At 42.6% G+C, this 144,179-nt stretch overlaps 4 protein-coding genes across 4 annotated transcripts; 2 read left to right on the top strand and 2 right to left on the bottom strand.

The window, feature by feature from the left end:
* Window positions 1-2,865: 2,865 nt before the first annotated feature.
* Window positions 2,866-18,093, top strand: LOC308303209 (growth/differentiation factor 10-like; the record flags this gene model as incomplete). Its single annotated transcript, XM_080747533.1, has 4 exons — window positions 2,866-3,172; window positions 11,452-11,867; window positions 12,634-13,281; window positions 17,902-18,093. 4 exons carry the CDS (start codon window positions 2,866-2,868, stop codon window positions 18,091-18,093), a joined length of 1,563 nt encoding a protein of 520 aa, XP_080603659.1.
* Window positions 18,094-34,785: 16,692 nt separating this feature from the next.
* gdf2 (growth differentiation factor 2) lies at window positions 34,786-38,198 on the top strand. Its single transcript, XM_080747856.1, has 2 exons — window positions 34,786-35,335; window positions 37,155-38,198. The coding sequence occupies exons 1-2, from the start codon at window positions 34,957-34,959 to the stop codon at window positions 38,102-38,104; spliced, it is 1,329 nt and encodes a 442-aa protein (XP_080603982.1). The 5' UTR covers window positions 34,786-34,956; the 3' UTR covers window positions 38,105-38,198.
* A 31,900-nt stretch (window positions 38,199-70,098) lies between these two features.
* On the bottom strand, window positions 70,099-109,057 carry arhgef39 (Rho guanine nucleotide exchange factor (GEF) 39; the record flags this gene model as incomplete). Its single annotated transcript, XM_080747532.1, has 12 exons — window positions 109,039-109,057; window positions 104,803-104,966; window positions 94,526-94,620; window positions 93,577-93,697; window positions 91,397-91,515; window positions 90,317-90,387; window positions 86,433-86,561; window positions 78,947-79,176; window positions 77,146-77,234; window positions 72,011-72,179; window positions 70,326-70,420; window positions 70,099-70,156 (listed from the first exon to the last, which is right to left on the bottom strand). Exons 2-12 carry the CDS (start codon window positions 104,962-104,964, stop codon window positions 70,099-70,101), a joined length of 1,338 nt encoding a protein of 445 aa, XP_080603658.1. The 5' UTR covers window positions 104,965-104,966; window positions 109,039-109,057.
* Window positions 109,058-129,506: 20,449 nt separating this feature from the next.
* LOC308303207 (leucine-rich repeat-containing protein 18-like) lies at window positions 129,507-133,261 on the bottom strand (the record flags this gene model as incomplete). The annotated part of the gene is made up of 3 exons (XM_080747531.1): window positions 129,507-129,809; window positions 130,249-130,461; window positions 132,995-133,261. 3 exons carry the CDS (start codon window positions 133,259-133,261, stop codon window positions 129,507-129,509), a joined length of 783 nt encoding a protein of 260 aa, XP_080603657.1.
* Window positions 133,262-144,179: the final 10,918 nt, after the last annotated feature.

The raw sequence follows: 144,179 nt of genomic DNA, 5'->3' as shown, positions 1-144,179 counted from the left end.
GAAAGGAATAGGTTTAGACTAGTCAGGCATAAGTTTTATTGAGCTTAGGTTTAGCAATAATGTTAGGTTCAGGCATATAGGGTTATGTTTCTATAAGCATGTTTTAGGATCGTTCTTGTATTTGTGTTTATGCTATAGGTTACAACTTGATGTTATCGATCGGATGTGAGTGATATTTGGTGTGTCCTGACTCCTGCTGTGACCGTGTATTTGTTCAGATTGTGGCGTCATGGGGTCAGATGAGGCTCAATTGGGACTAGCCTATAGGGTCCCTTCAGTTTTCTGGGTTTGATCCAGTCGGGAGCGTAAACCACTCTACGTCATGTTGTAGTCCTAGACGGACTACACTTTGGCCGCAACTATCAAACCGTAAACAGTTTTAACCCAAAATAATTCCCCTGCGCTCAAGGACATACTTTTAGGGCCTACCTAATAAACCCCTTGATGCGGCGTAGTTTTGCTTTTGGAAAATGTGTTTGGTATATGCATCTTTTAGTCCAACTCGTAGCGACTGGCAAGACTACACTAGGCTACTCGCGCATTTTAATAGAGATTGGACAAACGAACGGGGGGAACCAAAACAAAGCAACGCCGCTTCTTCTGAGTGGTTTCCGCCTAGACCGGATCAAACGGCCTGTTGTAAACGGTCACCAGGCTTTCCCCCGAGAAAGCCTGGTGACGCGAGGTTAAATTGGGACGGGTTTGGGGCAAATTGAGCCTACCGGTATATTAATACATGATTGTACAACATGGCTTGTAAACAAATGACTGCGCACAAAATACACAAAGGTACCGTATTTTATTACATATAGGCCTAGTTTATCAAGAGAGAAGATTGTAGGCCTATAGGTCTAGCTTAAAGCTTATTGAATAGTAACATGAGCTTTTTAAATTCATGGTCAATGTAGTTCACCAGGGGGCAAGTTGTGCCAAATACACTTCTTTTTTTCTCTGTGACCAATCAATCATTTGTGAACTAAGCAGGGACATGCTGGGCCCCTGATTCAGCCCGGGAAAAAGAGTTGGAGAGGCCCTCATTGCGCGCTATAGAGAGAGAGATCTCTCTATAGCGCTGCTGCTTCTCAAAGATTTGTCATTTCAGATCATGACAATAGATTGACAAGCCAGTGGGCCAATTACATGAGTTATATTTCGTTGTTGTCGGGTGGAAACCTTGTCGGGTCCAAAACCGTTTGTTTTGTATTTATCATTTTAAAAATGATTTAAACTAGTGAAAACAGCCGATCTACAAGCACACAACGCCTCGCACCGCGAGGCGTTGTGTGCTTGTAGATCTGCTGTTTTCACTACTTTTGTGTGACGGCCTTGTATGATGAAGCAGGGCTTTACTTTGCGAAAAGTCGAGATAAGAGGTTTCTGCCCGACAGTGACGTTTTATTTTAATTTTTTTCCTGATGGCCGGCCTGGACCGGACGGGAATGAACCGGCCGTTCGGGAGTTGTCCCGCTTTTCCCAATGGCCAGCAAGTCCCTGGAACTAAATATCTATTATATACTTATAACTTTTTAGTAAAAGTTTTTACATTTTAGTATCAGTGATAGGCTACTAGTCGGGATGAATGGAGAGTTTTAGGATCCCATTGTAGCCTAGCCCTAGCTAGGTAATATCTTGAATCTCGACTTAAACTGTTGACTGTAGGCTACGCCATCTCTAATGGCCTAATCTGCATAACAATTTAGCACTGTTAACAGTGGTGTAAAGTTACTAAGTACATTTACTTAAGTAATGTACTTAAGTCTTAAGTACAGTTTGAGGTATTTGTACTTGAGTATTTCCAATTTCCAATCATTTTACTTCTACTCCACTACATCCCATGCAGATCCAAATATTGTACTTTTATTCCATTACATTTATTTGAAGACTTTAGTTAGGCCTACTAGTTACTTTGCAGATATATACATTTTAATATTATAAAACATACATAAACCACTTAATAGCCCTATTTTATACCATATAGGCTATTTGAAAATAGCCGATCTACAAGCTCACGACATGTTGCGATGCGACGCATTGTGAGCTTGTAGATCTGCTATTTTCAAACATTGTGTACTTTTGGTACTTAGAGTACATTTTGATGCCCTATACTACTATGGCTCAATACTTGAGAAATACTTTCATACGTTTACTCAAGTACATTTTGAATTCTGGACTTTTACTTGTAACGGAGTACATACAGTGCAGTAGGCCTATTGATATTTTTATTTAAGTAAAATATGTGAACTGTTGACTGTAGGCTACGCCATCTCTAATGACCTTAATCTGCATAACGATTTAGCACTGTTAAGCAGCTAATTAAAAGAGAAAGTCCCCTTTAAAATCATTCCGTGGGGGCGTGGTGGTGGTTTGGGGGGTCGTCTTGACTTGCTATCAGCACTCAGCAGCTCCGTCAGATCAGACCCAGCAGGCTACGGTTGGAGAGAGAAGTGACCGCAGCAGCAGCGCTCTCTCGTTGGCTGAGCGCTCCGTAGCGTCACTATACAGTGAGCAGAGCGCCAGGCAGCAGGCAGCATCCCTCCCTGCTCCGCTCCGCTCCACTCCACTCCTCCCACACTGTAGAAACAACTGGAGTCGCTATAACCCGTGGTGGGCTGCGTTTGTCCGTCATACCATACGGATCACCTGGATAAGGAGCTTATGAGAGTGTGTGTGTGTGGGTGCGCGTCGCGTCGTTGATGTGCGTAAAAAGTGACCAAGCCACCGAGGAACCGAGGAGGATCTGTCTTGATTTCCCCAATAACCCCTAAAAAAAAAAACAGTTTTCCAACTCACTTTTTTTGATGGAATAGTTTCACCAGAGGACACGTTATTATTATGGCGATCAAACTTTTACATCTCTTGCGCGTAATGGTGATCCTGGAGTCGTGCCGTGGTAAGATGGTGAGATCGGAGGACGCGTCCAGTGGAGCGGCGGTGTCGCCTCCTCGTGCCCGGGCCAGCGGCGGCGACGTGCCGGTACCGCCGCCGGGGACCCCCGGAGGAGCCTCCTCTTCCTCGGAGGAGCGTCGGCCCGGCGCGGCGCGCCAGAGCGCACTGCACCGCCGGGACATGGTCTCCGTCAACATGTTTAAAGTCTACGAGAAGTACAGCAAAGAGCCGAGCAGCAGCAGCCACAAGGACGGGAACACAGTGAGGAGTTTCAAAGCTGCCCCTGGTGAGTGCAGTGGTCTCAAGCTTTTAAGTCCGTTATACCCCAGTGCATGGTTCTCAATAGTGGGCAGGGGCGTCACAAGGGGTAGGAAAGTGGGACTGAGTTACCAGGGCCCATTTGGAGGGGCCCTAGTAACTTTAGCTATTGAAAAATAGCAGATATACAAGCTCACAGCGCGGCACCGAGTGCCGCGCTGCGAGCTTGTAGATCTGCTATTTTTTTAAAGTCGTGAAAATGTGCGCAAATCTTTGAACATATGTCTTTAAGTGAACATTTGTAAATCAAATTTTGCTTCTGGGGGTCCCTGGAACTAAATATTTTGAGATGGGGGGGTCCTTCACATGAAAAAGTTTGAGCATCACTGACATGGAAACATAGGTTTCTTGGCACACATTTTCACGATTTTTCAAAAATAGCAGTGTGAGCTTGTATATCTGCTATTTTTCAATAGTTAACATTCATGGGGGGCCCGCAGTGAATCCTTGTACCCGGGGCCCAGAATTTGGTGTGACGCCCCTGATAGTAGGCCTACTATAGGCTAGCCTACTGCAGTGGTAAATACGGCAAAATAATCATATTTTAACTGGGGACCCCTCATCCCTCCCGCCCTGACGAGCACTAAGAGTTGAGGCATTACATTTTTGTATAACATGGTTGTATTCTGCCTCTAATATTTGACCATTTGGCCAATGTTTAATATGTCATTTTAGAGGTAGGCCTATTAAAAAGTCTTAAATTGTCACTTTAGAAATGTGCAGAGACCTTCTATAATTAAACATTATGTTGGTTTGTTTACTGTTGAGAGAGAAAACAATGTTGCACATCTAGTTAATCATCTGGGGACCCCCAAAGGGGACCCCCTGGGGGTCCCGATCCACAGGTTGAGAACCACTGTATAGGCTACTGCAATGCTTCTCAAACCTTTTTAAGGACCCCAAAAAATGACACTTATTCGCCCGCGGACCCCCATTTGAAAAGATATGTCAGGGACCCCCATAAGAGAAGATCTTTGAGGCTCTTGCAGTGGTTCCCAACCATTTTAATTTCAAGGACCCCCTATTTCTATCTCTGAGACCCCAAACTATTATTGTAAAATCAATGTTAATTTAACCAACTGGTCCATTTGGTTCCATTTGTGCACTCTGAGTTACAGACACATAAGGGTCCAATTGTTTCCTAACTATCATTTATCTGGGGACCCCCTGGAACTCCTTCAAGGATCCCTGGGGGTCCCCTGACCCCACTTTGAGAACCATTGGGCTACTGTATATATTTGTTATAATTTCAAGGATCTACAGTTTTTATTCCACAGACAGTGTAAATGGAACCAAATGGACCCTTCCATTTGGTTCCATTTGTACAGTCAGAGTTGCAGACCTCAAAGGGTCCATTTGGTTCTATCAACTATTGATTGGTTCTATCAAATGCCTGGAACCCCCTCAAGGACCCTTTGGGGTCCGAGGACCCCCTTACCTCAACGCAAAACATTAAAATGGATTTTCATTCAGTGATAGAGATATCCATCTATCTTAATTACTGCGCAGAAATGACACATTGTAGCCTACTGTGGACTAGGGATGGGACGATACGCGATATTATCGTTTATCATGATAATAAACACTCATGATAATCGTATCGTGGAGATTTAATTTATCGTGATATCGTCCTCCGTCATGCACTGGGATCAATTCACCTTTTATTTGCCAAGCTGTACCACTTAAACCCTCTAAAATAGTATACACAGTGGTGTGATATTGATTTTAGAAGTGTGGGTCCTCTAAATTCATGACGTCATGCGCGCACACTGTTTTTATTGTGTAATTAGTGTGCATATGAGGCGCGCGTGCGTGCAGAAAAATAAGTGTGGGCTCACCGAGCCCACGCGAGCCCATGCATGGCATCTCACCCCCTGGGTATACATACTTGGTCTTTTTTCACTCTATCAAAATTCTTTGCCAAAAATAGACGATCTACAAGCTCACAACGCGTCGCAACATTTTTTGGCAAATTTTTGCACCTCAGGATAATGGATTTTTAGAAACTTCTAATAAAGGTCTTCAATCAATCAAACACACACACAAAGGCAGGTGTTTAGTTCATCATGAAGCAGCCCTAGTGCTCTCTCTCTCTCTCTCTCTCTCTCTCTGTCTCTCTCTCTTCTCTCTCTCTCTCTCTCTCTCTCTCTCTGTCTCTCTCTCTCTCTGTCTCTCTGTCTCTCTCTCTCTCTCTCTCTCTCTCTCTCTCTCTCTCTCTCTCTCTCTCTCTCTCTCTGTCTCTCTCTCTCTCTGTCTCTCTGTCTGTCTCTCTCTCTCTCTCTGTCTCTCTCTCTCTCTCTCTCTTCTCTTCTGTCTCTCTCTCTCTCTCTCTCTCTCTCTCTGTCTCTCTCTCTCTCTCTCTCTCTCTCTGTCTCTCTGTCTCTCTCTCTCTCTCTGTCTCTCTCTCTCTCTCTCTCTCTCTCTCTCTCTCTCTCTGTCTCTCTCTCTCTCTCTCTCTCTCTCTCTCCTCTCTCTCTCTCTCTCTCTCTCTCTCTCTGTCTTTCTCTACACTACGGGTATATCGCCGTTGTCGGGTGGAAACCTGTATGTCCAAAACCGCTCGTTTTAATCATTCAAAAACATTTACATTTACTAAACTAGTGAAAACAGACGATCTACAAGCACACAACGCCTCGCACCGCGAGGCGTTGTGTGCTTGTAGATCTGCTGTTTTCACTACTTTTGTGCGACGGCCTTGTACGATGAAGCAGGGCTTTGCTTTGCGAAAAAACATACAAATCTGAAACTTGGGAGATACGAGGCTTTCTGCCCGACAACGACGATATGAGATAAAATATCTTCCCCTCCGCACCCCGTCAGGGCCGTGTGATTTAGTGGTACCCCGGAGTGGAGCAGTTCCGAGTAGCACTAATTCCCCAGTAGCAGCAGCAGTCTAGGTGTTAGACAAGAGGCCATTATCACGCCAGACACACGGGAACGCCTCGGAGGAACCCTCTCCTTTAAGCACTTCCATATGGCAGCAGCAGCCAGCAGACCCTTACAGTGCTAGTAGTGGACGCCGGCCTCGGCACTGTTTGTCTTTCAGACGTGCAGAGAGGCTGTGCGGTGCCGGCCTGGAAGTCTGCGAGACGAGAGGTTTGAACTCCCGAGAAGTGGTCTGGAAGTCAAGAGGATGGGGAGGGTGGAGGGTGGGGGGGCGGCAGTGGCGTCAGTTCAGAAAAAGCTAAGGTATGGCAACATGACTGGTGTCTTGCACGCGCGCCTTCGCACGCGTGCAAGACACCAGTCATGTTGCCATACCTTAGCAAACAAACATGATACATTTATTTTAAGAAGTACAATTTATTTTTTTCCCCTGTTTCTACGGTTTCTTGGGCTGGATATGGTAGCCTGGAATGGTTGTTCAAGTGCAGCTAAACTTGGCATGTTAGTAAACGTGCCACAATTAACAATAATGCATTGCACCTGTGCAGCTGACCTGCGGAACCTGGGAATATACCATTTTGTCAAGATGGGGAGAAGACAAGTGTGGAGAATATAATTATAATACCTTCTGTGTGGAGTTTGCAAGTTCTCCCCGTGTCTCCTAGGGTTGATACCCTCCAAACCAGGGAAATCCCCACTGTCAGGTGAAAAGAAGCAACTTGGACTCCTCATGCATAGAAGGAAGCATGAGGTCAGTCCTTTGTCTCCCCAGGCGTGGCAGAGGGAGAGCAGAGCCCAGGATTATATAGGCAATTGGCACTGGGTGAAAATGGGTTACAAAATCGTGGGATAAAAATTATAAAGAGATAATACCTTGTTAAAGTGACCATTTTGTTACATTTTGTATTTGTAGTTATTTTACTGTAATTTAACAACATAATAACCAGCACAGATAGACAAAGAAATATTCATGGATTTATATTTATTTATAACTTTTATTTCCCCCCCTGGACCCAGGGTATGGCAGCTGCATACCCCTGCCATACCCAATTGACACCCCTGTCCTGGAAGTCAAGAGGATGGGAGGGTGGAGGGTGGGGGTGGGGGGCTGTGCTGCTGCCGCTGAAAAGGTCTGTTTTTTTCGTGTCAGTCAAATGTGTTGGGGGAGCCGGAGGAAGAAATGGCTTTCAAAATAAATAGCTATGAAATGTGAGACTTTGAGTTTTGATTTGAAGGCGAGCGGACCAGTTGGCTCCCCTTTGTATTGTTTCCTTTAAGGAGACAGTTTGGAAAGCCGAGAAGGGGGAGACATCACAGTGGGAGGCGTAAGAAGTGAAGGTTCTAGTGGGAATCCGTCCTAGGTCAACATGAGGCTTCGCTGATTGGAGGGTAAACCACTTGGACCGATCTCTGGAGACTTTTAAGCCGGCGGTTCTCAAAGTGGGGTCCAGGGGCCCCCGTGGGGTCCTTGAGGGGGTCCCCAGTATAGCATGAAAATCAGTGTATGCACTTTTTAACACAACTTCATACTGTGACCATTTTCTTCAAAATATTTGAATGACTTTAAAAAACATTTTAACGACACAAACCTTCTCCTTATGGGGTCCCTTCCACAAAATACTTTTAAGACGCAGGTCTGTCCCTTGCACAAAATATGAGGAGTCTGCGGCCAAATAGATATGGATACATTTGGGGGTCCTTGACATGACAATGTTAGAGAACCACTGCCTAGGGATGGGACGATACGCGATATTATTGTTTATCCTGATAAAAGACACTCACGATAATCGCATCGTGGAGATTTAACTTAATCGTGATATCGTCCTTATGCACTGGGATCAATTCACCTTTTATTTGCCGAGCTGCATATCCGGTACCACTTAAACCCTCTATAATTGGTAAAATGTACTTATACGTACTTGATACATCCTTTTTTCACTCTCTATCAAATGTCTTTGCCAAAAAAAAATAGACAATCTACAAGCTCACAACTAGGGATGGACATCGGTATCGGCCAATATCAAAAATCAGCAGGTATCATATAAAACCGGCCGAATCGGTGACACTGACATAAATACCGGTTTTATGCCAATTGTGTCTATGGCACTGCACAGCATGATGCCCTGGTCCTGTGACTAAAGTAAACATTAGCAAGTAGCAGCCAGTCTACTTAGTGGCAGCCTACAGAATACAGATGGTGCTGGTTACCGTTGCAATGTAAGGATATATTCCATAATCCTGTGTCAATGTCGTCTCCAAAAAGGAGAAAAAAAGCATGTGTCACCTGCTTTCCTCCTGCCTAGTCCAGACGGTCATATTAGACTGGATATTGTCTGTGATTTTTCTAGTTCTTAGCTAAAGAAATTGGTATCGGAAAAATCGGTTTTGGCAGGTCAGACCTTCATAAAACCGGTGGATCGGTATCGGCCAAGAATTTTGCAATCGGTCCATCTCTACTCACAACGCGTCGCGGTGCGACGCGTTGTGAGCTTGTAGATCTGCTATTTTTTGGGCAAATGTTCCTCTCCAGGATAATGGATTTTGATCATCGCGATAATATCGTAAATCGCGATTTCTTTGGTCACAATAATCGTGATATGACATTTTCATATCGTCCCATCCCTATCACTGCCTTATAGAAGCTTATAAAGCTTATACAAATAGTCTTGTGTTAATGCAGATCACACTCACTGAATCCTAACATTGTGTGTTGAGTGTGTCTGTATCCAGGGGCGTCACAAGGGGTAGGAAAGTGGGACTGAGTTACCAGGGCCCAAGGTGGAGGGGCCCTAGTAACTTTAGCTATTGAAAAATAGCAGATCTACAAGCTCACAGCGCGGCACCGAGTGCCGCGCTGCGAGCTTGTAGATCTGCTATTTTTGAAAAGTCGTGAAAATGTGCGCAAATCTTTGAATATATGTATTTTTAAAATGAACATTTGTAACTCAAATTTTGCTTCTGGGGGGTCCCTGGAACTAGATATTTTGAGATGGGGGTTCCTTCACATAAAAAAGTTTGAGCATCACTGACATGGAAACATGGGTTTCTTGGCACACATTTTCACGATTTTTCAAAAATAGCAGATCTACAAGCTCGCAGCGCGGCACTCGGTGCCGTGCTGTGAGCTTGTATATCTGCTATTTTTCAATAGTTAACATTCATGGGGGGCCCGCAGTGAATCCTTGTACCCGGGGCCCAGAATTTGGTGTGACGCCCCTGTCTGTATCATTCACTGTGCTCCAACATCCCCAGGAACCCAGTGGTGTAAAGTAGCTAAGTACATTTACTTAAAGGGGAAGACCACCCATTTTCAATATTGAACTGTGTCATTCATATGCCTTAGAGGAGTTGTGTGGATATACATAAATAAAAAGTTCCCCCTCTTCTGTGTTGCCTAGAACTGGAGGATTGATTTTGGGGTTTGTATTGTAAAGTACAACTTGATGACATCACACATTGTACTTTACAATACAAACCCCAAAATCAATCCTCCAGTTCTAGGCAACACAAAAGGGGGGGAACTTTTTTTCTATTTCCACACAACTCCTCTAAGGTATATTAATGACATAGTTCAATGTTGAAAATGGGTGGTCTTCCCCTTTAAGTACTGTACTGAAGTACAATTTTGAGGTATTTGTACTTTACTTGAGTATTTCCAATGTCCAATACTTTTACTTCTACTCCACTACATCTCGGACCCAAATATTGTATTTTTACTCCACTACAATTATCATATTTAAAAACTTTAGTTACTAGTTACTTAGCAGATTGATTATTATTACATAATTACATTTGGGCCAATTGAAAATAGCAGATCTACAAGCTCACAATGAGTCGCGATGTGAGCTTGCAGATCTGCTATTTTCAAAAGATTTATATACATTTGAAAACCTGAAAAGGGACATTCTGCTTAATGAGCATAATGATACTATTTGGTACTTTAAGTACATGTTTATGCCAATACCATTGCACTTTCACTCAAGCGAATTTTGAATTCCGGGACTTTCCCTTGCAACAGAGCACTGCTATATCGTAGGGCATTACTGTAACGACTTGTAATTTTTGCAAGTCGACTCGACTCAGTAAAAAGTTGAGTTGAAGTCGACTTTATCGTTTGATGACGTCATCACATCACACACGACCCACCAAATATTTTGGGTTGATTAACTTAATGTGCAACATTGTTTTCTCACTCAACAAACCAACATAAAGTTTAAGTGTATAGAGGGTATCTGCACATTTCTAAAGTGCCAATTTAAGGACTTTTTAATACCTCTAAAATGACAAATTAAACATTGTCCAAATTGTCAAATAATAGAGGTAGAAATTGTGAAAATAGCCGATCTACATGCTCACAACGCCTCGCATCGCGAGGCGTTGTGAGCATGTAGATCTGCTATTTTCACAATAGAACCATGTTATACCAAATGTAATGTAGCACTGTAATATTGGATCATTCCGTCCTTGACAATAAGCAATCCTACTGTTTGAATGCTGTACAGACGCACACATTGAGCATTTCTTTTTCAATTTCGACTTGTGCAATGACGTCGACTCAGTCGACTCGTTGACTTTTTCGTTAATGCCCTGCTACATCACAGTATTGATACTTGATAGTATTAATAGTATTGATACTGTTGATACTACGAGTAAAACGTTGGGAGTACTTTTCCCACCACCGCAGGAAGCTCGGAGGACAGAGAGGGGTTCCGGTTCAAGTTGCAGTATTGAAAACATTGGTGTAGGGCTGTCACGATTATGACATTTTACATGACGATTAATTGTCACTCAAATAATTGCGATTAACAGTTTAATTGTGTATTTGTCGTTGACAATTACATTTCTGTTTGGCTTTTAGGCTTTGAAGTTGCACATGGCAATCAGGACACATAACCTAAATATACAGAGAAATTACATACATATTTGACAACTTAATACTTAAAAAAGAACATTGATAGTGGAAATAGCCGATCTACAAGCTCACAACACGTCGCATGGCGACGCGTTGTGAGCTTGTAGATCTGCTATTTCAACTACTTTTTGAAAGTGTTTGTAACTACAGGTATATTAACATTTCTCAACATGGAAACGATTATGACGATTACCTCAAATAATTGCGATTACTTCAAATAATTGCGATTAGACGATTATGTAATAATTGTGACAGCCCTACATTGGAGTAAAATACTTATGAAATACAGAAAGAAATTAGACAACTTACTACTTAAAAAATAACAATGATAGTGGAAATAGCCAATCTACAAGCTCACAACGCGTCGCGATGCGACGCGTCGTGAGCTTGTTGATCTGCTAAATGTATGAACATTTTTCAACATTCACCATTATGTAAAATAATTGCAGGAACCTCAGAGGGCAGAGAGTGGTTCCGGTTCAACCTGTCCTCCATCCAGGAGACGGAGCACATCCTGTCCGCCTCCTTTCACTTCCTGTACAAGAGAACCCGTCCCCACCAGCACCACCCGCGGCCGTGGCCCTGCCGGCGCGCTCACAGCCCGTCCTGCGGCCTCGACCACCCTCCCCCGGCCCTTCCCCCGCCCTCGCGGCAGCCGCAGCTGCTGCTGTTTTCCCGGGGAGGAGCGACGGCGGCGTCCCCGAGCGGCGCGTTGGGCGAGCAGCTGGGCAACGTGACGCTGCCGCCGCCGAAGAGAGGCTCGTGGCAGGCCGTCGACGTCACCGCCCTGGTGCGGCGGGCCAGGGCCGCGGAGGAGCCGCTGCTCGCCGCCGAGTTTGACTTTGGAGCGGCGGTGAGATCGCAGGTAGGCTCGTCACTGTTGTTATTGACCATACTGCAGGACAGTGGTTCTCAACCTGTGGGTTGGGAACCCCAGGGGGGTCCCCAAATTATTTTTGGGGGGTCCCCAGATGATTAACTTAATGTGCAACATTGTTTTCTCACTCGGCAGTAAACAAACCAACATAAAGTTTAAGTGTATAGAGGGTATCTGTATAGCGGGTATAGAGGGTATTTCTAAAGTGGCAATTTAAGGACAAACTAAACATGGCCAAATTGTCAAATGCTAGAGGCAGAAGTTGTGAAAATGGCCGTGTTGCGAGGCGTTGTGACATGTAGATCGGCTATTTTCACAATAGAACCGTGTTCAAAATGTAATGCCTCAACTCTTAGTGCTCGTCGGGATGGGGGGTCCCCAGTTAAAATATGATTACTTTGAGGGTCGTGGCCTGAAAAGGTTGAGAACCACTGCTGTAGGACAGACTCTGCAATGCCAAATCCCAAGGGGGGGGGGGGGGGGGGGGGGCATTACAAACTTGTAATGCATCAAAGTGTTGTAAAAATTGGCCTTTTGACCATAGCACATAGTACATTATTTATTTGATTATTGGAGGAAGCCATTGTCAGTCATTTCTTTAAATTGAAGATACATTTAGGCTATTTGTCATATCAGCCCTGTATACATTTTGAAAGTAAAACAAGAAATGTACATCTTTATACGTTACAAAGTTCATGACCAAAAACTAAATTCAAGCGTTAATCGCAATGTATGTGTACGACCCTCATGGCAGGCCCAGCAGAAGCAGGTGAAGGCCCACGCCGGCCCGGAGCGTCCGTCCTCGGCCAACCTGCCGTACATCCTGGTCTACGCCGACGACCGGGTCATCGACGAGCCCAACAGCGTGGCCATGTCGCTGCAGCGCTACGGGCCCTTCCCGGGCGGCGACGACGAGCGCATGCGCCTGGCGAACACGCCCGCCTCGGCCTCGGCCCCGGACCCGGACCCGGCCACGAGGACCCGGAGAGACCTCCTCCGCGGCCCTCTGTCCCCCGCGGACCAGATCCAGACCAACGACCTCCCGGAGGTGCACTTCAACAGCCTGAAGAACCACGAGCTGTGGCAGAGCACCTACTTCCCGCCCAAGGCCAAAGCGGCGGCCGCGGCCGCGGCCAAGCACGGCCGCAAGCCGGGCCAGGAGAGCGTGAACGGGGAGGCTCAGCACCCGGGGCTCACCCAGGCCGGCAAGCCCCGGGTGCTGAGCTTCGACGAGAGGACCATGAAGAAGGCCCGGAGGAGGCAGTGGAGCGAGCCCCGCGTGTGCGCCAGGCGCTACCTCAGGGTGGACTTCGCCGACATCGGCTGGAGCGAGTGGGTGTTGGCCCCCAAGGCCTTCGACGCCTACTACTGCGCCGGGACCTGTGGCTTCCCCATCCCCAAAGTGAGTAAACTAGCAGTATAGGGATGGGACGATAAGCGATGTTATCGTTTATCGTGATAAAAAAACACTCGCGATAATCGTATCGTGGGGATTTAATTTATCGTAATATCGTCCTCCGTCATGCACTGGGATCAATTCACCTTTTATTTGCCGAGCTGCATATCCGGTACCACTTAAACCCTCTATAATTGGTAAAAGTTACTTGTAATATACGTACTTGATACAGTCTTTTTTTCATTCTCTATCAAATGTCTTTGCCAAAAAATCTCACAACGTCGCAATGCGACACGTTGTGAGCTTGTAGATCTGCTCCACCCCAGGATAGTGGATTTTGATTATCGCGATAATATCGTAAATCGAGATTTCTTTTGTCACAAGTAATCGTACCTCGGTCGCCGCACTGTGAGTTTGTATATCTGTTATTTTTCAATAGCTAAAGCATTCAATAATTCTAGGCCTAAATGGCTTCAGCTCAGTGAAATCATCAGTTCCTTACACTCTCAGCCTTGACGCTGGGAAAACTCTACCACCGCGGCCGCTGCGTAGCGCCTCATTTATGATGCATCCTGGGAGCTCATTTGCTGCCCGCCGCACACACAGAGATCTGCTTGTGACATCATCACTGGATCACATGTGACCCTGTCGTAAACCTCTCTCTCTCTCTGCTTTCTTGTCTCTTTCCACTGAGGCGTCCAGACAGACTGAATGGCTTTACATTACTCTACTCATAAAACACACGTCTGTCGTAACGCTTTCATCCTGCGCTAGCCCCGGAGATTACACTGGTTCCCAACTCTTTTTTTCCTCCCCCTTGGAGCCCCAATAGGGATGGGACGATATGAAAATGTCATATCACGATTATTGTTACAATATTTACGATGTTATCGCGATAATCAAAATCCATTATATCCTTGGGCGGGAACAAAATAGCTGACAAGCTATGTGACGCGTTGTGAGCTTGTAGATCGGCTATTTTTTGGCAAAGACATTTGATAGAAAGTGAAAAAAAAAGACTGTATCAAGTACGTATATTAATTCTAGAGGGTTTAAGTGGTACCGGATATGCAGCTCAAGGTGAATTGAACCCAGTGCATGAAGGAGGACGATATCACGATACATTAAATCTCTATGATAAGATTATCGTGAGTGTTTTTTTTTTATCAAAATATACGATAATATCGCTTATTGTCCCATCCCTAAACCCCCATTTAGTCCGATAAAATTAAGGCAGAGGTTGGACAAAATTGTATTATTTAGTTTTTCAACTGATTCTGTTAGGAAATTAGGTCTACTAGCCAGGATAACAAAACAAATGCTTGCAATGGATTCAGCATCATGACAAACCCCTAGTTAGACCCCTCACATCCTACTTAAAGCTGATTTTTTTTCTGGGTATTTTCCTCCTGTATAGAAAGTCGATGGGAGCCCAACTTGATTTGGCCACTGTGGGTATTTGCAGTGAGCAGATCATGGTAGATTTTTTTTTCCTAACAGAATCAGTTGAAAAACGAAATAATACAATTTTGTCCAACCTGAGTGTATTTTTCCCCTAGATTTACTAGACTAATTCTTACATCTGACAGAAGCTGCATGCACGCAACACTTTGAATTTCCTTTCACAATGTTGGACTGTTTCTGACAATATGATGACAAAACAGGCATGCAGGGGTGAAAGAGGCTGAAAGCAAGTCATGATTTTGTGCAACATGTCTAAGACCTGACAACCGGCTCCAAACAGACATGGCCTCATGCGCTGAACTTTGGCGCCCCCAAGGGGAGGGCCCTGACCCCAGGATGGGAAACACTGCTGTAGTGTATAGAGCAGGGTTCCCCAATTAGTTTTCCCCAAGGGCCGAATTATGTCTAGGGTACCAAGCCGAGGGCCACAACATAGCAGGGGGCGACGGTGGCGTTCCCTCTACTCCAGCGACAGATATCGTCACTGTCGGGCAGAAACCTTGTATCTCCAAGTTTCAAATGTGTACGTTTTTTGGTAAAGCAAAGCCCTGCTTCATCATACAAGACCATTGCACAAAAGTGACAAAACTAGTGAAAACAGCAGATCTACAAACACACATCGTGAGGCGTTGTGTGCTTGTAGATCGGCTGTTTTCACTAAATTAGTAATTTTTTTAGACGATAGATACAAAACAAACGGTTTTAGACATACAAGGTTTCCACCCGACAACGACAATATACTAGTGTTGTTGTTGCTGTTATACCACCATTATTACTGTGGTTGGTGGGGGCCAGACAGTAGCCTCTCGCGGGCCGCAAATGGCCCGTGGGCCGCCTATTGGGGAACCCTGGTATAGAGCATCGCAGCGGAAGTGGTTTACTGGTGTCACTTAAAAATCGCCCATTCATTTTCCCCATAGACTTTTACAAAAAATATTTATAACAATAATGTTAAGCCTCGAACAAAGCCATCCAGGATGGCAGTGAATCATGACCATACAAACTTTGATCCTATGTGAAAACATATTTTAATATTACATTATTTGATATACTACATTTAATAAATACCCTTTGTTTAGCGATTTTCAAAACGTTCTTTTCATAGAAACAAAGGTCTCATGTTCATGATTCACGGCTTTGTTTGAGGTTTAACATAATTGTTATAAATATTTTTGTAAAAGTCTATGGGGAAAATGAATGGGCGATTTTTAAGTGACCCCAGTACCACTTCCTCTGCGATGCTCTATAGACTAGACTCTTCTAGAACTTAAGATGGCTCAGGGGCCACTCAGCAAAATACAAAAAGTCCAAGGGCCGCAAGCTAAAAATGACAATCCTATTTTGGACGTCAAGACAATGATTTTGTAACACATTACATGGGTAGTCTAAAAATTAAGGTAACACGCAGAAAACAGACACATTTCCGTCTATATGGCCAATCCTCATTGAGCAAAAAAAAAAAAATGTCATGGAATGATTAATGACAAAATAGCAAAAAACATCTTGTATAAAACAAGACAAAATAGTTTCCTGGAGATCTTTCAGAGAAACTGAAATATGACATCAGAAATATTGTATCCAGACTGAAAGTTGACAAAATATATTTGTATTGGTATGACCATGACAGGCCGCATAGACGTGCTGCAGGGTCGCAGGTTGAATACCGCTGCAATAGACCAGAGGTTCTCAACCTGTGGGTCGGGGACCGCCAGAGGGGTCCCCAAATTATTTTGGGGGGTCCCCAGGCCCAGATGATTATTAATGTGTAACCTTGCTTTCTCTCTCAACAGTTAACAAACCAATATAAAGTTTATAGTGTATAGATGGTATCAGCACATTTCTAAAGAGACAATTTAAGGACGTTTTAATACCTCTAAAATTACATGAGCATGTAGATCAGCTATTTTCACAATAGAACCGTGCTATACAAAATGTAATGCCTCAACTCTTAGTGCTCGTCAGGGTGGGGGGGTCCCCCCCAATAGTAGACCTACAGTACAAGTTGAGCTTGTAGATCAGCTATTTTGGCAATGATATTTGGTGTAGAGGGGAAAAAGGAGGAGGCTTACTGCATCACAATCATTTTAGCCACTTTATCCATATTTTATGTGGCTATAAAAGAAAATAGCAGATATACAAGCTCGCAGCATGTCACTTTGTGCCACGCTGTGTGTGGCACAAACTATGCTTTGAGCGTCCAGAAATGCCTTTTTTTCAGGTCCCCCTATCAAAGCGACGTCGCGGTAACAATTTTTCTTTTCCGTGTGAAAGAAAACATCCCGATCTGTATGGACACGATCGTGGCTTCCGTGGTTCTTCAAAATAAAGTGCAGTCAATAGCGGCACACGGTATCTAAATAATTCATTATAGTGTATATCTGAGACTAAAAGTGTTAACTGGACATTTTTTTTTAAACACAGTAGATTACTTCTCTTCTAGGGCAGGGGTTTTCAAAGTGGGTGGCGGGGCACACTGGGGTGCCGTGACGGCAGTCCAGGGGTGCCAGGAGATAATTTGATAATATTTGGAATTCATTTGGACACTTGAAAAAACATTTTAAACTTGAAATACAAAGCTATTTTCAGTCAGTTCTAACCAAAATGGCTATTATCTCAAAATTTTCCTCGCAACGTAATCACTAAAATATCGTCACTGTCGGGCAGAAACCTTGTATCTCCAAGTTTCAAATGTGTACGTATTATGGTAAAGCAAAGCCCTGCTTCATCATACAAGACAGTCACACAAAACTAGTGAAAACAGCCGATCTACAAGCACACAACGCCTCGCGATGCGAGGCGTTGTGTGCTTGTAGATCGGCTGTTTTCACTAGTTTAGTACATTTTATAGATGATACCGGTATATACAAAATGAACGGTTTTGGACATACAAGGTTTCCACCCAACAACGAAGATATTTATAAGGTGCTGGGAGTGAAAATTATAATGTAGGGGTGCCTCGGATTAAACAAATATTCATGGGGTGCCCTGAGACAAAAGTTTGGGAACCCCTCTTCTTGGGATCCAAGCTTACCCAGGCCGGCAAGCCCCCGGGGCCAAGCAAATATCAATGTGGGGGTCCTCGACATGCAAAAGATTTGAGAACCACTGATCTAAGGATCCTCCGTCTCTTGTCTCTTCTTCATCTTCTCCCTATAAAAAAAGGTGGTCCGGCCCTCCAACCACGCCACCATCCAGAGCATCGTCCGGGCGGTGGGCATCGTCCCGGGGGTCCCGGAGCCCTGCTGCGTCCCGGACAAGATGAGTCCCCTCAGCGTTCTGTTCCTGGACCCGGACCGGAACATGGTCCTCAAGGTCTACCCGGGCATGTCTGTGGACACCTGCGCCTGTCGGTAGGACCCCGAGGAGGAGGGGGGGGGGGTGGAGCCTCATCACACCGGACAGCACCGGACAGTGGCGTCAGTTCAGCAAAAGCTAAGGTATGGCAACATGACCGGTGTCTTGACACCGGTCATGTTGCCATACCTTAGCAACAGGCATGATGAATATTTCTTTTTCCCCCTGTAGCCAAGGTATGGCAGCTGCCATACCTTGCCATACCCAATTGACGCCTCTGGCACGGGAGGGGAGGAGTCAAAGCCATCATTACGGCAGTTCCGGGTTTGCTATTGTTTTGTTCTTTAAAAGAGCAACGTGGACAGTAAACCCTTTTCTTTTCCTTCACTGAAGTGTGTGTGTGTGTGTGTGTGTGTGTGTGTGTGTGTGTGTGTGCGTGCGTGCGTGCGTGCGTGCGTGCGTGCGTGTGTGTGTGTGAGGTGTTCTGGAAGTCCAAACCACATGAATCCCAGCATCCCCATTCTGTGAAAATAGCTGATCTTCAACATCTCATAGATCAGATGTTTTGGTCAAAGAGAGATTTGGTGTTGTGGGAGAGAAAGGAACGGACCTAGTACGGACCACTGGGGGACTCCGCCGGTCAACTAAGTATAATAGTAGGGTTTAAAGTGGATGAAATGGAAGGATGCCAAGGTGCTGTGAGATGATGACAATTGCAATGCTGGCCGGCTCTTTGAAGAGGCCAGTTGTAGGTCTGCGTTTCGAAGAACTCCGTTCTGGACTGCTACAAGCTTTGGTGGACTCTGAAGCCTTCAGCTCTCACAAGATCCTCTGCGTTTCGGTACCGCGTCTCGCGTCTCTTCAGGGGCGTCACAAGGTGGGGAGGGGGAATGGGACTGAGTTACTAGGGCCCAAGGTGGAGGGGCCTTAATTATTTTATACTTTAGCTATTGAAAAATAGCAGATCTACAAGCTCACAGTGAGCTTGTAGGTCTGCTATTTTTGAAAAGTCGTGAAAATATGTGCAAATCTGTATTTTTTGTGAACGTTTGTAACTCAAATTTTGCTTCTCTGGGGGTCCCTGGAACTAAATATTTTGAGATGGGGGTCCTTGGTCAAATACATATCCTTTTGAGGGTCCTTTACGTGAAAAAGGTTTGAGCACCACTGACATAGAAACATATATATATATATATATATATATATATATATATATATATATATATATATATATATATATATATATATATATATATATATTTTTTTTTTTTTTTTTTTTTTTTTTTTTCAAGGGATTTGAAATATTCAAAGACTTGCACACATTTTCACGATTTGTTTCAAAAATAGCAGATCTACAAGCTCACAGCGCGGCACTCGGTGCCGCGCTGTGAGCTTGTAGATCTGCTATTTTTCAATAGCTAAAGCACAAAATGTGAGTGAATCCTTGTACCCAGGGCCCAGAATTTGGTGTGACGCCCCTGCGTCTCTTCAACCAGAGTGAATACTGGATCTTTCACGCCACAAACTGCTCACAGAGACTCATGGACTCAAACAGTGACTCCACTTCAAAGGGTTGCCCTATACCAGGATATAATCTTGTAAATAGTATTTCTAACACTAACTAAATAATTATTTTAACTTAAATAACGTGGTCCCATGTCACCTCATGTGTACCGGTGTAGCTGAATGTCTCTATGTATGTCAAGGTGAAACTTTTATACATGCATGAGAGTTCATATAAAACTTAGCGATCCATTTTTACAAGTATTCACGCGTTTGTACATTGTATATACTATTGTGATAATGTATGATATCTACTGAGAGGTTAATGTCAAATGAACACACACACACACACGCCGTGTACGCCGTGCTTCCTGAACCAATGCTGCTCTCACAATATCAAAGTTTCAGTCACTTTTGAACTGTTAGTCCATGGGCCATACGAGATGTCGGTATCCGAAAGGTGGCAAAGGTTACCATGCATTTTTGAAAAGCTCTATATCTGTATATTTTGGTATGGTATGATAACCCTTTCTGAGACCCAGCTAAATTGGTGTTATCAGCTGCTAAAGTCGGTGTCCCATTAACTGTACTATGCAGGGGGAAAAAATGCAAAAAAAAATTATCTGCTTTAAGTAGTATCGTCACTGTCGGGCAGAAACCTCGTATCTCCAAGTATCAATTTTGTATGTTTTCCCGCTAAGTAAAGCCCTGCTTCATCAGACAAGGCCGTCACACAAACGTAGTGAAAACAGCAGATCTACAAGCACACAACGCCTCGCGGTGCGAGGCGTTGTGTGCTTGTAGATTGGCTGTTTTCACTAGTTTTGTTAATTTTTTAAATTATACAAAATGAACGCTTTTGGACATACAAGGTTTCCACTGGACAACGACGATATGAGGGGTCAAAATAGGGGGTTTTCATGCACTGAATCCATTGCAAGCATTTGTTTTGCACGAAAAACATTCCTTGGGCTAAAAACGCCCACAAAAGTATGAAATGTGATAAAAAAAAAGTGATGAAAAACCACAGTGCATGAAAAACCCTACTTTGACCCCTCATATGCTATTTAAAGCGGATTAGTTTTTTGCATTTTTTTCCCCATTAGTAAAGTTAATGGGACACCGACTTTAGCAGCTGATAACACCAATTTAGCTGGGTCTCAGAAAGGGTTATCATACCAAAATATAATCTACAGATATAGAGCTTCTCAAAAATGCATGGTAACCTTTGCCACCTTTCAGATACCGCCATCTCGTATGGCCCATGAACTATGTTGGAAATGTAAAGGATTGGTTACTGCATTGCTAAGTAGTTGGTTTGCGAGTTTTGTGTTATTTTACAATACATGAACTTTGTCTGTGTGATGAACATCGAAAGAAAGAAATAACCTGCAAGCCATTGCAAGGTGACACAAGGATAAATGCATCAAATTTGGCTTCTTTAGAAGTCTGGTTGCTACCCTAGAGAAATAAAACAGTGCATTGCTGCCCCCTGCTGTTCGGTTGACTCAGTACATTAGAAGCATAGGGACATTTACAGTATTTACCCTCTAGTACAATATAGACAGGATGTTTACAGTTTATTGAATGTACAGTAATTACATCAGATTTACAGTACACAAAAATTAAAGGGATTCCATTTTTGTTTGAATATGTATTTCTATAGTAGGCTATCATTTTTTTCATTTTTTTTCCCTATGACTAATGTGTTCTGAGCTGTAACATCATGTAGATTCTTCATCATTTTCATGCACATCGTTTGTGCTTTAACAAATCATAAATATATATTGTATGTGAGGTATGGTAATAAACTCAGTTGTTCACACATTACACCCACACATTTTTTTCTCAATTTTGCATTTAACACGAAGGCATCTTATATGTGTGGCATATGCTTCACTGTTAATGTATGAGTGGAATGTACTGTGAATGTCCATCTATCTATTTATTTATTCATCTACTGTGCGGTGGTGGAAGAAGTTTATTTCACTTAAAGTAACAATAACACATACAATTACTTGGTTTAAATCCTGTATTACAATTGTTAGCCAAGTAAAAGTAAAAAATATATATACTTATATACATACTTTCTGGTGCGGCTTTAGTTACCTTTTGTTCTGCTAGTGGGCAGTGGTGTAACTAAGTACATTTACTTAAGTACAATTTTAGTATTACTTGAGTATTTCAAATTTCCAATACTTTTACCTTCTACTCCACTACGTATCTCAGATCCAAATATTGTAATTTTACTAAATTATTTGAAAACCTTATTTACTAGTTACTTATGTTTTGATTATTATTACAAAATTAACCACTTCAACCCTGCATACATTTCCTCCATTTGAAAATAGGCGATCTACAAGCTCACAATGCATCTCACCGCGGCGCATTGTGAGCTTGTAGATCTACTATTTTCAAAAGATTTTTATACATTTGAAAACTTGAAAGACACTGCACAATCGGTACTTTTACTTTTGGTACTTTAAGTATATTTTGATGCCAAATACGTTTGTACTTTTACTCAAGAAGGCTACATTTTGGAATTCTGGATCAAGTTAAAGTAGGCTTATGTTTTGTATTCATCTAAATCTAAAAAGTAACTAGTAACTGAAGCTGCCAAATAATTGTAATGGAGTATAATGCACAATATTTGCCTGCAAACATCCATTAAATAGTGCATATATTCAAGTATACCGCAAAATTGTATACTTTGCATCACTGATCATATATAGGCTATACTGTAGCCTACACAAAACCATGTACAGCAGTGGTTCTCAACCTTTTCAGGCCACGCCCACGACCCCCAAAAAAAACATATTTAGTGGGGGACCCCCACACCCTACGAGCACTAAGAGTTGAGGCATTACATTTTGTATAACACGGTTCTATTGTGAAAATAGCAGATCTACATGCTCACAACGCCTCGCGTTGCATGGCATTGTGAGCATGTAGATCGCCTATTTTCACAATTTCAGCCTCTAATATTTGACATTTTGGCCAATGTTTAATTCATCATTTTAGATGTATTTAAAAAGCCCTTAAATTGTCACTTTAGAAATGTGCAGATACCCTCTATATACTTAAACTTTATGTTGGTTTGTTTACTGTTGAGTGAGAAAACAATGCTGCACATTAAGTTAATCATCTGGGGACCCCCCCCCCCCCCCCCCCCCCCCCCCCCCCGAAATAATTTGGGGACCCCGCCTGGGGGTCCCGACCCGCAGGTTGAGAACCAGTGATCTACAGTAGAGTCATTTATGTGAATGGAGAATGAATGGGTACAGTAGCGCTACACAGGAATCTTGGATAACACGACCGGACGCGAGGCGTTCAACAACATGACTTTCTCCGCAGTGCTGTGTTTGGTCCGCTGCCTGAACCCCCCGGCATGAAATCACATCTATGTTGCAGCCAAGGGCGTCGCTCCAAATTCTGGGCCCTGGGTGCAAGGATTCACTGCGTTGTTCTGTGCTTTAACTGTTGAAAAATAGCAGATCTACAAGCTCACAGCGCGGCACCGAGTGCCGCGCTGCGAGCTTGTAGATCTGCTATTTTTGAAAAATCGTGAAAATGTGTTCGTCTTTTTTGGAAAAACCTATCTTTCTAAGTCAGTGGTGCTCAAACGTTTTCATGTGAAGGACCCCCAACATGATATGTACAGTATTTGGCCACGGACCCCCCATCTCAAAATATGTTGTTCCTAGGGACCCCACCCCCGAGAAGCAAAATTTGATTTACAAATGTTCGCTTCAAAAATACATATATTCAAAGATTTGCACGCGTTTTCACGACTTTTCAAAAATAGCAGATCTACAAGCTTGCAGCGCGGCACTCGGTGCCGCGCTGCGAGCTTGTAGATCTGCCATTTTTCAATAGCTAAAGTATAACATAATTAGGGCCCCCTCCACCTTGGGCCCTGGTAACTCAGTCCCACTTTCCCCCACCCCCCTTGTGACGCCCCTGGTAGCAGCCGCTGCCAGCAGCACATATTGTTTCTGTCTCTCACCACCGAGAAACTTCCAGTGAGAAGAAGCTCTGGACGGCCTGGGAGAGCTCCTCAATAAAGACGTTGTTATGAAAGCCGGCGTGGGGGGACTGTGTGAAAGAGAGAGAGAGAGAAAGAGAGAGGGAAATCAAAGATCTTCTTGGTGTTCATTTAACCCATTTAGGCCCGGAATTATTTTATACATTAGCTATTGAAAAATAGCAGCTATAGATCTGCTGTTTTTTGAAAAGTCATGAAAATGTGTTTTTAAGCAAACATTTGTAATTCAAATCTTGCTTCTGGGTGATCCCTGGAAGGCTGGAACTAAATGTTTTGATATGGCTAAGTACATATCATTCTGGGGGTCCTTCACATGAAAACGTTTGAGAACCACTGACACAGAAACAGGTTTTTCAAAAAACCTTAAAAGGATTTAGAAGACACATAGAATCGGGTCAAAATATTCAAAGACTTACAAAAAATAGCAGATCTACAAGCTCGCAGTGTGGCACTCGGTGCCACGCTGTGAGCATTGTATATCTGCTATTTTTTTATTGCGACCGAAGGTCGCACCCTGAAAAACCTTGTCGCTTGAGTGTACGTACGTACGTATTCTGTACAGGAAGTGATGTCAGTGTGATGTCAGTGAGTCGTGACATCACTTCCTGTAAGGGGGGCTACACAAGACTAAGAAAGACAAAAAAAGAGAAGGATACACAAGACTAAGAAAGACAAAAAAAGAGAAGAATAAAAAAGAAAAAGTCGACGCACAGGATTCCAGAAGTGTAGTGCTTATTCGCTCTTGTATCAAACCGGTACTCGAAACGTTCTTAGAATTTAACATATTTTCTAACGTAAACATGGGGGCGGCTGTGTTAAGAACGTTTTGTTGTCAAGCTCAACGTTGGGCATTTGGACCTATACATGGAGAAATGGAGCAAACCTGTTTGGCCTAAACATGGAGATGTGGAGAACACTGTATATGGAGATAGTCCAGTCCATCATGTCATATGGGACTACCGTCATAGACAGTAGCCATTGTTAGGCCGGAGTCAATGGCTGTCTGTCTGTCTGTCTGACTGTCTGTGTCAGACAGACAGACATCTGTGATGTCACATGACATACTTTTTATGCCCATATATGAGTCATTCTGTACCACATCTCCATGTTTAGGCAAACTCCACACAGAAAGGCCCTATCGCCAACCCCACCTAGGGTGTGGGCGATAGGGCCTTTCTGTGTGGAGTTTGCATGTTCTCCCTGTGTCTCCTAGGTTTGATATCCTCACAAAAACATGAACAAACTCCCCCCAGAATGACAACAACTAGAATCATCAGAGAAACGCTGTGGTTGGCCAGATGGTCAAGAATTGGCGCGACCTCAGCGAGGTCGCATGTCACCCTGAGGTCGCATGTCACCCTCAGGTGTCTTACTAGTAGTTAAAGCATAAAATAATGCGTAATAATGCATTCCCAGTCTTGATGGGTAAAGCGTGAGGAGAGGCTATAGGCCTATCTCGCACGCCGCCCCTTATGCCTAAACTTTTAAGGCATTTTTTAATACCGTATTTTAAAATAAATAGCTCAAATAACACACTCTAGCTCACAACGTGTAGATGTAGACCGACTATTTGAACTATTCAAAAAAGATTTAGACGTAAGGGGTATAAGATAGGGCCCTAAGAGTCGCACCTTAGGGTCAAATTGTGACCCTCTCAGAGTTAAATCAGCCCCGATCCTCAGTGTGCTCTGAGCAGTGTTGATTTCGTCGACTAAAACTATGACGGAAAATGTTCGTCGACAATCTTTTTTCACTGACGAAAACTAAATAGAAACTAAATAAAATCTAAATAAAAACTAAGCTATGATGACTAAAACTAAGACTAAATATATTGACAATTTTGTCAACAAATAAAAGCTAGACTAACATTTCACAGGATGGACTAGTGGAGAAGAGAATGATCCAGTAGAACTAAAAGACACGTCATTTTATGTTTGGTTCTACTGGGATGTTGCACTCTGAAATTAGCAGATCTACAAGCTCACAACGCGTCGCGCCACAACACGGCGCGTTGTGAGCTTGTAGATCGGCTATTTTCAGAGTGCGACCAAGTGTGTGAAATCAGCCGTCAAGGCCCGCAAAAAATGTTTTGTCAACGAAATCAACTGTAGATTTAGTCGACTAAAATATTATGATATTTAGTCGACTAAAACTATACTAAAACTAAAACATTTCAGATGACTAAAATATGGCATCGCATTTTATTCAAAAGACTGCGACTAAAACTAGATCAAACATTTGCTGCCAAAATTAACACTGGCTCGGAGAGCGTACAAATGGAACCAAACGGACTCTTATACGAGTCTGTTTGGTACCATTTGTACACTCAGTTCAACACTGAGGCTTCCACTGTGCAGGCCAACGTCCCCAGGCTCGCTGACGTCTGGTTTGAGTTTGGTCTCCCACCGCGGCAGCGAAGGCTAATTTTACACTTTGTTGCTTGACCTTTTCACTCGTCACAAAATGACATATTTTCAGCTGGAAAAGAAGTGTGACTTCACTTGCGAAACATGTTGAAATGGTTTTGTTTTGTTTCTGTCGAACGGCTGACGCTTGTCCAACATGTTGTGTGTCAAATTATGAACAGAGATGTAATTTATTTGGTATGACAATTTAAGCCTAATGTGAGGCCCCAGTCCAAAACTATCCAACAACACAGCAACATACAGAGAAATTGATTGATTGATTTAATACAAGTTTGCATAGGAAAAGGTACAGGACAGTACAGTTCACTGATACAATGTCAACTAAAAGGATAAAAACCACAATAATGTGTTTAGGCTTGTTTCCATAAGGGTCCCTTCGAACTAAATTCATAAAACATTCAAAGACAGACAAATAAAACACAGTACTATAAAAAAAAATAGAGGATAAAAAAAAATGGTGTTTACAGTAAAAAGGTCAGGGGGAGGTAAAGACCACACATGATGTGGTGTAGAGTGGTGGGTCTCAACACGGGGTCCGGGGACGCCAGGGGTCCTTAAGGGGGTTCCAGGTGGACACCAGCTAAATGATTGATAGTTCATCTGCACCACACAACAACTATAGAATGTACAATAATGTTTTCATGTATTTATCGATCAAGAGTTTCACTGTTATCTCTATACCAGGAAAAGGCTACCAGACCAAATGACACACCTTATTGGAACAAATCATCAATTTGGGGCGTCAATTATGGCAGGGGTATGCAGCTGCCATACCCTGGGTCCAGGGGGGGAAATAAAAGTTACTTTTAAATATAAATCCATGAATGTCTCTTTGTCTATCTGTTCTGGTTATTATGTTGTTAAATTACAGTACACACTTGTATTCTCCCTATCTTGACAGAATGGTATATTCCCAAACTCCGCAGGTCAGCTGCACAGGTGCAATGCATTATTGTTAATTGTGGCACGTTTACAATACAGTGCCAGGCGACTTTTAGAGCAACTTTCTCACTATGGAGTTCCCTGCCAAGCGACTTTGGGCGACTTTTACTTTTTTTCTTTTTTTTTTGGACCCAATTAAATCTAGTAAACATGATTTCAATCGCGATTTTGCATGTTCCACCCCCCATACAACCCCATCTTTCAAACATGGCAGCCATTTTTGTTTACATCTGAAGAAAACATTATGGCTGATAAATCATGAATGCCTGAACGGATTTCCAATCTTTTTTTTTTGTTTGAAAGCTGTGAACAGCCTGCACAAACATGGTGCATGATCTGTGCATGGGCGTGCATGATCTGTGCACTATAAATTACATGGGAGTCTATGGAGGCTTCTGGCACTAGTGCCACTCGAGGGGCATTTTAAATTGGCAGTAAGTGAGCTAACATGCCAAGTTTAGCTGCATTTGAACAACTGTTCCAGGCTGCCATATCCAGCACAAGAAACCATAGAAACGGGGGAAAAATGTAATGTACTTCCTAAAATAAATGTATCATGCCTGTTGCTAAAGTATGGCAACATGAGCTTTCGCGCGCGTGCAATAACTGACGCCACAGTTGGGGTCCAGTAAATCTCTTTAGGCCACGGGGTCTGTGGCGTGGACTATAATGCACAGATTGGGTGGAATTAAAAAAGTTTAAGAATCACTAGTGTAGTTCAACCCATTTAGGTCTGAGCCCGATTTAAAAAATATATAGTTTTCTGAAAAACTTAAAATATTTATTCACAAATTACAAAAACATTATGTTGCTATATCGTCACTGTCAGGCAGACAGTGACAATATAGACAACTCACCAAGTTTCAAATTTGTATGTTTTTTTGTTTTTTGTTGGTAAAGTAAAGTCCTCCGTCCTACAAAAGTGTCGCACAAAAGTAGTGAAAATAGCCTATCTACAAGCCCAAGCTTGCAGATCGGCTATTTTCACTATTTTAAATCCGTTTTTAAAATAACAAAAAAGGGGAAGGTTTGGGACATACAAGGTTTCCACCCGACAGCGACAATATACTGTACATAGCAGCAAGAACGCCAAAAGGGGTTCCCGTCTTGCAGTGGTGTCAGTTCAGAAAAAGCTAAGGTATGGCAACATGACTGGTGTCTTGCACGCGCGCGAACCAATCATGTTGCCACACCTTAGCAACAGGCATGATACATTTATTTTAAGAAGTACATTTTATTTTTCTACAGTTTCTTGGGCTGGATATGGCAGCCTGGAACGGTTGTTCAAGTGCAGCTAAACTTGGCATGTCAGTAAACGTGCCACAATTAACAATAATGCATTGCACCTGTGTAGCTGACCTGCGGAAACTGGGAATATACCATTCTGTTAAGATGGGGAGAATACAAGTGTGGTTGTGCTGTCAAACAATGAATATATGGAATCTGGGAGTCCCTGTTTCATCTCTCTCTCAGCTAAGGGGTCCTTGGCCTGAAAACGTTGAAGACCCCTATTCTACAGCACTGTACAGTGGTTATATATCGCCCTCCATGCATTCATTCTACATTAGCACAATGGAAGTCTGTTTTCATGCATGGTGGTGTTTGTGGGCCAGTCAATATGAAGTTTCAGGGTTAGGTATTTCTCATGTAAACGTCAAATGTCATTTTAATGAATCTACATCTTGTTTACATCTTAAATACATCATTTACGCGGTGTTACCTCGCTATACTTCATTCACAGTAGAATCTCCAGCGTTAACTCAGAGCAGTGGCGTCAGTTCAGGAAAAGCTAAGGTATGGCAACAGGCATGATACATTTATTTTAAGAAGTACATTTTATTTTTCCCCCCGTTTCTACGGTTTCTTGCTGGATATGGCAGCCTGGAACGGTTGTTCAAGTGCAGCTATACATGGCATGTTTGTAAACGTGCCACAATTAACAATAATGCTGTGCAACCTGTGCAGCTGACCTGCGGAACCTGGGAATATATCATTTTATCAAGATGGGGAGAATACAAGTGTGGAGAATATAATTATAATACCTTTTTAAACTGACCATTTTGTTAAATTTTGCATTTGTAGTTATTTTACTTTAATTTAACAATATAATAACCAGCACAGATAGACAAAGAGACATTCATGGATTTATATTTAAAAGTAACTTTTCCCCCCAGGACCCAGGGTATGGCAGCTGCATACCCCTGCCATACCCAATTGACGCCCCTGACTCAGAGAGTTACACATGGATAGATTAATTGAGAATTTCACTGCATTGCTTCTTAAGCAGTGGGCCATGTTTTAGTATCTTGCAACAAAAAAACCCTAGAGTCTCTCCATCAACTAGTCAGCAGAACATTCCTTATACAATGTGACAGCTTGAAGAGAGCCAGATGTAAATCTTCCAAATCATTTCTTTTGAGGTTGGAGCTAAAGTGCAGCACTATAGTTCAGCAAGCACACAGCAAGACTTGACATGACGTCCAAACAATTGCCATGAGCTGTGACCTTTTAAAACACACACAAAACAGTTGCTGCTGAGACCAAGGCAGGCATACAGTAACTTAGATCAGGGGTTCCCAAACTTTTTTGTCTCAGGGCACCCCATAAATATTGTTTTAATCCGATGCATCCCTACATTATAATTTACACTCCCAGCACCTTATATTTATAGCATATCGTCCTTGTCGGGTGTAAACCTTGTATGTCCAAAACCGTTCATTTTGTATTCATCATCTATAAAATGTACTAAACTAGTGAAAACAGCAGATCAGCAGTGCTTGTAGATCGGCTGTTTTCACTAGTTGTGTGCGACAGCCTTGTATGATGAAGCAGGGCTTTACTTAACCAAAAGACATGCACATTTGAAACTTGGAGATACGAGGTTTCTGCCCGACAGTGACGATATTTTAGTGATTATGTTGCGAGGAAAACATTGAGATAATAGCCATTTTGGTTAGAACTGACTGAAAATAACTTAGTAGTTCAAGTTTAAAATGATACTAAATATTTTTTCAAGTGTCCAAATAAATTCCAAATATTATCAAATGATCTCGTGGCACCCCTGGACTGCTGTCGCGGCACCCCAGGGTGCCCCGTCACCCACTTTGAAAACGCCTGACTTAGATCACTGTTTCCCAAACAGTGGTGCGGGAGTCACAACCCATTTGTAGGTCCTGGATACATTTCCATGGGTCGTGAGTAAATGTCCCTTCATTTGTTGTTTCCTAAATTTTGGCATTCATTATTATTATTTTAAAAGATTTTCTAAAGATTTCCACAAAAAACTCATAACATTGATTGACAGATGTGACAGACAGACCCAACGTGAGAAACAACATGCATCATGGTCACAATGCTGAGTCTGATCGAGGCAGGATATACTGTAAGACAGGCACTTCCCAATCAACACACAAATAATTTAAACTGAGTTACTAGGGCCCATGTTGGAGGGGCCTTAATTATTTTATACTTTAGTTATTGAAAAATAGCAGATCTACAAGCTCACAGCGCAGCACAGAATTGCCGCGCTGTGAGCTTGTAGATCTGCTATTTTTGAAAAGTCGTGAAAATGCGTGCAAATCTTTCAATATATGTATTTTTTAAGCAGATATTTGTAACTCAAAATTTGCTTCTGGGGGGTCCCTGGAACAACATATTTTGAGATGGGGGTCCGTGGGCCAAATACTGTAATTGTCATTTTGGGGGTCCTTGAAAAAGTTTGAGCACCACTGACATAGAAACGTTCACGATTTTTCAAAAATAGCAGATCTACAAGCTCGCAGCGCAGCACTCTGTGCGGTGCTGTGAGCTTGTAGAAAGTAAAATTAAAAGAAAACTCTCTCAGTCTCACACTCTGCCAGTAATCACCCTCCCATGTTCGAAGAAATGTTGGCATCCACGTGCCTACGGTTGCCTACCCCTATACATCAAACTAGTTACACTGCATTCTTTTAAATGCTACCGTGCCCTTCATTATCTAATCACTCATAGTGTCGCTGTTCTGACTCTCAGGTTTTATTTCCCTTTGGTATTACAACTGATAAATGCATTTTTATAGTGTGTTTCTCTTTTAATCATTTGCATGATGATCAAGTTGATGATTTATATGTAAACAACTACATGTTAACTTAAACCTAACATGAAGTCCAAAATCCTTTCGTTAGTAGCAACTGAGTTAAGGTATTTACGATGTGGGGGTGTTTAGATAGATAGGTCTGACAGGACCTGTTATCTTGATGTGAATCTCTTTTGTCTTTGGTTTTCTCCCTTGGGGAGGGACTTGTATCCTACTGCTAAAACTGTGGCTGTGGTGGCCTCAGAACTTCTTTTGAATAAACGATGGAAGGAACACCTTTTTACCCTCCTGATATCTGGCCTGCCGTCTTTTCCTTTTTAAATAATGTTTGTAATTTAAAGGTTTAATTTTCATAGCTATCAACAACCCACCTGCTGTCAACACATGGAATCCCAGTAATGTTCCAAGACTTTCTCATCAACAGTAACACGTGTTAACCTTAAGTATATTTCACTTAAAAAAATGGGCACTTTATCGTCTAATCAGGCTTTATTTTGTGAACGCCCCAGACAGTTTTTAAGTTGCTCGATTCAGTATCAGACACGCCCCCTTCCTATACAAACCCATTGTAACTTCAAACTCTATTGTAACTATCGAAAACACCTGTCCTTAATTTGTTCTGGTGACTGATATTGTCCTTCTAAGGCAGTGTTTCTCAAACTTTCAAATTTCAAGGTCTCCCCATAACTCTGACAGTGTACAAATCGAACCCGTTGAACCAAATGAACCTGTTAGGTTTCATTTGGTTCCATTCGTACACTGTCAGAGTTACAGACATAAAGGAACCCAGAGAGTCCCTGAAATGCACTTTGAGAAACACTGTTCTAAGGCCTTCTAATTGTCTGTGTAAAAATAAATGAAAAAAATAACACACAAACACACACACGCACGCACGCACGCACGCACGCACGCACGCTCGCTCGCTCGCTCACTCACTCACTCACTCACTCACTCACTCACTCACTCACTCACTCACACACACACACACACACACACACACACACACACACACACACACACACACACCAAACAGGTGCATACTGTATCAGAGGAAATAATTGCGACCGGAGGTCGCAGTTTACTATGAGAAACGTCACAGCTTGTCTGTGTACACATTTTTACGGTCTATGGGTTTGGGGCTCTGACATCAATGTGATGTCAACTCTTGTTAACTCTTGTTTATTATTGTGATGTTTTTTATCTGCTTAGTGTAAATCGCTTTGGATTAAAAGCGTCTGCTAAATGCCTAAACTGTAAACTGTAACTCTAACAGAATGGGTTTGCCACTCTGACATCACACTCTGGCTTCACTGTGATGTCACACCAACAGAATCCCTTTTATGCCCATATATGGAGTTCCCTGATGTCATCAACATTAATGATGCCCTGTTGGAGAGATCCCTGTGATGCCAGGGGGCACGAATCCATTTTATGCCCATATATGGAGTTATGGAGATCCCTGTGTGCCAGGGGGACAAATCCCTTTTCTGCCCATATATGGATATCCCTGATGTCCACATCCCTGATGTCCACATCCCAGAGGTCGCTTGTCGCCCTGAGGCGTCTTACTAGTACCTGGGAAGAGAATACCATGAGATCTGCATGTGTTTTATTATTGTTTTGCAAGTGTGACTGACGTTCCACTTTCGTCTTCCTCAGAGTCATTAGGGTCCATTTTGTTACCATATCTCTCCATCAACCATTTAGCTGGGGAACACATGGAACCCCCTCAAGGAGTGGTTGAGAACCACTTCAGATCTTTAACTCTTGAGAGTGTAAAATGAAACCAAATGGTTCATTTGGTTTCATTTTACAAAAAATATTGCTAAACTGAATTATTGTTAAACACCTGAAAGTAGGGACTGAGTTACTAGGGCCCAAGGCAGAGGGGCTTTTAGCTATTGAAAAATAGCAGATATACAAGCTCACAGGGGACTAAATTTAACTGACTAAACTGCTATTTTTGAAAAGTCGTGAAAATGTGTGCAAATCTTTGAATATATGTACTTTTTAAGCAAACATTTCAAAATTTTGCTTCTGGGGGGTCCCTGGAATGAAATATTTTGAGATGGGGGTCTGTGGCCAAATACATATAATTTTGGTGGTCCTTCACATTAAAACGTTTGAGTTGCAACACTGACATAGAAACATAGGTTTTTAAAAAAAAACCTTAGAAGGGTTTGAAATATTCAGAAATTGTCACGATCTTTCAAAAATAGCAGATCTACAAGCTCGCAGCGCGGCACTCGGTGCCGCGCTGTGAGCTTGTATATCTGCTATTTTTCAACAGTTAAAGCACACAATAACGCGTAATAATGCGTTCCCAGTCTAAATGGGTTAAACCCCCTCCCCCTATGAAGAACATTCATGGGGGGCCCGCAGTGAATCCTTGTACCCAGGGCCCAGAATTTGGTGTGACGCCCCTGGCAGGTGCAGTAACATAAACAGCACTGCAACAGTACCAGCTATGGTTGAAGATTTTCTCCTCCAGGTGGACGGCTGCTCCATCTCTCCATCCACCGAGGTTCGCAACCTGGGTGTCATCCTGGACTCTACCCTCTCCTATCAATCCCACATCAAATCCGTTACCAGATCTGCCTTCTTCCACCTGAAAAACATTTCCAGACTCCGGCCATCACTCACAGACTCCGTTGCTGAAACACTCATTCACTCATTCATCTCCTCCCGTCTTGACTACTGCAACGGTGTCTTGTTCGGTCTCCCCAACTCAGTCTTGGACAGACTGCAGTATGTCCAGAACTCAGCTGCCAGAGTGCTCACTCGTACCAGACGCTGGCAGCACATCACCCCCACCCTCAAACACCTCCACTGGCTTCCGGTCAAGTTCCGCATCACTTACAAACTGCTCCTCCTCACCTATAAAGCCCTCCATGCCCTAGCCCCACAGTACCTGTCAGACCTCCTCAAGGACTACTCTCCTGAGCGGAACCTGAGATCTGCTGACCTGGGGCTCCTCACCGTCCCTCCAAGCAAAAAGCGGACCCTTGGGGATAGAGCCTTCAGTGTGGCGGCCCCAACCCTCTGGAACTCCCTCCCCATGGCGATTCGCCAGCTGCCAACATTGGACTCTTTCAAGTCCGCACTGAAGCGACACTTATTTATTTTGGCTTTTGGACAATAACATGATTGTTTATGTTTTGTTAAGCGCCTTGGGTTTTTTGAAAGGCGCTATATAAATCCAAGTTATTATTATTATTATTATTATGTGGTAAGGGGGACAGGTCTTCATGCGGTAATAACTTTAAACATATCATGTAGTAATCGTGATTGACGTCATCGCACCCTAAAGGCGCCAAAAAAACACATTTTGATATATCCCAACCCAGTATGACATGATGTATATTGACGTTGGGCGGGAGTCAGGAATATGGCTGACATGTATCACAGCTATGCCGTGATGCACGAGCCAAGGAATGCTGTGTGCATTTCTTGGAGCATCTGCCATTTCGGGGGGTTTGGCCGTCACCCTCCCAGCGAGCTGGGAAACGCAGCCGTAACAAAGTGTCTTGTTGTCAGTAACCTCACAGTTTCCGCCGTTTCCCCTCATTATCGCCGCCAAGTGTTTACAGTGTCTTCATTAGCAGCCAGCCTTCTAAAGATAACGCAACCCCAAAGAAGGCATCAATGGCAGAGATAAGCGCGAATGGGCTACTATTTTGGTCCACACCAGTCCCCTGTTTACTCTGGGATCATGGGAGAGGACCTCGGGACCGTGTCCCTTGCAGAGGGGATTCCAATTCCCAAACCTCGTCGTCCCCTCCCGAAGTCAGTCTTTTGAAGCCCCTGTGGAGCGATAGCTGATCGGGGAGGCAGAAGGTAAAAGAAATAAAATAAATAGAACGGTATCGTTCAGGACCGCGGACGCAGTCAACGTGGAACCGATCTGTCGGGGATCTAAACACAGGTTCAGGATGCAGTGTTCCCGGACGTTCCTCTTCCAGACGTGCCTGAGCCTGCTGGCGTCCATGGGCTCGTGCACCTGCAAGCCTCTGGACAACGAGGTCCTCCAGAGCGAGGGCTCCGACGAACGGCGGCTGTACGAATCCTCCCGGCTCCTCCTGGAGCAGGAGTTCCTGGAGGAGCAGGAGGAGGAGAACGCCGGCTCCCGGCTGGAGACGCTCCTGGGGAGCATGAAGGAGGGCTTCCTGAGGAAGCTCAACCTGTCCGACGTGCCGCAGGAGAGCACCAAGATCCAGCCTCCTCCCTTCATGATGGAGCTGTACAACAAGTATGCCTCCAACAGCACGGCCATCCCGCAGTCGGATGTCATACGGAGCTTCACTGTGCAAGGTACGTACTGATGTTCCGGAGCGGTGGTCCTCAGCCTGTTCAGGCCCGGACCCCCAACATAACTGGGACCCCCCCCCCCCCCCCACACACACACACACACACACACACACACACCCTGACGAGCACTAAGTAGTAGTAGTAGTAGTAGTAGTTTATTTTGGTCATTTAGAAATAGAATACATACATTTCATTTTCACATGAATTTCCCATTATTTAACCAAAAAGGTATAGGCTGAAGCCCTTGGCTTATTTTGCCTAACCTTATCACAATCACTCTAGTCTAAGATGACCGCAGAGGAAGTAAACTCTTAAAGAAAACAAAAGAAACAAGCAAAACTAAAATAAAAAATAAAGCTCTGAACATTTTTTTTTACTAAATAATAATAATGTATACTTATGTATATACATATATACACATACATTATATACAGCCACAAAAACATTATGATAATATATTATCATCCATTCTTTAGTTAATATATTTCTATAATAGAAAAGATAATCATGATAGCTCTCTGTACTTTATTATAGTCTTGTGTTTAAACATTATTTTTGAGGCATTACATTTTGCACGGTTCTATTGTGAAAATAGCTGATCTACATGCGAGGCGTTGTGAGCATGTAGATCTGCTATTTTCACAATGTCTGCCTCTAATTTTTGACATTTTGGCCAATGATTAATTTGTCATTTTAGATATATTAAAAGTCCTTAAAGTGTCACTTTTAAGGACTTTTGTCAAATGTGCATATACCCTCTGTACACTTAAACTTTATGTTTGTTTGTTTGTTTACTGTTGAGAAAACAATGTTGCACATTAAGTTAATCATTTGGGGAATCCCAAAATAATTTGGGGACCCCCCTGGGGGTCCAGACCCACAGGTTAAGAACCACTGTTTTAACAGCTTTGGGTGAAAAGAACCTATTTGATTATTTCTGCTGGTAGTGAATGTATTCCACTCCATTACAGGGGTCTACACATAACTGCTAGTTTGTGTAGCAGGTTGCTGGCTGTCCATCATGAGACAGCCAGCTGCACTTTGTGCGCCCTGGATCAGAGGCAGGAAGCATTACGTCTTTATAGGAGTAGTTCACCCCCAAAATGACTTTTTTTCTATTGATTACTCATGCCATGGAGACTTGAGTTCAATAATATCTTTTAGTATTTGTCACATTCTTAAGACAAAAATGTGATTATAATAAATTTAGACCCCTTGATTCCGGATGGCAAATGCATTCGGGTCCCCATCTGGAATCAGTGGGGATATTGTAATCAAATTATTGTCTTAGGAATGGGACAAAACACAAAAAATGTTATTGAACTCAAGTCTCCATGGCACGAGTAATCAATAGGAAAAAAGTCATTTGGGGGTGAACTACTCCTTTTACATGATCGCTCTGTTGAAATTGAGTACAGATCAATGCTCTACGTCCTTTGAATAGATAACCATTAAACTGCATGTGATTTGCCCCAGTAAACCCAAGAGTCTGAAATGCTAATTCAGTGAAATGCAATCTTCCCATGACGGAAATTTGGCAGGCATTTAAACAGGGATTACAATAACAACACATAAGATAAGATATGATATGATATGATGATATGTTATAAGGTGTCCCCAGCTAAATAAAATATTTCAAATTGAAGCACAATATATTGTGTTTTAGATCTTGGAGCTACAGTGTATTATTACAACACAAAGGAACGAGCTAGTGGTATCAATAAAGCAAAAGATAGGAGATAAAACAAACTAATAATGAATAAAAAATAAGAAATCTGAAAAGACGCAGCACACAAATTACATAATCTAACTCTCCCAACAGATATCAGCCGCTCGTGGAGGAATGGGACCAGATCCAGTCACAGGCTGCTGTTCAACGTCAGTCTGCCGGGACACGAGAAGGTGACGGCCGCTGAACTGCGGCTCTTCCTCGCGCACCGCCCCGGCTCCAAGGCCACCGTCAAGGTCTACGAGGTGGATTACGAGGGCGCCGAACGCGTCACGCACCTGCTGGAGGGGAAAGAGGTCGCCGCCGGCTTGCACGACGGCTCCTGGGAGATGTTCGACGTGACCAGAGCCGTTCTGCGCTGGGTGAAGTCGGGCCTGGCGGTGAACCAGTTCGAGGTGGTGGTGGACGGCAGCGGCTGCGGCTCCTCGGGAGGTTCGGCCTGCGTCGGCGTGAGCACGTCCGTCGGAGACAACAGCTCGGCCGCGCTGATCGTCTTCTCGGACGACCTGGGGAGCAGGAAGCGGGAGACGAAGAAGGAACTGAAGGAGATGATCCTCCACGAGGAGGCGGCCATCTTGTACTCGGGGGGCGACTGGCGAGGAGGAGGGGGAGGGGAGGAAGGAAGGGCAGAGGGGGGCTGGCTCCCCGGCGGCGCGCTCCCCCCGGAGGAGGCGGCCCCGCCGCCGCAGCCGAGGCGCCGGAGGAGGCGCCGGAAGGCGGAGCAGCGGGAGTACTGCCGGAGGACCTCGCTCAAGGTCAACTTCAAGGACATCGGCTGGGACAGCTGGATCGTGGCGCCCCCCGAGTACGACGCCTTCGAGTGCCGCGGCCTGTGCTACCACCCGCTGACGGACGAGTCCACGCCGTCCAAGCACGCCCTCATCCAGACTCTGGTGAACATCCTGAACCCCAGGAAGGCCAACATGGCGTGCTGCGTCCCCATCAAGCTGGACCCCATCACCGTCATGTACCAGGAGAACGGCCGCCTCACCATACGCTACCTGTACGAGGAGATGAAGGTGGCCGAGTGTGGCTGCAGGTAGTGAGCTAGGGCATTCACGAATAGTGATTTTTAGTATTCGAATTATTCGAATAGTGGAATATTCGACAGGACTGGCCAAACTGTCAAATATTAAGAAAGCAAGAGCCGAACATTGTGAAAATAGCAGATCTACATGCTCACAACGCCTTGCGTTGCGAGGCGTTGTGAGCATGTAGATCTGCTATTTTCACAATATTTATCTGCGGAACCGAGTCATATTAAATGTAATACCTACAATTCCAAGTGCTTGTCAGGGTGGGGGTCCCCAGTTCAAATATGTTTATTTTGGGGGTCACAGCCTAAAAAGGTTTGAGAACCCCTGGTATAGAGCATTAACAAATTCATCCACCAGGGGCATTGACAACTCTTTCTTATGACTTCCTATCTAGCCAAGCTTTATAAACTATATATTTTTTAAAAGAAAAAACAATAAAATAAAAAAAGAAAGCGAATATTCGACTTCGGTGAACAACGTCGAATAGTGACTTTGATATTCGAATATTCTAATATTTGGTGAATGCCCTAGTAGTGAGTGGGGGAGACGGGTGGCCCCGTGTGTGACCATGGCTGGGGGGTGCTGGGTGAATTTATTTCCTTCCGATGTATCTCGAATGTTCCTATAAGATGTCTGGAGTAAAAACAGGGTCGTATATGAACAGAGTTGTAAATCACTGCATGATTTAAAGGTTTTAAACAACAATGATTTAAACAACTGTTTAAATCGTGTTTCATTCATAGCCTGTGCAGAACTATTACTATTTCAAAAACACTGAAGCGCACTCCTCATTGCTACCTACACACGTCATGTTTCTGTGTGAAATTTGGTATAGGCTGTCAAAAACTAAAAAATAAGTAAAAAAAAAGAAAAAAAGAAAAAAAGAAATCAGATATCCATAGAAAAATGTCAATACTTTCAAATATGTCATAAGACGTAAGTAGGTAAAAAAAAAGAAAAGAAAGAAAAAAAAAAAAGAAAACTTGCACACCCAGTCTTGGCTGACAATGCTATGTGCAGTCCCAAACTACGGGGGAGTAATAGTGGCAAGGCAGTGTGTTAGCCTGCAATGACAATCATAAGTGAGGAACAGGTCTGAAACCTTACACCTTAAATCCCTCCTGAGTGTTCACTAACTCTTAGTGTGTACAAATATAACCAAATTGACCTATAAGGGCCATTTGGTTACATTTGTACACTCTCATGAAGGCATAGGGCATTACCTTTTCTCATGCTAATTCTTGATGTACATTTTAGTTGTAAGTAGCATTTTGTTTTGTGTATTAAAAAGTCAAGGCAAGTCAAACTTTTGTTCTATAGCTACAAATTTCACATGCAGGATACTGACAGGAAATACGTACAACACGTTAGAGCATTCATGAATAGCGATTTTTAGTATTCAAATTATTCGACCTCAAAGTAATCGAATAGTCGAATCTTCGACAGGGCTGGCCAAACTGTCAAATATTAAGAAAGCAAGAGGCAAACATTGTGAAAATAGCCGATCTACAAGGCGTTGTGAGCATGTAGATCTGCTATTTTCACAATATTCATCTGTGGAACCGAGTCACATTAAATGTATTACCTACAATTCCAAGTGCTTGTCAGGGTGGGGGTCCCCAGTTCAAATATGTTTATTTTGGGGGTCACAACCTAAAAAGGTTTGAGAACCCCATAGAGCATTAACAAATTCATCCACCAGGGGCATTGACAACTCATTCTTATGACTTCCTATCTAGCCAAGTTTTATAAACTATGTATTTTTTAAAGAGAAAACTATATTATATATATATAAAAAAAAAAAAAAAAAAAAAAAAAGCGAATATTCGACTTCGGTGAACAACGTCGAATAGTGACTTTGATATTCAAATATTTGAATATTCGAATATTTAGTGAATGCCCTACAACATGTGTGACATGACATGGATCATTATGCAATCCCACACCGTTCATACAAACACAGTTCATGTTGTTCTTCATATTGTACAGGTGGTATTTGGTATTTGTGAAATGTTTGATTTTTTTATAAGGTTGCCACAGCTGCTGCACTGCTGTTCCACCCTTGAGAGGAAATGTTTGGAAAACCACGTTATACTAAAGCAGGATATTTACTGTATAGGAGGTGTATGTATCTTAAATAACTAACTATGAAAACTATGAAAAAGTATGTACATATATGAAACTGTTTAATGTGTGTGTGTGTGTGTGTGTGTGTTTGTGTGTGTGTGTGTGTGTGTGTGTGTGTGTGTGTGTGTGTGTGTGTGTGTGTGTGTGTGTGTGTGTGTGTGTGTGTGTGTGTGTGTGTGTGTGTGCGGGTTGTGATCCCCTGGTTTATTTGTAAGAAGAAACCTTTTATTTGTTGGTCTAAAAATTATGCACACCGTTTGTGTATGTAACTTCTCTATGATTGTTATTTATCTTAATGTATGTTTTCTTTGAAGTACAGTAAAAAAAAGATTATGATTATGAATAGTGTCTACATGTATGTTATTCATTCATTCTTTTAGATTGTCTCTCAGCGTCTGGCTGATCCAGAAATACAAATCCCTTCAGGGCTCATAACTCTTATCAGCCTGAAGGGATTTTTATTTTTCGATACCGACCACTCAGCAAGTCGTTATCCCGCTTATTACACGGCTACTCAATAATTGCAACCGTCAAGTCGCAGTTACTATCAAAACCTCACGTCACACTTTTCCCCTAGCCTACTCATATCTCTGCCACCGGTGCCCCTAGCCATGCCAAACTTTGCACACACACTCCTTGGCTGCTAAACCACAACCCACCCCTCATTTCTCACATGGCCCGCTTCTAGCGCCACCATGAGGCCGATTCTTGCAAAACACATTTTTGGACACTGCTCCTACAGATTTTGCCCTGAAATCACGCAAAGCGGTACACAGTATCTCTAAAGTCATGTCATCAACATGGATCTGTCCCATATTCCCTCCTGATTGCCTACCATTGCCTTCTAAAGTTTGTGTATGCGACCTGACGGTCGCTTATCTCCCAATTATGGAGTCTTACTGGTAATTTGACTCAAAACTAAAAACAAAACAAAGTATTGCCTTGTTTACAGTACTGAAAGTATTGTAGTACTCACGTGTTGTGAGCTTGGAGGTGGGCTATTTTTGGTGCGTAATATCACACTGAACTAATAATCAAGTCAATACTGGAGACATGGATTTCTTCACAGAGAGGGAAATTCTTTCAACATAAGATGCTGCATTCAAGTTCAGGAGAGTTTGGACAAGACAAGTTCAGGTATGGCATGGAAAGAGGGCATTTGTGTTTCTTTCACCATAGTAAAAACTGCATTCATGGTCTGGAGAGGGCACTTTGTTTTACAGATGGATAAAAGAGCAGGGGCATTTCTGTATGTCGCCATGCCTGAAGAAGACCAACTGCGGGTCGAAACGTTGCCAATAAATGTGGGGGGGGGGGGGGGGCAGCATAGCTCAGAGTCCTTGGGCAAGACTCTGAACCCCACATTGCTCCCGGTGAGCAGGTTGGTGCATGCCTTGCATGGTTTCCTCCGCCACCGGTGTACAAATGTGTGCGTGAATGGGTGAATGTAATGCACAATCTATGTAAAGCGCTTTGGATAAAAGCGCTATATAGATGCAACATTTACCATTTAAGTGATGAGGGCTAAAGTGAATTTGTTGTTTGACAGGCAGTTAGTGGAGGTCATGGAGGACTGGTGTGATGTGGTGTCTTGACCGAGTGCTGGTGAGCAGGTGGGCGGCTGGGTTTTGTGGCTTATTGAGGGGTTTTGGAGGTGATGCCATGAAGTATGCTGTTGCAGTAATCCAAGCGGGATGAGATGAAGGCGTGGATAAGGGTTTCGGCAGAAAACTGATCTGGTTTCGGCAGCAGCTGTAGACAATCTAGACATGATCAGTTGTTGTTTAATATGCAGGTAGGAAACCAGTTTGACAACCTCTCTCATTGAGACGTGCAGTCGTGCACACACAGCTGTGCTCTCTCTCTCTCTCTCTCTCTCTCTCTCTCTCTCTCCCTCCCTCCCTCTCTCTCTCTCTCTCTCTCTCTCTGTCCAGCCCACAACTTATTCTAAACAGGGAAATTAAAGTACCGAGGCTAGACGCAGTGTGGCTGCAGTTCAACTACAAGACATTCAACAACTAAGCTTAATCTTAATTTACAGACAACAATCGTTGACAAGCAGAACTCATAGACAGGTAAGGACTGTACCAGAAAATTAAACACATGTTTCATGGTGTTATGCAATAGAACTGTATGTGGCTGTACATTATACTAGTGTATACGATGCTGCTGATGCTACTCTGGGATGGGAGCGGCAGTGTACTATTGAACAATATAGAGCAGGGGTTCCCAAACTTTTTTGTCTCAGGGCACCCCATAAATATATTTTTAATCCAAGGCACCCCTACATTATAATTTTCACTCCCAGCACCTTATTTATAGCATATCGTCGTTGTCGGGTGGAAACCTTGTGTGTCCAAAACTGTTCGTTTTGTATTTATCATTTACAAAATGTACTAAACTAGTGAAAACAGCAGATCTATAAGCACACAACGCCTCGCATCGTGAGGCGTTGTGTGCTTGTAGATCGGCCTTTTTCACTCGTTTTGTGCAACAGAGGTTTCTGCCTGACAGTAATGATATTTTAGTGATCATGTTGCGAGGAAAACGTTGAGATAATAGCCATTTTGGTTAGAACTGACTGAAAATAACTGTGTACTTCAGGTTTAAAATTATACTAAATATATAAGTGTCCAAATAAATTCCAAATATTATCAAATTATCTCGCAGCACCCCTGGACTGCCGTCGCGGCACCCCAGGGTGCCCCGTCACCCACTTTGAAAACCCTGATATAGAGCACCGAAGTCTGATTTACAAATTTCACCTGGGTCGTGGACTTTTTTTATACCGTGTCAAATAAGTACTGTGTTCCAAGAATAAACAGATGATCCTGGCGCTTTGACCCATTTTGATATGAATAATCTGTGAAAAATGTTACTGCCACCTAATTATAGTTCAATGATGAGTGACTGACTATCATAACAGAGTCACCTCCCTGACAATATCGGCCAGACAGTTTGTTAAGTTTTGGACCACAATGCGAGACTCCTGTGACACGGGGGATGATTGAGTGACGTCAGGACTAGACTGGGATCAGTTTGCTTTGCTGATCCGCTCTGGGTCTGTGGACAGAGGTGTCAATTGGCTACAGGGAAAAAAAAAGTACTTCTTTAATAAATTCATCATGCCTGTTGCTAAGGTATGGCAACATGACTGGTTTCTTGCACTTGTGCCTTCGTGCTCTTGCAAGACACCAGTCATGTTGCCATATCATAGCTTTTGCTGAACTGACGCCACTGTCTGTAGAACGGGTACGGAAACAGTGTGGCATGTATGTGTGTGTGTGCAAATGACAAGATATAGAAGGCAGGCTTTAGACCGGATCAGAGCACTGAACACTAAATAGAAAGTAGAACAACAAGGCAGACATCGAGGCCTTGAGACCTGTGAGGCACAGCAGAGCGAGCTGCCGTCTGAGCTGCATACTGATGGGGTGGCGGCATTACTTATAATATAACTTTTAAACTGGATCATACTGTAGTACAGGGGTCTTCAAGTTTTCAGGCCAAGAACCCCTTAGTTGAGAGAGAGATGAAGCAGGGTCCCCCACAATCTGTTTATAGATTCCATATATAGTGTCATAATTGTTTGACAGCACAATCGTCAGTGTATTTTGAATTCATGTCAATTTGTGTTTAACCACTTGAACCGTCAATACTTAATAAACTTGACCTTTCACTCTGTACTTAGTCTGCTCTTTTCCCCTCTACACCAAACATCTTTGCCAAAAATAGCCGATCTACAAGCTCACAATGCCTCGCAGCGCGAGGCGTTGTGAGCTTGTAGATCTGCTATTTTTGGCTAAAGTTCTCAGAATGGACACTAGGGTTCAAGTGGTTAAATAAAAAAAAGGAGAAAAAAAAACTTTCTATCACTCAAAGATTTGGAGGACTCCCTGTAGTAACTCTGAGGACCCCCTAGGGGTCCCGGACCTCCTGTTGAAGACCCCTGCTGTAGTACTTGAATATTGATCAAAATCATCAACATGATTCAATGGGAGCCAATGGGAATGCACATCACTGTGTGAGAGGCGATGGCTCACATTTTTTCACACCTGGTGGTAGTAGATCAGATGTGTGACAACAGGTTTCAGTGTGATCTAGTGATTAGGCCTACATTCCATCTGGTTTGTATGTGGAGTAAATGACAGACAGTGAAGAATGTGCACTGACTATGACTGTTACAGTTTTGCTATTAGCAGGGGAGAAAGTGGCTCCCAGAAATGAAAATCAGCGACACTTCCAAAAAAAGGGACAAACTCCCCAAACCCCCCGAAATGCAGAGAAAACTGCATTTTGGCACAGTTATAGCTATAACACAATACAAACACAACACCTGCACAGACGGAGACGGTAATGGCATTTGTCCATAACAGCAGATTATTGTGACCTAAGCTATGTTCAGACTAAAGCAAGCTATAAAAATAAGCAAGCTAAAAAAACATGCAGCTTGGTAAAAAACACTGTCACCCAACTCTATGCCGGTCAGCCTGCTTTCGACGAGACAAAACACACGTGTTTCGAATGAAACACCTGTTTATTAAGTTCTGGAAGGAAGTACTCCATCCTGTGGGTGGCGCTACCGCGTCACACAAGATCACAGAAACGTCTCACGTTAGCTCCCGCAGGACGATATCATTGGCCGAAGGGCTTGTCACTCAAGTTGGGGCGTCTCCCCCTTAAAGCCGGTGACGCGCGTCCGCTCCTCCTCTGTAGTAGCTCTGCTTGCCACGAACAGAGGGCCGAGAGTCAGATGGAGTACTTCCTTCCAGAACTTAATAAACAGGTGTTTCGTTCGAAACACTTGTGTTTATCTTCGTTCTGTCAGTTCAGTATTCCATCCTATGGGTACCATACACTCCCGTAAAGCGACGATGGCCAACGTCCCAAAACCCCAAACGTCACGCACAGTGACACAACCATTCTTAAGACAGATCACGAGTCCTCTGGACCCGGAGTCAGGGGTCAAAGAAGTATAAAGGCCCTGCCAGGCTAGGCCCACCTAGACCCGCCTCAATCCTTGCCTGCCCTATGAAGAAACTGATCCTCAAAGGGAGAAGGGCCCCCTCCACTAAGACCGCTACCATCTGGTCAGGGAGGAGAAGTGAAAATAATGTTCTCTTACACAAACATTTCACCCAAAGTATGACACCTCACCAAGAAGAAGCAGCCACTTGTAGAACCGAATGTGCCAAAGACTTAGGCGCAACGTCCAAGTGATAGTAAGCTGCAAAGGTGGACGGTGACTTCCAGTTAGCCGCCACACCAATCTCTCGGATAGAGGTCCCTTGAGCGAGACCCCACGAGGTGGAAATAGTGGAATGGGCCTTGAGACCTGGTACTCTGGCTACATCCGCACTATCATAAGCTAAGTTAATAGCTTCCACAATCCACCCTGAAAGCGTTGACACTGCAACCGCTGCCTTCTTAGTGGACTTACCATGCGGGACAAAGAGACAGCTTGACTGCCTACACTCTCTTGTCCTGTCACAGTAGATCTTCAAAGCCCTGACAGGGCACAGAAGATGCAAACGCCTATCCTCCTCCGAAGCGAAGGGAGGAGGATGGAAGGCCAACAGTTCCACAGGAACATCCTGGACCACCCCATTCTTAGTTAAGAACTGCAGATGGGGCTTCAACTGGACGCTGCGGAAACCGCTAGCAAACCTCATGCAATCCTCTGACACTGAGAGAGCATGAAGATCACTCACCCTCTTGGCTGTAGATAGAGCCAGGAGGAGAAACGTCTTGAGGGAGAGCATTTTCAAGGAAACGCTCTCTAGTGGCTCAAAGGGAGACTGACTCATACCCCTTAACACCACCTCCAAGTCCCAAGACGGAAAGAGGGGTCTGGAGGAGACATTGTCCCTCATGACCGCCGCCATAAACTGGACCACCCAAGGATGCTGCGAGGGATTGGTCCCATCAAACGACTGATGACAGGCGTCAAAGGCAGCCAGGTACCCTCTAAACGTAGAGGGTTTCCTGCCCTTTGCCAGGGGATCTTGAAGAAACTCAAGAAGGTCAACAGGCGGATGCCTAGTCTGACACCATTCCTCAAAGGCTTCCCATTTCCCAACATACACTGCTGTCGTAGAGCTAGCTCTAGACTTCTGCATGGTGTTGATGACCGCTGTAGAGAGGCCAGCTGCACTCAGCTTCTCCCTCTCACGGGCCAGACCCAAAGGTCTAGATGTTGTGGGTCTGGATGGAGGATCTCCCGACCCGCTTGGCTCACTAAGTCTCGCCTGAGAGGAAGAGGCCAAGGTTCTCTGTACAGGAGTGGGGCAATCGCTGACCTCCAAACTCCTGACTTCGGTGCTACCAGAAGCACCTTCAGACCGTACCTCCGCACTCTTTCTAGAGTCGGGAGGATGAGGTCCAACGGGGGGAGGCACAAAGGAGTCCCACCGACCACTCGTGGGCAAACGCGTCCAGCCCTAGAGGAGGGGACCCCCTCAGGGCAAAGAAACGTGAGCACTTTGCGTTCTCTCTCGACGTGAATAAGTCTGCCACCGGACCGCCAAACTTGGCCCAAATCCAATGGGCCAGTGTCGGATGAAGAGACCAGTCTTCGTACCGAACCGTCCCTCTGGACAGCAGATCCGCTCCGCTGTTCAGTAGGCCTGGAACATGGGAGGCCCCCCCTGATCGACAGGAGGTTGGTTAGCGACACCCCCCCCCCCCCCCCCCCAGCACGCTGCTTTTGAAGTTTATGCTGAAACCCAAGGACTTGAGGTGCGCTATCACCATCTTGGTGTGGCGCAGCACCTCCTTTCTGGAACTTGCTTAAGAGCCAGTTGTCCAGAAAGTCTGGGGGGGGGGGGGGCCCTTTGGCTCTGGTGAAAACCACTTTGGAAGACCGTGGGGGCTTTCTGTCGAATTGTATTCTGTAGCCCTTTGTTACTGTACGATAAATCCAACGGTTGGGATTGCATCTCTTCCATTGTGTCGCACACTGTGCGAGTGGAGCATAGAGAGGGTAAAATATTTGCACCGCCCGCTCGGGGAGCGAAGGGGTGCTTGACAAGCAACCCCCGGTGACTGCACTTCCGACACCACGAGCTGCGTGGTGACGTCAGGAGTGCATGCGAGCCGCATGCACGTGGGTGCGTGGAGCCGAGGGGGCACAGGCAGGGGAAAGGCTGGAAGTGGTAACCCCGCCCGGCGGGGACCTGACACGGTCCGAACCGAGCACTTCCGGCGCGCACGCGCCGATGTGCTCAGACGTAATTGCAGTGTGTTGTCATGGTGAATACCCCGCTGCAAGATGGCGTCCCTGGTGACGGACGCTGCCGCTAGATGGGACTGTAAGGAGGCGTCGGGCCGGTCACGTGATCTGCTAACCTCTTCCGCACACTGTGGTAAGATGGCGGAGGCGGCGACGTGAGTGGGACAAAATGGAGCTGGGGTCACGTGACACGCTGGAGACCGCGCTGCATCGTCGGCCCAGTTTACCTTTCTTAACTTTGCCCGACTCGGGCCTAAAGAAAGCAACCCCGAACCCACCGGGGAAGCACGTTTAAACACTAGAAAATATTGTTCCTTCGAAACAATTGTGGGCTCGCTTCAAGCCAGAAAACAATGGCTATAAAAGTACAAAATGTCAAGATCGCGGGCAGTGCTCTCTTTGACGTTACTGACGCAATCGGGCGCTGCATGCATGATTTGAGGCATTTTGTTCCAAAAATGTGTTATGCAAAAGTTGACCCGCTGGTGGCGCTATAACAGGCCAATGTGAGAAGGGTGGCATCTGTTCCTTGACCTAGTGGGAATGTGCTTGCAAGATTTCACGCACATCGCAGGCTGTGTTCATGATTTGAGGTGTTTTGGCCACTTTATCGCTGCTTGCAGATATATTTATTATTATTATTATTTTATTATTTTTTTTGTGCACTTCATAGGCATGTTAGATAAAGGGCCTTAGATTGTGTGTAGAATGTTTCATGCAAATTGCTAAAAAAAAGTCCTAGAATAAAAACGGGTTTAAGCGTTTCACAAACTGCTCAAAATTATATAGCGCCCCCCCTTTGGCCAATTGGGGTAAGATTGGTTTTAGTGATATTTGGACTAACACTCTACATCTTTGCCAAATACCATGAATATGTTACTTTGCATGTATGATTTAGAGGCAGAAGAATAATTTGCATAAAACTGCAATATTCATTGAATTATTAAAAAAAGCATGTGTCAATTTAAAAAGAAATCCGATCTGACAGATCTTTAGATATTGGTCCAAAGTTCATGTAAAAAAGGTTTTGTGCATGTGATGCGAAAATTCCAGAATAAATTAGAGTTTAAGCGTTTTACAAACTGCTCAAAATGGCGGAAAATCTAAGGGCGGAGCTTACTTAACAAAGATACAGATGTCAAAGCACGCGTGTAAGCAAGTTGCATGTCTTCAAACGAAACGAGTCATGACTTATGCCCGTTTGAAGTTTGAATTTTCAAACGCTTCGTATAGCGCCCCCCTTTGGACAATTGGAATAAGATTGGTTTCAGTGATATTTTGACTAACCCTCTACATCTTTGCCAAATGCCATGAACGTGTAACTTTGCATTTCATTTTCTGTCTAAGTATGTAGGAGTAGAAAGTAACCGAAGTTTTGAGGAGAACTTGATATAGTATAGTATGATTGCCTGATAGATAAATAATGACAATATCTAAAGTGTGCTCGCCTTACAGGCGAGCCCACAATTAGCTGAGCTGACAAAGTCCCGACCGGGCTCATAGGTTTTATCCTTAGCTGAGGACAAGCAACCATTGGAAAAGAGCGGTCTGCTAGCCCTGGAATACACTGATGATACAGAGAATGATCTGGGCTGCCCTCTCGTGAGGGATGTGTGAACTGTGTGTGAGAGCTTTTAGCAGAGTGTGCGGTAACACTAAAGCAGATGGCATCTTTAAATCTTTCTTTGCAAGCACGGTGGCAATAGAAAGAAACACACAAATATCTTCCAAAACACACAATTTTACTGGCTAATTTGTACAGAGAATGATCTGGGCTGCCCTCTCGTAGAGGGAAGTGTGAACTGTGTGTATGCGTTTAGCAGAGTGTGCGATAACACTAAGGCAGATTGCATCTTTAAATCTTTCTTTGCAATGCACGGTGGCAATAGAAAGAAACACACCATTGTTTTCCAAAACACACAATTTTACTGGCTAATTTGTGGCGGGTACACATTAGCAACAGTATGGCAGGCAGGGGGGACAAATAAACATTTAGTAATGTCCCTGGGTGGGGCAAGTCATATACGCTGCCTGGGAGCACGGTCCCTCCCAGAGCGGAACTGAGGCCGAGCCGCTGGTGCTTCTCTGGGCCTCCACTAGCTCCTTGGTCTCTTTCTGCAGGTCAGTGCTGTTTGAAGAGATCAATCCCTCCTGCCAAGAGCTCCGCTGGGGAGCTGGGGAGCTTCTGCAGGGCCTGTCTCTCCGTAGACTTCTTGTCCAGTTGGAACTGAGGCTACTAGGAGACCCGCCGCGTTGATGTCCCTGACGACGTGATTAGCGGCTCTGTAACATTCCCTGCTCCCTAGCCATAAGCCGTTGGAAGCTGTTCTCGAACTGGGGACGTAGCCCTGGGGTGAGGACAAAGGGAAGCTTGTCTCCTTTCTTCCTCTCGTGGCCGTGTTCTCTCTCGAACTTCAGCTGGAGGGTGGAGGCGAGGAGCATGGCTGAGGGGGGGGGGGGGGGGGGGGGGGGCATACGGTGACACCCATCTCCCGTCCTCCGACGAGCTCTGTCTGGGGTTGGGGAGGCAGCGTCGCCCGATGCTGCCGAGACTGAGCTTGGGCGGCGTACATCGGTGGCGTCCTGCGTGGCAGCCTGGGAGAAAGCAGTTGCTTCCTGCGAATCCAGGGTGCGAATGAGAACTATCAACAGCCCCAACTTTCAGCAGCTGTAACAGCTAGATTCTCCTAGGGAAACTGAATTTCAGTCTTTGTGAGATGTGTTCCTAGATGGATGTTTATTTCATGGTTTGATGCTTTGCTACAGTGGAGCTGGATTATTCTATACACACTGATTTTAGTAAAAAAAAAAAAGAAAAAAAGAAGAAACAAGAGTCAAGACGGATAGACACAGGACTTGACTTTGCTCCAGGGAGCAATGTCTGTCTCACTAGGTAGTCTCGACGGCACGCTTCAGCCACACCGCTGTCCTCGTGTGGGGGGTGGGGGTGTCCCACAATGTGCATTGAATTTTAAACAGATTAGATTAGTCCTCTCTCTGTGCTCACTCAGTGACAATTACAAACTTCGGGAGTTGGATCGCAGATCACACTCCTCATATAAAGGTTAATTTATTCATGTGTTGCCTACCTACAGATTGTAAAACAGACGCCCGCATGTAAGCACACACGCACGCATACACACACGTTTTATTTGTTGTGCTTCCACGTTTAGCGGTCGGTCACATACGCTGCTGAGGGGTGGATGCAGGGGCTCTCATGGGAGGACACCGAGGGTTTTCACGACTTGTTGGTTATACCACTATATCATTTTATTTCAGTCCATATATATGCCAAATCATCATTCATATTACATATATAGCAGTTATTTAAAACATTAAAATATATGTTACAATTTCTTCCTCTCCGTGTCTTTGGTCAGACGAGTTGACTTGTGGGGCTGAATCCCCGCCTACTCAGATCATGCTGTGCTCTGATTGGCTAGCCAAAAAAAGCAAGCTCCTTCCAGTCTGAACGATAAACAAAGCTGCTTCAAAATTGAGGACTAGCAAAAAAAGCATGCTTTTTATATTATTATTTTTTTCAAGCATGGGAATTTTAAAAGCTGGTTTGCATAGAGATTACATTGAATTACCAAGCCAACCATTAGCTTGGCTTTTTATAGTGTGCATGAGACATTATTGTATGTTACTGTTTTACAGTTCAAACAACAGCTGTAGACAGGATGGCCAGTATGTCTACTTCCATCAGAGGTGAGTTCTATTAAAACACATGAAACCAGCAAACTGACACTGGATTAGGCATATCTGTTATTTTATATAATATAATATTTATTTGTCCAACCAGGGAAGACCACTGACCCGTCAGAACTGAGAATTGTTCTGATCGGGGGAAGACTTAGAGGTATACCCAGTGGAAAGAGTTCAGTAGGAAACATCATCTTGGGCAGAGATGTTTTTGAAACAAATAGAAGAACAGTCAAGAGTGTCATGAGACAAGAGCAAGTGTCTGGTAGACAGATCACTGTGGTTGACACTCCAGGATGGGTGTCTTCGTTGCCTCTAGATCTGACCCCAAAACTGACTCAGTTAGAAATCCAAAAGAGTGTGAATCTGTGTCCTCCAGGACCCCATGCCTTTGTCCTAGTGATGCCATTGGGCGACACATATGTAGGAACAGGGATGTCAGCAGAGGAGCATTTGAGTCTTCTCCTCAGTGACCAAGTGTGGAGACACACTATTGTGGTGTTCACTGTAGCTGATAAAAACAAAATGAGACCTGATCTCATTAGATCTGACCCTGACTTAAGATATCTTACTAAGAAATGTGAGGGCCGCATCCATGTTCTTAACATTAGTGACAAAGGAGATGGAAGTCAGGTCAAAGAGCTGATGGAGAAGATAGATCAGATGGTGACTCGTAGTGGTTGTCACTATGAGACAGAAAAACAAGTCTCAGAGGAACTGAAAGAGATGGAGAGAACTATCAGCACAAGAGCAAAACAAAGGAGAGCAGACACTCAGAAACAAACAACTGGACTTCCAGAAGATACTGGTAAGATAAGTTGTGTTTTACTTAAAATAATATTTCATACATTTCCAACAGGAGTTTCATTAATTCCTGTCTGTCTGTCTGTCTGTCTGTCTGTCTGTCTGTCTGTCTGTCTGTCTGTCTGTCTGTCTGTCTGTCTGTCTGTCTGTCTGTCTGTCTGTCTGTCTGTCTATCTGTCTGTCTGTCTGTCTCTCTGTCTCTGTCAGAGAAATGTGAATGACAAAATCAAACCATTTAAGCCCCTTTTCCACAGGGCCAACACCACACCACACCACACCACTCCACACCACACCGCCCACTTGTGCCAGGTTTTCCACTACAAGGACAAGGGGAGAGTGGTGTGAAAGTGGTACTAAACGTGGTATTAAATCCAATCTAGAGTAGGTCTGAGCTAGGCCAAACAGGGCCAAACACTTCATAATGACTGATCACTCACTGACTTTTCATTTAGACCACCAGGATATAGTTGTAATACATGATAATAGATTATATTGTGTTATAACCACTATTATAATCTATTATAGTGTATTATAATTATCATAGTAATACTTTATAGTGTATTATAATCACAGTTATAATCCATTATAGTGTATTATAATTTAGGATAGTTACAATACAAATTTATATTGTATTATAATCACAGTTAAAAGAGTCAATTTGTTTCTTACCGATAGGGGTACTTTTGTGTAATGGAAAATGTAGATATTTTTATGTGGTGCGGTGTGGTGTGGTGTGGTATGGTGTGGTGCTAAAGCTGCAGTCGAAAAGGGGCTTTAGTGTTCTTTCCTACTCCTAGGCTTAATAAAGAAAAAAAACTTTGTAACACTAAGTTTTGCACAATAACCAAAATATCAAATCAAAGCTCACAACACATTGCAGCACGTCGTGATGAAAGTGGTTAAGTATGTGATGAGCACAGACTTAACCACTTTCATCACCGACAGACTGACAGACTGTCGGTCTGTCCTACAGTATAAATAATAAAGTGAAAAAGCTTTAAATAATGACTAGTAAGACGCCTCAGGGCCAATTCTTGGCCATCTGGCCAGTGATGTATATCGGATCAGTTACCCATATATGGCCATAGGCCTATATGGAGATCCATGTACTGTGTCTGTATATGGAGATATGTTGTGATGTGAAATTATTCGTTATGTGAAAGTCCTATGACATCTGACATCATATCCTTTTATGCCCATACATGGAGATCCCTGTCTGTAGAACCAGCCACACAGATATAGGCTGTCTTGGCCATATATGGATTTTGTTAGCGTGGGATGTGGCTGATGTGGCCTCCATATATGGGCATGAAGTCCTGTTAGATATGGGCTTAATATTGATGACATCAGGGAACTCCATACATGGGCATAAAAGGGATTCTGTTAGTGTGACATCACAGTGAAGTCAGAGCGTGATGTCAGAGCGGCAAAGCCATTCTGTTCAGAGTGATAACCATGACATCACAGTGACATCAGAGCATGATGTCAGAGCGACAAACCCATAGAACCGAACCAAAGTGTCAGGCGTGACAGACAGACAGAGATACAAACATACGGACAAGCTGTGACCGTTCAAATACTAATCTGCGACCTACGGTCGCAATTACATTATAATATACATTGGAACACAGGCCATTTTTTCTTTTTCATGACAAGCAGTGTTAATTTGTCGACTAATTTGCCGCCCCCTCTGTCTTACTATTGGCTGGGCTTTAAACATCCATAACTCCAGTCTGCATCATGGTACAGTCTCGAAACTTGGTGTGTGTACTTAGACGGCCAATATGAATAATCTGTAATTGCATAGCCCGCCCCCTCTGCCTTCCTATTGACTGGGCTTTAAACAGCCATAACTCCAGTTTGCAGCATGGTACCATCTCAAAACTCGGTGTGTAAGCCCCGCCCCCTCTCAAGCACCGCCCCTATATCCCTGTTGGCTGAGTTTAAACAGCTATAACTCCAGTTTGCAGCATGGTACCGTCTTGAAACTTGGTGTGTGTACTTAGACGGCCAAGGAATGATCTGTAATTGCATAAGCCCACCCCACTCTGTCTTCCTATTGGCTGGGCTTTAAACATCCATAACTCTAGTTTGCAGCATGGTACCATCTCAAAACTTGGTGTGTGTACTTAGCGGGCCAATAGGAATGATTTGTAATTGCATAAGCCCACCCCACTCTGTCTTCCTATTAGACGTTTTCACAGTGAAAGTAAACAATGTTTTCTCTGACAGGACTGACTGACCTCAGGATTGTGTTGTTGGGAAGGCGTTCATCCGGGAAGAGCTCAGCAGGAAACACCATTCTGGGAAGAAGAGTTTTTAAAGTTCGTAAGTCAGGTCGGTTGGCAGCGCAGAGGTCAGTGCAGTGTGAGGTGAGACAAGGTGAAGTAGCAGGGAGACAGGTGACAGTGGTGGACTCACCAGGCTGGCTCTACAACAGTCCACTACAGAAGACCTCAGAGATGGACAAACTGGAGATCCAGAACAGTGTGTCTCTCTGCCTTCCTGGACCACATGCTGTTCTTCTGATGGTTCCTCTTGATAGAGCATTCACCAAAGCACAGAGAGTAGCATTAGAGGAACACATGTCACTTCTGCCACAGAGCGTGTGGAGTCATGCTATGGTACTGTTCACCCATGGAGATTGTCTGGGAGACACAAGCATTGAGCTGCACATTGAGGCGGAAGGGGAAGACCTCCACTGGCTTGTTGACAAATGTGGGAACCGGTACCTTGTCTTCAACAATCAGAAGACAGATGGCCCTCAGGTCACAGAGCTTCTGCAGAAGATAGAAGAGATGGTGACAGGAAACAGAGGTGGACACTATGAAGATGATGGAGATGTTTCAGAGAAGTTGTCAGAGAGGAAGAAGATCATAGAGGAACATGTCCACACATTCATGAACAAGACATACAGACAAAGAACTGCTCTGAAAGCTCTGTTTGAAGGTGATGTTTAATGTTCAAATGTGTGTGTGTGTGTGTGTGTGTGTGTGTGTGTGTGTGTGTGTGTGTGTGTGTGTGTCTGTGTGTGTGTGGGTGGGTGCGTGCGTGTGTGCACATGTGTGTGCGTGCCTGTGTGTCAGTCTGTTTCTCTGTCCTTGACAATTTTTATATTGTTTAATAATATTCTCAATAAAAACGTAATGTTATAACTGATACAGAGGTCAAAAGTAACCAAGTACATTTACTCAAGTACAGTATGCAAATTGGGATAAATAATGTGAATAGGCAATGAATAAATTAGGGTGCGTTTAATGATGAGGTGCAGAAGTATTAAAGTATAACCTCACGTCACCAGGCTTCCTGGGGGAAAGCCTGGTCTTTGTTTACAGGTCGTTTGATCCGGTCTAGACCGGATGATATCCTACTTTTCCTCCATTGAATTGATCTAATGACCAACAGATTGACTCATTGGTGATTTATTAATTAATAATTAATGTGTGTGTGTGTGTGTGTGTGTGTGTGTGTGTGTGTGTGTGTGTGTGTGTGTGTGTGTGTGTGTGGGCGTGCATTCGCGCATGTTGTGTGTCAGGAGAACATCAGAGTCTACCAGAGGTGAAGGCAATGTTGGTTGGTGGAGAACAGGATCAGAGAAGCATTGCTGGAAATCACATACTGCAGGAGAAAGTGTTTAAACAAATTCCATTCAAGGTGAGCAATATTATATGAATGTGATGTTATAATGAATATCCTCACTCGAAGTAAGTAAACAGCAAAGGGATCAAATATGTTTTCTGAAGATAATGTCAAAAGTAAGGTTTGAAATGTCACAACACATCACATCACAACGTTGATAAACTCCTGTGAGGAGAGAATGAAGTAGTTTTGTTTATTATGACTAACATACAGTAAACTTCATATTCCAGGAGTTTAAAACCCATACTAAACTGAAAGAATGTGTCAGACAACAGAGACGAGTTGCTGGAAGAAAAGTGAGTGTGGTGAACTGTCCAGACTGGTCGACTACACCTCCATCACAGAAGATCAAGCACATCCTTCAACACGGTGTGACTCTGTGTTCTCCTGAACTCCATGCTGTCCTGTTGACTGTTGATGTCAGGTCCAGTTTCTCTGAAGCTGACAGGAGATCAGTGGAGGAACACATGGAGCTGCTGGGGGTCAGAGTCTGGACACACACACTGGTTCTGTTCACATGGGGATTCTGGCTGGGAGAGAAATGTGTTGAGGAGTACGTCCAGTCTGAAGGAGAACCTCTGAGGTGGATCCTGGAGAAATGTGGCTCCAGGTACCATGTTCTCCAATTCTTCTACTGGGACATTTCAGAGATAGAAGAGCTGATGGAGAAAATAGAAGACATGGTGATGAGGGACAGAGGACAATTTAGACCTTCAAGACAGATGATCCCTCCTTTCGGTCTTAGACTGAAAGGAAGAACTGAAGAACAATGGAAGAACAGAGAGCAGGAGATGATAGAGAGGATGTTGAAGTCTGTGGTGACGGAGACAGATGAAGCAACCCTGCCAGCTGTCAGGAAAAGGAACAGCATTAACGTACTTCCTCCAAGTAGTGAGTATCAATATCTTGTTTGCAGCATATTGTCATTGTTCCTGTGCACGAGCGTGCATGCCTGCATGCGGGCGTGCATGTGTGTGTGTGTGTGTGTGTGTGTGTGTGTGTGTGTGTGTGTGTGTGTGTGTGTGATGATAAACTTTTGGGTGGAAGAGGTTTAATGTCAAAATGACATCATGGTTCATATGTGAGACAGAGACATGTAGAGATGTTGTGCTGGGCTGCAGGGTTTTCACATCCAGGTGTGTTTCAGGCGCCGTTCACACTGCGTTTTTGCAACGAGAATTCCGCCAAAAGGAAAAGTCAGATAGACCTTCCGTTCAGCATTTTTGGGGGTTAAAAACAGAACGATCTTAAAACGCAGAAAAAGAAAAGCTGACTCAGCCATCCCCTCGCGTCACCGTGTGAACAACAGAAACGCAAAAAGCAACAACACATGTGGGAAAGATTTCTAGGCTTTTTCTCGTCTACTAATACATACTGAATGCCCTTCTCACCACTGTGGCTTCGTGGCCTAGTGGACAAGGTTTTGCCTTTTCAATCCATGCGCCCCGGGGTTGCGTCCCGCTCGTGTCACTTCTTTTTGCCACCGCAAACACCTTTTCTCTCTTTTTTAAAAAATAATAATTATAATAACTTTATCGCCGAAAACAAAAAAAAAAGGTTGTCCGTGGTGGCGGAAAGAAGTGGCCGAGCGGGACGCGAACCTGGGGTGCATGGATCGAAAAAACAAAGCCTTAACCACTCGGCCACCAATAGCCACAGTGTTGAGGAGGGCATTCAGTATATAATAGTAGAGAGAAAAAAGCCTAGTTTCTGTTGTTCACACGGTGACATGGACACTACATCATTTCGGCTTCATATGAACGCTTGATAAAAGGCAAAACGCAACGGCGATATCCCGGGACCTCGCCGTTTTCTCTACAGAGCGTTTCAGTATGTACGGGGCCTGTATTCTCATTGTAAATCTCTTGCTGTCTGTTGTCTTCTGTTCCAGTGAGTGGTGGAACACGCTCTTCAGGATATGACACCACAAGTGAAGCTCCCACCCAGACTGATGCTGAGGTAAGTGTGAGAGTGGAAGATGTTTCATAAATGAAACTTTAGTCTGACATTAATCACACACATTTTAATTCTCATTCCTTTTATATAATATGTTATTTTTAAGTCTGTGGTGAAGGAGCCAGTAGATGTTGAATCAAGCCTGCCAGCTGTCAGGAGAAGGAACAGCATGAAGTGGCTTCCTCCAAGCAGTGAGTATCAATATCCAGTCCGCATTATCATCACTGTCAGGTGGAAATCTTGTATGTTCAATAACGTTACAAAATGAAAAACCTGTGTTTCAATGGATCCAAGTGGGTGTATTTTGAAAACTTGGAGGTAAGGATCTCTCTGTTGTCTTTTGTTCCAGTGAGTGGTGGAACACATTCTTCAGGAGTTGGAAACATGAGTGAAGTTTCCAGCCAGGCCGATGCTGATGTAAGTGTGAGAGAGGAAGATGTTCCATTGCATCTTCACAAATGTTTCAATAAAACACATTTTAATCTTTATTTTAGTTTAAGTCTGTGGTGAAGGAGCCAGTAGAATCAACCCTACCAGCTGTCAGGAGAAAGAACAGCATGAAGTGGCTTCCTCCAAGCAGTGAGTATCAATATCCTGTTTACATCACTGTCAGGTGGAAACCTTGTATGTCCAATAGTTACTTTTAAAAAAAAAGTGTTTCAATAGATCCAATTATTATTATTTACTCACAATCTTGTTAATACTTTTCATTGGATCAATATTTATAAAAAAGGGAGCCTATTTTCACTACGTATTAAATTATGAAAAGACAAAGGTGATACGTTTGTAATTGTGCGTGCGTGCGTGCGTGCGTGTGTGTGGATGGATGGATGGATGTATTTTCATGAAACGTGTGGAGAATGGTCAGTAGGTGGAAGAGGTCAAGGTCAAAATGACATAATGTTTCATATTGTAAACGTCTTGCTGTCTGTTGTCTTCTGTTCCAGTGAGTGGTGAAACACGCTCTTCAGGATATGACCCCTTGAGGGAAGTTTACAGCCTGGCAGACACTGATGTAAGTGGCATCGATTGATTGAAGTATTTATTAGAGGTTTGCATATAATAGGGAAAGGTAGTTTCATGACAGTACAGTTCACTGGTACAAACAAGGTCAACTAAAAGGAAACTCAGGTAAGTCTTGCGGCTAATTTCCTTCTCTTTAACTCATATAACATGAATGACAGACAGATAGAACACAGTACTATGCAGTAGATATCTACAGAAAAACAAAAAATTAGCAAAATAAAAGGTATTTACAAAGAAGGGTCAGGTGGAGATGTTTCATAGACGAAAATGAAAAAATAAAAAATAAATCACACTCATGCATCATACATATGGATTTATTGTATTGATGTCAATTCGGCATCATACACATGATGATTGTAAAAACAATGGCCCTATATGGCCCTATTTAGAACCTATATATTTATTCATGGTATTTTTTACATCATACGTCATCATGGTAAAAACCTTAATTCCTTTTTCCTTCCTGGCTCTTACGTCTTTATTAATATTTCATTACATGTAGTTAAACTTGGTGTTCATTGATGTATGCAAGTATCTGTTGTTTCAGTCTTCTTACGGAGGACCCTCATCCCCTGAGACACGACAGAAGACCCTGTTTGAAAGAGTGAGAGGAAAGAAAACTCTAACACCAGAAGAATGGAAGAAGAGAGAGGAGGAAGTGATAGAGAGGATGTTGAAGTTTCTGGTGACGGAGCCACAAAAACCAAGTAGTGAGTACTTTTATCCTCATAACTTTGTCACATTTGAATCGCACATTTTAAATGTGCGTGAGTAGTCTATGTCCGTATGCATGTGCATGCAACTTAAGCATGCATCCTTGCATAAAATAAGAATGGACAAGTGTATTTTCATGAAACTGGGAGGGAATGATCAGTAGTCTGTCCTGAAGAGATGATGAACTATTGGGTGTAAAAGGTCAAAATGCCATCATGGTTCATAATCAGGAACAGAGCCATGTAGAGATGTTGTGCTGGGCTGCAGGGTTTTCACATCCAGGTGTGTTTTTATTTTCATTGTAAATGTCTTGCTGTCTGTTGTCTTCTGTTGCAGTGAGTGGTGGAACAGGACTTTTATACCGCTGGTCACCTGCCAAGGTCTCTGATTGGCTGATCAAACATTATGAACCCATAGCAGCCTCTTCAGGATACGACACCATGAGTGTAGCACCAAGTCAGGCAGACACTGATGTGGTGCGTGTGAGAGATGAAGATGTAGATGTAGGCCTACCTTAGGCTTGATTTTTACCAGGGTCGTCAATTGGGTATGGCAGGGGTATGCAGCTGCCATACCCTGGGTCCAGGGGGGGAAATAAAAGTTACTTTTAAATATAAATCCATGAATGTCTCTTTGTCTATCTTTGCTGGTTATTATGTTGTTAAATTACAGTAAAATAACTACAAATGCAAAATGTAACAAAATGGTCACTTTAACTATTCTCCACACTTCTCCCCATCTTGACAAAATGGTATATTCCCAGGTTCCGTAGGTCAGCTGCACAGGTGCAATGCATTATTGTTAATTGTGGCACATTTACTAACACGCCAAGTTTAGCTGCACTTGAACCGTTCCAGGCTGCCATATCCAGCCCAAGAAACCGTAGAAACCTGTGTAAAAAACTGCCAAAATGCTCACAACGCCTCAAGGCGTTGTCCGTGTTATACAAAATCTAATGCCTCTTATCCATGAGGACTCCCATCTTTGCCATACCCTAGCTTTTGCTGAACTGACGCCACTGATTTTTACATTTGCCAAAGTAGCAGATCCACAAGCTCACAAATAGCCCTATTCACGGCCCGCCCACTCAGCTTCCCCCTGGTGCTGAAGTCACGTTTTGAAGGGTAAAACCCTGCTAAAAGCCCATAGAGTTAACACCGAAATCGCACATTTAATGCAATTTCCGAATATTAAAGCATAAAATACGGCTATAGCATGATCAAGAACACAAGATAGTAAAAGGTACAAAGCATTATAATTTACTTTACTGTTCGAAATAATGATTTGTTGGCTTTAAGACCAGCTATTTCTGTTATAGTTTCCCCTTCTAAACTGACGTCAGCACCAGGAAGTTGCTGAGAAATTTGCTGAGTGGGTGGGCTGTGAATAGGGCTAAATGGTGATTGGAATTGTGTTCTTTTCAGTGTACTGAAGCATTCAAATCAGTTCCCTAAAACGTAGGCCTACCTTTGAGTTGTACAGATGAACATTTGTGTCTGTCTATGTAGCCTATTAATATGATTATTTCTACACTGGTTGGTGTTTAGGTTCATGTTTATTTTGCAGTTTTGACATCAAGAGCTTTTTGTTTAATTTTAGTTAGAAAATATGTATATTATCATGTAGGCCTATACATATTTCAATGTTGTTGTATAGTACATAAGTCAGCTTATAGAAGACATTTTGTATCATCCAGGTGATACATCAGGCTGATATTTTCAGTCAAGGATGACATGATGGTGATGTTTTCCTTTCTTAAATCTTTAAAAAACAAAACTAAAAAAAAACACGTCAGTCGCATTAAATTCATTAGAATGCTAGTTGGGCTCTGAACATGTTACAGTGCATACATTTCCAACCATGTGAGCTTTCATTGGAGATAAAATGTATTTCAACATTATTACAATAATTTTGTACAAGCTCAAGATTATTGTTTTGCTTTTTGTTGCATCCGGTATATTACTGTACACTGTTCCACTACCAGAGAATAAATCCATGTAAAAGTATGATACTGGAAATTATTTTTATTATGTTTCATATATGACTTTATAGTTTTATAGTATATGCCCTGTCTGATACAAGGACAAAAACAGAAGTAGTTTGAAACAAGTCAATAGGTGACAAGATTCAACCGCATCAACCAATAAAAATGTTTTTACTGCTTCATCATCATCATCATAATATTATTATGAACTATTACTGTAAATGACTAGTTAAAAGGTACTGCTGCCATGTCTATTTTTGTGTTTACAGTTGGGAATATATTTGCTAGATGAGTAGCTTTGATAGCACCGATTTCAGTCATGGAATTTGTTGGCTAACACTTCAGATACAGCTGGACCAGGAGTCAGGACATGTGTTCCAGCGCTCACTCTTTCAGCCAGGTGATCAGGTTACATATCCTACCTGGGATTGGAGCCAGGGTCCCCCATGAGAGCACTGACATTATGACTGTTGAACTAGAACAGTGTTTCTCAACCTCTGCATGGGCACACTTTTCATGTCCCAAGAATCCATGGACACAGAAACATAATACAGGGGTGTAAATATTGTCACTGTCGCACAACAGTAGTGAAAACAGCAGATCTACAAGCACACACAACGCCTCGCACCCCGCGAGGCGTTGTGTGCTTGTAGATCTGCTGTTTTCACTAGTTTAAATCATTTTTAAATGAAATACAATACTGGCTTTCAAGCAGTTTCAAGGGGTACACTTGACCCTTCTCAGGGGCACACCCAAGGTCCCCAGGCACAAGTGGTTGAGAAACACTGAACTAGAATGTGTGTGGGAGTGCAGTACCTCTTGTCAACCAGTAGGTGTCCTACCTGACCACAGGATCTAAATGTCAGAGCAGGGAGTCCACCACTGCAGATGTGCTACAGATTGGTTAAAATAATGTGTTATTCATCTTATAGATCGGTTACAATGCGCTAAAAACAATTACATGAAATAAGTATAGTTAGATATGATTAAAGTTGGGATCGATCCCCAGTCTTCCACTCGGGATCTAAATGTCATAGCAGGGAGTCCACCTCCAACCACTGCAGTGCTGTGCTAAACAGATTGGTTAAAATAATGTGTTATTCACACAAAAAAGTGATGGATCGCAGCTTTACGCACCAAGTCCATTATTTAAATCAGCGTGGTTACCATATTTTAGGTGTGTCATTACACAGGCCAATATATTTAAAATGTTTAAATTTTTTTAAACAGGTTCAGGAATTGTAAACGCGATGCGTTGTCATCTTATAGATCAATTATTTCCATGCCATATCCAAAGGCAGCATTCAGGAGTCTCTCGAAATCTCCTGATCTTGAACGCAGTATTTTGCGTTGAAAGAATTTGTCCCGTGTATCAATCCATGTTGCATGCTGCAACTACAGTAAAGCGTGGGTTTTCAAGTGGGTGACAGGGCACCCTGGGGTGCCGTGACGGCAGTCCAGGGGTGCCACGAGATCATTTGATAATATTTGGAATTCATTTGGACACTTGAAAAAAATATATTATTTAGTATAATATTAAACTTGAAGTTCAAAGTTATTTTCAGTCAGTTCTAACCAAAATGGCTATTATCTCAACGTTTCCCTCGCAACATAATCACTAAAATATCGTCACTGTCGGGGAGAAACCTTGTATCTCCAAGTTTCAAATGTGTAAATCTTTTTCCCTGCTTCATCATACAAGACCGTTGCACAAGACTAGTGAAGTCTATACATAAATATATAAATATAATACTTAAAATGGTGACGATACTTTGTATCCATTACAGTTTATTGAGGCTTTTCAATAAAGTAACCAGTGTAACAGTAGCAGCACATAATATAACACACATAGATGTGAAAATGTAAAACATATTAAAATACATAAATCATAAAAACAGTTGATAAAAATGTTGATTTCACTAGTGATTACTGATTGGTGCATATAATAAAGTGTTTTATATAAAAGAAAAGTGTCACACAATGAAAGGAATTATGATAGCCTACTTAGGCCTACTTAGATTAAACACATTCAAACGTCACATTTATGAACAAATTGCAGCTCATCCACTTATGACATCACAACTGACTGACAGAAGGCACCATACATGTATATGCATAGAAACGTCTTAACTAATTATCTAGGATAATGAATTGATTATCTAGGCAAATTAATTAATCATCCAGGCTAATGAACCCATTGAGGCCTGAGCCCAATTCAACAAATGCCTCCTTCTACAGTTCTCACACTTTCAAGATTTTACAAAAATATCAGATCCACAAGCTTAACACTTGCAAGATTTTATGAAAATGATTCAAAAATAGCAGATGTACAAGCACGGCACGAAGTGATGCACAGTGTGCTTGAAGATCTGCTATTTTCTGAAATGACAGACGCTCTCCTGGTTTTAATGGGTGAATTAATTATCTAGGCTAATTAAATAATTACCCAGGCTGATTAAATACACAATAACTTCTTGATTCAACCATTATTGGCGGTGATAATAAAACCAGCAATAAGCCATGTGTGTTGGAGCCATGTAATGAAGGTCTTTCAACCATTCCTGGAGTGTAATCTAAACAAGTTTCAAGGAGTTGAGTGGGATACATAAATATAAGTCTTTCAGCATTGTGAAGGGAAAATGGGTTGGCAAAACTATCTGCCCTTTCTGAAAGATAGATACAATGATTTCTACTGAATAATACTCCCTTCAGCTTCTCCGCCCGTTCCAAATAATTGCCCGCCACTCATTGTAAATGAATTACTAGGACGCGTAAACCGCCTCCTGTCCGAAAGGCACTTGAGTTAGATTGTTTTTTGTTTTGTAATGACCCCCCCCCCCCCCCCCCCCCCAAAAAAAGTATTATTTTCTATCAGTTGCTGATAGAACTAAGGCTCCGTACATGCGGCAACACTGTAGAGAAAACGGCGTTGCGTTTTGCCTTTTATCAAGCGTTCATATGAAGCCGAAATGATGTAGTGTCCATGTCACCGTGTGAGCAACAGAAACGCAAGAAGCAACAACGCATGCTAGGCTTTTTCTCTAATACTAATACATTCTGAATGCCTTTCTTAGTACTGTGGCAGGACAGATATCCACTCGTCCGAGACAGTTTGCCCTCCTGGCCCCCAAGCTGTTGAATAAACTTCCTGTCGCACTTAGAACAACTGACTCACTGGCTAGCTTTCGCCGTGGACTGAAGACTCACCTTTTCAGACTCCACCTTGACCCATAGCACTACTGAAACACTCAATGACCATAGATGAAGCTAGTCAACATTCTTTTTTTTTTTTTTTGGGGGGTTTTCTCTTTACTGATTTTATTGTTTTAGATTGACTAGCCCTTACCCGTTCAAATATATGAGCTCCGAAATTATGTGCAGTGTGTGGGTTATGGGATGTGCACTCAGTATATGAGGGATGGAAAGTAAGGAGGAGCATCAATGTAAGAAATACCCGTTTCGTTTAATGGCTACAGAGATACTGTCTCTCCCCCCCCCCCCCCCCCCGCCCGCCCGCCCGCCCGCCCCCACACACACACACACACACACACACACACACACACACACACACACACACACACACACACACACACACACACACACACACACACACACACACACACACACACACACACACACACACAGCTGGTTAAACATGTTGCCTCATGCTAGATGCAGAATAGATATGCCTCATGCTAGATGCAGAATAGATAGTAGATACACCACAAACATGCTAATATACAGCATATGATTTGTGAAAGTGACAAACGGGCTTCACAGTTATGTCAGGTGTGTTCATATGCTAATGGTGATGCGATTTCAGATCAATTGCTCCAGCCACTGAGGAGAAACGCTGTTTCAGACAGACAGACAGACAAACAGACACTCACTCAGACATTCGGAAAATTATGTTTGATATTCATATGCATTTGTTATATTGTTGTTGATGTTCTGACATGTTATCTTGTTATTGTAGTAATGTATTATCTGCTTATTGTAAGTCGCTTTGGATTAAAAGCATCTGCTAAATGCCTAAACTGTAAACTGTAAACTGTTAACAATTTAGTTTTACGATCCATGTGCCCCGGGTTCGCGTCCCGCTCGGTCACTTCTCTCCGTCACCGCGGACAACCTTTTCTTTTTTTCTGGCGATAAAGTTATTATTATTATTATTACATTTTTCACATAACTCGGTAACGGCAACGAGTCGGCTCATCACCACCGTCATGGATAATAATGTAATAATAATAATAATAACTTTATTGCCGAAAAAAGAAAAGGTTGTCCGCGGTGGCGGAAAGAAGTGACCGAGCGGGACGCGAACCCGGGGCACATGGATCGTAAAACCAACTCGTCAACCACTCGGCCACCAAATCACAGTACTAAGGAGGGCATTCAGTATGTATTAGTAGGAGAGAAAAAGCCTCGCATGCGTTGTTGCTTCTTGTGTTTCTGTTGCTCACACGGTAACGTGAGGGGAGAGAGGAGTCAGCTTTTCCACCCTACTCTGCATTTCAAGATCGTTCCGTTTTTAACCCCCGAAAATGCCCTTGTCGTCTGAACAGAAGGCCTATCCGACTTTCACTTTTGTGGAATTCTTGTTGCCAAAACGCAGTGTGAACGGCGCCTAAAACTAACCCCCACATTCCTTTAGTTTAAAAAACCCACAAAGCCTTGAATTCATGGAGATGTATTATGTTTTTGTCTCATTCTAGAGACAGAATCAGAATCAAGGTGAAACACCTGGAAAAAAGTCCCAAAATCCGCTCGATCTACATGCTCACAACACCTCGCGTTGCGAGGCGTTGTGAGCATGTAGATCTGCTATTTTCACAATTTCTTCCTCTAATATTTGACAGTTTGACCAATGTTTAATTTGTCATTTTAGAGGTATTAAAAAGTTCTCAAATTTTCACTTTAGAAATGTGCAGATACCCTCTATAAACTTAAACTTTATGTTGGTTTGTTTACTGTTGAGAGAGTTAATGTTGCACATTAAGTTAATCATCTGGGGACCCCCACAAAATGATTCGGGGACCCCCCAGGGGGTCCCGACGCACAGGTTGAGAACCACTGAATTAACCAACCCTGACCCTGCTGACCAACAACCCACTTATCTATACATCAGCGGTTCTCAAACCTTTTCATGTCAAGGACCCCCACACTTATATGCATTTGGCCTCGGACCCCTTCTCAAAGATTAAGGTTAAGGTTAATTACAGGGACCCCCCAGAAACAAAGATGTGATTTTAAAACGTTCATTTTAACTCATCTAGTGCCTTTCGCGTGATGTCACGCGATAAGTAATATATTACTGTAACGGCGAGTAAAAATACCTAGTACAATGGCCGACGCTCCGGAGACGAAATCCGCGCTGATTTGTCATCATCACGGCTCCACGAGCACACAATAGTCATCCCATAACATTGAGGTGGACGGCCGATCTCATCTTTAATGTCCATTATCTCAAAACAACACTTTAGAAGCGAAGATGGAGGCAGATGCTCGCTTATAAAACACATGTATAAACGCTCCTATGCAATCCAGCATGGCACCACGTAAACAATGTTCGGTTCCGTCGCAGGATCCGATGACGTCAGACCGGAAGTACTTCCGGTCTAGACTTCTGGCCTTCAAAATAAGACAATGGCCGTTAATGGGGCCGGGAGGGGGCACTCTGGACCCCCTAATCCGTTAATGTCCTGGGCTCTGGATGAGTTAAAATAACATATAGTATTCAAAGATTTGCTAAAAAGTTAACGATACAAATAAAATAAAATATCAAACCTAAAATGACACAGATGATTAACCCATTTAAACCTGGTGTTCTACCTTTCCAAGCCTCTGTGTCTCATCAATATTTGCTATATGTAATTATAGCAACATTATTTATTCGATTTTGTTTTTAATAAGAACTTGAAGGTTTTCAGAAACCTTATGCCTTTTAGAAGGCGTTTTTAGAATCAGCCTTAGGTCTAAATGGGTTGATCCATTAAGACCTGAAATTACTGAAAAATAGCAGATAGACAAGCTCTCGGCACAGCACTGAGTGCCGCGCTTCGAGCTTGTAGATCTGCTATTTGTTGAAAAATCTTAAAAGCGGCTTTAATGTTTATTCAAGTCTCCAGACGAGATGCTGGGCTTCAAGATGAAACCCTTCATCCTCAGCCAGATGTTCTGAGACTGTGATGTTTCTGGCTCTAAACATCTGCTGATCAATATTCACGCTGTGGAGCGTCTCCCATACTTTGGTTTACTATTCTATACTCTACATCATTATTGCACAGGTATAGAGGAGAACTGACGCCTCAAGCAGTATTAAGTTTAAATAATAACGTCTTTGGAAACACCTGGATAATAAAGCTGATTCCGATAAATCACATTTTAAATATAGTCCAGAACTTTGAACTAAAAAAACAAAAAAAACTCCCGTCTACGTTTTAGACGATCACAGCTTGTTAGTTTTAAACTCTGTGTCGAATTGACACAAACATTACAATTTAAATGTGTTTGTATTAACACTAGAATTAAAATGTGTTAATCTTAAATGCACACTGACATTAAGACTAGAATTAAAATGTGTTAAATCTTAAATGCACACTGACATTAACACTAGAATTAAAATGTGTTAAATCTTAAATGCATACTGACATTAACACTAGAATTAAAATGTGTTGCTTTAAACTGATCATAAAATTAAAAATAATAATTAAAAGATTAAAAATGTTAAACCGATCTGAATATTAATGTGAAAATAAAAACGATACTCATTTTAACCACATGAACCCTAGAGTGTGTTTTCTGGGCCTGGTGGTGAGAGCTGAACAGACGGTAACAAAATAGCAGATCTACAAGCTCACAACACTTTGTGAAAGCGCATTGTGAGCTTGTAGATCAGCTTTTTGGTGTGTGTGTGTGTGTGTGTGTCACACCAAAAAAGTGACAGTTTGGTTAAGAAAAACACACAGGTTCTAGTATATAGCCCTGGGGGACTCCACTAACAGGGATTCTTAACCCTTTACGTAGAGAGACAGAAGAAAAGGACGAGGTCGATGACCGAGCCCTGAGGAACACCGTTTCCGCTGGATGCTCACAGGATGACACAACTGGAGGAGGCAGCTGTCTCACTGCTGAGAGACAGACAGACAGACAGACAGACAGACAGACAGACAGACAGACAGACAGACAGACAGACAGACAGACAGACATACAGACAGACAGGTAGAGAGATAGGCAGACAGACAGACAGACAGACAGACAGACAGACAGACAGACAGACAGACAGACAGACAAGACAAGACAATAAAATGATGATTAGTTTTATGTTTTCTTCCCTCTTCATAACGATACAATGAGAACTATTTTAGCCACTTGACTTCTGGACACCTGTGATGATTGTGATTCTATGATCTAAACCAGGGGTTTTCAAAGTGGGTGACGGGGCACCCTGGGGTGCCGTGACGGCAGTCCAGGGGTGCCGCGAGATAATTTGATAATATTTGGAATTTATTTGGACACTTGAAAAAATATTTAGTATCATTTTAAACTTTAAGTACAAAGTTATTTTCAGTCCGTTCTAACCAAAATGGCTATTATCTCAACGTTTTCCTCGCAACATAATCACTAAAATATCGTCACTGTCGGGCAGAAACCTCATATCTCCAAGTTTCAAATGTTTTTTTGGTAAAGCAAAGCCCTGCTTCATCATACAAGATTGTAGCACAAAACTAGTGTAAACAGCCGATCTACAAGTGAGGCGTTGTGTGCTTGTAGATCTGCTGTTTTCACTAGTTTAGTACATTTTATAGATGATGAATACAAAACAAACGGTTTTGGACATACAAGGTTTCCACCCGACGATATGCTATAAATATAAGGTGCTGGGAGTGAAAATTATAATGTAGGGGTGCCTCGGATTAAAAAACATTATGGGGTGCCCTGAGACAAAAAAGTTTGGGAACCCCTGATCTAAACAGTGAATAACAGGTGATTCTATGATCTAAACCAGGGGTCGGCAACCTTTTTATTATATATCAGGATGTGATAATCATTAGACTCAAAGCAATAACCCACCCAATCTCCTAGAATCCCTCCCCAGTCAGAGTTATAAGTTTGAATGAAAGTAGAATTATTTGCAGGATGCAACTGACTAACCCCCTTTTTTGAATGTTTAATTTTAAAGAAAAAGAAAACTCACACAATATTTTTGACACGATTCTATAAATGTCTTCTAAATCAAGGGTCTTCAATAGGGGGTCCGGGACCCCTAGGGGGTCCTAAGAGTTACTATAGGGGGTCCTCCAAATCTTTGAGTGATAGAAACTTTTTTTCTCCTTTTTTATGTTAACCACTTGAACACTAGCGTCCATATTCTGAGAACTTTAGACAAAAATAGCAGATCTACAAGCTCACAATGCATCGGCCATTTTCAGCAAAGAGCTTTGGTGTAGAGGGGAAAAAGAGCAGACTAAGTACAGAGTGAAAGATCAAGTTTTTTTTGTTAATTATTGACATTTCAAGTGGTTAAATATCTGAAAACACAAATTGACATGAATCCAAACATACACTGATAGTTGTGCTGTCAAACAATGAAACTATATGGAATCTATGAACAGGTTGTGGGGGCCCCTGCTTCATCTGTGTCTCAATTAAGGGGTCCTTGACCTGAAAACATTGAAGACCCCTGTTCTAAATCAGTTTTTCATGTAAAGTACCCCCAACATTACATGTATTTGGCTGCGGACCTCCCCATCTCAAAATATGTTGTTCCAGGGACCCCCACCACATAGTTAACCTGAGGCGCAGTCCATACGACTACGGCTCCCGGTTGAAGATGAAGACGGCGGCTTTGCGTCTCTTTCTGTAAAGCTTCCTGAAACAATGACGTTACAGCCTAAATCTGTCCCTTAATCCGCATGCACCGATTCCATCTGTACAGGAAACGTTTTGGAAAGGACTCAGTGTATCGTCTTCGTGTATATGGAGCCTGAGTGTGTGTGTGTGTGTGTGTGTGTGTGTGTGTGTGTGTGTGTGTGTGTTACCTCTCCAGTCTCCTCCTCTTGGAGGCCTCGGGTTCATCTGAGCTGCTTCCACCGCCGTGCGGGTTCTGAGCATGCTCAGTGCGCTCCTCTCTCACCTGGAAGGAGGGGCATCATGATGTCATTAGAGAAAGAGAAAGAGAGAGAGAGAGAGAGAGAGAGAGAGAGAGATGGTAAATTAATATTAAAATGTTGAATATTGAAAAAAAAAAACCATTTGAATATAAAAAAAAGAAAAGAGAAAGAAATCCGGTCATACACCATTGTACTAGAGAAACGTAACTCTTGGTCACGCACGTACTGTAGAAGGATATAGCTCTCTTGTGTGTCATGCACGCATAGCACTCACATTGCATGGTGCAGCTGCTAGCCTGCTACTGACTCTTTCACCCTCTGTGAGTTACAAACTGTTGCAGAAAATAGATCTGCTAATTTGCCAACTTTCTCTTGATATGAAGGGGGGAGGGAGGGCGGGAATTGAATTTCATTAACACAAAAAAGACAGAAGAGATTGTTTTTGGTGCACCACTAGATACATACAGATCTCCCATTACTATTCATGGTGAACAGATCAACCAGGTATGTTTGTATACATACCTCGGAGTAGTAATAGAACATCTTTTGTCATGGAAAGATCAGATTGAATCAGTGTGTAAGAAAACAAAGCAAAGAATCTACTTAGTTCGTCGTTTAAGATGCCTCATGCCTGTATTTGAGAAAGATACTGTCGTCTACACTCCTTTCCTTTTGAAATGCTCCCAGACCGATATACCTCTGTTGGCTATGTGTTCTGTTTTGTGTACTCCGACGCTCGTTGTCTCATCCTCCCCGGTGCAACCGGTCCACAGACCCCACTGCGTAACACTAAAACAGCTGTCTCTCATTCACCGTTCTATTGGACATGACATAAGACTACTCTCTTGCGCCTCCCAGAGTTTGTTTAACAAAATCACATCTCCATAGCCAAACAACACTATCCAGGTCCAGAAAAATGCGATCATATTATTATGAAAATTAACCGTGAAAACGTTAAGCATAACCGGTTATTTCCTTAACGGTCGGCTAACCGGTTAACCGCTGACATCCCTAGTTTAAGATCATTTGGTGCTAGTAGACAGATTCTTCTCATGTTTTTTCACTTCTGTCATTATGAGTGTTCTTCAGTACTGTAGTACCACCAGGTATGGATGCTTGTCTGCAGCCCTAAAGTCACAACTGCTGCAACAACTGAACATTTGTTCAAAGATAGTTGGACAACCACTGCAGAGGCTATATACGACTACTTACGATAACAGCATTCTAAGGTTGGCAAGAAATATTACCTCTAACAGTAGCCATGTGTTGCATAGAGAATATAGGTTGCTGCCTTCAGGAAGGAGATACGGGGTTCCAGCATACAATAAGGTCAGACTAAAAAGGTCCTTTGTCCATCAGTCGACTTTTAAGACTTAATCAGGGAGTTTGGCCAGAGGTAGGCTGGGCGGTGGACATTGCACTTTGTCTGTATTATCCTTATGTATGTAAACCTGTCTTTGTTCCTTTGTGTCATTGTGTTTGTATATATGTTGTCGCATACATGGCCGCTGTGTCGCAAGACAAATTTCCGTGTGAACTGACAATAAAGTACTATATCATATCAATTTCTGAGGAATGTTGACAGAGAGAGAGAGAGAGAGAACTGGACTCACCTGTGTTCTCTTCCTCCCAGGGGTAATGGGTGTGTTCTCGTTCTCCTTGGGGTCTCCCAAGGCAGAGTGCAGGGGCCTGGGAGACGTGGGGTCTCCCGGGGCAGAGCGCAGGGGCCTCCTGCACAGATCGTCTCTCTGATGGATCACTGTGTTCTTAGACCTCAGCTTCCTAACAACACACACAGACAAGCTGTCAGAACCTTCCTTTAAACACCCTGGACAACGCTCCACACGTCCCAGACTCTTCTCCCTCCTTTAAGTATCCTACTGTTGATGATATGTTCTTGGTTTCCTATGATCCTAAGACTCCCTAAATCGGGAGATAAGCGACCGTCAGGTCGCATACACAAACACTTTGCGTGATTTTAAGGCAAAATCTGTAGGAGCAGTGTCCAGAAATGTGAAAAAATCGGCCTGATGGTGGTGCTAGATGGGACAGATGCATATTGATGACATGACTGTAGAGATACTGTGTACCGCTTTCCGTGATTTTAGGGCAAAATCTGTAGGAGCAGTGTCCAAAAATGTTTTTTGCAAGAATCGGCCTCATGGTGCGGCCATGTGAGAAATGAGGGGTGGAGGTTGTGGTTTGGCAGCCAAGGAGTGTGTGCGCAAAGTTTGGCATGGATAGGGGCAACGGTGACGGAGATATGAGTTGGGCAAACGTGTGACGTGATGTTTGAATGCTCCACACGTCCCACTGGCCAGACTCTTCTCCCTAACCTAAAACGAGTCCCAGACTCTTCTCCCCCTTTTTGGTGTCCAACTGTTTAGACTGATAATACGTTGATCCTAGTTTACTATGTCTATGCATTTAATCGCTCTGGATTAAAAGGATATTTCACTTTCAACATTGTATTGTCTATTCAGGCTTTTATGAACAACCCAATTTGCTTGATTCAGTATTTAGATATTTGATATTCATTTTATCATTACTCCAGTGGAGCGCCGCGGGCCTGTTATCACGTGCAGGGACACTTTTGTAACCCATTTTTTCACCCAGTGACAACATTTTCTGGGGGTAAAATGTGCGCGGTGTAATTTTTTTTTTACCTTTTTCAGGTTGGGTGAATTTGCACGATTCTAACACGGTTAAACAATGACGACGTACTCATACATATACAATACATGCAGCAAAATTTGACTTTGCCTACCACCGATTGTTCTAGATATAATGAAGAAAATGTAATCTACAATAAAAAATATAATATAGCCTACAGATATAGTTATAGTAATGTCCTAATGTTTAGGGACTTGTCTTTTATAGACAGGCATAGACAAAGGCACAAGCTTGTAGCTCGTTTAGCTACGCTTAGCTACATGCTAACGCTTAGCTACATCATCAACAAACGTATCGGCTATAATCCATTATGTCACGTCACCGCATCGATGCAGAATATAGTGCACGACCGCATCGTGAGGCAAGCGAATCCATTGAAGTCCACAGTCACTCCAAGGCTACAGCACTACGCGACCACACTACAACAACTTTGCGAGTTTGCGACTGCTTTGAGCTCTCTGCTCTGTGGCTGCATGCAAGGGAAAGGGAGCGCTTGATTTGTTAAAGAATAAAACTTCCCTCTTTCCCATCCACCTTCAGCACTACTGTACTGACAAAACGGACGGAGCCGAGAATAAGAAATAAACGCTCCTCTTCTCACTGCTGCTCAACGCAATCTTTCTGACCACACGACCCCCCCCCCAAACATTTTTTAACTGATCTGAACAATTCACACAAATGACCATTTTGGAATAAAAACGGCGATTTTCGCCGAAAAGCTACAAGCCACTAGGGCTGTGAAAATTTGCCAAAAATAGCATTCGAATATTCGCCTGAAAATCCCCCGTATATTCGAATAAATTCGAATATTCGAAAATATCGAATAATTCGAAGCATCCGAAATTCGAAGCCCTTTATTCTAGACAGTCGCTTCTATCGCTTTTCTTTTTTTTTTTACTGTGTGCAGGTCCGCGTTGGTCAGGGACGTGCAAAGAATGTTAAGAGAGGCAGGGGCTGACATTTCTAAAAGGGCTTTTTGGTGGACAATTCTCTGTTAAAAGGGCAGGGGCTCAAGCCCCGTTTGATGTATGTGTGCACGTGCCTGCGTTAGAGCAGAATCTGATCCTCGTTGCAAAGCGTCACTCACAGCAGCCGTGATTGAGTTGAGTTGGAACAGCCACGACATGAAATGAGCAATTATAATCACACCAATGGATTATGTTCTGGTTTGAACCAAATTAGATAGTCTACATTAAGAGCAGTGTGAGTGACGGAGGGAGTTTTACCGTTATTGCGTGCGGGGAGATTGACTCGGTGAGAGAAGAAATCCATGCTTTTTTATAGTGTTTTCGGTGGAGAAGTCTCGTTGTTGTATGCCTTCCCGTCACTACCGAAACGAGTCGCCCGTTTCAGCTTAACTCGTTAATCATTCTGAATCAACGTGAGCCAGTTTAAAAGCACTGTGTGTGCACTGTGCACTGTCTGCGAGGCGGACGAGTGCATCTGTCTCTCCACTCCGACATGTGACGGCCAGTGTGTGAAGGGAAAGTGAAGCAGCTGGAGGTTTATTCTTCGCTGTATGACGGTGTCGCTAAATAGGCACCCTTAACACATGGGCGGCCAAGGTTTATAACATTTATAGCTGTTGCTGGTGCCACCATTGACTTACGTTATGTTTTGATGAGCCCCGCAAGCTTCGTGCGTGTGCACGTGCGTGTCCAGAGAAGATTGAGGAGGTACTCCATTTGTTTACAAACGCTCGCGAAACTCGCGGTAAAAAAATCGCGGTAAATTCGCGGTAAAGTGTCGCCGTGAAAACAATCAGCTCTCTGCCTCCATGGGGCTGTTTTTACCTCATTCTCAGATAAAGCCGTTCTTATGTTTCAAAGTAGAATCTAAAGCCATGTAAAATCCTTCCGTGTGGGGAGAGACAGGGGGCTTCCTGCCCTGGCTGGGTGACGTAATGGATTCAGGGCATGCAAAGGGAAGCTGCGGTCTCGAAAAGTTAACTATTTGTTGACTCGTCCCTCGACGATATAACTTCCTGTGGCAGGGTGACATCTAGTGGCCATAACTCGTCCCTGAACGCGTTTGGCTCCCCAAGTGTTAATGTACAAGCCCACAGCGTATTGGATCAGCGACGTATTGTGGACTTGTAGATCAGCCCACTTTTGCAGCAGCGAATGGAGACTTCTGCCTTGCGAGACCAGCCACCTTTTAACGTTCCATGCGCCCAGAATCTCGCGAGAAGTGCGGTAGATTTGTTTTAATTAAATATAAATTAATTCGAAGCTCAATTTTTTACTTTCGAATATTCGTTTATTGTTAACATTCGAACGAATCTTCGAATATGGAATATTCTTTCACACCCCTACAAGCCACTGGTGGGCGAAATAAATTCATATCCCATGATGCATCTCGAAAGCTGCTGCTGCTTCACGACTTCCTCATTCACATTCTATCTGGGTGTGGTAAAATGGCCTTTTCTCCCTTTGTTTTCCCACATTGCTCGTTTGGTCACAACGGTGCCATGTAGGGCATTCACCAAATATTCGAATATTCGAATATCAAAGTCACTAGTCGACGTTGTTCACCGAATCGAAAATGTGCTTATAAAAGGAAGTCATAAGAATGAGTTGTCAATGCCCCTGGTGGATGAATTTGTTAATGCTCTATACCAGGGGTATGAAAAACCTTTTTAGGCTGTGACCCCCAAAATAAACATATTTGAACTGGGGACCCCCACCCTGACAAGCACTTGGAATTGTAGGTATTACATTTAATGTGACTCAGTTCCACAGATAAATATTGTGAAAATAGCAGATCTACATGCTCGCAACGCGAGGCGTTGTGAGCATGTAAATCGGCTATTTTCACAATGTTCGCCTCTTGTACTTAATATTTGACAGTTTGGCCAGTTCGAATATTCGACTATTCAAATAATTTTAGGTCGAATAATTCGAATACTAAAAATCACTATTCATGAATGCCCTACGCTGTGGTTGTATTTTTTTCTTCTCCATGTGAAAGACAGACATTGAACGGCCGTGAATGGCGGCCGCTACGCCGCATTACAAACTCAAAAAAGGCCCAGACAAACACCTTGAAGCCCAACTCCAAATGGTCAGTAAAGAGGCCAAAAGGGTAAGAAACCGGTCAACCTCCTGACGATAAAGTCAAGGAAAACATCCACAAACCACGAGACCTATGGAACGGAAGCTATTTAAAGCCCAACTAGGCTGCGGCGCCAAACTCAGATCCATAACCAACAACATATCCATCAAATCTCCCATTACCCTCCTCACCGACAGTCTTAACATCTACAGTACTTCACCTCCATGGCCACTTCACTGGTCAAAAAAACTGCCCGCTCCATCTGGGCTGTTTGGTGTTAAGCACATCTTGAAATTCTACAGGAACTTTGGGTAGTAAGCAAAGACAATTTTAAACTCTCCTGATCTGATGAAGTGTTTAAAAAACTGATACAAACCTCAATACAAAGCCGCTGGCCATGACAAAATCCCCCCCAAATTTCTCATAGACTCAGCCGCCTCCATTTCCCCAATCATTACCCACATTATTAATCCATCTATCAAGCAGGGTTACATCCCCCTGGACTTCAAATTAGCCAAAGTAACCCCCCTGCACAATAAAGGTAAACTTGACCCTGGCAACTACCGCCCAATTTCAATTCTTAGTTCCATCTCTAAGGTTGACAAATTGTCTACGAACAGGTGGCTAGATATCTTGAACAGAAAAAAAAAATGATTTAACAGTTCCAATCTGGCTTCAGAGAGTCCCATTCCACAGACACATGCCTCATCTATTTGAATGACACATCAAACATGCAATTCCGGCAAATATTGTGGCATGGTCATGCTGGACCTCCAGAAGGCATTTGACACCGTCGATCACTCTTCTGATTGATTGAGCTATCGGTCTTGACAGCACAGCATGGAGATGGATGACACTTACTTGGTGGGGAGGGAACAGATGGTGGAAATCAAAGGAACCCCCCCCCCCAGTAAACTGTGGAGTCCCCCAGGGTAGTATACTAGGACCACTGTTGTTCTTAGTTGTCCTATCATTTTCTGTTTTCCCATGTATTTCTGGCCAATATAATAATAATAATTACGTGATGGCAGAGGTCAGACTGTTGAACCAATCATTCATGTCTTCTTGGTCACATGACATCAACAGCAGCTTAGCCTGAGGAAACGTCAGCTGTATGACAGACAGACAGACAGGCAGACAGACAGACAGACAGACAGACAGGCAGGCAGACAGACAGACGGACAGAAGAGAGAGACAGACAGACAGACAGACAGACAGACAGACAGACAGACAGGCAGGCAGACAGACGGACAGGGAGAGAGAGCAGAGAATCAGTCAACATATCAATGTAGTACAATAACGATTTGCACAGGATTAGTTTTATCAGAGGAGGCCTGTGAAGTGATTATTATGGTAGGTAAAATGGCCTGTAATCTTTACCCCACTACGGACATGGTCGAAAAAAACAGAAAACCTCAGTGATCTTTACATTTTACCTGGGATCCCTAGGTAAAACTAATCCCGTCCGAATCGGACTTATGACTTCCACCTTCTACATGCCTTTCGTTTGGATGTGCAGGAGTCCCTTCTCTGTTATATGAATACATATATAAACACATATAAAAAGTACATAATATAGTGCAGGGGTTTTCAAAGTGGGTGACGGGGCACCCTGGGGTGCCGCAAGATCATTTGATAATATTTGGAATTTATTTGGACACACAAAAAATATTATTTAGTATAATTTTAAACTTGAAGTACAAAGTTATTTTCAGTCAGTTCTAACCAAAATGGCTATTATCTCAACGTTTTCCTCGCAACATAATCGCTAAAATATCGTCACTGTCAGGCAGAAACCTCGCATCTCTAAGTTTCAAATGTGTGTACGATTCTGCTGTTTTCACTAGTTTAGTACATTTTATAGAAGATAAATAGAAAACAAACGGTTTTGGACATACAAGGTTTCCACCTGACAACGACAATATGCTATAAGGTGCTGGGAGTGAAAATTATAATGTAGGGGTGCCTCATTATTAAAAAAATATTTATGGGGTGCCCTGAGACAAAAAGTTTGGAAACCCCTGATATAGAGTATAAATAGTGACTCACGCACAGAAGCCCCCCCTGGCTGTGGGTTAGTGTTATATAAATACATATATACCAGTAAGACTCCCTAATCGGGAGATCCGTCAGGTCGCAGCGTGATTTTAGACCAAAAATGTGTTTGAAAAAATCGGCCTGATGGTGGCGCTATATGGGACAGATCCATGTTGATGAGATGAGTGTAGACATACTGTGTAGCGATTTGCGTGATTTTAGGGCAAAATTTGTAGGAGTAGTGTCCAAAAATGTGTTTAAAAAAATCGGCCTGGAGGTGGCGCTAGATGGGACAGATCCATGTTGATGAGATGAGTGTAGACATACTGTGTACTGATTTGCGGGATTTTAGGGCAAAATTTGTAGGAGCAGTGCCCAAAAATGTGTTTAGCAAGAATCAGCCTCATGGTGGCGCTAGAAGAGGGCCATGTGAGAATTGATGGGTGCATGGATCAGGGCAACGGTTGCGGAGATATGAGCAGGGCAAAAGTGTGACAGACAGACTGACGGACGGACTGACGGACAGACTGACGGACAGCTGGCCGAGGTTTTGATAGTAACTGCGACCTAACGGTCGCAATAAATAGTGACTCACGCTCAGTAGCCCCCCCTGGCTGTGGGTTAGTGTTATATAAATACATATATATAAATAGTGACTCACGCTAAGTAGCCCCCCCTGGCTGTGGGTTAGTGTTATATAAATACATATAAATAGTGACTCACGCTCAGTAGCCCCCCCTGGCTGTGGGTTAGTGTTATATAAATACATATAAATAGTGACTCACGCTCAGTAGCCCCCCCTGGCTGTGGGTGTGTCCAAACACCCGGTCCAGGGTGCAGTCCGTCAGAGGGAAGGCTCGCTGACCTTTGAACTTCCCTGGGTGGGTGGGGTGGGCGGAGCCTAAGGGCTGAGCCTGAAGCAACATGTCGGAGAACAGGAAGAAGTGACGCAGCTTGGCCTCCGATCCTCTGGGGGGCACCGTGCGCAGAGGACCCTCACGGATGTACCACCTGCCTGGGGACGGGACGGACAGTGTTAATCCCGTCGACTAAACTATGACAAAAAACATTGATCGACTCCCTTTTTTAACTGATGAAAACTAAATAAAAGCACCAAATAAAAGTCTTGGTGACATTGGCTATTGATGGTGACGTCACCATGAATGCTGGTCCCTGATTAGCCCTATTCACGCCCCGCCCACTCAGCAACTTCCTGGTGCTGAAGTGACGCTTTGAAGGGTAAAACCCTGCTAAAAGCCCATAGTAGAGTTAACACAGAAATCGCACATTTAATGCAATTTCCGAATAGTGAAGTATAAAATACGGCTAGCATGATCAAGAACACATGATTGCGACCGTCAGGGAGCAGTTTACTATGAAAACCTCCACCGGCCGTCCGTCCGTCGGTCGGTCGGTCGGTCGGTCGGTCACGTCACACCTTTGCCCTGCTCATATCTCCGCATCAGTATATAGGGCTTGTTTGTTTATTGTATGACATCACGCCACATCATCAGCTGTGGACTCTGTGATGTCATCGTATCGCATCAGTATATAGGGCTTGTTTGTTTATTGTATGACATCACGCCACATCATCAGCTGTGGACTCTGTGATGTCATCGTATCTCCATATATGGCCATCTCCGTATATGGAGATATAAGTCGTCCATGCCCAAGTATGGGCTGGTGAGGTCAGACTTTGTGTGATGCGTAGGTTATCTCCATATATGGAGATTCAACATTCCAGGCAATGCTCTCTTCCCTGGTGAGAATTGCCCCTTTATATAGGGCTTGTTTGTGTATTGTATGACATCACGCCACATCATCAGCTGTGGACTCTGTGATGTCATCGTATCTCCATATATGGCCATCTCCGTATATGGAGATATAAGTCGTCCATGCCCAAGTATGGGCTGGTGAGGTCAGACTTTGTGTGATGCGTAGGTTATCTCCATATATGGAGATTCAACATTCCAGGTGTAACTATGGCTACCCGTATGACGTGAGAGGTGGAGGTTGTGATATTTGTGGGAGTCTTACTGGTAGTAAAAGGCACAAAGCATTATAATTTACTTTACCGTTCGAAATAATGATTTGTTGGCTTTAAGTCCAGCGATTTCTGTGTTATTTTACCCTTCAAAGATGACGTCAGCACCAGGAAGTTGCTGAGAAATTTGCTGAGTGGGCGGGGCGTGAATAGGGTCCATTATGGGCGTACTGTAAACACAAACGGAGGACACGAGAGAGGACGCAACAGATACGCGACATAAACACCAAAAGCAGTACTTGCACACTCTGCTGGCACAAGTAAAATCTAAACTACAAAAGATGTGTGGTTGCATATGCATTGCCTGGCTAGGGATGGGACGATATGAACATTTCATGTCACGATTATTGTGACAAAAGAAATCGCGATTTACGATTGAATGATTGATTGAATTGAATTTAATATTTTATTATTATCGCGATAATCAAAATCCATTATCCTGGGGCGGAACATTTGCCAAAAAAATATTCACGGTGGCAAATATTGCGGCATGGTCATGCTGGACCTCCAGAAGGCATTTGACACCGTCGATCACTCTATTCTGATTGATAAACTCAAAGCTATCGGTCTTGACAGCATAGCAGTGAGATGGATGCACTCTTACTTTGTGGGGAGGGAACAGATGGTGGAAATCAAATTGCGACGCATTGTGACACGTTGTGAGCTTGTAGATCGGCTATTTTTTGGCATATTATTTTGGCCAAGACATTTGATAGAGAGTGAAAAAAGACTGTATCAAGTATGTATATTATAAATACCTTTTACCAATTATAGAGGGTTTAAGTGGTACAATATGCAGCTCGCCAAATAACAGGTGATTTGATCCCAGTGCATGACGGAGGACGATGTCACGATAAATTACATTTCCACGATACAATTCTCGCGAGTGTTTTTTATCACGATAAACGATAATATTGCTTATCGTCCCATCCCTATGCCTGGCTAGCCAGAACGTCACCACTCCACCATAGAACCCCCCATAGAACTCAACTACACTAACTGCACCAATCAGAATCAGACTCGCTCTATAATGGTGACATAACCGAGAATGCTGCTTCCTGATTGTCCATGTTGACCGTAATCATTTTTGGCCTTCCTGATTGGCTATGTTGACCGTAATAATTGGGGACTCCCCCACCCTATAAGCACTAAGACTTGAGGCATTACATTTTGTATAACACGCTTTTATCTGCTATTTTCACAATTTCTGCCTCTAATATTATACTATTATACTATACTATTATTTTTGTTGACTTTAGTTCTGCCTTTAACACCATCCTACGCCAGCACATGATTGAGAAACTGCACAACCTCAGCATTCCTCCACTACTCATCAACTGGATTCATAACTTTCTCAGTAATAGACCACAGAAAGTTAAACTAGGTTCATCATTGTCATCAACAGTCATCACCAACACAAGAGCCCCGCAGGGATGTGTCCTCAGTCCCTTCCTCTACACACTATACACAAATGACTATCAGCCCCTCACCCTCCAACATCACCTACTTTAAATACTCTGATGACACTGCCATCCTCGGACTGCTTCATGACAATAACTCTGTTACGGACTTCCAGAACACCAATTACCTAGTTGAGTTGAATGTGGACAAAACAAAAGAGCTGTTTTTTCAAACAACTGGACATAGTTAGGTAAAGTTAGCCGAAAGTTAAACAAATCTGGGAACTAAATCAAAATCAATATCTTTCTTCACAAATGTGTTCATAAAGGTGTCAACTATCACCTCTGAACTTTCTCAATCACAACTCCCTTGGGGAACTTTGTGGGAGCAGATCAAAGTTGGGGGTATCCCGTGGGCCTGGGATTAAAGGGGGAAAAAATAGAAAATGGCCAATATGAGCGTATGAGGTGTATAATTAGGGTATTTGGGGGCTGTTGAATCCATTCCAACCATTAGTTATCAGTAAAAATGACTCCTTGGCCATGAAATAGGACACAACAAACTACCTTTTTGTGTCCACAAGACATAATATTGTCAATAAAAAAAATGGTTTGAATTCATGAAAACTATTCAAGATCAGGTGGGTAAGCGCACATCATGACACACATGATAACATGATACAATCTGACAAGGAACACTCAAAAGGGTTTAAAGCATAGGGACTAACAGGACACAGGTGAACTCGAATGACATGATTGGCTAAGCCTTAGCCAATTAGGCCTATTTTATGGCCAAGGAGTCATTTAAACTGAAAACTAATGGCTGGAATGGATTCAGCAGCCCAAAAATACCCTAATTACACACCACCAGTGTTGGGCAGTAACGAATTACTAATAATATATTACTGTAATATTATTACTTTTTCCAGTAACGAGTAGTGTAAGGTATTACTCTAAAAAAAATGGTAATATATAACGCTTTACTCCGCAAAAAAAAAAGCCTTGTTACTCCGTTACTAGCCATTTTAGCCGATTGCAGAAAAAGAACAGATCTACAAGATATCAACATACATCTACAGAGATGCGATGTAGCTTGTAGATCAGTCATTTGCGCAGCGCGCACAGTTATGACGTTGCTTATGTCATGAGACCAGTGCATGGACCAGTGTCAGCGCTGCGTTGCCTGTCACAGTTACAGAGAGAGCATACAACGTGCGATGCGCTTACATGGATGGGACGTTTACAATCTACAAGCACTCCTCTCGGCCGCGGAGGGGTCCGCCGCGGGGTCCGCCGCGGAGGGGTCCGCCGCGGACCGTCCGCGGAGCTCAGCGGGACCACCGTGGACCACTGCGGACTGAGTTGCTGCGGTTAGCCAGTTAGCGTAGCCTCCACTGTCTGTCATGTCAGGGCCGGCGGCAGCCCACAATGGCTGAGGGTGCTATGGCTGAGGGTGCTATGCTTTAAGTGAAGGATACCCAACTCAAATCGGCCAGGTGAAAACAAAAGGCTAAATTTGCATACCAATGGGAGTGTGCCAAACCGGTTGTGGCCAGCCAATGCTGATCTACTGTATTATAATGTAAATTTCGGGAATTACTGAGGTGGGGGTGCTCCCTGGCCAAAATGAGGGTGCAAAGCAGGCCTCAGCACCCTCAGGGAGTTGAAAGCCTACTTTCCTTAGTGGGAACACACTGCACCTCACGTCTAAAATAGCCTACACTTTTTAGGCAGAAAAGAAAATATGTAGCCTATTATTTAAGGATAATATAGGCAGGGGTCTTCAACAGAGCTGAGAGTTTAAAATGTAATAAAAAATAAGCAATGTTTTGTTGGGTTATAGTCTTAATTATTAATTGATTCGCTTGTAGGCCTATACCAAAATCCATTAAAAAAAGTAAACTGTTCCCAGGTCATATATTGATGTGTGATTAAAATGTGATTAATTGAGATTAATTAATTACAAAGCCTGCAATTATAATTTCTTTAATCGCATCCCATAGACTCTTATTGTTCCAATACATTGGATTCAGTTCTAAAAGGAGCTGGCTAAACAAATTTTGCAGGAAAAAAAAAAAGTAATATAACTTATTATATTACATATTACTCTCGACACCACATATGCTCATATTGACATTCTTTTCATTTTATCCCCTTTAATCCCAGGCCCAGGTATCCCAATACCCCCAACTTTGATTGGTTCTCACAAAGTTCCCCAAGGGAGTTGTGATTGAGAAAGTTCAGAGGTGATAGTTGACACCTTTATGAACACATTTATGAAGAAAGATATTGATTTTGATTTAGTTCCCAGATTGGATTAACTTTTGGCTAACTTTACCTAACTAACATAGCTGATAGCTTGATAGCTTCACATATCTTGGACTCACTGTGGACAATAAACTTAAGACTAGCAGGACACTGCCAAAGACACCAGGAGCTTCCAGCCAGCAAATTGGTACTGTGGGAGCCAACACATGGGCACCGGTCGCGAGGACGTCCCACAAAAACATACGTGGACGTACTCAAGGAAGACGTAGGGACACAGAACACCAATGAGCTGGCCAGATGTATGGAGAACCGAGATGACTGGAAACAACGATGGAGGGCTCGTCTGAGGACGACCTAGATAGACAGAAGATTCATGTAATCCATAAATTAAGATCACTGTCTTTTGCCCCCCATCTTCTGTTATTACTGTACAAAAGCTTTTATGTTGTATTGCTCAGAATGTTTCTTCACTATACTGTCCATGCCTAACAGAAACAAACTTTACAGTATTACCGGTATTGCGTCCAAGATCATGAAACTTCCCACACCCACACTTGCTGATATGAACGATAAGGCCATCACACGCTTAGAACGCTCAATAACAAATTACACCGATCATCCTCTGTATCGCTACTTTGACCTCTTGCCATCGGGGCGTAGATACAGAACCTTGACGTGGCACAAGGTACGGTTTAGCAGGAGTTTTGTCCCCTCAGCCATCGCTGCACTAAATAATCTGCTAAGCAAGCGCCCCCGTCGCTAGGATGGTTTTCTGTGAATAGTGGGGACCTGATGATCTGTCTTGTGATGTTTTGTGTTATATGGTTTTGTGTAGTTTTTTGTGTTGAACAGACTTGTGAAGACAAATTTCCCTTCGGGGACAATAAAGATTATTATTATTATAATATTTGACAATTTGGCCTCTAATATTTGACAATTTGGCCAATGTTTAATTTGTCATTTTAGAGGTATTAACTCATTTAATGCCACCCTTTCACCACTAGAGGGTGTCCAGAGTGCTAGAGACTTTCCCATAGAGATATGCTGGTATATGCAGAAGCCCTGCAGCCATGACTTGCCTGAACACTTTCCTTTGTGCATGTACAGGAAGAGGATGAAGTTAGCTTGAAGTTAGCTATTGGCTACCAAGCATTTTAAAAGCCTTATTTTCGTCAACTTAGCCATGATTAACCCTTGCACACCTCATGCATGGGAAAAAAACAGAGAAGAATGAGCTCTAAAAAATCCAATGCAATCCTGGATTGCATTGGGGTGGATTTGTGCAGTTTGTTCACAGCTTTCAAACAAAAAAAACCGATTGGAAATCCGTTCAGGCATTCTTGAGATAATAGCCGTTGTGTTTTACACTGTTGTGAGCTTGGAGGTCTGCTACCTGAGTTGTATGGGGGTTGTATGGGGGTGGAACATGCAAAATCGCGATTGAAATCATGTTCACTAGATTTGATGGGGTCCAAAAAAAAATTTTTTTTAAAAATTTTTTTAAAAAAAAGTTTTTTTTTTTTTTTTTTTTTTTTTTAAATCACGAGTATTCTCGTGATTGGCACTGTGGGATGCGCTAATATATCACGAGAATACTCGTGAATGGCACACAATGAGTTAAAAGGCCCTTAAATTGTCAATTTAGAAACGTGCCGATACCCTCTATACAATTAAACTTTATGTTGGTTTGTTTACTGTTGAGTGAGACTGTTGAGTTGCACATTAAGTTAATCATCTGGGGACCCCCCCGAAATAATTTGGAGGACCCCCCTGGGGTCCCGACCCACAGGTTGAGAACCACTGAGGTAGAGTAAATCCGTTGGAGGGGCGGAAAAGCCTCTCTGACGTTAGAAGCGATGCCAAAGGGGCTTTGGAATGGCGTTGCACCTTGGCAGCCGATAGCCGTTAGCCAATCTACAACATCACAACGCGTCGCAATGCGTTGTGAGCTTGTAGTTTGGCTATTTCCACTATTTTTTTATTTTGAAAAATATATGAACATGTTTCAACATGGGCACGAGTATGACAAATTATTGTCATTACAGCCCTCTAGATACATACCTCATCCACCGCTGCAGTTCATTGAGTGAAGAAAACATTTTCATACGCTTTTTTGTAAAGTTACAGAGAGCAACTAGGGGGTAGGGATGTTCCTAGCGGTTAATTTCACTGACAAAAAACGAATATTGGGATATCCGAAAATTCAAAATTGAGCACATTTCGATCCATTAGGCTAAACCTTATTTGAAAAAGATATCAAGAGTATATGAAAGCCTTTTAATAATGTTATTACGAATAGTGAGAGCAGCCCCATTTAGTCGGATATCTGAATATTCGCGCACATCCCTACTAGGGGGTAGTCAAAGAGCCACATGCGGCTCCAGAGCCTTGGGTTGCCGACCCCCGATCGATGGGTTGGTTGCCATGACTACCTGGTATCAGATCTTGGTCTATGGGTTGGTTGCCATGACTACCTGGTATCAGATCTTGGTCTATGGGTTGGTTGCCATGGCTACCTGGTATCAGTATCTTGGTCTATGGGTTGGTTGCTATGGTTACCTGGTATCAGTATCTTGTTCTTTCGTCCTTTCATCAGTTTCTGAATGCGCTGAAGCTGCATCTGGTTGTCATGGTGACGGGCGTTGTCCTCAATGCGCTGGAACACCTCTGACACAGCCCCGAGTGACCCTGTGCATGCACACACACAGCCATTATAAACACCTCTGTGTGCACGCACCCACACACACACATTATACACGCCTGCGCGCGCGTGCGTGCGCACACACACACACACACACACACACACACACACACACACACACACACACACACACACACACACACACACACACACACACACACAGGTTCGGGTTCAAGACATCCAGAAGACAAATAGATTTAAAACAGCCACAATTGTTCATAATTCTCAAAGATGTCCAGGAATAGCAGATCTGCTACAACTGATATTTAAAAGGGTTTAAAAGACAACGCAACTGTAGACCCACACACACACACACACGGGAAGAATTCCAAATTATTGTGAGGGTCCCCAGATGATTAACTTAATGTGCAACATTGTTTTCTCACTCAACTGTAAACAAACCAACACAAAGTTTATAGAGGGTTTATGCACATTTCTAAAGTGACAATTTAAAGACTTTTTAATACTTCTAAAATTACAAATTAAACATTGGCCAAATTGTCAAATATTAGAGGCAGAAATTGAGAAAATAGCAGATCTACATGCTCACAACGCATCGTGTTTTATCTGCTATTTTCACAATAAAACCATGAAATACAAAATCTAATTCCTCAACTCTTAGTGCTCGTCAGGGTGGGAGGGATGAGGGGTCCCCAGTTCAAATATGATTATTTTGTGGGTCATGGCCTGAAAAGGTTGAGAACCAATGGTTTACACTACTAGCCAGCTCGCATAGACGCATGGATTAACATGAGGACTGTTGTTTTTGAGAGCTGATCACGGCATGTTCGAAGAACGTTTGCAGTCAGTGAATCGCTGTGCATGGTGGACACGCACGCGCCTACGTTAAAAGGTAAGGACATTGTGGCGGAAAACCCCGAAAGTCGATATTTTTAAATTGCGGTGAATGAGTTAATCAGCTGCAGACGTTTAATTTCTAAAATAGTAAGAACACGTGCACGCGCGCGCACGTGCGCACACGCACACACACACCAGACCTGCCAACCCTGGCAAATTTTTTTGAGTACTCATGCGCGGGCACGAAGTGCCCGCGCGGCGCCCGCAGCGCCCGCGGTGCAATTTTTGTTGTTTTCCCGCACAAAACAGCGTATATTTTGGGGGGTTCCATGCACCTTTTTGGGTGGGACCTTTACAGTTATGTTAACAAAATTTCACACCAGAAATGTAGCACATTGCATGTCTTGACTTACACTAATAGGAGGAGGCAAGATGTTAGAACAACCTCTTAAATAAAAATGCCATTTGGTCTGGAGGCTAGTATTACCAGGCAATACAGTAATGTTGCTTTGGCAATATTGTTGACAAATCTTTAATAAAATATACTAACTGCACTTGCTCAGAGTTAGTTAACAATAGACTCGCAAAACAGTCACCAGTGACTTCAGGAATGAACATACATCAATATAATCCTGTTATTCAAATTGCAAAATAGCTTTTCATTGTAGGCTATTTACATAAACCTGTGTCTTTGTTAATTGAGCAGCCTAAATAAAACCATATGTCTGTGCATGATTTGCATGAAGTTGAAGGTATTCAACTCATGTAGGTTTCTATTCCATCCATGATATATAGGCCTACATTGTGTCACATACAGCCTAGTCTTTATATTCATTCATATAGGCTGCAGGCTACTCATTGTTGATAGACCATTAATGTCTTCATATATTCAAAGGTGATAAATAATTTGTTCACTGTTAATGTGTTTGACAATACACATTGTACTAAGCCCTGGGTCACACGTTTTGACTGGTTGCTCGCTGCAACACCGTCGTATGACGAATTACAACACAGGCTTCATACACAACACCACAGCTCCAGGCGGACCGCAGCCGCTCGTTGTTTTGTTTCACCAGCGTCGCAAGATAGGTTTAGGTTAGGCATAGTACGAGATTTCACCAATTCTCACCCTCGTGGCTGCTATGACATGTGAATTCACCTCAGAGGAGGGTTTTAAAAGTTTATTATTAGCCTACCTGTTAAGACTCGTTGGCAGCACACCACGGCCATTCTCCGTAGTATCTTCTTTATAAATTAATCTGATTAATATCGCCGCTATGTGAAATCCGAGCGATAACGCGTCGCTGTGAGATGTGTGCATGCTGAAACTAAACCAAAACCTTCTTCTTATAACTCTATGACCAAAACAAAACAAACTCCGTCCGCGGCCATTTGGTTAAATTCTTCTTCTACCGACAAAACGAGCATCGCTTCCGTTCTAGTGCTCCGCAGTGCCATGACCCCATTCACACACCATTCTGTGGTGCCTGGGAGAACTACACGGCATGGAGCAAAAATGTTGGCCTCACAACACAACGCAGAATGTGTTGTGTTACCATGGGTTACCATCCCCCGAACCAAAAATGCGTAGCCGTTAGAGGAGTTTGCGCACCTGCGTACAGAGACCTAAAATGCGTGCTCAATACGCAAAATGCGTACAGGTTGGCAGGTCTGACACACACACACACACGCACACACACACACACACACACACACACACACACACACACACACACACACACACACACACACTCTTGGTTTACATAGGTTGTGGGGACATTACATAGACTTCCATTCATTTCCTGTGGCCTTACCCTAACCTCTATCCCTAAAACCTAATAGTGGAAGAAATATGTAACAAAAATAGGCTAATGTGTTCACTTCCGGCAGAAAGCGTGAAAATTTGCACTTAGGGGCATTTTTGTGCGCCGAATTCAAAAATTGACGGTCCCAAGCACTTTTCCCATGGGATCTGGTGGCTCTAATTCACTTACCATACTAGGGGAAAAAGACCCCCCAAAAAATCTTCTTTAAATAGCATGTGAGGGGTCTATCTAGGGTGTTTTCATGATTCTGAATCCATTGCAAGCATTTGTTTTGCACGAAAAACATTCCTTGGGCAAGAAATGGACCCTACACAACTGTGAAAAGTGATGACTCATCACTAAACCATAGTTTTGTGGGGTCCATTTCTTGCCAAAGGAATGTTTTTGTGCAAAACAAATGCTTGGAATGGATTCAGAATCATGAAAACCCCCTAGATAGACCCCTCACATGCTACTTAAAGAAGATTTTTGGGGGGTCTTTTTTTCCTAACCCTAACCCTATGGTAAGTGAATTAGAAAAAAGTGAATTTGAGAAAAGTGCTTGGGACCGTCAATTTTTTAATTCAGCGCACAAAAATACCCCTAGGTGCAAATTTTCACGCTTTCTGCCGGAAGTGAACTATTTGGTCCCCACAATGTCTATTTCTCCAATTTTTCCATACTTGTGGGGACATTTGGTCCCCACAAAGTAATAAAAACCTGTCCACACACACACACACACACACACGCACGCATGCACGCACGCACACGCACGCACACACACACACACAGAGTAAAGTAAAACAGCCTTTCTAATTGGGCTACATTTAATAATGAGTTTGATTTTCAATAAAGTATTAAATGTGAAAAAAAAAGATTGCCCAATAGAAACATTCGACTGCTGATAGATTTGTCCAATTGCCCAACCCCCAACCTTAGAGCATGTGCGTGCCTGTGTGTGCGTGCATGCGTGTGTGTGTGTGTGTGTGTGTGTGTGTGTGTGTGTGTGTGTGTGTGTGTGTGTGTGTGTGTGTGTGTGTGTGTGTGTGTGTGTGTGAGCGTGTGCATGCGTGCTTGCGTGTGTGTGTGTGTGTGTGTGTGTGTGTGTGTGTGCGTGCGTGCGTGCGTGTCTCTCTTACTGGACAGCAGAGTGAAGTCAGGGTCATCAGGACAGGTGTTTTCTGACAGAATCTGCAGGAAGTGTTTGTATCTGAAAACACAGAAGACATTTTTATTTAATAAACAACTTAACATGTTTATTTAGGTAAAACCAAGAACCTATTCAATACAATCAATAAAAACTAAATGTCAATAGTCTGTACATCAAAGCTATAGACGTCTATATAAAAAGGCTATCACACTTACATGTTTGCCATTGTTTAAGCCTGTAAGGTCATAGAGGTTAGGGAACTGTCACATGGACACTATGGGAGCCAACCCAGGACAAACTGACACTATGGGAGCCAACCCAGGACAAACTGACTCTATGGGACACTGTAACTGGCACACAGCTGGCAATTTTAGGCTCCATACACAGTACACACGACACCGTTTTCTAGAGAAAACTGCAAAATAAAATGTAAGGTGTGCAGTCCGTTTAGACGACAACGCTCCGCCTCGCGTCTCCATCTTCATCTCACTCTGGATGAAGAGCGTCTGCTAAATGCCTAAATTGTACACGTCAAACACATCAGTGGTGGTCAAAGACAGGAGGCAACACTAGGGGGCGATATTCCAATATACTATAATACTATACCAAAGATATTTAATTAATGAAGATAGCTCATCCTCATTGGATTGGTGCGACATGGTACACAAATCCTACAAATAGACTCCTAAGTGGGCGCCGGCTCTGACGGCAAATCTCGCGCACGTCCTGTTTACTGGTGCTATAGATCCCGCGAGAGTGTGTTGCTGGGACAGCTAAAGAGCAATAATAAAGTTGATTTTCTCAGTTGTTGTGTCGCTGAAAAAAGCCACTTTAGTATGACAATTTTGTTAATATTACGTGGCTTGTGATGATCTGGTCCAATATTTAGTTCAGTGACTATAGCTTCTGAACTATTATTTTGCTCTGTGTTCACGTTAGCTCTCCCATTGTAAATGAATAGACTCCAAACATGCTTCCGCCTCCTAAAAAGGTATCTACCTACGTCAGACAGAAACGGGAAGTACAGGTCTTTTGCACCCTCTTGGTATCACCCTCTTGGACTACTTACTGCTGAATCCGCTGAACAGGAAGTGGCAGCAGGTCCTCCAGGGTACAGGAAGTGAACTCGGGTCTGGCTTCCTGCAGCTTCTTAAAACGCCTGAACTTCTTGTTCTTCTTCACCTGGACCTGTAACCGTGACAACCATTATTAATTAATATTTGTATTATTATTATTATTATTATTATTACTACCATGGTAACCATGTTGTTACTGCGGTTACCATCATGACAACCGTATTGTTACTTCCCTATCAGGGCAACCACACTATAAAAGAAAGCATAAAACCGTGAGTATCCAGGAGTCAGCTATTATAGTCCATAGAAAATGGGGCCATTTTGACAAAACGAGCGATGTACAAACAGAGAAAAAGCCATTTTACTGCAGCCAGATAGAATGGATTGAATGAGGAAGCGGAAGTCGGGCAGCAGCGACTTCTTAACGGGGTGGTGGCACACAACATGTTAATTTATTTGTGAATTAACTTTCTCCATTGACTTGAATGGGAAAATGCAAACATTCAACTTTTCCCAAATATGGAGATGACTGACATCATAGATGTCTGACGTCATAGACCAACCACATTAGTCACATGAGACTGACACAGTCACACAGTATGTCCATATATGGCCATTCCAAGATTTGGGCTTAATATTGATGCCATCAGGGATCGCCATATACTGCATAAAAGGGACAAAGACTGACAGAGATCTCCATATATGGCCATTCATTTATCATTGAATACATTTTCCCCAATTGACTTTAATGGGGAAAATTCAAATGGTTTTATTTAACAAAGCCAGCCCTTTACAATATCCATTGGCTCATGGAGCCAAAACTTCCTTACTGGGGACATTCATGGAAATTGTTCAAAAATCCCAGGATAGAAACAGGTTTAAGTGGTTTAAAAACTGCTCAAAATGGCGGAAGAGCTTACTGGAGAGAAAGATGTGTTCCTCTTGAGTCAAGGCACATGTGTAAGCAAGTTGCATGGCTTCAGGCCAAAACTAGGCATAAAGTTTGCATTTTCAAACGATTGCAATAGCGCCCTCCTTTGGCCAATTGGAGTAAGATTGGTTTCAGTGATATTTGGATCCTCTATTATTGCCAAGTTTCATGAGAATGTGACTTTGCATGTATGTGTTGGGGCAGAAGAATCATTTTCATAAAACTGCAATGTCCATAGTGGCTGTATGTCAAACATGAGTTATACCTGTTCAAGGTTTGGATGTTCATTTGAGTGCTTGTGAATTTCATTTCTTGGATGTTTTGCTTCTACCATTCTGCCACGTTTCATAAAAGGTGACTGCACCGTTCTATTGGAAATATGAACTAAAATATGAGTTCAACAGCGCGTGAGTTATTTTTCAATTGAGTGCTACGGTGCCATCCTTTGGCCAATGGCCGTGGGTGTCACTGACCCTTGACATAGCCCTTGACAATATTGCCCAGTTTTGTAAAAAAACGGCAGCACCTTAGAGATAAAACGGCAATTATTCGTAAAATGGCGTAAGAATAATTAAAAAAGGTAGAAACATACAGTGTTCCCACACATTTTTACCAATTTATTTCCAAAACTTTTCCAAAACGTTTCCAGAATATTTAACCCAATTTCCAGGACAATATAACAATAATTCAGCTCAATAACGAGTCACTTTTGCAGTGCCCAAAGACAGGTAGTGTATGCCAGTGGTTCTCAACCTTTTCAGGCCGTGACCCCCGAAATCATATTTGAACTGGGGATCCTGGCACCCTGACGAGCACTAAGAGTTGTGTATAAGAGTTTTGTATAACACGGTTTTATTGTGAAAATAGCCGATCTACATGCTCACAACGCCTCGCAACACGAGGCGTTGTGAGCATGTAGATCTGCTATTTTCACAATTTCTGCCTCTAATTTTTGACAATTTGGCCAATGTTTAATTTGTCATTTCAGAGGTATTAACAAAATCAATAACCAAAGACAATGCATAGCTATTTTTTCCAGGACCTTCCAGGACCCTTGATCAATTCAAAAACTTTTCCAGTACTGGAAAAATATTTTTCTAATTTCAAAATATTTCCAGGAATTGGGTTAGGGTTAGGGGCTAGGGTTAGGGACCGTGGGAACCCTGAACATAATAGGGGCATCACCCTGCCTTTCAGGCTTGGCCCCTAATAATAATAATAATAATAATAACAAATACTTACAGCCAGGGTTTTTGTTGCTAGGTAGATATTGTCCACATAGCTACAGTAGAGGTGAAGTTGAGGACAGAAAGTGTCAAAGCCCCGACCCAGATACCCGTTCTCCAGGTGAACCAGCAGAGATCTGCAAAATACCAGGTGTTTCAACCATGTTATTATATAGATCTGCACAATACCAGGTGTTTCAACCAGGTTACTTTAGATCTGCAAAATACCAGGTGTGTGCACGCACGCACGCACGCACGCACGCACGCACGCACACACGCACACACACACACACACACTTAGCAATGCAATTACTGGTTGGCAAATGACTTTGTGACAAAAAAGTCTTACAGAGAGGTGTAAGGCTGGACGTTTATTAAAAATACAGTTTTATAATGCTTCTAATTAATAATATTCATCCACTAAGTGCAGAAAAGTTTAAGTGGGTGGTAGGCCGTTCACAATGATTATTACATGATAATTGTCTAATCGCAGTTATTTGAGATCAAATGAAAATAAAAATAGACAATCTACAAGTTCACAGATCGTCTATTGTCCGAGTAACACCTGCACACAACCAAACATGAAATGACTTTTCTTTTAATTCTACTGGATCTCTACTTCACTAGTCCCTCCACTAGTCCCTGTGTCTCTCTGCACTCTTTGCAGCTACAGTAAAGCAACCCATCATCCAAAGCAGTGCCTCTTTGTATTCTTGGCGGGACGGGGACACAACTGTTACACATATAACATTTTAGTCTAGTTTATATTTGTTGATGTTTTCAGTATATTCTCAGTATAGTATAGTCTCAGTTTTAGTCATCATAGCTTAGTTTTTATTTCCTTTAGTCGGAGAAAATAGATTGTCAACGGACAATTTTCGTCATAGTTCTAGTCGACGAAATCAACACGCACACACGCGCACACACGCACACGCAGAGTTGGTGTGTGTGTCAGGATTACTTACTGGTTGATAGAATGGATGGATTGAATGCAGCTGAAGATGGTTTCTCTGATGTCCGGTTGGAGAGTTCCTTTAGCCGAGAGAATCTGGACAAAATACTGAAATATGAAAAGACTTGAGTTCAAACTTTGAAAGCCAATCTTCGCCTATCAGGACAGCAGACTGGTTTGGTTTCATGACTGTAGAGGCACTGTGTACCGATCTGCGTGATGTTTGGACACATCTGTAGAAGTACTTTAAACCCATTAAGACCTGGGCTGGAATGCATTATTACGTAAACTCAGGACAAAAAGAAAAAGGAAACTTGACTATCCATTATATCTCCCCTTTAATAATACCAATTTGTATTGTGTTTGATATCATTGTTATTGTTGATTTGTCACCTTTACAACAAGGTAGAGACCGTAAGGATCTGAAATGAGAAACACAGCCTAACGTGTGTGTAGCGCCCCTCCAAAAATGGTCAAAATGGCCTGGCAGGCCTGCAATACTGTTCTTTTGGTGTTCACCTTTGTCGCTTGGTTCATTGAATGATTGCACTCTCCCACAGGAATAAGGAAAAGAAAAAACAACACATATTGGCCATTTTTACACTTTGTTAATTTTAAGCTCAGTGTCAGGGAAGCCCAAAACGAGAGTAAATGCTAGCAGAACAGTATATTGCAAGCCATTTTGGCAAAATCTTGGTCGGCGCTACCTACACGTTTGGCTGTGTAGCTCATGGCCACAAGACAAATAGGTATTATTAAAGGGGAGATATAATGGACTGAAGTCAAGTTTCCTTTCTTTTTGTGCTGAGTTTATTATTACTTTAACGATTATGTTATGCTTTAGCTATTAAAACATAGCAGATATACAAGCTCACAGCACAGCACCGAGTGCTGCGCTGCGAGCTTGTAGATCTGCTATTTTTGAGTCTTTGAATATTTTTGACCCGATTCTATAAATGTCTTCTATATCCTTCTTCTAAATCATATAATCAAACATCTAATTTCTTTTGGGTCTCTAACTGAAAAGCTCTGGACCCATTGCTGTACATCGTAGTCTTGAAATGTAAGGCTTAAAAGAAAAAGTTACTTTTGTTGAATAAACATTTGGCCTCTTATTTTTTTACCATTTTGGAACCGAACTAGGGAACCGTTAGGAACCGGGAACCAATAAGCAGAACCGGAACCCGACTCATAAAAAAGCATTAAAAAGCAACATTTTATTAAGACATGACAGTAATATGGGTGCAGAATGTAAATGTTTAATAAAGTTAATATCTCAGTAATTAAAAATATATTTAATAGAATAACCGAATTGTATTTTCAAAACGAATAGTGGTTTACACACCGTTTAGTCGGATAACCGAATACACGCACACATCCCTAAACAATGACCATATAGACGGGTTTCTTGTTTACAAACATTGAGGCCCCTTTTACATTAAAACGGGCTTCACTGTAAACGTAATGATTTATAGTCGTTTGTGGGGGGTCATTTAGACGAAAATGGCGTCTTCGGGGAATGAAACCGTAACAAAGTGAAACCCCCTTTGAAAGTGGAAAAGGTAAAAACGCTTTGTATCTCCCGCTTTCATCTAAATACCGTAAACGCAGCAAACCACTGAAAATGATAAGATGTGGGACGTCTTAGGGCTGTCACGATTAGGAATTTCTCCAGATGATTATTGTCATACAAATAATCGGCGATTGACGAATATATCGTCTTTTTTCCCCCCTTCATTTTATGCCACTATGATAAATAGCTTTGAGCTCATACTCATACTGTACCTTAATGAAGAGCAATTTAATTGCTTTTTAAACATCAGTTCAGTGGTGTAAACTGTAAAGTAACTATTAAGTACATTTATTTGCTAACGTTAGCCCTAAATACCGTAGCTATTTGAAAATAGCCGATCTACAAGCTCACAACAACGCGTCGCGGTGCGTTGTGAAAATAGCCGATCTACAAGCTCACAGCGCGTCACGGTGCGTTGTGATAATAGCCGATCTACAAGCTCACAACGCGTCGCGGTGCGTTGTGATAATAGCCGATCTACAAGCTCACAACGCGTCGCGGCGTTGTGAAAATAGCCGACCTACAAGCTCACAACGCGTCGCGGTGCGTTGTGAAAATAGCAGACAACTGCAAAAATAGCCGACGCTGAAAATAGCGACAGTAGCCTATAATGTTTATCATGACACGATCCAACATCTATAGCTCGTCGCCGTCTGTGTGTAATCATCATCATCCCCTCCATAAGCTGCAGTAAAGGCATTGACTCCAGTCCTCTGTGTTGAAACGAAACGTGAAGTGAACGCCTTTTTCTGTATCGTATCATAAGGAATAAATATAGTCCCGGGATGTGTATGGTACGTGTGTCTGTTCCGACCGTCTGGAACAAACTTTTTAAGCATTTTCAGCCAGCCAGCCAGTCTGCCTGTGCTGTGTTGTGTTGACTGACTGAGGAGGACTTCTTTGCTGGCTGCTATGAAGTAGAACGGAACTTGGGCAGTGCGGTCATGGCGACATGCGCCACCTAGCGACCTGGCATGCAAATTACCGCGTTTAGGGACAAATTGCGTTTTCATCTAAAGACCACATAAAAAATGAAAACTAAACGGCTCTTAGCCGTTTACAGTGAAGCCTGTTTTCATCTGAAAGGGGCCTCGACTAAATGCACGTCTGACTGTATCATGTAATCAATTCCGTCCAATCCCCAAACCTGTTGTTTTGGGGAGCGCTGGTTTCATTGGCTAATTTTGGTACCGACCCTGCGCACGCAGCTAGTTCTTATCAGTGTAACGTGGACCAGAAACCCATGATGGTAGAATTCCCATGATGGTAGAATTCCATTCAAAAATGTCATGACAAATGTTTTGCTACACCTCCTATCCTAGGGCATGGTATCAGGCTGCAAAACGTGAGCTTGTAGATTTTTTTTTTTTTTTGTAACGTCCGTTACACATTATAGTGGTTCCCAAACCTTTTAGCTTGTTACCCAAAAGAGAGATTTGACTTTCGCCCGGGACCCAAACTAGTGAAGACAGCAGATCTACAAGCTCACAAGGCGTCGCTTTGCGCAGCGTTGCGAGCTTGTAGATCGGCTATTTTCAATACTTCTTATGCATTCGTTTTCTAATTTATATTTTATGAAATTACGGAAAAAAAAAAAACTTTTTTGCTTTTTTGGGAATGTTTTTTGAAAATGTTTTGTAATAATAATCATAATAATAATAATAATTAAAAAACAAAATTTAGGAAACAAAAAACTAAGCAGCAAGAGCCGTCGCAGACTGCGTCCGCGTCTGAAGACGGGTCTTATGACCCGTCTCATGACGCGTCAGTGCTTAAATAGCGGTCAAGACGCAGCTTTGCGTCCAGGACGGAGCTCCCGCGGCTCAAGACGCGATTCTCGGTTTCAATCACTTCAATCACGACTTTGCGTCTTCTAGACGCGAAACCGCGGCTCAAGACGCGATTCTCGGTTTCAATCACGTCTTTTAACCTCAAAGACGCGGCTTGGACACTACAATCGCGTCTTTGATCCCAAAGACGAGGCTTGGAATCGCGTCTGGCTGGAACTCGGTGTGGCCGTAAAGGAGACATGTAACCCGCAAAGTCTGCTGTGTGCTGTCCTTGTATCTATTAGATACATTTTACTATTATTTATTGTCAATGGAACATGCTATATTCTACCATATTGTCGGCATTATAGTGTGTCATAACGTTTTTAGTGCGAAAATATATCTTTTCGTTTCTTTTTTTTTTAGCATTTAAAAAAAAAGGCAGGTTATATCTGCCTGGATTCATGGCACAGAGCAGAATGTTTAGCTCAGTCGCTAGAGCGGCCGCCCCGTTGACCGGAGGTTGCCGGTTCGATCCCCGCCTCAGTCACTCTTTATTTCTAAGCACTGTGAAACACGTTTTCTTGCGGCTCCAGACGCGAATCTCGTTTCAATCACGTCTTTGAGCCAAAAGACAGGGCTTGGACCGCGTCTTTGAGCCCAAAGACGGGGCTTGGACACTACAATCGCGTCTTTGGGGGCTTGGACCGCGTCTTTGAGCCCAAAGACGGGGCTTGGACACTACAATCGCGTCTTTGATCCCAAAGACGTGGCTTGGAGGCTACCGCGTCTGGCTGGAACTCGGAGCGGAGTCAAGTTCATTGAAAATAACGGGGCCGTATGTTTTGACGCGGCGCCTCCGTGCGGCCGATGTGTCTAGTGTGTGTTCCCCTTCAGACGTCTGCTGTCTGCTCTCCGTGAAAAAAAAAAAAAAAGGGTGTCTATTGTATGTATTTTTTGATGGAGAATTCAAATATTACCTTCTTTTTTGCATAGGACAACTCTAACCTGCATCAATTGGTATTTTATAATTGCCAATTGTACCCTATCCATCTAAAAAACAAATTGGATGTCTATTGTAGGTATTTTTTGATGGAGAATTCAAATATGACCTTCTTTTTTGCATAGGACAACTCTAACCTGCATCAATTGGTATTTTATAATTGTCAATTGTACCCTATCCATCTAAAAAAACAAATTGGATCTCTATTGTATGTATTTTTTGATGGAAAATTCAAATATTACCTTCTTTTTTAGATAGGACAACTCTAACCTGCATCAATTGGTATTTTATAATTGCCAATAGTACCCTATCAATCTAAAAAAAACAAATTGGATCTCTATTGTATGTATTTTTTGATGGAAAATTAAAATATTACCTTCTTTTTTTAGATAGGACAACTCTAACCTGCATCAATTGGTGCATCAACCTTCTATCTATCTATCTATCTATCTATCTATCTATTTATACTTCACCTTTAGTCAAGAAGAGAGTTCAGCCTCAGGAACTTGCACACCTGGAACTGTGTCATGACTGTGTCATGGAGCTAAGCAGAACTATGTTAAATACTCACAATGAGTCTGATGGACCAATCAGAGTGGTGGTGGGGGGAGGGATCAACAATAGACAGAAACTGGATAATGCTTTGTTAACTGTCCCACCTAAGTCCCTGCTAGTCTGAACAAATCACCTTCCCTCTCATAACACTACTACTACTACTACTACTACTACTACTACTACTACTACTACTACTACTACTACTACTACTACTACTACATTTATATAAAGCTGCTCTTGCATTTGAATTCAAGTCTGACACAAGTTAAGGTTAACTTAGGTAGTAGTTCATTTTGCTGGCTTTTGTGTGTGAGTGTGTAGGCCCACAAATTATTATAATTGTCTGTCATTAAGTGACTCAAAGGGAGACGTCTAATGGGTGTTTATTATTTTAATATTAACTGTGGGAAGATTATATATATTTTATTTTGCACTTACAGTGTTGTGATATTATTCCTGAAGGAAGAGGGGTATTTTCACAGCCCAGGCTTTGAACCTAAATGCTGTTTACATGCTCTATAAATATTTATTTCTATATAAAACTCAGTTGTGTGGAGTTATTGTGTGCCTTTTCTTGTAGCTAAATAGTCCATTTGTTCACTAGACATTAAGTCAAGGTTACTGTTTTGAGTTGAAGCCAAGTGTTTTATTACTTTGTGGTTTAACATTATTTAAAAGGCAAATTCATTGTTATGGTTACTTTAGAAGACTGCTTTTGCATTCATGAGTTAAAAAGAGAGCCAAGCTAATTCAAAGAGTTAAGTTAAAGGAACACAAAACGTGACTTAACTCACAGCTGCCATTGGACAGACAGTTATAACATACTCTTATCTTTCACAGAACAGACAATTATCATTTATTTTATCTATTTGAGACATGTAGCTGCTCTAGGGGAAATAGAGCATTAATTTGGGATCAGCCTATTCAATTGATAATGACCAATGGGTGCCAGTTTCTAAGTAGTTAAGCATATTACCATAACAATATATGTGGCCTAGACATGGATATTGCCCACTCAACTCGTAATCTACAGAAATGTCCACCACATCACACAGTATAAAACCTAGTAGAGAAATCTGCCTTCTCCTGTATTGTATTAGTGACATTCATTAATAAATAGTAAAATAACAGGACAGAGCAGAACAGGCCTCTGCTGTGTCTTTATTATGGGTGCATTCCAATGCAAATGGATACTCTGGAACAATCTGAAACAATGTATCTTTCCTGTGGCTGTTATAATGAACACAAACAGATCAGAACGTAATTTAACATTAACCAGTTACATTTATCATACAACAATGTAAGGGATGGATTCCTTTCTATTGTGTGAGTTACTTAAATGCTGATCAATATGTGAATCTGGCTCTTATCAGGTGGGTGTTTTCTCTCCCTGTCCTGTGCTGTCCTCAGTTAAACCAAGACAGTGCTGTTGTCACCAATGTGGAAAAAGCTTCAGCTCAATTTATTATCTGAAAGTAGACCAGAAAATACACACAGGAGAGAAACCATACGGCTGTGTCCAATGTGGGGAAAAGTTCAGTTTAATGGCTGCTCCGAAAGTGCACCAGAGATTTCACACCGAAGAAAAGCCTTACTGCTGTGAACACTGTGGCAAACGTTTCACTGTAAAATCTAGCCTCGTACAACACAAGAAGATTCACACTGGAGAGAGACCTTACTGCTGTCACCAATGTGGGAAAAGGTTCACTCTGAAGACGGCTCTGAAAAGACACCTGAAAATCCACACTGGTGAGAAGCCATATACTGCTGTGTCCAGTGTGCGAAAATGTTCAGTGATATGCATCATCTTCGGTGTGAAATCTCTGGTGCACTTTCGGACTATCTTTTCACCACATTGGACACAGCCGTATGGTTTCTCTCCTGTGTGAATTCGTTCATGTATTTTGAGATAAGACAATCGAATAAAGCTTTTCCCACACTGGTCACAGCAATAGGGCTTCTCTCTAGTGTGAATTCTCTGGTGTTCTTTTAAAATCCCCTTTTGAACAAATCTTTTCCCACACTGGTCACAACAATAAGGTTTCTCTCCAGTATGTGAACGCTTGTGATCTTTTAGCAAAATACTTCCCACATTGTTCACAGCTGAATGGCTTCTCTCCTGTGTGTATTTTCTGGTCTACTTTGAGATAATAAATTGAGCTGAAGCTTTTTCCACATTGGTGACAACAGCACTGTCTTGGTTTAACTGAGGACAGCACAGGACAGGGAGAGAAAACACCCACCTGATAAGAGCCAGATTCACATATTGATCAGCATTTAAGTAACTCACACAATAGAAAGGAATCCATCCCTTACATTGTTGTATGATAAATGTAACTGGTTAATGTTAAATTACGTTCTGATCTGTTTGTGTTCATTATAACAGCCACAGGAAAGATACATTGTTTCAGATTGTTCCAGAGTATCCATTTGCATTGGAATGCACCCATAATAAAGACACAGCAGAGGCCTGTTCTGCTCTGTCCTGTTATTTTACTATTTATTAATGAATGTCACTAATACAATACAGGAGAAGGCAGATTTCTCTACTAGGTTTTATACTGTGTGATGTGGTGGACATTTCTGTAGATTACGAGTTGAGTGGGCAATATCCATGTCTAGGCCACATATATTGTTATGGTAATATGCTTAACTACTTAGAAACTGGCACCCATTGGTCATTATCAATTGAATAGGCTGATCCCAAATTAATGCTCTATTTCCCCTAGAGCAGCTACATGTCTCAAATAGATAAAATAAATGATAATTGTCTGTTCTGTGAAAGATAAGAGTATGTTATAACTGTCTGTCCAATGGCAGCTGTGAGTTAAGTCACGTTTTGTGTTCCTTTAACTTAACTCTTTGAATTAGCTTGGCTCTCTTTTTAACTCATGAATGCAAAAGCAGTCTTCTAAAGTAACCATAACAATGAATTTGCCTTTTAAATAATGTTAAACCACAAAGTAATAAAACACTTGGCTTCAACTCAAAATAGTAACCTTGACTTAATGTCTAGTGAACAAATGGACTCTTTAGCTACAAGAAAAGGCACATAATAACTCCACACAACTGAGTTTTATATAGAAATAAATATTTATAGAGCATGTAAACAGCATTTAGGTTCAAAGCCTGGGCTGTGAAAATACCCCTCTTCCTTCAGGAATAATATCACAACACTGTAAGTGCAAAATAAAATATATATAATCTTCCCACAGTTAATATTAAAATAATAAACACCCATTAGACGTCTCCCTTTGAGTCACTTAATGACAGACAATTATAATAATTTGTGGGCCTACACACTCACACACAAAAGCCAGCAAAATGAACTACTACCTAAGTTAACCTTAACTTGTGTCAGACTTGAATTCAAATGCAAGAGCAGCTTTATATAAATGTAGTAGTAGTAGTAGTAGTAGTAGTAGTAGTAGTAGTAGTAGTAGTAGTAGTGTTATGAGAGGGAAGGTGATTTGTTCAGACTAGCAGGGACTTAGGTGGGACAGTTAAAGCATTATCCAGTTTCTGTCTATTGTTGATCCCTCCCCCCACCAACACTCTGATTGGTCCATCAGACTCATTGTGAGTATTTAACATAGTTCTGCTTAGCTCCATGACACAGTCATGACACAGTTCCAGGTGTGCAAGTTCCTGAGGCTGAACTCTCTTCTTGACTAAAGGTGAAGTATAAATAGATAGATAGATAGATAGATAGATAGATAGATAGATAGATAGATAGATAGATAGATAGATAGATAGATAGATAGATAGATAGATAGATAGATAGATAGATAGAAGGTTGATGCACCAATTGATGCAGGTTAGAGTTGTCCTATCTAAAAAAAGAAGGTAATATTTTAATTTTCCATCAAAAAATACATACAATAGAGATCCAATTTGTTTTTTTTAGATTGATAGGGTACTATTGGCAATTATAAAATACCAATTGATGCAGGTTAGAGTTGTCCTATCTAAAAAAGAAGGTAATATTTGAATTTTCCATCAAAAAATACATACAATAGAGATCCAATTTGTTTTTTTAGATGGATAGGGTACAATTGGCAATTATAAAATACCAATTGATGCAGGTTAGAGTTGTCCTATGCAAAAAAGAAGGTAATATTTGAATTCTCCATCAAAAAATACATACAATAGACACCCTTTTTTTTTTTTTTTTAACGGAGAGCAGACAGCAGACGTCTGAAGGGGAACACACACTAGACACATCGGCCGCACGGAGGCGCCGCGTCAAAACATACGGCCCCGTTATTTTCAATGAACTTGACTCCGCTCCGAGTTCCAGCCAGACGCGGTAGCCTCCAAGCCACGTCTTTGGGATCAAAGACGCGATTGTAGTGTCCAAGCCCCGTCTTTGGGCTCAAAGACGCGGTCCAAGCCCCCAAAGACGCGATTGTAGTGTCCAAGCCCCGTCTTTGGGCTCAAAGACGCGGTCCAAGCCCCCAAAGACGCGATTGTAGTGTCCAAGCCCCGTCTTTGGGCTCAAAGATGCGGTCCAAGCCCTGTCTTTTGGCTCAAAGACGTGATTGAAACGAGATTCGCGTCTGGAGCCGCAAGAAAACGTGTTTCACAGTGCTTAGAAATAAAGAGTGACTGAGGCGGGGATCGAACCGGCAACCTCCGGTCAACGGGGCGGCCGCTCTAGCGACTGAGCTAAACGTTCTGCTCTGTGCCATGAATCCAGGCAGATATAACCTGCCTTTTTTTTTTAAATGCTAAAAAAAAAAAGAAACGAAAATATATATTTTCGCACTAAAAACGTTATGACACACTATAATGCCGACAATATGGTAGAATATAGCATGTTCCATTGACAATAAATAATAGTAAAATGTATCTAATAGATACAAGGACAGCACACAGCAGACTTTGCGGGTTACATGTCTCCTTTACGGCCACACCGAGTTCCAGCCAGACGCGATTCCAAGCCTCGTCTTTGGGATCAAAGACGCGATTGTAGTGTCCAAGCCGCGTCTTTGAGGTTAAAAGACGTGATTGAAACCGAGAAACGCGTCTTGAGCCGCGGTTTCGCGTCTAGAAGACGCAAAGACGTGATTGAAGTGATTGAAACCGAGAATCGCGTCTTGAGCCGCGGGAGCTCCGTCCTGGACGCAAAGCTGCGTCTTGACCGCTATTTAAGCACGGACGCGGCATCAGACGGGTCATAAGACGCGTCTTCAGACGTGGACGCAGAGAGTCAGCGGCTGTCTCTCAAACTAAGAGACCCATAAAAATGCTTGGGAATCAGTGCATTAGGCTGCAATCACAAAATGTGGTTTCCAGGACCCTTTTTTGATGAAATCCACACCTTTTCCAGGACAGGGGAAATAACAACATACCATGTTGACCTGTATCTCTGCTCTGACTGGACGTACCGTGTTGACCAGTGTCAGCTGTTCGCAGTATCTCTGTTCTGATTGGACGAGCTCCCGTGCAGTGCGGCTGCGTTTCCTCTCCCAGCGTTCTCTCTGCTCCTGCAGGATGTCACTTTGCTGCCCCCCTGTGGAGCCCCACGGAACTGATGGACAGAATGTCATGGCTGCACAGAGAGAGGGAGAGCGAGAGAGATGGAGCGGTAGACGTCAATATATATGATGTTTTCTCAGTCAATGAAGCCACATTAACCCATTAGGGCGGAAACGCATTATTTAATGCTTTAACTATTAAAAAATAGCAGATCTACAAGCTCACAGCGCAGCACCGAGTGCCACGCTTGTAGATCTGCTATTTTTGAAAGATCATGAACATTACAGGGATATTCCACTTTCAACAGGGAAACACCTTATGGGCTTTTCTCCACATACACACGCATTGTAACCTCTGGGTGTGTATGGGGCCTGGTAACATTTACATCAAATATCTAAATATTGAATCAAGCAAATTAAAAACTCTTCAGGGTGTTCCCAAAAGCCTGATTAGATGATAAAATTACCAAAAAGTTTTTTTGAAAGTGAAATATACCTTTAAGTGCAAGTCTTTTTTGACCTGATTCTATAAATTCTTCTAAATCCTTCTAAGGTTTTTGATAAACGCACGTTCCTACGTCGGTAGTTCTCAAACCTTTTTTGTGTCAAGGACCCCTAGAATTAATGTTACCGACCCCCGTCTCAAAATATTGAGACAGGGGTCAAATATTAAGAATGTTCACTTTTGAAAAAGATATATTCAAAGATTTGCACACATTTTCATGACATTTCAAAAATAGCAGATCTACAAGCTCGCAGTGCAGCACAGAGTGCCATGCTGTGAGCTTGTATAGCTTCTATTTTTCAATAGCTAAAAAATAAAAGGTTAGATTGAAATTTTAAGGCGAGTCCATCCAGCCTGGAGTGCAGGTTGTATTCCAAACCATCTTCAAAGTGCCCTTGAGCAAGACTCATAACCCCTGACTAGAAGTTGACCACTGTTCATCACTAATGCCTGCTTGAGGCTGCTTCTAAACTCATTTCTGCCAAGGACCCCCAAATTGATAGAGTAGATACAGTATGTGGCTGTGTGGACCCCCATCTGAGAACGTTTAGTACCAGGGAGAACATCCCACCACCTGAAGAGAATTTTTAAATTAAAAATCATTCAATATTTTTTCCAAAACAGCAGAAGAATGCAGAGAATAGGATCGTAGAATGCAGAGAGACAGCCTAGCGTCTCAGTAAACTATAGGATCGTAGAATGCAGAGAGACAGCGTAGTGTCTCAGTAAACTATAGGATCATAGAATGCAGAGAGACAGCGTAGTGTCTCAGTAAACTATAGGATCATAGAATGCAGAGAGACAGCGTAGTGTCTCAGTAAACTATAGGATCATAGAATGCAGAGAGACAGCGTAGTGTCTCAGTAAACTATAGGATCATAGAATGCAGAGAGACAGCGTAGCGTCTCAGTAAACTATAGGATCATAGAATGCAGAGAGACAGCGTAGTGGCTCAGTAAACTATAGGATCATAGAATGCAGAGAGACAGCGTAGTGGCTCAGTAAACTATAGGATCGTAGAATGCAGAGAGACAGCGTAGTGTCTCAGTAAACTATAGGATCGTAGAATGCAGAGAGACAGCGTAGCGTCTCAATAAACTGTAGGATCGTAGAATGCAGAGAGACAGCGTAGTGTCTCAGTAAACTATAGGATCGTAGAATGCAGAGAGACAGCGTAGCGTCTCAGTAAACTATAGGATCGTAGAATGCAGAGAGACAGCGTAGTGTCTCAGTAAACTATAGGATCATAGAATGCAGAGAGACAGCGTAGTGTCTCAGTAAACTATAGGATCGTAGAATGCAGAGAGACAGCGTACCGTCTCAGTAAACTATAGGATCGTAGAATGCAGAGAGACAGCGTAGTGTCTCAGTAAACTATAGGATCGTAGAATGCAGAGAGACAGCGTAGTGTCTCAGTAAACTATAGGATCGTAGAATGCAGAGAGACAGCGTACCGTCTCAGTAAACTATAGGATCATAGAATGCAGAGAGACAGCGTAGTGTCTCAGTAAACTATAGGATCGTAGAATGCAGAGAGACAGCGTAGCGGCTCAGTAAACTATAGGATCATAGAATGCAGAGAGACAGCGTAGTGGCTCAGTAAACTATAGGATCGTAGAATGCAGAGAGACAGCGTAGTGTCTCAGTAAACTATAGGAACATAGAATGCAGAGAGAGAGCGTAGTGTCTCAGTAAACTATAGGATCATAGAATGCAGAGAGACAGCGTAGTGTCTCAGTAAACTATAGGATCGTAGAATGCAGAGAGACAGCGTAGTGTCTCAGTAAACTATAGGAACATAGAATGCAGAGAGACAGCGTAGTGTCTCAGTAAACTATAGGATCATAGAATGCAGAGAGACAGCGTAGTGTCTCAGTAAACTATAGGATCATAGAATGCAGAGAGACAGCGTAGCGTCTCAGTAAACTATAGGATCATAGAATGCAGAGACAGCGTAGCGTCTCAGTAAACTATAGGATCATAGAATGCAGAGAGACAGAGTAGTGTCTCAGTAAACTATAGGATCATAGAATGCAGAGACAGCGTAGCGTCTCAGTAAACTATAGGATCATAGAATGCAGAGAGACAGTGTAGTGTCTCAGTAAACTATAGGATCATAGAATGCAGAGAGACAGCGTAGTGTCTCAGTAAACTATAGGATCATAGAATGCAGAGAGACAGCGTAGCGTCTCAGTAAACTATAGGATCATAGAATGCAGAGAGACAGCGTAGCGTCTCAGTAAACTATAGGATCATAGAATGCAGAGAGACAGTGTAGTGTCTCAGTAAACTATAGGATCATAGAATGCAGAGAGACAGCGTAGCGTCTCAGTAAACTATAGGATCGTAGAATGCAGAGACAGTGTAGCGTCTCAGTAAACTATAGGATCGTAGAATGCAGAGACAGTGTAGCGTCTCAGTAAACTATAGGATCGTAGAATGCAGAGACAGTGTAGCGTCTCAGTAAACTATAGGATCGTAGAATGCAGAGAGACAGTGTAGCGTCTCAGTAAACTATAGGATCATAGAATGCAGAGAGACAGTGTAGTGTGTCAGTAAACTAGGATCACTGTAAACAATGGACCTAACATCAGTCTAAACAATATAGTATCTACATTTTAACAAGCCAAAAGATATTGTGTACTTGATTAGCTTGTAAATAAACATATTGTCATTATAAGTCTACTCTTATATTGTACTTTTCACAACTTAAGTTACTTTGCAGATTTAAATTATTTACCAAAGAAACCATTCAACCACTTTTATACTTGAGCTGTTCGAAAATAGCTCTACTTAGAGTACCAAAAGTAAAAGTACAAAATGTTTGAAAATAGCAGATCTATAAAAGCTCACAGCACGTCGCGACACGTTGTGAGCTTGTAGATAGATAGGAAATATCTTAGGTATAAAATAGGGCTAAAGTTGATTCATTTGTTTTATAATATAATCATTTATATCTGCAAAGTAACTAGTAACAAAAGTGTTCAAATAATTGTTGGGGAGTCAAATATTTTACTCCCCAACAAATATTTTACTATTATAAATATTTGGATCCGAGATGTAGAGGAGTAGAGGTAAAAGTATTGGAAATACTCAAGTAAAGTGCTAATAATAATAATTACCAGCTTGTGTACTTTTACTTCATTTATTTAAGATATTTAGTTACTAGTTACTTTGAAGATATACATGATAATATAAAACATACATTAATCACTTTAGCCCTATTTTCAAACATCTTGTACTTTTACTTTAAAGTACAGTTTGATGCCAAGTATGTTCATACTTTTACAAACTTACATTTTGAATTCTGACTTTTACTTATAACAGAGAGTATTTTCTATATTACAGTATTAATACGTTTTACTTAAGTAAAACATAGGAGTACTTTTTTCCCACCACTGATAATAAGAATAAGATACTTTAAATGTAATAAATAACAGTAGTTACCAGCTTGTGTCAACACAATGTATCCATTCTTCAGACGTTTGAGATACAAACGTTGTTTTCTAAGCGTGTTTAAAAGTAGGCCTACTCTAGGATCACCGGATACTTTGATTACTTTACTCCACCTCATGTCAACACAGAGCGGTGTAATTATAACATTTAAAGCGTAAATAAAACATAAATTCATCCAAACCAACCTGCTGTTGTTTTTCTGCTTCGCGGGTCTTTCTCTCTCACTTCCTGACTTCCGGGTAGAGGTGGGAAGTTCGCGAACGAATCGAGTCTTTTGAACGGCTCTTTGAAATGAACGATATGATTCGGTTCACAGTAGGGAGCCGTTCCTTTCTAATGAACAGTGGTACTGGGAAAAGTACTCAATTTCAATACTTAAAGGAGTAGGTCACCCCCAAAATGTATTTTTTTTCCTATTGATTACTCATGCCATGGAGACTTGAGTTCAATAATATTTTTATTTATTTGTTGCATTCCTAAGACTTGTAATTATTGTAATTTGATTACAATAAAAGTAGCCTACCCCCATTGATTCCGGATGGGGACCCAAATGTATTCGGGTCCCCATCCGTAATCAATGGGGGTATATTTACAATAGTCAATGTTTTGTCTTAGGAGTGTGACAAATACAAAAAAATATTATTGAACTCCAGTCTCCATGGCATGAGTAATCAATAGAAAAAAATACATTTTGGGGGTGAACTACTCCTTTAAAGGAGGTCTGTCACTTTAAGAATCATCTTAAAAAAAAAAAAGTTTAATATTTTTATGATGTCATTGTGGGGATGCGCAATTGTAACCCAATCAAATTAATTGTCTGTATAGCCTGTCAGAGCCTTCTACCTACGGAGAGTTGCGTCACTCCCGTTCACTTCATGGGGCCAGGTCTTCTACGCACACATCTATTGGCGTATAGTGACAAACGGCGAACCGGAAGTTTACAAAATGCATTGAAGTCTATGAGGTGTAAAGTGACAATGAACCACGTGACCAGCGCTGTTTCTGACCCCGCAGTGGCAGAACTCTCTGATTAGACGACCCTGGCCTGACTGTATGACTACTTACTGTAGACTACTGGTCAGCTGTTGTTGGGCAGATTACACTGAGACAGTTTCAGACTGTTTCAGGATCCACAGTGGAGAGAGACCACATGACCCAGACCTACTGTATCAGCTACTATTATAATTTCGGGGCTGACAGCGGACCTTTAAGTAAAAATATCAATACTGCAATCAAGTAGAAGTTTGGAATGTAATGTACTTGAGTAAAAGTAAAAAAGTATTGGTATCAAAATGTACTTAAAGTACCAATATTAGAAGAACGCACACATTATGCAGAATGTCCTGTTTCAAAGGTTTTCCAATGAGTAAAATGTAAAATCATTTGAAAATAGCGGATCTACAAGCTCGTTGCGACGCATTGTGAGCGCATTGTGAGCTTGTAGGCCTATATAGGGTTGAATTTATTTGTAATTATAATCAGAATCTACAAACTAGTAGAATGAGCCAGTCTTTTGAACGGCTCTTTGAAAGGAAGGAATAGATCCCAGAGATCCGGCTCACTTCAAATAGCCATAAATCCCATGCTGCTTGAACAACGCCACGTGATTGGTCGTGAAGACCGGCCAATCACAGCGCGACCGGTTCCCTCCGGGATATGGGATCTGTCTCACACACACACACACGCACGCACGCACGCACGCACGCACGCACGCACACACACACACACACACACACACACACACACACACACACACACACACACACACACACACACACACACTCACACACACAGACAGACACAGAAAAAGTACTCAAGTAAAAGTAGCAATACGGCAGTAGGTCTACTATTCAAAATGTAGCCTACTTGAGTAAAAGGGTGAAAGTATTGGCATCAAAATATACTTAAAGTAGCAAAAATAAAAACAAAATGTTTGAAAATAGCAGATCTACAAGCTCACAAATGACCTATGTATAGCTACAATTGGGCTAAAATGGTTTGTATGTTTTATAATGTTATAATTTAGGCCTATTATAGCCTATCTGCAAATAAATAACTAAAGTGTTCAAATAATTAATAGGCTACCTCAAAATTGTACTTAAGAACAGTAGCCTACTTAAGTAAATGTACTTAGTTACTTTACACACACTGTGTGTAAAATCATTTAGACACTACAGACTAAAACAATAATTTAGAGACTGATAACAGTGCTGTAAAAAGAGTATAAGAAGCTATATGAAATCTATGAAAAACATTATTTTACTACAATATACATTGGGGGACCTGCTTCATATCTCTCTCATACAATGTAGTGGGGGTCCCTGCTTCATCCCATTCCCTCTCCCATCTATACAATATGTAGTGGGGGTCCCTACTTCATCTCTCATCTACAATACTAGAGGTTTGTGCCTGCTTCACCCGGTTTATAGTAAGTGAAACTTGACCAACCATTAATTTATTGTTCAGGAATACATTCATCCTATAGTATTAGACAAGGAATATTCAAGACCACATCTTTTCGGGAAGTAGTGCAGCTGAACACCAGCCATGCACAGAGCCTTGTGCCTTGCCATTTTTATGGCACCCTAACTAATTAATATCTATTCATGAGTTGCAGTTATAGGTGCCGGTAACACACAGCTGGATATTTCTGAAGCTAGACATTTCTTTGTGCGTTTGGGGCTTGCAGCCACACAAAGCTGGATATTTGGGCCACAAAACTGGCTGGATATTTTTGAAACCAGATAAATAAGTGAAGACATTGAAAAATATCCGATTCACTAGACTAGATCCATGTAGACATGGAACCCGGATATCTCTGAAGACTTTACTGTGTGTGCTTGTCCCCCTAGTGGAGGTCTGGGGACTTATTTTAGATATCTTTGTCGTGTGGACCTAGATATTTTTCTATGTGGATATCTGCAAAAACTGGGATATATCATTATAACAGAATCACTGTTAAACACAAGTGACACATCACATTTTCTGATAAGTGATAACCTCTTTAAATTCAGCTGAAAAGGCTTGTGTGCATTTGCTACTTTAGTTTTAATCAGTTCACACGCACAAACTGTTGTACGGAATTGCTTAGAAAATGTCTTAAAAAAATGACGTGAGTCAATGTGATCTAAGGTCTCAGATGATGTCATTTGCAGGCGCTGCATATTCCCAGCTCCATATCTTGCTTGGTTCCTTATCCCGTATGCCTAACCTTAATATTCATCTTTATTACTAGATTCGGATGGTACCATATATGCATATTACCATATATGAGCATTGCAGTCGATCTGTGGCTCTGAACAACCAAATCTCCATTTATGCCTATGGGCATATCAGTTATTTATGGTTATGTCTGAGTCATGGTGACATGCCTAATGTATTGACGTTCAGGGTATATGAATTGCTCGTGGAACAGTGCAGCGAACCATTAAAAGCTGTCCCTGCTGCCTCACATCAGATGGTTTCAAAGTACATCTGCAGGCTATTACCTTTCCAGAAGCTATATGCTAATCAGTCTTGCCAGATTCTGTGAGAGAACTAGGTCTATGAAAGCAAGCCCAAAAGAAGTGACTAGCTAGCAGCTAGAAGCACTTTAAACCTATGTATACATTGGGTATTTGAGTAGTCGTCTGGTATGGCAGGTCCAGCCCAAAAATCTCTTCAGATCAGGGGTATACTACACTAATAAATTAATAATAGGGATGTGCGATATATTGGTCATCATATCGATATTGGCTGATATCGGCCTTAAAATCCAATATCGGTATCGAACCGATATCAAAATAATATATCGGTTTTAGCAGATATTTTATTTTATAATAATAATTTATAATTTATTATTTATTTAATTTATAATAATTTGGTTGAAAATGTTAAAACAAAAAGCCTGTAAATCCCTTTTTTGATGATGAAAGCTGCAGATTCTGGGGGACGCTTTCAAAAGGGTCAACAAGTTGGATTTTTTTCAAAATAAAAATACTATATTCAAGCTGTTTATCGGCCATCGCGGCAATGTATTAGATCGAATATTGATATTGTCTAGATATTTGATATCGCACATCCTAATTAATAATGAATGTCTAGGTCCTTAACATGAACATGTTTGAGAACAACTTGTTTAAACAATTAAAATAATAAGAAAAAAAAAACACAAATATCACTTTAGAAACAAGCACTCCTCTGCCTACAGTTTAAACAAAACAAGTCAATCACAAAGGATTTTATTTTCTTTCATTTCTTTTATGGCACCATCCTCTTCTGTTTGATGTTCAGATGGAGGGAGAGTAGCCTATAACTGAACCACAATGAAGGTTTGAGTGCTTGAACACAGACTCCAGTGATTACAGCTTTTCATTATTTTAGACCAGGGGTCTTCAACGCTTTCAGGCCAAGGACCCTTTAGTTGAGAGAAAGATGAAGCAAGGACCCCCACCCCGCAACCTTTTCATAGATTCCATATAGTTTCATCATTTGACAGCACAATCGTCATAGTATTTTGGATTCATGTCAATTTGTGTTTTCAGATATTTAACCACTCGAACCATCAATACTTAATAATTTCACTCTGTAGTTGGTCTGCTCTTTTTCCCCTCTACAAAATCTCTTTGCCGAAAATAGCAGATCTACAAGCTCACAACGCTTCGCGCTGTGAGGCGTTGTGAGCTTGTAGATTGGCTAAGTTCTCAGAATATGGACGCTAGGGTTCAAGTGATTCATATAAAAAAAGGAGAAAAAAAAGGTTTCTATCACGCAAAGATTTGGAGTACTCCCTGCAGTGACTCTGAGTACCCCCTAGGGGTCCCGGACCCCCTGTTGAAGACCCTTGATTTAGACACCTTCAAACTGGTGTCTCTATTTTGAACTGGTGAAAATGTTCAAAACATTTCAGAAATAGTGAAGATAGTGTCACGTCACATCACAAAGGGTTGTGTGCTTGCATACTATTTCTTCCTATGTGTGATGCATACAATTAAAGCGCAAAGGTGCTGTACCATAAGTGATATTTTGTTCAAATAATTGTTAAATAATGTAATAATAGAGTGTTTCTTCAGTTACAGGGATTTCTCCCGCTCTTTCAGAAAATACATTTTAGGGTTGGGATACCAAATATGATCCAATCAATGCACATCGCTGGAAATAAAATAAATAAAACTGTTTCTGAAGCCAGCCAGTAGTAAAAAGCACATTATATGCAACACATACGATATATGTTTTTCTGTCAAATGACTCTTACAGTAAATGTATAATTTTACTCCACAATGGCACAGCATTGCTCTCTTGGCACGGAAGGATTGCTTTCCTGGATGTGTGTTAATGTTGTGTTAACATTTAGGATATTAATGTGTGAATCATGTCTTCTTTGGAAAATGTAACTCTACAGTGCCTGGTAATTTGCTTCACTTACAATGTTACTCACATGTGGTGTTTGGCTGAACTTTGAATTGGATTCAAACAATCAAAAGCATTTCATTCTAGCCAGTGAGAGGTGACTTCAGTGGGAAAGTCTTTGCTGCCCTCTAGACACAAGACATCGGTATGACACCTGTAATATCCTGTCCTTGGCTTGGAAGGTTGCAGTCAGTCAAATCCTGACAACAACACTGGTGGGGGGGGGGGGGGGGGGGGGGAGGGCGCAAAGGGGCTATTCTTTTATAATGGCCACACAGTTTTAGCCCAGTCGTTTAATTTATATATGTCGCCTCAGGTGGATACCATTCAGTCAACTATTTAAAAAGCACACAGTGTGAAATGTGAGTTTTTCATTAACACCTTCTAAGCCTGGCCGTACTCCCTCGGACTTCCTACTGGGTCCCATCAGCCACGCCGTCTATTCCCGGACTTTTGATATAAATTATAATAAAAAAAAAAAAAACATCGGAAATTCTTCTCTGTGTCTTTTTGGAGCGATCTGAAAGGGTTAATATGCTCTGACAGTCATTTTCTGGTGCTGGGTGTGATACTCCTAATATCCAGCAGGCCACGCCGTTGACTCACATTCTGGATGGATGGCTGGCCAGGAGGAGCCTCATCCTCTCCCCAGTGTTGAAACTCAGCAAGAAGCTCAAACAAGATGGCTGGTCTTTGTCTCTGTTCGTGGATCGCGGTTTCAATCACGTTCGGGCGCCGCTTCTCTATCGCTCCTTTCCCTGCTTCGCCGCACGTAAACGAATGGAATTGATCTCCCCTCCGCCTCGCCAAAGTAAGATCGCCGACCTCTGCAGGATGAATATGTACGCTGTGTCGAGCACTCCAGTACGTGTTGTTATCATGTGGGCTTTGTTTTTTTAAAACATGTTTGTAAATAAATGGCTTATTTCTTCGGCGCTACCTCTGTTCAGAGGGTTCTGCCGCGGCTTGCAACGTGTTAAGCGTCCTGCAAAGCTTGGCCAATGTGGGATGAGGCGGAACATACATACATACAATTCAGTAACGAAGTAGAGTACACATATTTAACATTATCATGTGAAATGTTTTTGTTTATCAGCAACACAGCAGCGATGGTGAAGAATGGGAAGACTTTATGAAAAAAAAAAGAATAAAGAATATATATATATATATATATATATATATATATATCTAACATATAATTAGAGAGAGAGGTCAGTCAGTCAGTCAGTCAGTCAGTCAGTAGGTCACAAAAAGTAAATGCTTTTCCACTACAAACCACCCACCAACAGGGGGTGGTGATGTGCGGACTGAAGTATCAGGCTAACACACACCAATCTCACAGTTAGGAATGTTGCAGTGTCTCTCTCTCTCTCTCTCTCTCTCTCTCTCTCTCTCTCTCTCTCTCATATATGTGGTTTGCCTGCATGCACGGGTCACTAATGCACCGGTTGCATTTGATGTGTGTCTTATCTTCCGACGGGTATGGCAATTAAGCGCATACATCCCCATACTTCTATTCACCTAATTTAGCTGTTAAATTATTTGTATCCATCAAAAAATATACACTCCTCCATGGGTTGCTCCTTACATTATGATGCTCCCACATATTCTCACACACGCACCAGTTACAGTTAATTTCTCCATAACCCACACTCTGCACATATATTGGAGCACATATCTTCAAACGGGTAAGGTCTAGTATATATATATATATATATATATTCTCTATGGAGAATAACATTGAGTCATCTTAAAATCGTCTCATATAAGCATTGCGGTCCAAAAATAAACAAACGGTCTTTGCGATATTGTCGGCGAGGTGGCTCTGTATAGTTTATGATAGTCAGTCACTCATATTTGATAAAGCCTGTTTCTAGTGAAAATGTAACTAATTCGGCGACAGTAACATTAGCGTTTTCAGTATCAGTTGATTCTTCATATCCATATGAGTCAAACCGCTGAGATAATTTGTTTATTTTTGGAACACAGTTCTTATATGACGCGATATGAAAAAGGTCTATGGGAATTCAGAATGGGGGAAGAAAACCGCGAACCAGGTAGGATGTGTAAATTACGTCACACTTCACTACTCAGGACACACAACACTGATCTGGCCATCTGACAATACATGAAAGAAGAAGAAGTGAAGAAACTAAGAAAGGGAACTTGGAAAGACATTTTTGCGGACAAACCTCAAACCATTTGTCTCCATTTTCCCAGCTGAAGAAAGAAGAAAGGAACTGAAATCTCAAGTGTACCGTTCATGAAACTCGGTCAGCGTTTTTTTTCCAGAATGAAAAAAAAAAAAGAAGAAGCAAGCAGATGCGGACACTTCGAGCAGCAGCTGTCTCTCCACTGTTAGGCTGTCGCATGTGGGCGGGCATGTTCATGTGTGTTCATGTAGCCTATAGTGTTTTGGTAGGTTGGCCTGGAAGGGTGTATGACTCCCAGACTGAATTACAGGCCCACTCCAGCCCTGAAACCAGTCAATCTTTATTTATGAGATATGTGATCATTTCAGGTGGACTTCCAGCACAAACCTGAACCAGTTGAGCCAGATGAAGTCTGAACATATGTACCGACTGAGATGGAGTTCTCAAGGCCCTAAAGTTAGGCAGCAAGTTACATCAAAGTGTATAAACAGGTGTGCTATGATGAAGCAATATTTAAAATACTTTGATGGAAAAGATGACTTAGCCCATTTCGATCTGAAGCCGATTCTAAAAACACCTTCTATATCCTGATTCCCCAAGTTTTCTAAAAAAAAAACATTTTATTCAAATAAATTACAAAAAATAATGTTGCTACTGTATACATGGCAACAACTACACCAAAAGGAGTTCCTGGATTGAAAGGTATAATATACCGGTATGTATTGGTAATCCTGGTCTAAATGTTAAAAGGGGGAAATTGTTTCCAAGTAGCACAAAAGTCACCAGTGAAGGGTTAACTGCTTCAAGGAGTGGCAAGGTTAATGTACTGTAGCTACATGACAGTGACAAAACCAAAAGTAAAAACAACAGCAAAGTGACAACAGCGCACATAGGCATAGCTATCTACAAAATCGTCAAATCAACAGGATTGTAAACAGAGAAGACTTACTGTAAAGACATACAGGTGAGTGTGATATGGTAGTCTAGGCTAGATATGGTTTTCTATAAGTAATAGGATCAAAAGTTTATATGGCTTTATGTTTCTGTGAGGTCTATAAGGTCTAAGTTTGTCTACGTCATGTTTCTCAGTACAATACAATGTATACATTTTTTCCTAATAAACTACTATAGATGTTTCCTTCAAAGCATACATTTCATCTACAAAAAAAGGTGCATTTATTTAGTATGGACCTATCCCTGGAACACATTTGTATCATCTTATAATAAATAGGCCTATGAGCTTATTTTCAAAGGCCTTTGTGTGTGTGCATGTTTGTGTGCGTGCATGCGTAGGCCTACTGTACGTAGTGCGTACAGTATGTGCGTGTGTGCATGCGTCTGTCTGTCTGTCTGTCTATTTGTGTGTGTGCGTGTGTGTGTGTGTGTGCGTGTGTGTGCGTGTGTGTGTGTGTGTGTGTGTGTGTGTGTGTGTGTGTGTGTGTGTGTGTGTGTACAGTATGTGCGTGCGTGAGAGAGAGAGAGAGAGAGAGAGAGAGAGCAACAAGGTGTGGTGCAAAGTTAATGCAGGCTATAGTATCTCAGTGACTTATCAAAACCAGAAGTAAAAGAACAGAAGTATGACAACATCGCGTCAAGTTATTGTGGGCCGGGGAAATATTGAATCATTATCTCTGCCAGGCTGAAAGGCCGGGAGACAAAGGCTATGCCAAAGGTTATTTCCACCAGTGGCGTCAGTTCAGAAAAAGCTAAGGTATGGCAACATGACTGGTGTCTTGCACGCGCGCCTTTGCTTTAGTGCAACTAAACTTGGCATGTTAGTAAACGTGCCACAATTAACACTAATGCATTGCACCTGTGCAGCTGACCTGCAGAACCTGGGAATACACCATTTTGTCAAGATGGGGAGAATACAAGTGTGGAGAATATAATTATAATACCTTGTTAAAGTGACCATTTTGTTAAAATATGCATTTGTTGTTATTTTACTGTAATTTAACAACATAATAACCAGCACAGATAGACAAAGAGACATTCATGGATTTATATTTAAAAGTAACTTTTATTTTCCACCCTGGACCCAGGGTATGGCAGCTGCATACCCCTGCCATACCCAATTGACGCCCCTGATTTCCACCCCTTTGTGTGTACAGAATCACTAATACAATGTGCATGTGTGTGTGTGCATGTATGCCTGTGTGTGTGTGTGTGTGTGTGTGTGTGTGTGTGTGTGTGTGTGTGTGTGTGTGTGTGTGTGTGTGTGTGTGTGTGTGTGTGTGTGTGTGTGTGTGTGTTCGTCTGTGCAGAGCTAATCTTGGACCGATCAGCATCAAACTTTGCATGCAATCTCCCAGTTTACTCTAGGCCATTTCAGCCTACAAAGTTCATGGCACAACTTTGCATATACTGTTAGGTCACAGCCATTTCTGAGACGTAAATGAAACCATTGATTGATTGATTGAAGACTTTATTAGAAGTTTGCATAGGAAAAGGTACAGTTTCATGACGGTACAGTTCACTGGTACAAGGTCTACTAAAAGGAGATCCATGAAAAGACTAAGCTTATTTCCACAGGAAACCATTTAAGTATCTCATATAAGATTGAATGACAGACGAATAGAACACAGTACTATGCAGTAGATATGTAAAGAAAAGAAAAATGAGAGAAAAAAAAAGAGTCTAAACAGTAAGTAAGTATATACAAAGAAGGGGCAGGGGAGGGTAGGGTTGGGCTAGGTTAGTTTTTTTACCAGTTGCGAACGGCTGCTGCCTGTAAGTGGTTTTTCAGGGCAATTTTAAAGGATGCTAGTGATCCACACTCCTTTATGGCCTTCGGTAAGGCTTTCCACATTTTGGTGGTATAGCAGAAAAAAGAGTTTGACCCTTTGTTGGTTTTGACTCTGGGTTGAAAGTGATCTGTGGCGCTGCCTCTGGTGTTGTAATTATGGACATCCTTAATGTTTATAAAGTATTTTGACAGGTACTTGGGTATCATAGTGGTGTAGTGTATCTTGTACACCAGGCCCATTGCAAGTTGCTGTACTCATCTACTCTGAGCCACCCCACTCTTAACTGGTGAGTAGCGGTGAGGTGAGTCTGATAGGGAAGGTTAAGCAGGACCCTAATTTGTTTATTTTGGGCTGTTTGGAGTTTAGTTTTCAGGGCTTGAGGGGCGTCACGATACCATACGTGGACTCCGTAGTCAAAGAGGGGCTGAATTATTGCACCAGCTATGGTCTTCAGTGTGTTGAAATTGACCATTGGGGCGATCCTCTGTAGGAAATGAGTTTGTTGGTTGATTTTATTTATTACTTTAGAAGTCATCTTTTCACTGGAAAGATTAGCTTCAAGGATACATCCTAAGTAAGAGATTTCGTTATTTCGTGTTATGACCTTGTCACCCACTTTGATTGTGAAGTTATCGACTTTTTTGAGGTTATGATTTGATCCAAAGAGGATGGACTCAGTTTTTCCCAGGTGAATTGATAATTTGTTGTCATTAAGCCATGTGCAGATCTTACTTAGTTCAGAGTTAAGTGTCTTTTCAACCTGCAAGTGGTCCTTGCCCGAGACTAGGAGAGCCGAGTCATCCGCAAACAGGAACAGGTTGCAGTCACAAGCAGATGCCATGTCATTCACGTATATTAGGAACAACAGAGGTCCCAGTATGCTACCTTGAGGAACACCACAGCTTACTGGGAGGGGGGGGGGGGGGGGGGGGGGGGGACAGGGTACCGTTAATCTCCACCACCTGTTCCCTCCCCACCAGGTAAGATAGCATCCAACTCACTGCTGCGCTGTCAAGACCGATGGCTTTTAGTTTCTCAATCAGAATAGAATGATTTACGGTGTCAAATGCCTTCTGGAGGTCCATCATGACCATGCCGCTATATTTGCCGTCATCCGCTTCGCGTTTGATTTGGTCAGTCAAATAGAGAAGGCATGTGTCAGTGGAATGAGATTTTCTGAATCCAGATTGGAACTCGTAAATCAGATTATTGCGACCGTCAGGTCGCAGTTTAGTATCAAAACCTCCACCGGCCGTCCGTCCGTCGGTCACACGTCACACGTCACACCTTTGCCCTGCTCATATCTCCGCATCAGTATGACATCACACTGCTTGGTGTGTGCCGTCAGGGTCATTTGTGTACGGTGTGATGTCATACTGATGTCAGCAGTGTGATGTCATACTGATGTCAGCAGCTATGTCTCTATATATGGAGTTATATGTTGTTCGTGTCCAAATATGGGGCTTGTGAGGTCAGACTTAGTGAGATTCGTCGGTTATCTCCATATATGGAGGGATGTGTTGGTTATCTCCATATCTGGAGATTCAACCTTCAACGATTTTGACATCTTGTTACTAATCTGTCGGTAGATAATGCCGGTCTTATATAAGGGTCATTTGTGTACGGTGTGATGTCATACTGATGTCAGCAGTGTGACAGGAGATAAGCGACCAACGGTCGCTTATCTCCCGATTAGGGAGTCTTACTGGTTCTCAGCGAGATATCTTGCTATCTGTTCGTAGACTATTTTCTCCATGACTTTGGATATGGAGCTAAGAATGGAAACGGGACGGTAGTTTCCAGGGTCTAGTTTGCTACCTTTTTTATGCAGGGGGGTTACTTTTGCTAGTTTGAAGTCCTGTGGGACATGACCCTGTTCGATGGAAAGGTTAATTATGTGGGTAATGATTGGAGCAATGGTGGCGGCTGAATCTCTGAGAAATCTAGCTGGAATTTTATCAGGGCCAGTGGCCTTATGTTGAGGTAGGGCGCTCAGTTTTTTAAACACTTCATCAGTTGTCACTGTGGCAAGTTTAAAACTGTCTTTTCTGACGCCCAGTTTATTGTAGAATGTCTTAACAAATTTTACTCCATACCGCCCAGATGGGGCGACCAGTCTTTCGACCAGTGAACGGGCCATGGTGGTAAAGGTTTTGTTAAGATGGGTAGCCACTTCACATTTGTCAGAAATGAGAGCGGCGTCCGTTTTGATGTTTATGCTGTGGCATATGGTTTTAGGTTTTAAGCCTAATTGGTTGTTAAGCAACTTCCATAGGTCTCGTGGTTTGTTTTTGTATTCGTCGATTTTGTCGTCGATGTAATTTTTTTTGGCGGATCTAATTAGGGCGGTCGTCTGGTTTCACCAATTAATTGGTGCTCCAGCTATAATGTGTGACATGCTTTAACTCCTGGTTGTCTCCGCCAGGCAGAGTGTGTGTCTGTCTGTCAGTCTGCCCATATGTGAGCAGAAGCGACATAGTACACAGACACTCCCTGGATGCCAGAGCAGAACTTCTGCCTTGAATTGTTCAGATCGGCCTGTTATAGCGCCACCAGTAGGCCAATTTATGCAAAACCTTTTTTCTATTACTCACACAAATCGGTACACAGTATCTCTACTGCATAGTCATGTGATAAACGCATCGTCTGGTTTACGTGAGACTTTGCACGCACATTCCCACTAGTTCAAAGAAGAAATGCAACCCTTTTCACGTTGTCCTGACGCCTGTCATAGCACCAACAGAAGGCCGATTTTAGCACAAAAAGTTATAATTATTATATACTACTCCCACGAATCTTGTCCAAACATCATGCACATCGGTACACATTATTGCGACCGTAGGTCGCATTTACTACCAAAACCTCCACCGGCTGTCTGTGGGTCAGTCAGTCCGTCCGTCCGTCCGTCCGTCCGTCCGTCACACTTTTGCCCTGCTCATATCTCCACAACCGTTGCCCCCATCCATGCCAAATTTTGCACACACACTCCTTGACTGCCAAACTACAACCTCCAAGGACCCCCGGAGCCCCAGGGACCCCCAGGTCCCTGGGGGACCCCCAGATGTAAAAAATGACCAAATGTGCTCACACGTCACACGTCACACTTTTTCCCTGCTTATATCTCCGCACCCGTTGACCCGATCCATGCCAGATTTTACACACACACTCCTTGCCTGCCAAACTACAACCTCCAAGGACCCCCGGAGCCCCAGGTCCCTGGGGGACCCCCAGATGTAAAAAATGACCAAATGTGCAAAAATGACCAAATGACCACCCCAACGGGGCTGCTCACGGGGAATTCCCGGGGACCACCGACTCCTGGTGCTCCAGAACGGATGCAAAAGTGGTGGCGCCCCCAGTGGAGGACCCCCTGCCACTGCAGCGCACATAAAATGCCGTAACTCGGGCTAGGAGCGTCCGGGAGAGCCGGGGCCGGTACCTATTCGTCCGCCAAGGCAACGCGGAGACCCCACCCCTTATTTCTCACATGGCCCTATTCTAGCGCCACCTTCAGGCCGATTTTTAAAACACATTTTTGGACACTGCTCCTACAGTTTTTGCCCTAAAATCACGAATATCACTACACAGCATGTCTACACTCATGGCATCAACATGGATCAGGAAGATTTTGGAAAAACACATTTTTGCCCTATTTGTGGAGATAAGCCACCTACGATCGCTTATCTCCCGATTAGGAGTCTTACTGGTCTCTATAATAGTCAAATGATCAAGACTGTCTGTCCGAGTTTTCATATTCCATCCTGATTGACACTACAATAACCTAGCCTGATTGGTGGATGGAAAGTGCATGCTGTAATTTATGTATGTATGTATTATTATTATTATTATTATTATTATTATTATTATTATTATTGCGACCGTCAGGTCGCACTTACTACCAAAACCTCCACCGGCTGTCTGTCCGTCCGTCCGTCCGTCCGTCCGTCTGTCCCTCCGTCACACGTCACACGTCACACTTTTGCCCTGCTCATATCTCCGCAACCGTTGCCCCGATCCATGCCAAATTTTGCACACATACTCCTTGCCTGCCAAACTACAACCTCCAAGGACCCCCGGAGCTCCAGGGACCCCCAGGTCCCTGGGGGACCCCCAGGTGTAAAAAATGACCAAATGTGCAAAAATGACCAAATCACCACCCCAACGGGGCTGCTCACGGGGAATTCCCGGGGACCGCCGACTCCTGGTGCTCCAGAACGGATGCAAAAGTGGTGACGCCCCCAGTGGAGGACCCCCTACACTGCAGCTCACATAAAATGCTGTAACTCGGGCTAGGAGCGTCCGGGAGAGCCGGGGCCGGTACCTATTCGTCCGCCTCGGTGGCGCGGAGACCCCACCCCTCATTTCTCACATGGCCCTCTTCTAGCGCCACCATGAGGCCGATTCTTGCAAAACACATTTTTGGACACTGCTCCTACAATTTTTGCCCTAAAATCATGCAAATCGGTACACAGTATGTCTACACTCATGTCATCGACTTGGATCTGTCCCATATAGCGCCACCTTCAGGCCGATTTTTTAAAACACATTTTTGGACACTGCTCCTACAATTTTTGCCCTAAAATCACACAAATCGGTACACACTTGCTCTACACTGATGTCATCAACATGGATCTGTCCCATTTAGCGCCACCTTCAGGCCGATTTTTTAAAACACATTTTTGGACACTGCTCCTACAGATTTTGCCCTAAAATCACGCAAATCGGTACACAGTATGGCTACACTCATCTCATCAACATGCATCTGTCCCATATAGCGCCACCATCACATTTTTCCACACTTCTACACATTTTGCCCTAAAATCACGCTGCGACCTGACGGTCGCTTATCTCCCGATTAGGGAGTCTTACTGGTTATTATTATTATTATTATTACACTTATTACCCTTGATATAACTTCAAAACATAATTCATTGACCCAGGTCCCAGGTGTTTGTAATTGCCCCCCTCCTTTTTTCACTCTACACCAAATCTCTTCGTTGAAAATAACTGATCTACAATAGGTTATTTTCACCAAATACCCACCTGTTTATTGTTGAATATTCACCCATTATGACTGACATGCCATGCAGAATAGAGTTCATGTGATTAATGTTCATTGAGATGACCTGGTATAAATGTGTTATTATGAATGTAAGAATTGACTTGACTTTCACTTTTGTTCTCAGTGTGTAGAAATGACATCTGCCAGCAGTCTCCTGTCTGAAGAGCAGTTCCTGTGTTCTATCTGTCTGGATGTGTTCACTGATCCAACCAGCACTCCATGTGGACACAACTACTGCAAAGCCTGTATCACACATTACTGGGACACTAGTGATGTGTGTCAGTGTCCACTATGTAAAAAACAATTCTTTAGGAGACCAGAAGTCTTTGTCAATACTTTTATTTCTGAGATGGTTCATCAGTTCAGGAGTCTCAAGTTGAAAGAGGAATGTAAAGGAAAGAAGGCCGAGCTGGGAAAGACAGAGGCTGAAGTTCAGCAGATGATCCAGGAGAGACAAGTGAAGATTGATGAGGTGAAATGCTCAGTTGAGCTCAGCAAGAAAGATGCAGATAGAGAAATAGCAGACAGTGTGCAGGTCTTCACTGCTCTGATCAGCCGTATTGAGGGAAGCCAGGCTGAGCTCATGGATGTGATTGTAGAGAAGCAGAAAGCAACAGAGAAAAAGGCTGAAGACTTCATTAAAGAGCTGCAACAGGAAATCACTGAGTTAAAGAAGAGAAGCTCCGAGATACAGCAGCTCTCACAAACTGAAGACCACCTACACCTTCTCCAGAACTTCACATCCATCAACACTCCTCCACCCACAAAGGACTGGACAAACGTTAATGTTGATCAGTCCCCACATGTGGGGACTGTGAGAAAAGTTATGGTTCAGCTGGAGAAGACACTGGAGTCAGTGAGATTCAGTCCAGTAATGGCGAAGCTGTGTGATGCTGAGCTGAGGAGGAACCAGCAATATGCAGTGGATGTAACTCTGGACCTCGATACAGCAAATCCCTACCTCATCCTGTCTGAAGATGGAAAACAAGTGACAGATGGAGACACAGAGAATAATGTCCCAGACAATGCAGGGAGATTCTCTAGTTCCTCTGTCTTAGCAAGACAAAGCTTCTCTTCAGGACGGTTATACTATGAGGTTCTGGTCGAAGGGAAAACTGAATGGGGTTTAGGAATGGTCAGAGAGTCCATCAACAAGAAAGAAGAAATCCTACCGATTCCTGACAATGGATTCTGGGTTATTGCTATGCATGAAGATGAGTACATAACTCTTGACTCTCCTCCTGTACTCCTCCCTGTAAGACAGAAGTTCGGTAAAGTGGGTGTGTTTGTGGATTATGAGGATGGTCTGGTCTCCTTTTATGATGTGGAGACCAGAGTTCATCTCTACTCTTTCACTGGCTGCACCTTCGCTGAGAAACTCTATCCATACTTCTGTCCAAGTGACAACAATGATGGTGAAAACTCTGCTCCGATGATCATATCTCCTGTCAATGATACAGATTAGACTAACCGAACTGCTGAAATGTTGCTCTTGCTAAAATAATGTAGAAAATACATTTTCAGATGGGTTACAAAGTTTATCTAATCAGTAGAGATAACCCCACAAAGATTATGTAGGTATATCAGCTTGTGTTCCAGTTCCAATTTTGTCTATAGTAGAGTCTCAACCCGAGGTTCTGTGACCATCCTCTGATGGTTTGATGATTGATTTGACCTCTATGGACCCTTTATAAAAGATTTAGACCCCATGTCCCTCGCAAAAATGCAGGCAAAATGTTTGACAGCTAGGGTAATATTCAGTCTCATTCACTTGCTATACACTACACTATAAAGGAAAAAAAATACTCAAAAACAATTGCTTTAAGTGGGATGTGAGGGGTCAAACTAGGGTTTTTTAATTATTCTGAATCCATTGCAAGCATTTGTTTTGCATGAAAAACATTCCTTTGGCTAAAAACTGACCCCAAAAGACTGTGAAAATTGATGACTCATCACTAAACCATAGTTTTGTGTGTCAGTGTCCACTATGTAAAAAAACAATTCTTTAGAAGACCAGAAGTCTTTGTCAATACTTTTATTTCTGAGATGGTTCATCAGTTCAGGAGTCTCAAGTTGAAAGAGGAATGTAAAGGAAAGAAGGCCGAGCTGGGAAAGACAGAGGCTGAAGTTCAGCAGATGATCCAGGAGAGACAAGTGAAGATTGATGAGGTGAAACGCTCAGTTGAGCTCAGCAAGAAAGATGCAGATAGAGAAATAGCGGACAGTGTGCAGGTCTTCACTGCTCTGACCAGCCGTATTGAGGGAAGCCAGGCTGAGCTCATTGATGTGATTGTAGAGAAGCAGAAAGCAACAGAGAAACAGGCTGAAGACTTCATTAAAGAGCTGCAACGGGAAATCACTGAGTTAAAGAAGAGAAGCTCCGAGATACAGCAGCTCTCACAAACTGAAGACCACCTACACCTTCTCCAGAACTTCACATCCATCAACACTCCTCCACCCACAAAGGACTGGACAAAGGTCAGCTGGAGAAGACACTGGAGTCAGTGAGAATCAGTCCAGTAATGGCGAAGCTGTGTGATGCTGAGCTAAGGAGTAACCAGAAATATGCAGTGGATGTAACTCTGGACCCCGATACAGCAAATCCCTACCTCATCCTGTCTGAAAAACAAGTGACAGATGGAGACACAGAGAATAATGTCCCAGACAATGCAGGGAGATTCTCTAGTTCCTCTGTCTTAGCAAGACAAAGCTTCTCTTCAGGACGGTTATTCTATGAGGTTCTGGTCGAACGGAAAACTGAATGGGGTTTAGGAATGGTCAGAGAGTCCATCAACAAGAAAGAAGAAATCATACCGATTCCTGACATGGATTCTGGGTTATTGCTATGCATGAAGATGAGTACATAACTCTTGACTCTCCTCCTGTACTCCTCCCTGTAAGACAGAAGTTCGGTAAAGTGGGAGTGTGTGTGGATTATGAGGAGGGTCTGGTCTCCTTTTATGATGTGGAGACCAGAGTTCATCTCTACTCTTTCACTGGCTGCACCTTCGCTGAGAAACTCTATCCATACTTCTGTCCAAGTGACAACAATGATGGTGAAAACTCTGCTCCGATGATCATATCTCCTGTCAATGATACAGATTAGATTAACCGAACTGCTGAAATGTTGCTCTTGCTAAAATAATGTAGAAAATACATTTTGAGATGGGTTACAACGTTTATCTAATCAATAGAGAGTACCCCACAAAGATCATGTAGGTATATCAGCTTGTGTTCCAGTTCCAATTGTGTCTACTCATTTACAATTTATCCTGTGCGCTAGGGCATTCACCAAATATTCGAATATTCGAATATCAAAGTCACTATTCAACGTTGTTCATCGAAGTCGAATATTCGCTTATTTTTATTTTTTTATTTTTTTTGTATTGTTATATAGTTTATAAAGCTTGGCTAGATAGGAAGTCATAAGAATGAGTTGTCAATGCCCCTGGTGGATGAATTTGTTAATGCTCTATACCAGGGGTTCTCAAAACTTTTTAGGCTGTGACCCCCAAAATAAACACATTTGAACTGGGGACCCCCACCCTGACAAGCACATGGAATTGTAGGTATTACATTTAATGTGACTCGGTTCCGCAGATAAATATTGTGAAAATAGCAGATCTACATGCTCGCCTCGCAGCATGTAGATCAGCTATTTTCACAACGTTCGCCTCTTGCTTACTTAATATTTGACAGTTTCGCCAGTCCTGTCGAATATTCGACTATTCTAATACTTTGAGGTTGAATAATTCGAATACTAAAAATCACTATTCGTGAATGCCCAACTGTGCGCACAGCATCTTTAAAGGTCTGTATGGGATATTTTCTTCCAGATTTAGGCAATGATGTGAACTGTATTATGCTAACTGGCCAGCAGGGTGGGTCAGAACCTTCCCAAACAGCTACCTTATGACATGTGCCATAGTCATCTCCCCTATTTAAACACAATTAGCTTCTTCTTCTTCTTCTTCTTCTTCTTCTTCTTCTTCTTCTTCTTTCTCTCTCTCTCTCTCTCTCTCTCTCTCTCTCTCTCTCTCTCTCTCTCTCTCTCTCTCTCTCTCTCTCTCTCTCCTAGCACAGCACTTTCTTACAGGCCCAAAATATGTTGTATGGAGAGAAGCTGCAAGCATCATCTTACGGAAGACAGCTGGGTTTAGACACTGAACTTTAAAATGGACTGTAGCCTATAGGGCTGTTCGATTTGGCCTAAAAATAAGATCCAGATTTCTTTCTCAGAAAAGTCGATTTTCAATTTCGAATTGCATCAAAGAAAGTGCACGTCACAGGGGGCAAGCAGATCACAACGCATCACATCGTGAGAGGGAGAGATCTACAAGTTCACATGTCGTGAGCGGCTATTTTCACTATTTCTGGAAAAAAGGGCTTAAAGAGTAGTTCACCCCCAATATAATTGTTTTCGATTGATTACCCACGCCATGGAGACTTGAGTTCAACAATATTTTTTTGTATTTGTCGCATTCCTAAAACAATAACCCCCATTGATTCTGGATGAGTACCCAAATGCATATGGGTCCCAATCCGGAATCATGCAATGAGGGTACATTTACTATAATCAAATTTTTGTCTTAGGCATGCGACAAATACAAACAAATATTATTGAACTCAAGTCTCCATGGCATGAGTAATCAATAGGTAAAAAATCATTTTGGGGTGAACTGCTGCTTTAAGTGGTTGATATGGATCCTGGGGGGAGGCACTATATGTCTCTTGTGGGTCTTGAACGGAAAGACGTTTGGGAAGGCGTGTTTTACAGCCCTCCCATGGGTCCATCCTATCCCTGGTTCAGGGACATGCTGGGCCCCTGATTCAGCCCAGGAAAAAGAGTTGGAGGCCCTATAGCGCTGCTGCTACTCAAAGATTTGCCATTTCAGATCATGACAAGTGACAAGCCAGTGGGCCAATTACATGAGTTATATTTTGTTGTTTTCGGGTGGAAACCTTGTATGTCCAAAACTGTTTGTTTTGTATCTATCATTTAAAAAATGATTTAAACTAGTGACTGAAAACAGCCGATCTGCTGTTTTCACAATTTTTGTGCGACGGCCTTGCATGATGAAGCAGGGCTTTGCTTTGCGAAAAAAAAATTACAAATTTGAAACTTGTTTCAACTTTGTTGGCCGCCGAGCCCCCAAAATGGAACGAAGGCCGACATTTTATTTTTATTTTTTTCCTAATGGCCGGCCTGGATGGGCCGGGAATGAACCGTCCGTTTGGGAGTTGTCCCGCTTTTCCCAATGGCCAGCACGTCCCTGCTCCCATGGGTCCATCCTATCCCTGGTTCATCTCCAGGTCTCTTGGTCCAGCTGAGCCACAGAGTTGGGCGACACCAGCCCGGCAAACGTCACCCTGGACCTGGACGACACCGGCTCGGCGTTGCCCCTGCTGTCCAGCCTCTGCCTCTCCGTCTGCACCTTCTGCAGGCACTCCTCACAGAGGCAGCTCTCCTTCACCAGGTAGAGGCTCTCCACCCGCCGGATGGCGTCCACGTCGCGGGGCCCGCGCTCCGCCACGATGGGGTTGTTGTCCAGGTTGATGCGCTCCAGGCGCGGGAGGCCCCGGAGGTGGTCCGGGTAGCGCGTCAGCTGGTTGTCGACAGGGACGTGCAGAGAATGTTAGAGAGGCAGGGGCTGACATTTCTAAAAGGGCCTTTTGGTGGAAATATTGAAAATAGCAGACCTCCAAGCTCACAACGCGTCGCAGTGCAACGTGGAGGTCGGCTATTTTCGGTACTTACACTAAACTAAGCATAATAAAGTGAATACCAGAGATGTGGCATAACGGCATGGCTTTCTACACAGAGAGGGCAATTCTTTCAACATAAGATGCTGCATTCAAGTTCAGGAGAGTTTGGACAAGGCAATTCTATTGAATGCTGCCTTCAGGCATGTCATGGAAAGAGGGCATTTGGGTTTCTTTCGCAATAGTGAAAACTGCATTCATGGTCTGGAGAGAGGGCACTTTTTACAGACGCGTAAATGGGCAGGGGCTCAATCCCCCTTTGATGTCTATGTGTGCACGTGCCTGGTTGTCGAAGAGGCCGACATGCCGGAGCTCCTTGAGGGCGGCGAAGGAGGACGGGACCAGGTGGATGCGGTTGAGGCCCAGGTTGAGCTTGCGGAGCTTGCGCAGGAGGCCCAGCTCGCTGGGGAGAGAGCCGCTGGTCAGCCGGTTGTTGCACAGGTTCAGCGACGCCAGGTTCTGGAGGCGGCCGATGGACTCTGGGATGTGCTCCAGCTGAGGAGAGGAGAGACACGCACACATGTGGTGTTAATCCATTAAGCTTTGGGACGGCTACGGTAGATGACAACGGTAACCGGAAATGATCAGGGCTCGATAGATAAACCTGCCGACGTCGCAGCCGTCTCTACTACGGCAGAAGCTACCTTTCCACGTAGCGTCTACAACGTCTGCTGCATAGACGCGTCGCCATGGGAAGCAAAGACTTCAGTAAAAGCGGTGGGACCCCGTTGCCGACGGCTGTTTGCTCAAAAGATTTTGACCGCCACAGCGATTACGTCATAGCAGCCGTAGTCCCGCATCGCGTTGCGGTTGTAGAAACGGGCAGCTTAAACTGCCTATAGTTATGGCCAGTGGGGGGGATATCATTTAACCCTGCTTAAACTGCCTATTGTTATGGCCAGTGGGGGGGATATCATTTAACCCTGCTTAAACTGCCTATAGTTATGGCCAGTGGGGGGGATATCATTTAACCCTGCTTCTGCCTGGTCAGATTCAAACTTGCATTTTTCTAACCCTAACCCTAGGCCTAGGCAGTGTATGTAGTCTGATATTTATTATATTTATAATATCACAGTTTAACAATTTACATAAAAATGTTACGTTAAAGCGGCACTATGTAATTTTCTTTAATCAATAAAGTGAAGAATTTTGACATGATGGTCAAGATCAGGGGTCTACAACAGGGGGTCCAGGACCCCTAGGGGGTTCTCAGAGTTACTACAGGGGGTCGTCCAAATATTCCAATCCTTTTTATATTATTATTATTGTTCTACTAAAGTGAAAGTGTCATTGTTTAAGACATATTGCACACTGCTCTATACTGCTCACCTATGATCATCTAGTATGCATAGGCTGCAAGTTGCATATAATGATGCTATGAGAATACTTCTTAAAAAACCCAGAGGGGGCAGTGCTAGTGAGATGTTTGTCACTGCTGGAGTGAGGACTTTTAAAGCACTTTTAAGAAACCTAATGTTCAAATTCATGAAACATTGGATGTATCTACTAACGGCATCATTGTGGCGCTTTGTAGCCCCCTTATGAGCAGTTCAGTTCACGCTATACATCCAGACGTGCAGTAAGGGTACACTGGCTAAAATGCCTGTGTTTTGCCAAAAGTTATGTAGTATTTATTTTACATTCTCTTATAGATTTGTATTGCCTGTCGTGTTTCTTTTATGTCTTGTACACTGTTTTATGTCTTGTACCCTGTTTTATGGACCTGAGTCCGCTAATAAAGATTGATTGATTGATTGATTGATTGATTGATTGATTGATTGATTGATTGATTGATTGATTGACAACGTGAACCCTAGTGTCCATATTCTAAGAACTGTCGCCAAAAATAGCAGATCTACAAGCTCACAACGCCTCGCGCTGCGAGGCATCGTGAGCTTGTAGATCGTCTGTTTTCGGCAAAGAGGGTTGGTGTAGAGGGGAACAAGAGCAGACTAAGTACAGAGTAAAAGGTCAAGTCTGTTAGGTAATGATGGCTCAAGTGGTTGTACAGTATATCTGAAAACACAAATTGACATGAATCCAAAACACACTGATGATTGTGCTGTCAAACGATGAAACTATATGGAATCTATGGGTTGTGGGCGTCCCTGCTTCATCTCTCTCTCAACTGTCTCAACTAAGGGGTCCTTGGCCTGAAAACGTTGAAGACCCCTGGTCAAGATTCTAATTGTCCCCTGAGCAAGCTGGCAGGCACTATCAGCTCAATTGTAAAAGAAATGCAGCACTTGCGCAGGAAACCGGGTTCAAATCCGGGGTGGAAGAGGTACAGTGCAGCATTAACCTTTTGTTTTAATAACAAAAATAGGTATTTGTGAGCTTGTAGATCTGCTATTTTTCCCCCCTTTCTTTTAACGTCTATAATGACATACCAAAAATAGCTCAATTATTATTCAATCAATTAAATTGATTAGTTTGATTAGCTGTTGTTATACCCACAACTATGGCATTCACCAAATATACGAATATTCAAATATTCGAATATCAATGTCACTATTCAACCTTGTTCACCGAAGTTGAATATTCGCTTTTTTTTATTGTTTTCTCTTTAAAAAATATATACTTATATAAAACTTATATACTTATATAAAACTTGGCTAAATAGGAAGTCATAAGAATGAGCTGTCAATGCCCCTGGTGGATGAATGTGTTAATGCTCTATACCAGGGGTTCTCAAACCTTTTTAGGCTGTGACCCCCAAAATAAACATATTTGAACTGGGAACCCCCACCCTGACAAGCACTTGGAATTGTAGGTATTACATTTAATGTGACTCGGTTCCACAGATAAATATTGTGAAAATAGCCGATCTACATGCTCACAACGAGCATGTAGATCGGCTATTTTCACAATGTTCGCCTCTTGCTTACTTAATATTTGACAGTTTGGCCAGTCCTGTCGAATATTCGACTATTCGAATGCTTTGAGGTCGAATAATTCGAATACTAAAAATCACTATTCGTGAATGCCCTACCCCACAACCCCTCTACTTTCTAAAGTTCAAACCCACGTGGTTGCTGTGCAGATCCAGGGAGCGGAGGTTGGCGAACTTGTCTATGAAATCTGGGAGCTTCTGGAGCAGGTTCCTGCTCAGGTCCAGCTCCTCCACGTCACACAGCTTCACAATGCACTTTGGCACGGTGGACAGACCCTGGTTACTGAGGTCCAGACACCTGGAGCCGTCCACCGTGGACTTCAGGCAGCTCTTAGCCATCTTCAGGGTCATCTTCTTCCCTTTAGACTCCACTGTCTTCTTCTTCTTCTTCCCTTTGGCCATGTTGCTGGCACGGGTTGGAACTACAGCGTTTCAGGAAGGGTTTTAGAATGAAGCAATAAGCCACAAGAGGCGAGTGGTTACCTGGTATTTTACACCGGCAACCGTGCAGGTAATGAGCACTACTGCACTGTCTCATCAAATAAAGAAATCATCTGCGTTTGTCACGAAAGAGAGCAAGCGCGCCTTCAGTCCTGCCTACGGAACTCGCCTGCGGCTCGTTCCTGCAGCAAGACTGTCGGGCCAAATAACCGCGATAATGCACAGCCTCTCGTGTAATATTGCTTAATTGACAAGCACTTGGAATTGTAGGTATTACATTTAATGTGACTCGGTTCCGCAGATAAATATTGTGAAAATAGCAGATCTACATGCTCACAACGCCTTGCGTTGCGAGGCGTTGTGAGCATGTAGATCGGCTATTTTCACAATGTTCGCCTCTTGCTTACTTAATATTTGACAGTTTGGCCAGTCCTGTAGAATATTCGACTATTCGAATACTTTGAGGTTGAATAATTTGAATACTAAAAATCACTATTCGTGAATGCCCTAGTGGCTTGATAGTGAAGAAAGACAGCCTGAAAAGGTTGAGAACCACTGCTCTAAAGGTTAGGGCCTGACGCCTGTCATTTCTTTGCCATGGTCTTTGTTACTGGTTAGTGAGATCAAGTTAGAGCTTGTTCCACGGAGGTTAAGTGATCCACTGTGACAAAGGAACTGACAGGGGGACAACTATGTGACATACATGGACATCCGGGAGAGACTCAAAAGGGCTGAAATTATCAGCTATATTTTCGTCCATGCCTTACCCCTTATCCCTAAACTTCCTTGGCTTTAAAAAAAAGAAGAAGAAAAAACTTCAAATAGCCAAGCTACATTGGCAAGTTGTGAGCTTGTAGATCAGCTATTTGAAAAAAAAAAATTGGAAAAAGAAAAAAAAAAAAGGCAAAGAAGTTTAGGGATAATGGGTGAAAATAGACCCCTACATGTTCTCCTTGATAGAATAGCATGGATTTCTTCCAGAAATTAACTTTGGCAAAAGGATTTTGGCTCAATAATACTGTGTATGTAATGAAGAGTATATTGTTTAAGGTGATTGTCAAGTCATCATAATCCACTTACAGTAATACATTTCTCATGCAAATACACTCGTAAAAAAAGAAATAATTAGAACACATGCACTTGAATAACATTCCTAAGCATGAAAACATCAAAATAGTTAGGCCTACAACCTAGAATTTTACGTAATAAAGTCGATCCTCAATGTCAGTTTATCCATTTTTAAGTCAAACAGGGTACAAATGTTACATACATACGTGTGCCCTCTCTGATGGTTGTATCTGTACACTCTGAGTTAAAAGAACACAGAGGATTTTACTGTGTAGACGTTCAGCTCACTCTCACTTACCTTTGATGCAGCAGACAGAAAAGCAGATTTGAGGACAGAATTCTAGGTACAATATTCACCGGGTGGAGTCTCTCTCTCTCTCTCTCTCTCTCTCTCTCTCTCTCTCTCTCTCTCTCTCTCTCTCTAAACCGGTGAATTATACATGAAGAGACGAAACTCAAGTGAAGAGCAGTGTAAATAAAACCCAGGAAGCACTGGGAGGATTATCCCTGTTCCGAATGTTCAGTCAACCAGTCAGTCAGCACACAAGCTCCCACACACACACGCACGCACGCACGCGCTAGGGTTTGTTGTGCATGGGTTTGGTTTCTAGGCAACGTGACATTTGGTCTTTAAGCTCTGTCACAGAGGGAAGAAGCTAGGTCAAGTGAGTCGCTGTGTTCAGTGTAACATGATAGCCCTTAAATCACTTAAAGATTGAGAAACACAATACTGTGGTGTTGTTTATTGTGTGTGTGTCTGTGTGTGTCTGTGTGTACACAGCAGTGGTTTGCAAACTTTACAGTTCAAGACCCTTATGGGCTCTGATGCCTGACAGTCACAGGTTCGAATCCCAATCCCAACTACAGTACCTTTGCTGCATGTCACTCCCCATCTCTCTCCACATTTCCTTTCAGTCTACTGTCCTATCAATTAAAGGCATAAAAGCCCCTCCCCCCAAAATACCGTAGATATATTTGATATCTCCCCTCCCAGTCCCCAACGTACAACAATAGGAGTCACAAAAATGTATTCACTAATACTTTAATAGTCATAAATGGAGATATCTGGGTCATCGATATTAAGCCCATATTTTGGAATTTCCATAGGTGGACCTACTGTGTTATCTCATGTGGTCTATGATGTCAGGCATCTATGATGTCAGACGTACGTCAGTCATACAGTATGATCTCCATATTTGGGAAGTTACTCTTTTTTTGCATTTTCCGATTCAAGTGAATGGAGAAAATTAATTCACGTATACAATTATATAAATTAAACTATATATATACAATGTATTTCTTAGCAAAATGCACCCCTGCTTGTCCCGATGAAGCTGGTCGATTGGACGCAAGTGCGTGCCACAAAAACTGTGGGAGGAGTAGCGCAGCAAAATAAGGTTCACGTGGATGGAAAGAATAGTTGGACAATCTCAGATGAAAACATTACATACCATATGAATGTATATTATTTGGGATATTTGTTTAAACTAGAACATTTGCAATTTGTGAAATTGCAAGTGTGGTTGCCCTGCATGTGGTTCAAATCATATTTGAGTTTTGGGAAGTGAATTTCCATTATTTTGGGGGCTATGTTTGTTTGCCAGTAAGTGCTGCATCTTGAGCATTGCAATGCATTACTGGTAAGTTTTCAAATAAATGTAGTGGAGTAAAAGTACAATATTTGGATCTGAGATGTAGGGGAGTAGAAGTAAAAGTATCGGAAACTGGAAAAACTCAGGTAAAGTACAAATAGCTCAAAGGTGTACTTAATTACAGTACTTGAGTAAATCTACTTAGTTACTTTACAGCACTGCCCCCCCCCCCCTCTCTGCCTGTCTTTGTGGTCAGTCTTGTCCCCACATGTAAGTTATATCACTAATGTGACCCCTCCCCCCCCCCAACCCCCCAACACACCTTAAGTCTGTGAAGGAGTCGAACCCAAGCCACCGTCAGTCAGTCAGTCAGTCAGTCAGTCAGTCTCAGTCAGCAGAGAGTAAACACATCACATGTGTGTCAGCACCGTCCAAATGATCATCACCACATTAACACCATCAGTGAATGCAGTGATCCATTCAAGCTACACCATCAACCTTCTGACTCTAAAGATCTGAAAAGGTACGTTTTTAACGAGTCTTTCCTCCAAACATCACTCTGTGATAGAATTGTTGTTAGTCGTTGTACAACAACATGTTGGGCAGAGGTTGTGCTTTGGCACCCAGGGAGTGTGGGTACTGGGTGCACAGTTTAGCTGCCATCCTGGCTGCCAACTATGCTGGAGATTAGAAAACGAAGGCACCTGACCTGGAAGAGCTTCTAGTTTTTATTATTTTATTTTAATGCATGATAATTTAAATTAGTCCATATACATAATAGGTGTTGAATTGACAGTCTTTATCATGAAGGTATGTACAGTAGTTTACTATTGTACATCATGTGAACACATTGAATCACTGTGTTACAGTCTGCAGTGTTGACCTTTTAAATCGAGGCTCCTAACACAGAAATCATAAAACTTCTCCACCCAAACCTCCACCCAAACCTCCACCCACGGGAGGCATCGCTGGAGGCGTTATCGTTGCTCTCATCACTGCAGTGTGTTGGGTCCTGGTGCTGATATTTGATGGTGAGTTTCTCATCCCATTTTAAGTTACACATAACAGACAACATGCTTAGTTACTTACTGCAGTTCGGTCCGGGTTTGGTGTAGTTTCTCATCAGATTTCAGAAATGACATGCAATTGACCTGATTTGCATACATTTTAAAGCATTTAAAACATATCAGAAGTACAAATGGTGCATTTATTCAGTGCCTTTATCCAAGGTGCTTTACAGAGATTGTGTATTACATTCTCCCATTCACACACACACACACACACACACACACACACACACACACACACACACACACACACACACACACACACACACACACACACACGTGTTTAACTTAAACAGTAGTAGGCTAAATTAACTTCTTTTTTGGTGTTGCACACCGGAAATAGAAGATCTACAAGCTCACTGTTGTAGTAACAGTAGGACATTTTGAAATTTGCACCCTATGACAAAATAATGAATTCTGTGTGGTTTGACTGGACTGCTGACATACTACAATGCATGCTACAATGACCATACTGCTTTGGTGCACTGCCCCACCTTTGCCCCACCTTGAGAGGAGGGGTAAGGTGCCTTGGGATATGCCCTACATTCTGTAAACACCAGTAAGACTCCCTAATTGGGAGATAAGCGACCGTCAGGTCGCATACACAACCTTTAGAAGGCAATGGTAGCCAACCAGGAGGGAATATGGGAAATGGGACAGATCCATGTTGATGACAAGACTTTAGAGATACTGTGTACCGCTTTGCGTGATTTTAGGCCAAAATCTGTAGGAGCAGTGTCCAAAAATGTGTTTTTCAAAACTCTGTCTGATGTTGGCGCTAGAAGTGGGCCAAGTGAGTTGTGGTTTGGCAGTCAGGGAGTGTGTGTGCAAAGTTTGGCATGGATAGGGGCAACAGTGGCGGAGATACGAGTAGGGCAAAAGTGTGATGTGTGACGTGACTGATAGACAGCCGGTGGAAATAATCAATGGCCTATTTGACAAGATAGTGTAAGTTGGATCAAGTTGAAGCCTGCTCAGAGATTGGTCTGCTGATGGACCAGAGAAGAAGGTCTAATTACAACCGGAACACTCTGGAACCCCCGTTGTTCCAAAAACCAACTATTAACATAGAGAATGAGTGATAACGATTACAGACAGCTGTGAAGGTTGGGTATTTACTTAGCCTACAGGGATGAAGGTAGATAACAGCTGTGTGTGGAGCAGCCGGTCAAACTATGTCTTACTTAAAGGGGGCGTGACACGGCCAAAACAGCTAATTAAGGCTATCAAATTAGCCAATTTTTTTAATGATGTCATGCACCCCCATGTTAAATGACCCAATCAAATTAATTTATTGTAGTTACTGTACTGAAAGTAGTACTTTCTGTACAGTAACTGAAATAAATTAATTTGATTGGGCTAATATGGGGGGAGGGGCGGAGTCGATTATCCATATCATTATCTTTTGAAATTGCCCCAAAAAAAGCTGTCCGAGGTGTATTTCCTACTTTCTAAACCAACTTTAAAACTCATCAAAAACTCATTTAAAACTTATCAGTTCTATGGGTAAAAAATATATAGCATTCGCTATAAAATCAATGGTTAGACCGATAAAAAAGTACATGTCTTCTTCAAAAAAGGTGTCAAAAAAGGTGTACGAGGGTCAACACGCTTCTCCCCGTCTATGAGACGGTTTTGTCGGCCATACCCTGCTGTCTCTTGCCCTAACCTGACTGGAGCACCAGACCGACCGGAGCAAGCCATGTCCTGCTCCGGTCTGTGCGCTGTGCTCACCGGAGCACAGCGGCCGGACTGAGGTCCGTGCGTGGCTCATATCATACACTCTGTGTGTGTGTAGCCTGTGTGTGTGTGTGTGTGTGTGTGTGTGTGTGTGTGTGTGTGTGTGTGTGTGCTTTCGCGCGCGCGTGTGTGTGTACACACACAATAGCTCTCGCAAATAGCCGTGCGGTGCAGCGTTAGCCGGGCTACACGCTAACAACAAGCCATCATGTTGTGCGCTGCACCGCACGACGGACGAAGTATACATTGCGCGGCACCGCACGACGGACGAAGTATACATGCACTACTAACTGATACGGCCCGCCTCCTTTTCAGACTGTTTGAAGAAACACCACGTGACCTACTGTATCATAATGTTAAATTTCGTCCGGTGTCGCCACTCCTTTAACAATTTAACATATTTGGGCACCTTGTAATATCACTGGATACCACAACTACACATTATATACCGTAAATGCTCTAATAATATCCTATATTTAATAAAGAACCGGACCTGCTTTAATTTCCGGGTGCGCAATTGAAATAAGTAATTAAGAGCCGACGCTCCAATAAGAGCCCCCCTTTTTCCTCCTTTTTTTTTTACGTCTCAGCGCTGCTTATTATGAGAAACCGCGAGACGTTCCACCTGCATACTTCCGTAAATGGAACAGAACACACGCGCGAAACCATACAACAACACAACAGATAAGCAGTGATCATGGCTACCCCAAGTACTAGTACTAACAAGAAGAAAAGAAAGTTTGACATTAAGTTTAAAGAGGAGGTTTTGCGTTATGCAGCGGAGTATTCCGGGGAGAAGGCAGCAAAACACTTTAACGTTGATTCGAGACAGATACGATACTGGAAAAAGCAGAAGAATGAGCTGCAGGCCGCTGACAACAAACGGGCCCGTCTTACTGGAGGAGGGAGAAAGAAAGTAAGCGAGGAGATGGAGACAGAACTCACAGACTGGGTTTTTGCAATGCGAGACAAACACAACCGCGTTTCAAGAAAAATGATACAGAACAAAGCCAAGGAAATCTACAAAACAGTGAGTGATGCTGACAACAAGCCGTTTGTGGCCAGTAATGGTTGGCTACAAAAGTACCTGCAGCGCAATGGAATGTCACTGAGACGACGCACAACCATGGCACAGAAAGACCCAGACAAACTCACTGAAAAACTGGTTTCCTTTTTTGACTACGTGGGCAAGGCTGTCACCTCAAAAGGCATCTTAGAGAAGAACATTATTGCAATGGACGAGACGGCAGTTTGGTTCGATATGGTGTCTCCCACTACCATCGATGCCATAGGAACAAAGAGTGTGTCACTGAAAACAACTGGACACGAAAAAAGCCATCTTACCGTTGTCCTTGCTGCCAAGGCAGACGGCACGAAACTCAAGCCGTATATCGTCTTCAAGGGGGCTATCCGTGAAGTGAAGGCCATGAACGAGCAAATCTCCAGAGCAGTGGTCGCCACTTCTACCAATGGCTGGATGAATGATGATCTCACCGCACATTGGCTCAAGTCAGTGGTGGGAAAATTCAGTTTCAACCCGCGTCTCCTGGTGTGGGACGCTTATCGCTGCCACATCAGTGTCTCCACCAAAGCTGAACTGAAGGGCTACAATATGACCATTGCTGTGATTCCCGGAGGCTGCACGAAATACATCCAAGCACCCGATGTGATGTGGAATCAGCCCTTCAAGGCCAGTCTGCATGAGTCCTACGACCAGTGGATGGCTGGAGACGTTGACAAGCAATACACGAGCGGAGGTAACCCAAAAGCCCCCGCCCGCCGTCTACTTGTGGACTGGGTGCTTAAAGCATGGGACAAGCTGGATAAAGAGCTCATCATAAAGTCGTTCAAAGTTTGTGGACAGACTGTGAACCCTGACGGGAGTGAAGACGACCGCATCCTCTGCTTCAGAGAGGGAGAGCCGTGCGCAGCAGGACGAGAGATGCTGACCCGACAGCGACAGGAGACCAACAGCCGTGCCACCGAGGAAGAGGAGGACGAAGAACAGCTGCTAAACAACGAGCTTGTTGTAATGGATGATGAAGACGATAAGGACAATGCTGCTAGCGGGGAGGATGGTGAACTGGAGGAGGATAGTGAGTGATGTGGACTTTGTGGAGCCAACTCCAGCATTAAGGTAAGGTGATTTCACTTTACAACCTGTTGCAGTTTTGTTAACTTTAATAGCGGTAATTATTAACTTCACTGATGTAGTCTACCGTTATTTATTTGTTTTCACAGTGAGCTGCTTCTGCTGTTGATGGTCGGCCAGTGTGGTTCGCGGCTCAGATTTTGCTCACTCTCTCTCTCGCCTTATGTCTGCCTCGCTCTATCTATCTTTGCCCCACCTCTCTCTCTCTCTCTCTCTCTCTCTCTCGCCCCCCTCTCCCCCCCTCCCTCTCTCTCCTTCTGTCTGTCGTGCCTATAAAGTGATCACTGTTGCACTGTTTTGACGTTTGTTGTACATTACGCTGCATTGACCTGGTATTTAATACCATGCCTGTAGGCCTGTATATTGTTTATATTTTTGCAGCTTTAATTCATTGACCTGTTAGGCCTTGAATGTGCACTATATAGAAGGGCATGGTATTGTGGTCTACCTCAGTTGCCCAGTTATTTTGTTACGTAAATTGACCACTGTTGCACTGTTTGTTATTATGGTATTTACCATAGGCAATATATTTTATTTCTGTTATATAGGCTACTGTATACAGTAAAACCCATATTTGGTATGGTGCTAATGTTTACCTGGTACCTCAGGCAATATATTTTATTTCTGTTATATAAGCTACTGTATATGCAGTAAATCCCATATTTGGTATGGTGCTAATGTTTACCTGGTACCTCAGAATCAGTATTGTGATTGAACAATTTTTGCACTGTTTTATTTTTTATTTTATTCATACAGTATTTTCAAATAAATGGACCAGTACATTTTACTGGGTTCAAACTGACACACAATGTTGATTTATTCATTCTGATATTTTTGAGAAATAGGAATAAAAGCCTTGTCTCTTATACTGGCCTGCTTCCAATAAGAGCCTGGTGCCCGCTACTCTTGATGTTGATTTATTCATTGAGACAAATTTGTCTACTCTTGAGACAAATAAGAGCCCGGGTTCCTATAAGAGAATTTACGGGTATGGATAGTACTGGAATAATTTCTTGATCACCTCTTGTCTTGATTGTTTAAACATGACATCATGGGCCGCTATGCTCAATAACAAGCTTGATAAGCCCAAAGCTTATTGATATCGGGTACTCAATAAATCTGTTATCGGGTTATCGAGCTACCCTTGTTTAAGGCTCCATCCCTACTAATGTGTGACCCATTAAATACCGTTAAGTAGCCTACTGTAGTAAAAGAGAATGTTTGGATAATGGGTTCATGAACTAATTAAATTATAGCGGTGACGTCTGCAAGTAAATGTACATATGACAACACTATTACCTACATTATGCAAGTAAATGGAATAACGTCGATATGCATAATATTGTGTTAATATATAAGCCATAGCCTATTAAAGAGGTTATTTCAATCCACACAGCACGCCTGTTTGTCAGCCATTTTATACAAAATCATGCATGTATTCCTTCCATCAACTTCATTCTGGTTTAATTTTGGAAATAAAATGTGAGGTCCACAAATGTTTGTGTGTGATATTGTCTGTTTTTAGGACACTTATTTACCTTTGTGTGTGTGAATGTACGGTTTAACTTATTTTGATAGGGTTAGGGTATACTATTGTTAATTAGCCTATATTGCCCACTTGTGCATTTGAACATACTGTATATTGCACAATAGTAGCCAGCTATACTATTTTCAAATGTGTTATACATCAGGCTATGTTCATGTGTTTAGTTTATTCTATAACATACCACTTAATACGTGGGAGAAACAATGTAGACTATATTAAGTTAATAGCCTAATGTTTAGGCTCATCAAAGCCAGCCAGAGAGCCATTATATCACGTCGCATCACAGCCTCATTCTGATCAACTGTAACGGGTATGTTAATGGTCCAGTCAGTGCTCCCAGACCCCCAACAAGACAAAGGCTTCTCAGTTCTCTCAGGTATGAAGTATGCAAACGGATACAGCATAGGTGGACAATAGGGACATCTGCACTGCGATTGGCTATTTTACATGTTAAATGAAATAATTTGAATATTTTAATGTAAAGCAATACTACTACTAGTAATAATAAAGGATTTATATAGTGCTTTTTAAGAACAAAGTCACAAAGTGCTTGACAGAAGAATATAGACCTAAAGTAGGCCTACTACATGATGTGAACATGCACAATACATGTACCGGTATATCATTATCAAACTTCATTTTATCCTTCAACTTCTTGTTTATGCCCCCAATGACTGGGAAGAGAAAACAGCGACTGATAATTTAGCCTAAATACATTTATTTTAAGATGATCTGATGAATGTCGCATGTCGGTTTCAGACAATGGAGAGATATGGGCATTATAAATAAAAAATACATTTGGAGTTAATTGTTATCCAATCGGGTAGTAGCCTATAATAGGCTACATTATCTATCTATAAATGCGACAAATCTCTGTCTGTTTGTAATCCGCGTATCTCGAGAACCGTTCGTCCCACCGGCCTCAGATTCGGCACGCGCGTTCGAATAGGTACCGGCCCCGGCTCTCCCGGTCGCTCCTAGCCCGAGTTACGGCATTTTATGTGCGCTGCAGTGGCGGGGGTCCTCCACTGGGGGCGCCACCACTTTTGCATCCGTTCTGGAGCACCAGGAGTCGGTGGTCCCCGGGAATTCCCCGTGAGCAGCCCCGTTGGGGTTAGGGTTAGGTCATTTGGTCATTTTTTGCACATTTGGTCATTTTTTACACCTGGGGGTCCCCCAGAGCTCCGGGGTCCTTGGAGGTTGTAGTTTGGCAGGCAAGGAGTTTGTGTGGAAATTATGGCATGGATCGGGGCAACGGTGGCGGAGATATGAGTAGGCGGAAAGTGTGACGTGTGACGAGTGACGTGAAGGAGGGACAGACGGACGGACGGACGGACGGACGGACGGACGGACGGAGGGACTGACGGCCGGTGGAGGTTTGGATAGTATGAGAGTGTAAGTAAACTGCGACCTGCGGTCGCAATAATATATCTCCATAAATAAGCAATCTACCAGTAAGACCCCCTAAACAACTATAGGCCTAAACACTCTTAAGTAGAGCATTCAGTTATGGGAGAAAAGTGTTCTGCCTTACAGTAACGAAATGATCTACACTGAATGCTTTGTCAGACCTGAATTCATGCCTGTATACACGTGACTGGGCAGACACACACACACACACACACACACACACACACACACACACACACACACACACACACACACACACACACACACACACACACACACACACACACACACACACACACCTTCT

Source organism: Nannobrachium achirus (assembly GCF_963921795.1).
Source record: "Nannobrachium achirus genome assembly, chromosome: 18".
Lineage (NCBI taxonomy): Eukaryota > Metazoa > Chordata > Actinopteri > Myctophiformes > Myctophidae > Nannobrachium > Nannobrachium achirus.
The sequence above is the reverse complement of the archived record's forward strand: the minus strand, read 5'-3'. Positions and strand labels throughout refer to the sequence as shown.

What these genes read in the sequence shown, in the direction of transcription:
- gdf2 (XM_080747856.1), top strand. Translation starts at nt 34,957, where the DNA reads ATGCAGTGTTCCCGGACGTTCCTCTTCCAGACGTGCCTGAGCCTGCTG. An exon ending in ACGGAGCTTCACTGTGCAAG is followed by an intron (nt 35,336 to 37,154) that starts GTACGTACTGAT and finishes CTCTCCCAACAG; the next exon opens with ATATCAGCCGCTCGTGGAGG.